This window comes from Numida meleagris, chromosome 3 (genome assembly GCF_002078875.1).
Source record: "Numida meleagris isolate 19003 breed g44 Domestic line chromosome 3, NumMel1.0, whole genome shotgun sequence".
In the NCBI taxonomy this organism is placed as follows: Eukaryota; Metazoa; Chordata; class Aves; order Galliformes; family Numididae; genus Numida; species Numida meleagris.
In genome coordinates, this window is record NC_034411.1 from 16,699,391 (window position 1) to 16,826,204 (window position 126,814).

Genomic DNA, 126,814 nt, shown 5'->3' on the forward strand with positions numbered 1-126,814 from the left:
TACCTCAACCTAAGTCAATAAAGTAGCGTTGCTTATTAAGATTTATGACACGTGCAGCAGAACAAAGAATACCATCAAACAGAGTCTTCAAAAATTTAAATGGGAGTGATAGCAAATGCTGTTTTATTTTCTGGGGTAATATGGAGAGGCCATTGAAGAGTTATTTCTCTCCCCTGTCCCTTCCCTTTATATTATTTTTGTTTGTTTTTATATACAAGCAAGTGTTAACTGTGCTCACCAGAGAAGAGTTTTGAGTCTCAGAATGGCCAGCTGTGCCTTGAAGAGTCCATCCAAACCAAGTAGGCATGGAGTTATGTTTCTCATAATGTACTGATGATTTCTAGTGGTTGAAACAAATTGCATCTCCTGCATCTCCAGTTGCTTGACTTGGGACCTTTTGACCTTTGGCACTGACCCCCATGATCATTCTTCCCTGCTATGGAAGCAGTACAAGCCAGTTAAAATGGAAGGTCACTAGAGAGTTCCAATTTTACTTCTGATCACTATTCACTTCCACTTCTGGTTACACGTACGCTTCCGTTCCTTTATTACTTCTGGTTCCACTCCCACTTTCAGTTACGCTTGCGGTTCTAGCTTCCCTTTAACTTCTGGTCACACTTCATCTATTTCTGCTTCTGCTTATGTAGCAGCCGCCTTCTTCCCACTTTTAGTGGCTTTCTGCCTGCGTAGCAGTCTTCTGCCTCGGTAGCAGCTGTCTTTGGAAGTTCCTATTTCACTTCTTATCACAATTCCATTCAGCTTCTGGTTACACTTTCATTTTGATTTCCAGATATGGTACCACCTCCCATTGCACTTTTACTTCCAGTTTCACTTTTGCTTCCGGTTACAATTACACTTCTGGTTTGACTTCTGGTTCACCTTCCTTTTCCACTTTTACTTCTGGTTGCATTTTTTCTTAGCAGTTCTCTTTTGCCTCAGAAGAAGCCCTCTTCTTTGAATGTTCCTGTTTAACTTCTGATCTCAGTTTGGTTCAACTTCTGGTTCCACGTCCGGTTACAATTTTGCTTCCAGTTCCAGTTTCCCCCCTTTTCCACTTTGACTTCTGGTTCCATTTTTACTTAGCAGTTCCCTTCTGCCTTGGTATAAGCCTTCTTCTTTGAAGTAAAAGCATGACCAAAGCCAGCAGAAGTAAACGTGAAACTGGCAATGGAAGTGGAACTAGAGTGGATGTTCAAGTGGGACCAGGAGTAAAAGTGTAACCGGACACAGAAGTGTAATCAGAAATGAAACCACAAGTGTAACCAAAAAGTGGGAGTATAACTGGGAATATAACCAGAAGTGGAAGCGGAAATGGGTGCAGAAGTGGAAGAGTTGTGATCAGAAGTGAAATATGAACTTTTGAAGAAGATCATCGTAGAATGGCCTGGGTTGAAAAGGACCTCAAAGATCATCGAGTTTCAACCCCCTGCTGAGTGCAGGGTCGCCAACCACTAGACCAGGCTGCCCAGAGCCATGTCCAGCCTGGCCCTGAACACCTCCAGGGACGGGGCATCCACAACCTCCTTGGACAACCTGTTCCAGTGCGTCACCACCCTCTGCGTGAAAAACTTCATCCTAATATCTAACCTAGACCTCCCCTCTCTTAGTTTAAAACCATTCCCCCTTGTCCTATCACTGTCAACTCGTGTAAACAGTGGCTACTACAGAGGCAGAATAATGATAGGAGGGTGAAAGACAGCTGGTAGGATCCACCTTGGCATGCCAGCCTACCCCACCCTGGCATGGCTCAGGTTGGAAATGGTTGGCCTGGGACAGATTGGGTCAGCGAAGACTGGCAGGGCTTGTATTGGGATGGGTCAGCCTGGCACCAGTCAGCATGGCATGACTTGGCTTGGCCTTGCATAGCTTGGCTCAGGTCAGGGCATGTTGGATGGGGTCAGCCTGGCATGATAGTTTGGCTCGGGTTGGCACAGCTTAGCTTGATACCATAAATCGGTTGATCATGAAACTCTCTTAAGTTGGAATGTTAGGAAGCAGGCATTCTTTATTCTCAGTGCCAGATGCACAAGGGGATCCTTCTGCCTAATCATGCATCCCTGGTACAGAAGATCTTTCTTATGCAAAGGTTTTCCCAAGTTGTACGTACATATTCAATATTTCCCCCACATCATTAACATAGGGTTCTGCTTCCTTGCACATACTCAGTCTTTTTGTAGTGGTGGTCCTGGGACCATCTGGATGAAGTCAGTGCTCTTCCTCACTGTGTTTGGTGGTTGAACTCTGTATGGGAACCAGTGATTGAGCATCTGGTGAAGAGGCGTGGCTAGCCCTGGGAGCACAGGTGCAAGCAATCCACCTGTGTGACTGTATCTACCCCCCCTCCCTAGCCTCATTTAAGGGCTAGCAGCTGAGAGGGAAACATCTCTATTTGGAGATAGTTCCCCTCTGGAAGGTTCTAGTGAGCCTTCGCCTTTGAGACAGGGTAAGCTACTCTTCCATACTACCAGCCTTGTAATTAATATCTTTCACGGGTCCTCCTAAAATTGATTAGAGGCAATGTGTTACCTCTTTGCCTGATACAAACTCTGTCTTCACACATGCTCAAGTTAGCTCCTTGTCTTGATCGCACAATACTTGCTTTCACAAAATTAGCTGATTCAAGCAGTACTTCCTTATCTGCTTGGCCCAAGGAGTACAGTATATCATCATATCTACTTGTTTCAAGGGCAGAGATTCTTTCCGTTTTCTGAACAGACAACTGGGCTATCCATCAATGAGCATTAACAAGCTTAACACTACAACTTGTATCAGGCTCAGATTGGAGGTTGGCCCAGATCGGTTTGGACTGAATCAGTTCAGCTTGGCTCAGTTCAGAACAGATGGGGTAAGGTCATCCTAGTAGTGTTCAGAATGGCTCAGCATGGCACAACTTGGGTTGGCTCATGTTGGATCAGTTCAGCCTGTTTCGGTGCAGCATGAATGAGAATGACTCAGTTCAAGATGGCATGGCTCAGCCTAGCTTGGCTGGGGTCAGTTCAGCTTGGCTTGAAATAGACCGGGTCAGGTTAGCCTAGCACAATCCAGCAGAGCTCCATCTGGCACAGTTTGGCACAACTTGGCTCAGCATAGCATGGATCAGCATGGCTCAGCAGGTCATTGCTTGGTTCAGCATGGCTTGGCACAGATTGGCCTACCTTGGAACTGGTCGGTTCAGCTCAGCTCCAAAAAGACTAGGTAGAGTTGGCACAGCTCAGCTCTACAAGACTTGGGTTGGCATGGCTTGACTCAGGTTGACCCAGATTGGGTCACCCTGAGACAGTTTGGCTCGGCTGGGCTCAGAATGGATCGGGTCGAGTTGGCCTAGCATGATTTGGCACAGCTCTGTGTGGCTTGGACTGGCGTGGCATGGCAGAATTCAAAATGACTTGGCTCAAGTTGCCAAGAGTTTGCCCAGGGTGGATTGGCCCAGGTTTGTTCAGACTGGGTTGGCTTGGAACGGATTGGATCGGTTTGACCATGCATGGCATGGCTTAGCACAGCTCCAGCTGGCCTAGCACAAGTTGGCAAAGCTTGAACTTTAGTTGGCTTGGCATGTCTTGTAATGGGTCTACATGGTATGGGTTGACCATAGTGTTGACCTCCCCTATATAACATCCCTGTGTATAGTGCTCATCCCCACACACATAAAGCCTTTCTGTACTGTGCTTTCCCACACAATTTAACCCCCCACGTATATTGGTTGCCCCTCCACATAATACTCTCCCATATAGTGCTTGCCACCCCCTTACATTGCCTCCTCCTGCATAATGCCTTCCCATACAGTACCCTACGTATCTAAAACCACCCCATATAGCACTTGCCACCCACTCCCTATGCAAAGCCCTCTGTGTAGCGTGTGCCACCCTGCCTATACAAAGCCCTACCATTTAGTGCACACCCCAGCTATATAATACCACCCGTATAATGCTCTATCCTACCTATGTAAAACCAGCTCATATAGTGCTTGCCCCTCTCCTATAACCTCGCCCTGTATAATGTTCCCCCCCCATACAACACCCTCACCATATAATGACCCCAGATAGTGCTCATCCCCCCATACAATGACCCCTGTATAGTTCTCTGCCCCAGTCCTGTAACATCCCCTTATAACTAACTAGTTAACACTGTGACCCACAACTATTAAGTTATAATAAAGCAAAACTGTTCTAAGTGCTAACATGCTCTGGTCAGAGCTGTCATTATTTCCTTTGGCCACACATTGGGGACCCAAAGGACAGTAGTGGGTTCACCCAGCTGCAGCTCCTCATGGCACAGCTCTTCACTCTCTGCCACCTCCCAGCAGGATGGGAGGGAGAATCGGGGAAGAGTGTGAAGTAGAACCCATGGCTTGATCCCCACGTTGTGGGATTTAACAAGGGAAAGGTACTGTGTCTTTGGGAATAGGAGTCCACAGGACACCATCCCAGCAGGATGTGTGGAGCACCGTCTCTGTGGAGTTCTGTTGTGGCAGTACACTTGGGTCGATCCCTGCTTCAAGTTGCTGTAACAGGAGATAACTCCTCCGTCTTCTACTCACCACTCCGTCTCCCTGACATTTGGTACACAGAGCTCCTGACCAGAATGCCGAAAACTTAGAGAAACCTTTATAAGGCAGTGTATGAAACTGAAATGGAGCTCATATTTAGTCCTCAAGAATGAGGTACAAAGTGAATTCATGACTTAAGTGCAGAAGGCAGACACAGAGTTCTTAGGAGGTCTTCCACAGAGCACACAAAGCAATGGCCACAATGCTGAAACTAGCAGGTTTGCTACTGTAAAAGACAAATACTGGAAATAATGTTTTAAGTGCCTTCCGGTGGCTCTATACATTCTTAGGCAGGGATAGGAGAAGGGCAGAGAGCCTGTGCAGAGGAAGACCGCCCAGACCTTAGAACAAATGGCCCTGTATCACTAGCTGCAGGCACCAGTTCATGCAAGGATGGGTCTCCCCCTCAAAACTCTTCAACTTTCTTCCTTGCGATTCTGTCCTAGGAAAAGGCAGCTCGCTGGGGGCGGTGATCTGGTGCAGCCTTGAACAGCACGCCGTGCACGAGCCAGAGTTACCAAACAACCGACAGCAGTAACCAGGCGAGGGACCAGCGATAGCCCAGGTTGCTACCCAGGGGCAGAGGGAAAGCACGTCAGCAGGAGCTGCTGCGGCCACGGCCACCACCTCACCCCAGGTTTGTCCCAGCCCCCCCAGCAACAACTAATGGCTATAAGGATTTGGAGAAGGAGATACATTGCCTACAGACTTCCCCAGGACAACCAGAAAATATTTTTTTTCTGAGGAAAAGGGATGTCCCTGATATTTCCTAAAATGCCAAAGCAGTTGATGTACCTCCTGCTGACTCCCATCAGAGTCATGGCAAAGCATCTCCTTTCTTCTACAAAGGACCAAGGTTACATTAACTCACTGAAGCTCCTTGCCAGCTGGCCTTAGAATATGGAAGCAGCACCACAACATCCATCTTTGCTGACCCAGCAAAGGCGGATGCGGCCCTCTTCGGTTTGGTGAGAGGGGATCTGCTGAGGAGGAAGGTGAAGGCACAGGAGCACCACAGGCTCCTGGTGCAAGCAGCCTCTTCCCACATTTGGATTAGGGCGGTCCCTGCTGCCGCTATTGCAGCCGTTCTCCTGCCGCGTGGTGGCCGTGGTTCCGGCACGGCGCGGCCGTAGCCCGGCAGGTGGCAGCGCGGCACCGCCGCTGCTCCCCGCTGCTCCCCGCTGCGCGCTGTGCTTTTCCGCGCGAGTCCTTTTCTTTCACACGGAGTTTTTCACGCGCTCCCCACTTTGTTCCCGCGCTCCCCCGTTTCTATGCCTTGCGTCACGTTTCACTCTCGCTGGGCTTGAAGCCTCCATCCTCCTCCACGCCGCGATGATTCTCTGTTGCAAACGCTCTCCAAAGCGTACTGTAACTGCAGTATCATTGCTGGGATCGTTCGTTCTCCTCTCATGGCTTTATTAGGGTTCATACGTATATTTGAACAGCTTGTCTGTCAGGTTTCTGAGATAGTACACATACAACTTGCACTAATCCTGCTTTGCCCCTAGGTGAGCTCCAGCTGCAGAGGTCACTTCCACGTGACTGTGCAGAACTCCCACCATGAGCATGTCTGGGTTGGTGCTGGTGGGGTCCAGCTGCACGGCAAAGCGCGTGTGGCTGGGAGGGGGCTGGTTTCTGTGTCCTTACCTGTGTGTGCAGCATGCCTGGCGTGGAGCCGCTGTGGAGTACTCTTGGATAGTAGTAGCCAGAAAGGGACTTTTCCTCAGTCAGAATACCCTGTTGTATTTTGGAGGGCTGTCAGCCCTTTGAGACCTCAAAGCAGAGCAGCATTTTGTAGAACTCCCCCGCTGAGCCTGCAGGTAGCTGCTGCTCCCAGCAGGGACCCCATCACAACCCCACCACGATAACTTCATACCCTTTTCAGGACGCACCTGCCCAGTGGCACCAGCTCACGTATGGGAATGTGACCAGGGTCGTTTCAAAGTGCAAGGGTTGAAGAGAAAACCGAGGTGAGAAAGCACCCACCAGCTCCAGGGGTGGCTTTGCTCCCACTGTCTCAGCAGTGCCGAGATGGCCACACTGAAGTGAGGACCCCAGCCAGGCCTCTGCTGCCCCGTGGGAAGAAACCCCATCTAAATGCAGGCCTGGTGGATTTTGTCTGGGCTACATAAAGAGAATGTGTTTCATTCCATTTGTACAGCAATAGAATATATTTAACTTAAAAAAAAAAAAAAAAGAGAGAGAGAGAGAAAATCCACAGTATCAAAACACAGCACATCACAACCAAACAGTCGGCAACATCAGTGGGCACAGAAGCCCTCCTCCCTGACCGCAGGGGTCAGGTCGGGCACCAGCACAGAAACAGAATGCAGGCTGAATGTCAGGGCACCAGCACCAACTCCATATAGGGAGCAGATGATGCACGCAGGCATCAGTTCCCTCGTCACTCGGGCGGAAGCATACCAAGGGAGTGCTGCTGCCCTCTGGGTGAGCGCAGGGAGAGGTCACAATTACAGATGGTGGGGAGGAAGGATAGCTGGCAGGTGGTGCGGGCTCCTGCCGGGCTCGTTGCAGTTATCCCAGCTCATCTGGTGCCGTGGTCACTGGGGGTGGTATGCAGGTGGACTGGAAATGCCGAGTTCCAGGTAGGATAACCAATTCCAAAACTGCCTGAAAGTGAGTAGTGTGCACGAACGCAGAGAAACGTCAGCTGGGAACCACGGGGATGCATCGCCACTGAGTGCTTGGGAGAAGCCTCCACTTTAGGCTGGAAGGAACATTAGGTCTGTCTGCGTTTATGGCTCTTCTCAGGCCATTCTAAGTGCCAATGAAGTGTTGGTGTTGACATGTAGAACGTTTTGTTCGGGCTGAGCACTTCAAAAAAGAAGTGTACTCATGGGACAAAGCCCTGTGCAGTGCCCCGTGGTGCTGTGCAGTGGTAGGGTGAGAGGAGGCTCTGCTGGCTGAGCATGTGCATGGGTCATTCCAAAAAGATGAGAATGCATCACCAGGATGGAACAAAGCTGCCCCTGGAGAGTGTGGGCACTGTGAGACTTCATGTGTGGGCTTCCCTGAGGTGGAGCCCTGTGTAACAGCTCCCGCAGCACAGAGGCTGTGCCAGGGAGCAGTGTCCAGCAGATGCAAAAGGTCTGTAGTGAAATGTGTGGCAGCTGATGCACATGGACAGGAACATGTGATTTCTTGGGATTTGGGCAGGACAGCGAGCATTTTCCATGGCTCTTTTTCTGTGATAAATACAAACCGGCAACACCAACAAATTCATCAACATTTCTGTGCTCCCCCCATTGCAGTGGTTCAGCTGATCCAGAGAGAAGCTACATGATAACTCATCGCAAATTCAGAAAAGTGTTTGTTTGGTCTCTACCTGACAGTGCTTCCCGACAAGCAGTAAAGCAGCGTTTCAGCCTGGTTGAAACTGTTTCATTACAGCCCTTTTTGAAAAACATGGTTTTCACAATCAGAAAAGAGCAGCAGAAAATAGTTTGTTGCTGGCTGATGGTGGCAAAGCAGTTGCAGTCTTCACAACTTACTATTGCTCTTTAGCTGTAACACTTGCACCTAAAACATTTATACTCACAAAGCAAAGGATGATATCGAGCCAGCTCAGTGCCACATGTCTTAGTCCTGGTCGGCAGCTGGATCGTGTGCAGAGATCAGCAAGAAGCACGGTCACAGCCTTCTGGTGTTTGCTGCACCAAAACCATGAAGGGAGGCAGAGAGGAATATTCTGGTGGAAGCATCAGCTGATGTGTGCGGAGAGGAGGGGGCCGGGGCCCTACTCCCGCAGGCACAAATGAGGCCTCCAGCACGCAACGTGCACCTGTGTCAGGGGAGGCATGAAGGTGCCAGGTGATTCTTCTGGCCCTAAAAAATAATGAAAAGCACTGCTTAGGAGAGAGAGCTTCAGAGCAGCACTTTCACCTGTGCTTCCATTGCATTGCTTTGCTCACCAGCATGTGAGCTGTGGTTCCTATCCCTGTGCGGGAGGAGATTTTACAGCTCTACCCTATAAATGCCTTCTCTCCTTTGGTCAGATCTGCCTGTCCCTGTGCTGAAGGGAACTGTGGGCCAGGGGCCATGCTCTGGGGAAATGTGAACTCAGGCTTCAGCATCGCCTGAGCCCTGCTGCTGTTCCAACTGGGCTGCAGTGTGCGGGGTGAAGGAAGGACAGGAGCCTCAGGACACACAGGAGCTTAGGCTATCCTAACTGCAGCCCTCAGCTTGTTCCTTGAGGACCACACAACTGCTCCTGGCTCCTGCAGGGCCTCTGAAAGGAGCAGTTTTTACTGCAGCAGTGGAATGGCCACTGAATATTCATATCCTTCTGCAAATGAATTCATCCTTGTGGGCACCGAAACACGTTGTTCCTGGGTGATACTTGGCTGCTTTCTTGCTGCCCAAGTTTCAACCTCGGGAAGGGCTTCTGTACCTTAAGGTTTTATCTGGCTGCTTTATAACACCAGGGTGATCCTGAGGACCTCATCTCTTGGCTTTAGAGCAGGCTGCTCCCAGATCGCTTCTTTCCTAGTGCAACCTGCAGCTCATTCATTTGGCATGGATTTCGCAAGCACTGCTGCTGTGCACAGTGTGGAGGTGGGACAGCTGTGCTGCCTTTCCTCCTAAGCACACTCCAGCCCAGATTAACGAGAAGCAGCAGTTGGCAGCTGTCTTCCCAAGAGCCCACTTCACTGCTGCCTGCAGGTGGAGAGGCTTACTGTAAATAGCTGGACCTGTGGAATATCAGTTTACATATAACCTGAAGGCTCTTTCATAGATCCATTTTCTTCTTGTTTGTATCTTATCCTCTTGCTAATCATGTGCCCCAAGAGCCATAGGCCACAGACCACAGGCACCCCCAGACGCGCAACCCCCAGGCCCCAGGCACTTACCGCAGGTAGCAGAGCAGAGCTGCCATGTCAGCCGGTACCGTGGGTCGCACTGCAGGGATCCATTTCCAGAGCAAGGAGACACTGCCAGCACGTCCCTTCCAGGGGAAGGGGAAGAAAAGAAGCCTTTACAGCAGGAGCTTTTGGCAGCATGGAGTGCTCTGCTTGCTGCCAGCGGGAGCCTCCTGAGGCCAGTGGGAGCAGGTGCTTGCATGGTGCCAGTGGATTGAAGGAGGGCATGGCCCAGCTCAGTTCAGCAGTACAACGCGATTTACAGGGAGCACATTTCTCAAGACATTCGCAGTGATATAGCTTCGCCGAGCATCATAAATACACAGCAGAGGAGGCTGGGCTGAGCCCTCTGTTGCCACAAAGCAGTCAAGAATGGCTTCTTGGAGGGGAAAAATTGTACAACTTGTTTGCTTTTACAGACTGTACACGTATCTATTAATAGCTCCTTGGCATTTGATGTTTACAGCTGGTTTTCTTTAACAGCGAGCAAAACAGGAGGCAAAATAGCTCTGGCCATTTCCTGCTGGGAGGGCAGACAGCACAGCATCTCCCACCCCCTCAGTGCCACTGCCTGCCCAGGTGCCACCATTCCCAGAGGCCTCCCTCCTCTCGGCACCCTCCTCTTCCTCCTCCTCATCCGCCCACCGTGGGCTCGCTGGGGCCAGTCCCAAGGCGCGGTGCGCTCGCCCCATCTCTGCTGCTCAGTCAGTGCAAGTCTCCCTCGGGTGCTCGGTACCGCCGCTCCGCTGGACAGGCAGGTGGACCGGGGGCAGGCACAAAACAAAAGGAAGAAGAGAGATAAAGGGTAATGAGAAGGTCCGTGGCCCACAGCCGCCCAAGGAAATCGCTCGCCGTGTTTCTCTGAACATACTTGTCCCAGCCACTACAGCTGCTGTGGGATTCCCTGCTCCTTGGAGCCTGTGAGGAGGGGGGGAAGGGAACATGATTAGTGCCAGTCCCTAAGGAAGACCCTCGGTGTGGCCTGCAGCCGGCTGCACCAGGAGCCTGGGGTACCCCTGTGAGGAGACCGGGGGCTGCCGCCTCCCTGCTGCTGGGCGCTGGGACGGCGTGCTGCCCCTTGCTGCCATGGGCACAGCGACCTGAGCACGCAGCCCTGCAGATGCTGGTGGCAGGCACGGTGCCTGGCTTTGCTGCTGTGAGAGGTTCCAGAGTGCTGTGGGTACCTGTGGCTGCAGGGTAAGTAACCTCAGTCCTTCACAGGCTCTCACTGCCTCATTACCCATTTGCTTTGCTTCAGGCCAGCAGAATGAGGTGCTCATGTCAAGGCACAGCAGCAGTGGGGAAAATGGAGCTTTTCAGTAGCAAATCCAGTGCACATCACCACCAAGGTGTGTACAAGCCACTCCTGCAAGGGCTCAAGTATCCTGTCCTACTCACCATGGCTCCTTGGGGCCGGGACCCCGCTGCTTGCTGTCTGGCTGTAGGGACGAAGGGGAGCTGCTGGGGCCAGGAGATAGGAGAGAGAGTAACTACAGCTCTTGTGTGACACTGGGTTTGAGAAAAGAATGGCTTTTTGACACTTTCCCAGCTGGCTGCAATGACCTCACCAGAAGATTTACCTGATTCCTTTATGAGAGAAGCTGGGATTGTAGCAGGACAGGTCTCCTTTTAAAAAGAAAAGAAATACAAAGAACAAACTGTCCTTACTTGCACTGCCTGCAATAGCGAAGCTCTTCCAACCAGCAGTCTTCTAAAAATCTGATGTTTTTTCTTGAATCAAGTAATTAGACTGTAATTTTTGAATTTTGAATTTCAAATAAACCTGAAATTCTGCATCTTAGAAGAATACTTAACTCATTGAGCACTGATGTTTTTAAAGTTTCTTTCCAACCCCCGTGTAAGGCTTCTGTCAGTCCGTTAAAACAGCTGAGCACAAAACACCCACAGGCACCACAACCATTAGCTCGAAGGGACTTGTTGGTGCACTAAGAAGTGGCCTGGCAAATGAGCTTTGCTGCACTCTGGAACACTCCCTGCATACATCCAGCCTTGGCAGCCTAGATCTCCTGCTTGCAATTACTTGTTTGTGCAGCCTTGCCTTTAATAAGATACAATAGAAATCCCTTCAGACTTGCCTCTTGGTTTGCAACTGGCTGGAAGCCAACTGCAATGGCAGAGCTTGTGTCTCTCTTTACATGACCAGAGCAAGCCAAATGAGCTCTCCTTTGCTAAATTTTGTCATTAAAATACTTATCTGTCTTATGAAATAGTTTATATGGGGAAACAGCTACTGCGCTTCTGATGTAGCAATAGGTATTCTGTGCAAAGTAGTGCTCTGTTAGTGTGCCTTTGCAGCAATGCAGTTGAAGTGCAGTTTGGTAAAGCAGTCAGCTCCAGGATCAACGTCTGGCCCTGAATCAAGAACTTAACCATGTTTACTTGAAATTGCACTTCTGTAAATCATTACAAACTTGTGTTTAGAGGCAAAAGGCAACCAACCTGCATGCAGACTGTCTTACCAACGACCTCCCTGGGATTGTGTCCCTGTGCAGGGCTCTCTGAGACCAGAGCAAGGTGCTCCAGAGGAGTCCTCAGGGCACCTGTGCACAGCCCAGGAGACATTTTGACCTGGGTTTGTCTTTCAGCCATAGCAATACACTGAGACCTTCCACCCAGTACCTTGGTGGGCTGGTGCTGGTGCCTCAGGTTTCTCCAATAAGAGCTTAGGCATCCTCTGCTATGGGAGCACTGGAATTTGTGGGCACCCTGCTCTCAGGCTGGGGGTGCTGACTGCAAGCTAGAGGCAATGTCCTTCCTGTGCCCCACAGCCACAGGACAGACGGAGACAGGCAGACAGACACACAGACACCACGGACACGGCTGGATGTCAGCTGGGAGCGGGCAGCACCTGCCCCAGCCAGGCCTGAACTCCTCGCCCCAGCCAGGTGCCCGCTGCTTGCTGGGATCTGCCCTGGGGTGCAAGGCTGAGGAGGAGGAACAGAAAGAAACTTACCTTGTGAAACTTTGATGGTGAACAAAAGGAGGCAAAGGAACATGAAAGAAAGAGAGAGGGAGAAATGTAACTGTAGACAATATATCCAAAACACATGAAGAACCAGAAAAGAATGGATAAATCAGGGCTGTGGAGTAAACAGAGAACATCTTTTCTACAACCGAACATTCACACCGGGGCTAAACCTTGTCAAGGCTCTATTTATCTAAGATCTTCGTGTTTGAATTGGATCATTTTTGTTTGGGGGTTCTTGTATAGAGAGCACAGGGGAATCCTCGTCTGTCTTTGAGGTTCCCGTCCCTAAGCTGAATGCCTCCAAGGCCAAGAGGTTACATTGCTTCTCCTCAGTGGCATTGCCATTGCATGGGCTGGACAGAAAAGGAATGGCCTAAGAGATGGTGTATGCTGTGCACTGTTCATAGTCCTACAGCCAGGAAAACTACACCTGATGGATTCTCTCCAGACTGGCTGCTAAGTTTGCTCGTACCCACAGGCAACTCATGACTGCTGTGTATCTTGGCCTGGCTGGGTACTGCTGTCTAGGCCTGGACCTAATATTCATCAACTATGGCGAGAACGTACCCTACCACAGCAGCATCTGGTAGAAGACCACAACAAATGTTATTTCACCTACCTACCTTGGGCACAGTCTGGGGTACAGCTCTATTTAGATTTATAAAAGTAATAATGGTTCTAAGTAAGCAATTTGCCCTCAGAATTTGCTTCGTCTCATGGAGGGTCACCAGTCCTTGGGGGAATACTCTTCTCTTCTGAGTCTCTCAAACACTTTCCCTTCTCTTTTCTTAGCAGAGGAACTGCAGAACCTACCCTAGCATGGGCCTTGTACAGAGAAGATGAGCCTTGGTGACACATCCCAAAGTCTCTGGGAGCCAAACCGACAATGCAGTAACCATGCAATCATCTGCTGCTTATGGCAAGGTCTAAGCAACACAATTAGCAAAGGAGTGACAAGTGGGCGGTACTAGCACAGGTAATTTCTTACTACTGGTTGTCAGTGAATCTTGGAGAGGCCAAGGGTTGCTGCAGCAGGAGTCCCCATCCTCTGAAGCCGCAGGTGACAGTGCCTTCTCTCAGCCATGGGCACAGCCACACGCACCTAACTGAGAGGGCGGAAGGTGAGCAAGGGCTTCCTTCAAAGGCCACACTTGACTTCTGCATTGTGTTCATCAGAGGTGCAACAATGCCTGGACAAATACTCCCTGACTTCTGTCCCCTGAGCCAGACAGGACTCAGGGAGGGCACAGTGCTGTAGCTGCTCACAGGATATCTGTGGCTTACTGCAGGGAGGTGAGTCCAGCTTATTTTTTTCCAAAAGAATAAGGGGCTGCTTTTCCATCTACCTTTACTTTCAGATAGCAGGTAAAACGAAGAGCTGTTCCCAAAGCCATATGCTTGGTAACATTTTTCAGACCGTTTCTTCAATTAGTCAGGATCCCACCTGAACCCTGACCCTGTTCTTGATGGGCCTGCTGCTTGCCCACACCATCATCCAGTCCTGAATGAAAAGACTGAACAAAACTAGTTTCAGGAGGGGCCTTACAAAATATCTGTCTTTGTAGCTTCTGTTTCAGAGTGAATTAAAGAAAAATGTATTCAGAGAACTGCTCTCAACTCTTTCACACAGACCATGTCTCCTGGCCTGCTTGGAAGAGTGCTGTGTGACAGAATATCTATGTCTGAAAGTCAAGATGCATGTCTGATTGTCTTCTCAGTTCACATCATGAATTCCGCTGCCACAGAATGGAATGAGGCCAGTTTGACACAGCTTGTTCTTGACAAACCCAGGCTGACTCTCGCTTTATTTCTTTTTATTTCCTAAATGCATGCAAGTCATCCATTTGATTACTTGTTCCAGGAACTGAAGTGCACCTGATTGACTTATAATTCCTCTCATTTTCCCCCTCATTAAAGCCAGACAGCATGACTTTATCCTCAAGGCTCCCCTCTTGGACCGGGCTCTGGCAGGGTTCCTCTCTCAGTGGTGAGAACTAGGGAGCCCTAGGAAGGGGAGAACTGCAACCAGCCTCCCTAGCTGCGCCCAGCACTCTGTCAACCAACAACACAAGCATGCTTTGCAGCACGGGCTCTGCCTGGAACTGATCCCTCACAGCATGGAAATCCAGAGCAAAGGCCCTCCAGCCAGTTTGTCTGTGATACCACATGCGTTGCCTGCCCTTTAGCCCACCAAAATCATGCTACCTGAACGTATGGCGCTGTCATGGGGATGCACAGACTCAGCCATTTAATGGTGAGGAAGTCTAGAGGTAGGCATTGCTTCAGTGTCTTTTAACTCCTCTGCAGCCAAATGCAGACTCAAGTTTCAACAGTTTATGGGTTTAGCCCAACAAATCACAAACAACTTGTTTCTACTCTTAAGCAAACCAAACCCAACCACGGCAAAATATTTTGCGCGGCAGTGTTTTTACATGGAATGTCTTATTTCTTGCACTCAAAACCTTATTTCATTTTTTAATGACTCTGTTTTGGTGGGGTTTGGTTTTGCTTTGTTTTGTTTCAACATGAAAACAAACACAAAAGAAACCCAAACCATTTCACTTCATCCCTGGCACACTGTTTGATTCAAGTGAGAACAATTGATCACTTCTGTTTTCTGCTTTGATGGAAAAACTACGTTTTCTTTTTTCCTCCATTAACCAAGAGCTGCTTTACTTATCCATGATTTCCTCTGTATTGCAAAGAACTGTACTGTATTGTAAAGAACCTAACTATTTAATGAGGCAGCAAGAAACTGCTGAAGGCTGCAACTTGTCCGGTTATATACAGCTGGTTATCATGAAGCACGTAGGTTCCACTTGCCCTTCTCTTCTAGCAGAGGAAGCTGGATAAAGCTGTAAATTTTTCCCCAGCAATCATCCTGGAAAATCAGGTGGAGCCTCCTTAAAGCCAGCCGCCTGCTCAGCTTATGTGTGTCTGTGTCATACACAAGCAAGACTATGGAGAAAGGAAAGTCACAGTTTCAGCTGCAGCTCTTCATGTGAACAGGTGCTTGCCACTGCAAAACTGGCTTTGCCACCAGTGCCCCACATGCTAAGGATATCCAGCAGAGCAATAGCACTGGTGTGTGTTGGTACGAATACTTAATGACCCAATTACACACAGATTGGGTGGGTTCTTAGAGTCATTCCATAGATAAGGACTCATTCACGTTTTATCCTAAGAAATAGCTCAGACTGCCCCTGACACACAGGGGCATCTGAGATGAAACCTGGCAGCTGGTTTGTGGGGGAAAGCAAAGTGTAGTGCTGCCTGTGTCCTGAGGAAAGCCTTTTGTCTCAATGGCATTCAAGTTTTTAACAACCAACTTTTGCTCTGTGTGAGAATCACCCTGAACTCAGCCTGCAAATTGAGGCTGGCTTAGAAAGCAGCAGATGCTTTGGCAAGTGAGTTTAACCCATGGGTTTGGCAGCTGAAGATGTGCCTGGTCTCCTGCTGTCCTTTCAGTTTCACTCATTTCATTGTTTTGCAGATGCAGGGAGTTTCCTGAGACCCCCCTTCCTCCTCCAGCAGATGTCATCAGCAGAGATGACTATGTGGAGCCCTTTCAAACTAAACAGCAAAACCTCCTTATAAGATGTTCTCCAGGAGCAGCCCTCACTCTGGGAGCTGCTGGTCCCCTTGGGCTGGAAGATCCTAGACCCATTCTGTTGGGGCCGTGCCCACCTGCCTCTGCCAGCTTCTGGAATGGGAGCAGTTCTGAAATGGGATGCAACCAGCACTATGAGTTACCAGCAGCCTCACCTCCAAAATCAGAAGCAGCCACCTTTATTCTCTGCTGTGTGATAGAAAATGATCCTCCATTTCACACCAGTGAAAGTCTTTAGCAGGTAAAGTGACAGAGTTTGGGTTCTAGACTGGCAATATGTGGTTAACAAACTGGGTGACCTAACTTATGTATGCTCTATGAAAGATTCTTCTCTTCTTCCCCCAGACTAATGTTTCAGATCCTTAAAGGGTGTAGGAGAGTTCCTTCCAGGAATAGCTCAACAGTCCTGTTCAGCCTAAGAACGTGATGGAACACTGAAAAAAAGCCTTTGGATAAATAGATTTGGGGAAGGATGGAAGGTCCTACAGTATCCAAAGGGCTTTTCTACATCGTGGGAGAGGTGGGGGTTGGGCCATGAGGGAAAAAGGGCTTTCCTGTTCAAAGCCACACATCAGTGCAACCAGGGAGGAAGGGCTCCAGGCAACAGAGCTTGCAGTGCTGAGGTCCTCACCCCTTCCTGCACTTTTAATGTTTTAGAAAGGAACAGAAGATTCTAAACTGCATGGTGGCTTGGGAGGCTTCCAGATGGTGCAACAGGGCAGCCTGAGTATGAGTGTCCCTAACCACTCCCACAGCTCTTCTGCCTGCCGTTTCTCATGAGCTTGCAGAGCACATCCTGTGGCTCTTGCACCCTACAGAGCTGTGTGGGGGCTGCAGGGGCATTAGTGGTGTCTCAGCAATGTAAGGCATATGGAGTGGGAATTGCACTGTACTTACTTGCAAGAATGACCATGTCCATCCCCCAAAATATACTCATAATCCAGCCGACCATCACAATTGCTGTCAGGATCTGGATCAGCGCAGCAGCAATGTTCAGCCAGAAGACACAGCATATGTGCCTGTCAGGGAGGTCAGTCCGGGCTCCACACAGCACAGTGAAAGCTGATACAAACGTTCCTATGAAGAAAGCAGCCAGAAAACATAGTGAAGCCACAGATTGATGCCAGCTTTCTTCCTCTAAACCTGCTTTCCAGAGCATCTTGCTCCAATTGCTGTGCTGGAAATTAGCAAACACTCTACAAGAGGATAAATGGAAGCACATATTTTCTCCACAGAAGCTCTAAAAGGGAAATTTCTACCCAGACTTACATCTCTACTGGCTGTACAAAGCAGTACATCTCATTTCATGGACATACGTCTTTGAAAACTGTCAGTCTGATACTGCTCCTGAATACCGCTCCAGAAGGAGCATACTTAAAAAAGTGGTGCTGCTGAGGCATTGCAGCCAGGCTCACCTGGTGCTGCAGACCCTGCCTCCACCAGAGCCAAACTTCCAAAACTTTCACACACCCCCAAGATTTCCTAAAACAATTCAAATGAATAAACTCATCCATGTGTGAAAGTAAAAGTTTGGGAGAAGGAGAACACAGCAGAAATTACAAAGATTTTTCCTGAATTTAGCACATTGGTTGAGCCTGAGCATTTATTTGCAGCTGACGTTCTGTTTCCATGGATAGCTGAGAGCACAGTTTGGGGAAGCCTCATAGTACCCACAGCCAACCTGCAGCAACACACAGCATCTGCAAAGAACAGAAGAAAATGCTACTGACACCCATAGTATATGAGCTGTTGGTCAGGAGATTGCATTACCTGATCTAAGTACGCATTTCAACACTTCTTATCATTATACTTTGTCTTTCTATTTTTTTAAGTCTAAATACAGCGTTGCCAAGGTAGGTGCAAAGGTGTGGTGTGGTTTGTGCTGGATAACCCAATTCTGTGAAAGTTTCTTTGGTGAATGTTTGGAATTGCAAACCCTGCAGAACAGTGTCCAGTGGTTTCTATGAACTTGCCCTTTTCTCTTTGCAAGAGCAGGAACACGTGAACAACCTCTGAGATGTGAATGAGTGAGCTCATCTTTGATGTACACCAGTGCCTTACTGAACTCTGGGGAAGAAGGGAGTCACTTGGCTTGACTGCAGGTGGCAGGAAACGCTCAGCCTGCATCCGTCCTGCAGACTGCAGCAGCCAGACAGAGCGGAAGGCTCTGCCGAGGAGCAAAACGACATTGTCCTGCCCTGCCAGGATGGTGGGACACACGCACTCTGCTGCTGCTATCATTTCTTACTCAGCGGGTCACAAGGAGAACAGGCAGTTAACATGCTAGGAAGGCTGCCTACAGCCTATTTTTAATATCACCATCTTCTGCAGCCTTCCGCTCCAGCATACTCCTAACACCCCACCAGCTCCCCAAACCCGCATGCCTTCTTGCTACCGGCCTCTCATCCTCCCACCCACCCGCTCTGTGCTGCAGCCAGCACGCAGCAGCCGTGCCGCAGCATTGCAGCGGGGCACAGTGGGAGGCAGCCCTATGGCCCGGCACTGCTGGCAGGCTGCCCGATGGGGTGGGGAGAAGAAAAGGGGGAATGGCTTTAATCCCAAAGGGTGTTGCATCAGCCATCCCGCTACTCGCTGAGTGAGAGGTTTGTTGTTTGCTCGCTGGCTTTCGCACCTTCTATGTGGGATCTGAGTGACATGGCTTAGTGGACATGGTGGACTAAGTTAACTTAGTGGTCTTTCCAACCTTAATGATTCTATGACGATGATTATCCCAGATCTCTGCCCTGCTTTACCCACCTTATTTTCTTTCATGGTTTCTTCAAACTAGAAGGAAGACTGGAATATTCCCCAGTGCATCTGAAACAGTTCTCTGCAAAGTTACACTGTACCACAGCCTGGGATTAAATACGGACTGAGGCAGAGTCAGAAACTGGGTGTTCGTGTTTTCCCATCAGGACTCTAAATCTTGCCAAATGGCAATGCATTGCTGTTTTTAAAATGGAAATGAAAATCTTTCCTTCTCACCTTTCCTTTGCTCTTCCAAGATGTGTTACAAAAAAGGTTGTAAAGGAGCAATAACTCTTAAGAAACAGCCTCAATTCCTTCCAGTGAAGCTTTTAATATTTTTACATCATTAGAGTGAGGTGCTGAATTAGCTGATGAGTCCCTTACATACAGCAGTGACTAAGCTAATAATGTCTTATCCCATTCCAAAGGGAACAAAGCAAACAAGGCAGCTAAGTGTCCCTGTCTGGAGGGAGAACTGATACAGAAACTGGGGTTTTCTCAGGAACCTTGGCCTCTGGGTTCCCATTCAGACCACTTTCCTGCTCATGGGAGTCAATGCATTTTCTGTAGTAGTTATGATTAGTTAATATTTGGGAGGTGGTTGGCATTTTTGAATCAACCAGCAGATATAAGAAGGAAGCAGTCTTCTTCTAGTCAACGTAGTTTCTTTCTGAGGAAAACATTTTATGTATGTTGCACCAAATCTGGAGAAAATGCACTTCTCTATCCTCAGCTTCACTTCAAAATGTGAGGCAGAAGGAAGTTTTAAACATATTTCCCCTCAAGAAACTCTCTTGGCTCCACATTTCCAAATATGGAAGAGTTTGCAACTGGAAGCACATTCTTGAAGAGGAGGAAGGGAAGCTGCATCTGCTGGTACTGTGTAACCGCGCCAGTTAGGGCCCCCTATCCCAGCTGGGGAGCACCCCTAGCCTGTAGCTTAAAAACTTAGTAAGAAAATTGCAACTGGGATTATGTTGGCCAATTAAACAAGCTATCCAAAAAGATCTCAGGCTGTGAATGTAATAAGTGAACACAAACCGCTAATGCTGCAAGCAAATGAAAGCTAAAAGTCTCTATAGCTGAAATAAGTAAGTTATATGAAGCATTTCTCGTATCTACCCAACAGAAAACAGAAAATAGCCCAAAGCCGGTGCAATCTGGCATTACCCTAAACCATGTGCTTTCTCTATTTAGCTCTGAGTAGGAGCTGACTGCACTAGCAGACATGGTTTGCTTTGTTCCATGGGTGGGAAACAACAGGATAACTCAGAAACTGAGGTTGTGGGTAGGCTGAAGAGTTAGGGCCAGGGCTGAACAGACACCTAGCATGTTAAGAGCTTTTTTTAATTTTTTTCTCTACTAGGAGAAAATTCACAATGAAGGCAAGACACCCTGTAAATATCTGCACCGGCAGGAGAAGACAAAAGACCCGTGAACTGCTGGTTTTCTGGGTCTTATGCTGAGTAGTAAGTGAATCATCCATTAATACAACCTCTCTGGGGACAGAGGGGGAGGTGGTGGAGAAAGGACATCATGTGCCACATAACGAGTCCATTAACTCAGCCAAAGGGCATCAAAGCCTATTGCAAGCACTTGGATGAACCAAACAGCTTGCCTGGCACCAGCAGTCTGCAAGTACGGCTGGCTGGGCTACTGCACAGAGATCAGAGGGAGGTGGGCTTTGCCATTCTGAAGCAGCTCTAGACACCACCACAAAGGGAAAGACAAATGAGGGCAGCACACGCAGCTGCTGGTGGTCATGCTCCCTACCCCACAAGAGTACAAAGGTTGGAGCTAGGGAGGGGCTGAGGAAACACGTTTTCCTTTCCCCTGAAGCCTGGGAGCTATTTAAGACCATCTCCTGTATTACTGTGAGGAAATATGGTGGTAAACAGTTTTTTTTTTTTTTCTCCCTTCTGGAAGCGAACAAACAACCTACGTTTTGACTCAGGAGCAATGTTCTAGGATGCATGCAGCTGCTAGTAAGTGCAAGCAAAAGGAGGGAGAACAGGGAGAGGAATGGCACCTGATGTATCTGTGGGAACAAGGAAGGCTGCAGGATTGATGGTGGGAGATGTAATTAATGAGTGTGTCTTCTGTGGGGGAGGAGAGAGATCTGTGTTGTGCCAGGGGATGCTCTGTGTGGGGACATGTCTAATGTGCCTTTGAATTTTTAAAGTAAAATGATGATTAGCTGTCATTAAACAGTGTTGGAAGCTGTATGAGGCAGATGTTGTGGATCTGCTGAAAAAGAGAGATGCTGGTTCTTGCTTGGGTTAGCCAGAGAATTAGCACAAAATGGGTAATAAGCTTTCAGTTTTCTTGGTGTATTATCTACTGTTTGAGACATCTGGGGGTCCTGAGTGTCCTGAACCCATTTTATACTCCAGTTTGTAAGGCATCATTTCAGCTGGGGAGGCCTCTCATCATTGGTGGCACCAATTAAAATTCTCATCTGTAACCCTCTGGATTATGACAAGAGAAAGAGAGCTACTAAAACTCACAGCTGTCTCTGCAGAAAAGACCGCTCAAACCAGTGTGCCCGTGGCCTTCTCAGCACTACGTGACCTGGGAGCACTGATGCATTTCCGTTGCCTCTAAGGTCTGGGGTTAGTGCTCAGCCCAGGGCGTAGAGATCATCAGGTACACAGCAATTCTTCCCCCATTAGTGGGTATTGGATGGGCTTCTTTTGAAGTCTAAAGAAAGTAGAGGTGGCAAGACAACATGAGGCTGCAGCATCAACAAAAGGTAGGTGTTGCCTGCAGAGGACATGTGAACTGAGTGTCTGTGGTATTCAATAAATTCTTCACCTTGCAATTCACTTCAGTCCAGGAATTAATCTAGAGGTCAATGCAATTATCCTGTTTTCCTCTAGAATTAAAGGTGTTTGAGCTCAGTACTTTAAAAGCAAGCTTGCATGCAGTGAAAAGGGGCTAGGACAGATGAGTGGCTTTCCCAGTTTGAGAGAGAAGAATAGTGGAAACCCTGGACTGCTTAAAATAATGGCAGGTTTGCTTGGTCTCCGTCATCACCTTTTAGAACTGAAAATCCAAATCCCCAAATTCACAAGCTAAGCATAATGAACTACGAGCAAGTAATGCTGTGGCCATGAGCTGTCATGAGGGAAATCAATGGCCTGCAGACACCTGGTGGCAAAGTGGCCCATTGCAAATGCCAGCTGTCACGGACTGCACTGCATGCAGAGCCCAGGCAAGGAAACCGGGAGCGGTGGAGTAGGAGAGGGAGAAGAGGAAAGAGTGGAGGCAGGCAAACGTGACAGAGCCTAGGTGTTGCCATGGAGAGCAGCTCGTGAATTTTCCTCTGTGGCCTGCTATTAAAAATGTATTGCTGAGCTCCTGTCAGCATTTTTTCATCCTTCCGTATAGGAAGGACAGTTGAAGTGAATTCTGACTCTGTACGGTCCTTCTGGACCCACTGCGGACAGAAGTATACGGTAACTTGACAAGTGAAAGCTGTTGTTTGTAGTTCTTGTCTCCACAGGGTTTGTTGTGGCTCTGTCTGCGTAAGGTGAGCGTGATGAAGGATTTGCTTTCTGTTATCCCTAACTATATGAAAAATGCCCAGCACACCCCAAAAAGTTGTACGTTCATGACTGATTTCGACTGCTTCACACTGCCAGCTAGTGCTCTGCATCTGTTTATTAGGTTTGTGTCATGTGGTCTGAACAGACTTGACAGTATTTACGTAGCATCTACAGAAAACAGCTCACATGCATGTAAGAGAGCTCTGCTTTTGTATCAAAAAAGTTTTTTTTCTCATTTTTAGTATTTTGCAAAAAAAAAAAACTCTACCTTTTAGTAGAGCTAACAGAAACTTTCAAAAACAGGCTGCAACCAACTTTCATTGGTGGCTTTCTTGTTTGTTTTCTTTAATTCTGCAGCTCTGCTACATTCTCGACACTTAAAAACACTGTCTTAAGCTGTGAGATATTTTTGAGCTCCTGTATTATCATATTGTTCAATTCTGTTGACTTAATGCTTTAAATTAAACCTGTGCTTGGAGTACTTGAAACTGGAGCATTTCTACTGGGCTGCGCAGCTGGGCCCTGCTGCGTAACCCTCAGCAGCAGAGCACACTTCAGGCTCCTGCCAGAGCTCTGCTGCTGCTGAGCTGCGTGTGCAAGTTGGACCAGCCCAGCTCTCAAACTAAGTTCTTCACTTTGATACAATAAAGTGGTCTCGGAACTGCCACTTCTATTTTGAATACTGCATTATAATGATTTCAACCACTGGAGAGAATTTGACTCCCAAAAGGAAAGGGGAGGTGAGGAATTATAATCACAGACTTATAGGGGTTGGAAGGGACTTCTGGAGATCATCTAGTCTACCTCCCTGCTACAGCAGGTTCCCTGGAGTAGGCTGAACAGGAAAGTGTTGAGGTGGGTATTGAATGTCTCCAAAGGACCTCCTCCTTTGGAGTCTCCACCGCCTCTCTGGGCAGCCTGTTCCAGTGCTCTGTCACTCTCACAGTAGTGTTCAGATGGAACCTCCGATGTTGCGGTTTGTGCCCATTGCCTCTTGTTCTATTGCTGCACACCACTGAAAAGAGCCTGGCCCCAGTCACTTGTCTCCTACACGTAACAAGCAATACTACCAGTCACGTTCCCAAAAAAAAGTAATTGCTTAAGATAAGCTCTTTCTCCCACACTCTCTCCCCACTAGAAGTATAATCCTTTGCCGTACTTCTAAGATAACGTGCTGCAAGGAGAAATTCTTTGCCACTCTTAACTGATGCTCAGATAAATTCCAGAAACATAAATCTGTCATTCATTCCCATTTTCTTCCTGATGCAATGCTAGCACCTTGCTACCTGTTGTCTTCATTTCCTACCATGTTCTGGCTCCTGTATGGGACACTTGAGAACCCCTGGCTGCCCAAGTAGCACCACAGCTGTTGGGTACACCTGTGCTGCTGGTTGTGGTGATGCAAAGAGATGCTCTGCTGCATATAAGTAAGTTGTAACACAGGTACAGCCAGTAATTTAGCAACACCAGGTTGAGCCCCATATATATAAGACCTTGGCTTATTCCTTGTTCACCGCTAGACAGGCTTGGTGAAAGCTAGTGCAGGTCTCCTGTAGTGGCCTGCATTTTGAGGCATGCATTTGCGGGCAACAGGCTGCCTGAACATTACAGACAGGGAGGTCGTATCAGTTATTCCCCTGCCAGGGAAGGGAACTGATACGAAAAGGACTGAGACAGCGCAGCCTTGCTTCTGCGTGATGCTTGCTTTTTTTTTTTTATTTTGCTAATGGAATTAGGAGAGAATTTTCTCCAATTTGCATCCTAATGAAGTATACCAGTATTGAGATGAATAACGCAGTTGGCTTCCAATTGTAATAAACATACAGGAGAACAAAAGGCATGACCAACTTTTATGGCACATGGCTCTTCACTATGAGCTCTTCTTGGATGCGGTCATGCTGTTCTGTAACTTCAGTGAGCAGCTCTATTCTGTGGAAACAACTATTCTCAGTTTTCTCCCTGCTGCCATGCAGGATTTCTTGTATTCATGCCATTCACTGTTAAGCTGGTTGGTTATTCCACTTTGCACTCTCTTCTCTCCCCCCAGCCATGCAGGAACATCAGCTTGTGCTTGGCCATGTCTCCCCTGTCTCAGGGTACTCTGCACCCACTCACTGCATGAGCTCAGGATCCAAGTGCCGGAAGAACCAAGGAGATGGAAACAACCTTTCACTAAAATCTCTAATTTTAAAGATTAGGATCTTAATTCACAATTCTCAAGCACCTCCAGAAATCAGTTTTTAGTTTTCTTGATGTACAGCCAAAAACCAAACAAACCATGAGCCATTCAGTTTATTGCTATCGATATCAAAATAACTTGGATTTGTCTTTTCATCCAAATTTTACCAGCCTGGAACCTTCAAAATCAGACTCTCTGGAGAGAGCCCCTGCTCATTTCAGAGTGTCCCTGAAATCTGCAAGGACAGCTTTTTGGTTTTCTGATACCTCCACTTCCCAAAGAGCCCTGAAAATAAAAGCTAACAGTGGAAAAATAACAGGGAAAATGCAATGACTTCACTAGAACTTTGAGAAAGGCTCTCACCCATGAGTTGAAGTTCATTTTTAATTGTCTATGCCAGGGAAAGCTCTGTCTTGTCAAGTGCAGAGCACAAGTCAGGCATTTGTGACACTCAAGTCTCAACTTCTGGCATAAGGGTTCAAAGTGGTACTCTTGTACTGAATGAAGACAGATCAGACACTCACTTGTTTTCCTGCCTCTACCTTCACACAGTTTAAATAAGTGCCAGTAATGCCCATCTCAGGGTGCTCTATTTTAGCAGGAGAAGAGCAACAATCTAAGAGCAATGTAAAGGTCCATCTGTCCTGTCTGTCTGCACTGAATCAAGCAGCTGCACTTCAAGGCTAGTCTGTACTCATGTTGCCTCCTCCTCTGCTTTTCTGATAACTCTCTTGCAGCTATTTGAGCCCTTTGAAGCTACCTAACAGCAATTGCTCTGCTTGTGGAAGAGCAGATTAACTACTGCCAGGATGTACTTAGCAGTGAGTCTCATCTTGCTGCAATACCCTGGAGTCCTTAACTGTGAAGACAAATCATGTTAATTAGGGACTACTAAGACATAAGACAGAATTAATCTTATGAGAAAGTTAGATGGGGAAGTAGAGCAATTAGAGGTTTTGCTACAGAACTGAAATGGAGGTGTAATAAACTGCACCAGCCTCCAAAATCATGGCAAAGTACAAGCTATCTTTTAAGCAGCAGAAGAATGTAAAACACAAACATGACACAGGTGCTTGGATGCCTGCAGCGATGACAGAAGACAGACACTTTTATCCAGGAAACTCAGTGCATGCATTTTGTGAGCTGAAGTGTCTCAAGTGGGGACTTAAAGATGATATGGTGGAGTTGCACTCTGTGGCCTGGAGTTGTGGTCTTGCTCCCAGGAGTCTGAGAAATGATTTGGGAGACCAGAATTCAGTCCTACTCAGATTTACTACTGCTTGCTAACCAATTCTGAACCTGTAGTTTTATTCTTGTAGTAACATAATTAGGATGTTAATTTTACCACTTTCAACTGTTTCTTAAGTAACATATTACAAAAGAGAAAGTCCCAAACTTTTTGAGGCTTCTTTTCTTTAAATAAATAAGATGATATGCAATAAGGAAGCACCAGTTTAATTTCTGTTTTCTCTATCCTCCTCATTTCAGTTCTGGTACTTAGGAATCAAAATAAGACTCTATTTTCCTAGGAGCCATCTCAAACTACCTTGGTTTCTGTAGGGGAACTGTTAGGTCACGGCTTGAACTGGTGATTGAGCACCTGGGGAAGGGGTGTGGCTGGCCTGGGAAGCACAGGCAAGTATATAAACACAGTGTTTGCGCCTGTGCTCCCCATATAGCCGGAAGGGGGTGGACCTACGGTGGAGTGACTCTGGGCTCTATATATGGGCCAGCTGCTGAAGGGAGAGCATCTCTTGGACCTGGGCTGTTTCCTGAGGAGGAGTGCTGGGTGGAACTCACAGCTGGGTGAGTTCAGCTCTTCTTTCTGTATTTGACTGTTGGTCTACCTGCAAGTACTTGGCCTGGTATTGCCAAGAACCTGTCAGGAGCAATTTTGTTTCTTTGTGAGCAGAACAGTTTCTTTCTCCAGAGTCATGTCCTCTTGTCAGCACAAAACTAACTGCTCGTGAACGTAAGACACTTAATGACTTTCAATTTATTCTTGAGGTGCTATTCTCGTTCTTAAACATCAGATGCAATTATTCCCTTAGCAATTGGTACTCCCGAGGAGGAAGCATGCTTATAAGTTGCTAATTATGCCAAAACAGGTGGGCATCAAGTATACAACTCCAGCCCTTCGATGTTGCCCCCTGGGTGCATGTGTGCTCATATCAAACAGCTTCTGAGAGGGGCTTTCTTTGTTCTAAGTTGAATAGCACTTTATATCAAAGACTGTCATTGCTTTAATAGAAATATTTAAAAGAAGTATTGATTTGGATAAAATCATCATTTCTGCAGTATCTAGCTACTCTTGTCTGAAAGCAAAGCTAATGGGAAGAACATTGCTTAGCTGAGCAGGCCAGAAAAGCAGATGAGCATCAGGTCCTGTTCATGAGCTGAATTTTCCACAAACAGCCCATGTCTCTCTGCCAGCCAAGATGCCTTCAGCAAGGCATGGGTATGCAACTTGGTGCATTTTGCATGTGGACTTCTCTAAGGATGTCCCTCAAACAAAACAATTCACTTGAATATGGCCCCTGGGTAACATCATCTCTAGGAATTCTTATACTCCCAACTTGAGGAATTGGCAACTGATTTACTCTGATTTCAGTTATAGGACAGACTTATTTTCCCCTTACTAAGCAACTTCCAGTATTAACCATCTAGCTACAGATAGCTGTTATATAAAAATGCATACACTTTTTCAAGATATAGCAAAGATCTGACTTTCAAGCATCTCAATGTAGCAAGTAATTAGCTTGAGTGAAATAGGAATAGTACTGCCTTTTATAAAATAAATCAAGGATATCATTGTTCAGAGGTTAGAGAAGACTTGCGTGGAGTGAGATATACTGAAGTAAGTGTTATATGAAGAGAAAGTGGAAATTGTCATAGCTTTATCCTCTTTTATTCTCTTTTCTAATTCTCATGTTGAATAGCTTACAATAAGGTTGGACTGAACAGTAAAATGGTTCAACTCTCCTATGTAAGACTGTTAGAAGCACTTAAGTAAAATCTAAAGGATGCAGGTGAGATGAGATTCAGACTTTGAAATGTCCTTTCTTATCTTATTGAGAAACCATCAGACTGGGGCCAGGGGACCAATCTTGAAAACCAGGACTGATGTTGCAGCATCAGACTTCACAACCTGAACAAAGATGATGCTTTTCTGCTCTTATGTCCTCCAGTTTGACAAATTGTAAATAGCTACAGTTCTTATCCATTTTTCCATAGTGGATTCTAAAACAGAGGCTGCTTTCTCAAGAATTGTGGAATCATAGAATATCCTGGGTTAGAAGGGACCCACAAGGGTCATCAAGTCCAACTCATGTCTCCATGCAGCACCACACCTGAAATCCAAACCCTGTGTCTGAGTGCATTGTCCAGATGCACCTTGAACTCTGGCACTGGGGTGATGGCCACTGCTCTCTGGTGAAGAACCTTTTCCTAACCCCCCACCTGAGCCTCCCCGACACAGCTCTATGCCATTCCATTGGGTCACTTTAAGGCCTGTGGAGGAAAGGGAATTCCTATTTGCTACTTCTGTGTTAGCCAGGGCCAGTACCTCATTGTAGTAGGCAATGTATTAAGCTCAAAATATTCTCCTTGTTCTAAAGAAAAGAATCTCTGAGTATACAGGGAAAAATTCTTGATAGGGCAGGTTCAGCTGAGGGCCCATGCATCTAGCCTTCATTCATTCCCCTGCTGCTGTGCTCCTACCGCAAAAAAAAAAAAAAAAAAAATCTACTTTGGGCCCAGTCTAATTTCTGACCTAAACCCATTGTCACAGTTACACTGGGGATTAATTTGGCTCATGGGGTCTAACCTGATCTTGGCAGCAATTCAAAAGTGCAAACACCAGAAATGTTCCTTTAGTTAACAGTAACAGGCCATGGAAACCATTGTCTGCTGCTCTATGTGAAGCTGATGAATCAAATCCATATGTGGACCTGAAAAAGGCTACCGCAAACATGAATCCATGCAATTCAAGCAAAATTAGAAACTTGGTCACATATGTACGCAACACCATACAAGTCCAAATGTCAAATCCACTCCCCTTTTCAAACTTTTTAACTTTGTGATGCACCAGAACAGCTCTACTCTGCAGGGTGGCCCTGAGGTTGTACAGCAGTGAGAGCAGTTTTCCAGCTCCAGTAACCCTGCAGCTTCTAGGAGCTGATTGTGATTGGAGGCTTCTGCCCCTTCTGCTGAAGCCCTGGCCATTAAGGTTTGCAGTGAGTCTCGATGATTGTCAGGACCTCAGTTCCACCTGCAGAGTTGCTGGCTCTTGGCTGCTCTGGAGTCCATTAAGGGCTCTTTGCTCTTCAACATCTTGACACCTGTCTGTTCTTTCTCCTACCAAGTCATTATCTTTCTTTTCCTGTGTCGTCGAGACACAGAATGGGCCTCTGTCATTCTTTTCCCTTTATTTTCTGCTCCCTCCAAATGAAGCGGTCTTTAAACTTCATCCAGGTGCAAGCCTTTAAGTACTATCTCTGTCTCTATGCCAGTGACTCAAACTTCTACACCTCTGTAGGATACTTTCTTTCCTTTCTTTCTGCTATCTCTACTTCTGCGTTCTCTTGTCAGAGCTGAAAGATGACAAAGTCCAACTCCATTTCACTGCATGGCAAATACATCTCACCGGTGACACCACCAACAAACTTTCCATCGATCAGGCTTGCAAGTGAAGAGGAAAGGAGGAAAATTATGTACTTAACTCCTCCGTCTCCTTTTCCTCTGCATTTAGGCCACCCCAAATACTATTCCTTTTTCTCACACATCAAGTTCAATCTTTTTCTTTCCTTATGTTTGCTTCAGTCACTATGGCCTACTCTCCAGTTGCAGTTCTTTCACATACCATATCAAATGCATTCCATTTCAGCACTTAATTTCAAAGCTGATGAACAAGTGTTGCTATTATCATCATGTATATATCTTGCAACATAGAACCCCTACCCCTCAACCAGGGATCTGTTTCAGTTTCTGTTTGACATGAGGTAATTTTTTTGTTTAAAAAAAAAAAAATTCTGCAGTTAATACGTCTCCATCTGTCTTAAGAATCTACAAAGGCTAAATCCATTCATTGTTGTGTGATTTTTTTTTTATTCAAGACCAACAGGTAGGTCAGATTTTTTTTTCTGCATTTCTAACCACCAAAACCACAGAAGGATGTATATTCTCCTACCCAGAGTCAATGAGTAGTAGCTGAAAGACCACTGTTAATGAACACAGCAGGGAGACCATGCTTCTCCCTTTTCCCCTCAAACCCTTCCTCCACTTTAAAGCATGGGGTACTGTGTGCTTTTTGAAAGAGTGAACCACTGATATACTATTATATCTCACTATTCTCTTCCTACCTACAATTCTTTACTCTTTTATGCTAATCCTCTTGGGTTCCTTGAGTGTATTTCTACTCTCATTATAGCTTCCTGCACTTAAGCATTAAATAACTCCACATTTCTAGCTAAAGTAAATCACTTCAGTTTTGAGATAAAAACATAGCATTTAATTTTGTTTTTTACAAAAATGACTTCCAGTACAGTATTGTACAAAATCAACAATCTGACATTAGAGCTATTCTGCCATTTTCTATTGTACCTGCAATGGAAAATAAGCAAGTATTTTTAGCTAACTATGCTACACAGAACAACTTGATAGCAGAAGCCTGTTATTGTCATTCAAAGGAACATTAATTTGACCAGATGCAGTCGTGAACAATCACCTCAAATTTTACAATGAGTATTTTCTAGACAAAAATCTCTGGATTTCATGTGAAACAGACATTTCAATGTGTTGGGGCCACATCACAAAGCAACAGCATCTTACTAAACTTTCCTTGGAGAGAGATTGGAATGAGGTCTTCAGTGCTTGAGGCTGTCAGAGCTACCTGCAGTGAACAGCCTGACTCATTCAAACACTGGGGTGATTAGGACAGTGTGATAATCTAAGCAGAAGTTTCTAGTATGGGATCTCAAGTCTGTAGTTATTACCCTGTGCTCTACAAAAGGAACGCTATCCTATGGCAGCTCCTTACAGGGGAAGGCAGCAGCAAACTGGTACAAAGGAGAGTGGAGGAGAAAGAAAGCTTAGGGATAGGAATTGTGAATCAAACTTCTTACATTAATAAGAGGTTCCTAAGGTCATGCAGATCACCTGAGTTCTCACCCAAAATCCACTTGTCATATTGAAAATGAATTTCTGCAGACAGTAAAAGCATTGTGTGCTTGAGACTGGGCACCAAGCAAAATAAGAACCATGGGTGGGTCTGGGATGTAGTTAGAGCACACTAGCTGGTATGTATGATTTGTGAAGGATCACTAAGTGCTCCATGAGCTCCTGTGGCTGTTCCTACTGTGTTTCTCTACAAGAAACTGGAGGTCCAGGACTCGTCAGAGATCTTTGTATTCACATTTGCATCTTGCTGTGTCAGCTACTGCACAAGATGCTCGCATCTGTCTGCCCTTTCCAGGAAGAGCACCAAAACCTGTCTGTTTCTGCAGAAGTACAAGTACCATTGCTTGAGCTCCCCAGTAACTATAGTAGCAATAGGTTATGTGGAACTAGCTCTTTTTACCCATCTGACAGAAAGTGAGATTAGATTTGGGGAGAGTTGAAAATGGAAAGAGGATCGAGCAGTTAGACAATGTGATCAACTCCCATCACTACTAATTAAATTAATACTGATCAAAATACACATGGAAGAAAGGTCAACTAAGGCTGCTACAATACAGGGATATAATTCTAACTTGTGGGTTAGAAAGTCAGAGTGTCATAAGGAAGAATGGTCTATCAGAAGAACATGTGCTGAAACATTGTCTATCCGTACAAAGCAGAATCTGCCTAGTGCTGCAGGGAAGTTCAGTCTCCTCATTGCAAGCTGAATGACAAATGATACAAGATCAGCAGAGCTGGTACCGTGCACATGAACCGTATGTTTCCAGATCTAGGATTAAGGCAATACGAGTCTACTAGAAAAGTGCTTTTTATTTTTCAGTTAGTGAAGATTAGCAGCGTATCCAAACTGCTCAGCAAGAAGAGAACATGAACATCGTTCTTATCCTTCTCAGATTTCAAATTCCAAAAAACTTATCCTTCAATATTTTTTAGCATATGCAAAGAACCGCATGTATTTTTCTACTTATTCTGTTTTGAGCATACTGTCGCTTCTCTCCTAAGATACAGACTGAGCAACAGCAGCACTTCATCTAAATCTTTTTTATCATAGCATTTTGTCACTATTAATGATAACCTGGCATGAGGCAATGTAATTATGTATGTTATTATTTTCTTCCTCCTGAAGAATGAAAGAAAGGAGGTAGAGAAGCTAGAGCATGGACTTCTAAAGAATTTTAGGCACCTAATTCCCATTGAATTGAAATAATTCCACCTGAAATCATGCCTGATGTCATGTCTAAAGCCACAGTGAAAGGGTTATCAAGTACTTGACCAAATTCTGACTCTTTTAGTTCAGTCTCACTGCCCTCCAAGGCTTTTTGCTACAATGAAAGTAAAACACAGACTAGGATTAGGAATCTGTTCATTTCTGAAAACAAGGTTGTACCAGAAAGCAAGGGTACTGCAGAGTGTTTAAGGTAGTCATGTTTGTCTGGAAAGTGTCTTTCCTGTGTTGTCATAATTAGTGTTTCTGTTTAAACAGCACTGGTTTGTTTTGTTGGGTGGTTAGTTTTGTTTGTTTTACTGAGGAAAACAGAACTGATCCAATGGTGTATTATCGAATGCTTATACAGTACAGCTACACAAGAAAGAGAAAATGGGCTGAAGAAAACCAGCTGCCAGGCAATTACTTTCTTTTTAGTAGAGGTTGTAAGCCCGTATCAGAGTCAACAGAAGGGAATATGCATCTGTGCCACAGCAAATCAAGTGCAAAGTCTTACCAAAGCTTACGTAAGCTTAAATTTAGCTTAGTTTAACCATAGTTTTGCACTAAGATTCTAGTAGAGACAGCAGAAGAAAACATCTGTTGTGAGGTAGTGTAATCTCACTGCCTCAATCAAGTTTCTGATGGAGTGGGTCAGTGCTCCAGAAGTCAGAAGAAGGGTGAGATGGGAAACCTCCATCAGCCGTTGTAGTCAGAGATCGCTGCCAGGTGTTGTTTTGGTTGGCTGGGGTGAAGAGAGCTGAGGCGAGAGGAGGAGAGGCAGTTGGCAGTTACAGATACTCATTTGCCAGCCCTATTAGTAAATACAGTAGCTCTCAATGCTATGCATAAAGAACATGCAAACATCTCTCTCCTACTTTCTGTACCATGAACAGTGCATGAAGGAAAGAACACTGAACATTCAGCACATGATTCAAGGAAAGGATGTAAATATCACCATGAGCAGCGAGTGCATTGAGAACACTTGCTCACGGTGTTCTATAGTAAGACTGTAGGCTGTACTAAAGAAAGGAATGCTATGGAAGAGGTTATAATAGCATTACGGAAATCAGGGACATGCTGAAGTTCATTGGCTTTCATTCATCCTCCTCCACAGGACAGCAGGAGAAAATAAGATGAAAAAGCTTGTGGGTCAAGATAAGGACAGGGAGATCACTTACCAATTACTGTCAGGGGCAAAACAGACTTGACTCCAGGAAAATTAATTTATTGCCAATTAAAGAAGGTCTGGATAGAGAGAAGCAAAGGCATTAAAACGTCCTTCCCCCCTTTTTCTCCCCAGGTACAATTTCACTTCTCCATCCCTGATCCTTCTACTTCCTGACTGCAGTGAGCAGTTTGGAGAAGAGGCTGAATGAGGAATGGAAGGAGAGTGTAGTTAGTTCATAGCAGTTTTGCTGTCACTTTTTCCTCCTCACACTCTTCCCCTGGTAGATGCTGATCTTTCCGTGGGGCTTCAGTCCCTGGCAGGATTAGCTGCTCCAGCATAGGCTCTTCATGCTGGTCTCTCTGACCTCTCACAGAGGCTCCTCACTACTGAAACCTTGCCACCAATAAGCATATTCAGAAAGAGCTAGCAGAGTCACAGGGAGGGGCAATAATAGGAATAAGAGGACTCGAGAAAAATAGGAGGTCTAAGTTTCAGAAACGTACAAATGTCATGAGACATGATAGATGTTCGTGCATTAAGAAACAGCCCAGAGATCAGAATGATTTGAGCTCTTTAATGACAAGAGGAGATCTAGGAAGATATGTGGGGAATGTATGATGTGTTTTGAAATCATTAAAGCAAATGTCTTGCTTTTCAAACCACCTAATGGGTAGCTTTCATTTAACTTCAGGTATCTGCAAAGGATGTGTCTCTCTCAGCTAGTTATTTTTAGCTCCCTTTTAGTCAAAAATAAAAAATAAAAAAATGACAGAGGACCCCAGAAAGTATGATTCACTTAACCTGCTTTAGAAAAGGAATGAATCACATGCTGATAGTGCCTAATTCCTTCTCACAGATTGTAGCAGCAAACAACTTGGAAGCACAGGTAGATGAATCCCATCTAATATGTCCAATAAAAAGAACATTTGCCAGTAAGTTATTTTGAATAAATAATACTAATAAACGTTATCTCTTGATTTGGTGTATTAGCTAGCTAATCAGCTCCCTTAGGAAGTCTTTCTGCTACAGGCGGGCTATTGCATTCAGTTTTGTCCGTTAGAACTCTTCCTCTGAAAATCTAGCACTGGACAGAGCAGAGAAAGGAGCGAGTTTGGCAGGACGCCTGCATTCAGTGTAGAGTACAACCATGCTGTTATGGACACAGAAAGAAGGAAAGAAGTGAAGACCTAAACTTTAATTTTATGGCACTCTACCATTTTATATAACACTAACGAAAATAACAAAAATAACATTTAAATTTATTTTTTCAGTTCTTCCATGTGGAGAAAGAAAAGGCAAGTTCTTTGTTCTGGCCATTACGGTTTGTCAAAATGATCTTGATCATTGGCTGAAGGCTTTGCAATGCTGATAAAATGTTTTTGTTTGTTTTTTTTTTTGCAACGACAGGAAGGCATCCCTTAAATTTGATGTTAGCTCCTTTCATATTACTTTTCTCCTTGAGGGTATCTTTTTACAACGTGACAATGCGTGCATGGCTCAGATGAGCACTGTTGCTAAGAAACAAGTGCCAACTGTGTATTTAAGACTTTGCTTTTAAACATACACCTCAAGGAAGTATTTTTCTTTTCATTACATTATATTGTATGTTCAAGACTGCATTTAACTGTGATCTGACTCTTGGGGTTACGTCTCTGTAACAATCTACTGGGATAAGACCTGTTCTTTTCCCACTGGCTGTGCAGTGCCACAGTGACCTACACAACTGTATAGGTAACAAATCTGTTTTACAGTTGTACGTTTTAAGGCCACAGTAAGAGCTCATTCTGCACCGATGTAAATGAGAAGAGATACAAGGGGGCCTAGCTACTGCAAATGTCTGTTAGCACTATACTACAATGCACAGTACAAATTAGCATGCTTTGAAATGGCAACTCTAGAGCACATCAGTGCTACAAAGTGAACTAACTTATTTGAGCTGTTGGTTTTTGTGGTTTTTTTTTTTTTTTTGTCATGTAATAACTAAAACATGCTGAAGTTCTTAGGTGCAAGATGTGTATTTCACAAGCATAGAACAGATCACAGGAACACATGAGGGAGTGACCAGCATCTGAAGGCTACAAACTGCCTCGTCCATCCTTCTTATTGATTGTATCTTCACTAATGCACAGCACAAACATCTTGCTTCTTGAGAAAGTCCAAGAGTGATCAGAGGTCGCTTACTAAAAACAGTTTCCTGGGAAGAGATTAAAGGAAATAAAGTATGGCTGTGTCATCTGAGGCACAGAAATGCAAGAACTCATGTAGATTCTCTTGCCAGTCCTACCATCGTCTTCATTCAGGAAGTTATTCTCCCTGACCTCTCCCTTCAGACCACAAACAGTCTAAGTGTGACTTGTCTTCCTTCATACTTCTGTGACATAAAAGGCCTTGAGTGTAGTCTGCACTTCACAGCATTGCTGAAATAATAATTCCCTGAAAGCTTGCTCAGCTGCTGGCTTGGTACTTCTTCATCCTATTCATAGTGGCCTTCCCAAAAAAAGATTTAATCACACTGATGAAGGTCTCATGTCAGGCATTATTCCTTTACAAAAGATACTAAAGAACATTTACTAGCTTATCTTGAAGTGTCACAAATATTTAAAACTACACTTGTGAGGGAGAAACCAGAATATGTCTCGTGATGCAACAGCCTCAGATCTTTGTTTACTGGCTATTTTGGGAAATACTGTTTTCAATGGTTTTCCCACTTACTACTGCAAACTAGGAAGAATCTTGTCTGTTTTTAAAACGTGAGGGCTCAGTCCCACAAATTCTCTTCAAAATAATATTTATTCACAGTAGCAACCTCAACAGGTGAACTCGTGTTAGTGTTTACCTTTGAGGCCAGTTCTCTTGGTACTTTTAAGGTACAGTGGAACCATGGACTTGTCTCATAAATGTTACAGAAAAGCAGAAATGGTGAACAGATGTGAGGCAAAATGTTTCTAGAGGCTCAACTCCACATTGCTCTGCACATTGTGGAATCAGGGTTTTGCCAAGTGAATTTATCTTGAAACAGGAACACTTTGTACCTGTTTTGCACTGGCTCAGGTGATTGTTGTACTGAACAACGTGACCTGGAGCCCTCAGAGAAATTATAAAGAGGACATGTCTGCTGAGCTCTGTCTTGGCACACACTGTGTATATGCTCTTTCACTACTCATTTAGTGAATTGAAGGCGCTGATATGAGAGTGGAACATACATGCACACAGGCCAAATTTTCAGTCAAGCCAAGGCTACTAGAATTTACCTACCACAGATAAGAAAAATCTTCCTTGTGTCAATAATACTAGTACATTTGTTCATTGTGGCCTCAGTAGGATTCACTGTGTAGCTGCCAAGCAACAGTGGTTCCTGGGAACTAATACTTGGTCTAAATTCCATTCCCGGCTCCACTGCAGATTTCTTCTATCAGCTGTATACACCATGAGGAGATATGTCCTATTTCTAACTATGTTGCCTTGAATCTACCATTCAAATTGGCTCCGTTTGATCTTCCATTTTGGTGGAAATGTGCATTTGCCTCCTGGCACAATTTTGTTTAAGGAGTTATTTGTATTCAGATGTCTTGGTGACACAGAATGGTTGATGTCTACACGCAGAGTTCCCCCCTTTCTTCTACCCATGCTCATGGCTTGACTGAAGCTCTGCTTTACACTTGAGCAGCTTTCTATGTCTTTGCAAAGGGGATGTAAAATAACACTAGCCTTCTACCACAAATATAAGGGGGATAGCACTCGAGGCACAAAGAGCAGGTTAATGTGTACAGCTGAACTATGTAAATAAGATGAAAGTTTGGTCACCTTATGGAGTCATGTGCAAAGGATGGATATAACTTAACAGTCCAGTTCAGAAACTCTGCAAGAAATAAATTGTCTAATTGTATCAAAACCAACCTGCCTACTATTTCAAGGGATTACTTGCTAACCAAACTGGTGTAACTGGGTTTAGAAACAGCAACCTGATCTGCTGGGAGGTGTCCCTGTCCACAGCAGTTGGGTGATGATCTTTAAGGCATCTTCCAATCCAAACCATTCTATGTTTCTATGACTTTATGGGCCATTTAGCACAGTAATTTCTGTGGTACCAAGTTGTCATCTCCTTTCCCCAGTGCAGCATATCACATACAATGCTGAATATTCACACATACAAAAATCATGTTTATGGAAATTAAATTGTCATGGCAACAGAAGAGGTCTCGCAAGTATTTTAAAAACAGAGAATTAACAAAACACATTTATGAAATCTAAGATCCATTATTTTATGAATGCACTTAAAAAACATGCAATAAATGGTTTTCTACCTATGTAAGGAGAAAATCATTTAAAACAAAGATTTCACTTCATAATGCTGGTATACGTAATAGATATATGCGTATCTACAGATACATATTCTAAACTAAAAAGTGCAATTGTCAGTTTCAGTTGGACAGTGTTATACTAATGTGATCATCAGGCTTATTATATCTCAAGTACATTATTTTCATATTTTGTGATTCATACTTTGTAAAATGAGTCAATTTTTTAACATAGTAAGCTTGTAACCATGGCACATCATAGTATTGTTTATTAATTTCCATTAAAAAACTCAGTTCTTCAGTGGCTTATAACGTTTACCTACATACTTTTTAAAATCACATACTCATTTGACTGATTTTTTTTTTCCAACTTTCAAGATGAATTTCACCATTTAGGTTTTTCATTCTTTAGAAACTAGCCCATTATAACTTTTACAAAGCAATTATCCATAGACTCAAGCTGACAGAATTTGTAAGTTTTGTGTGGATATTCTTCAATGCTTGTGTCGTGCTGAGAGATCAGCCTAGATAAATGACAAGCTGCTGAGATGCTGGATAGTTATCTGCAGTATGTTCAAATTCATGTTCCCAAAGCTGGCAGACTTGGTCCCCTACACAATGCCGTGTATAAACATTACTGAAGTTAGAAATGCAGTACAGGTTACATCTCTGCAGTGAACATAACCTTGTTCACTAATTATGTTCCCAGGGTCCTTCTACTGATCTCTAGCAAGATTTGACCATTTTCCATTCTGGGCATATTCTTTAGGCATGCTTATAACAGGAATTTATAATTTAACTTAGCGTACTACCAATTAGCTTTCATCAAATATCTCATATTGACTACTTTGGATGTTTTTCTGATCACAGGCTTGAATGCATAAGCGTCTGTGGTTTTGTCTAGTCTAATTGAGTCATGAATTAGTTGGCAATATATAGACTTCTTTAATTTAAAAGCTGAGTATAATATTGCCATCTTCCAGTGTTTAAAAATCGTGAATCAGATTCTTCAATACTGAGATTGAAAAACACATAACTTGTTCTTTCTTCTTCCCTCTCTCCCTCTTTTTCCTTGAGAAAGTGTCATGTCCTTGAATCCTGCTCCAAAGCCATGACAGTTACATTTTTTCTTTTCTTTAAAGAATAGTTTCTCATCTAATCAAGAGCCCTAGGGGACAGGGTTCCAAGGAAACACCAAATATTGTGACAGTCAGGATTGCATTGTTAGGCTTTCTGAGGGACTGTCAAGTAGTTAGAGAGAAACTAAGTGTTTGGTCTCTAACTCTCTTGGAATGGGAAAACCAAGCTTTGCACTTCCTATGTAATGAAGATGATTATGTTGCTGGAGGAAGTACAGCAAAAGCCACTAAGCAAATAGGTGGAGAAAAAAATCTGTGAAAATTAGTACTTCAAGTCAAAATTTCAAGTTCTACCTACTTAATATTTCCCTGATTCTATACACTATGAAACCTAGGAAGCTTATAAATTTATAACAAGAAATCAGCAGTGAGGTCAAATTTTCTCAAGGGCTTTTCTTCAAGTTCTTACAATTTTGTGGTTCCTTGTTAACATAAATACTCAAAAACCCTGGAAACAGCTGGTGGGAGGCGGGGGGGAGAGGGGAGAAGGAAGAGGGATCAAATCCTTCACTTAATGAAAAAGTTCCCAAACTTCAGCAAAACCAGGGAAATGTGGGTTTGACATAGCTGGAGTCTCCAGAGAAGCTTGGTAAACACAGATTGTTCATTGTCCTGGGAGTCTGAGTCCATACAATGTCCTGGGTCTGGCATTTGTTCGGTGTTGTCTAAGATTGCTGTGTGATGCTGGGTCCTGCTATCTGCTGAGAAATAGCACTGCCACACCAGCTTTGCTATATGTGCATCACTACGTAACTGCTCCAATTCACAGACCAACATTTGAAAGGCAAGTGGGCTCTAACTGGAGTTTCAAATAAGACACTGCATTGTGAACTGGAGTGGCTGCAATGGAGGCTGGGTTTTCCTTCTGCTTCCCTTGCTGTCCGAGCAGCAACTTCTAGCAGAAGTTGCTAAATGAAGACAAGTCTAAAGACAAAAGAATCATAGAATTTCCCAACTTGGCAGGGACCCACAAGGGTCGCTGAGTCCAGTTCCTGGCTCCACACAGCACGACACTGGTGAAAATCCTTTCCCCAGTGCCCAGTCTAACCGTTTTCCAACAGCTCCATGCCATTCCCTTGGGTTCTGTCACTGGCACCAGAGAGATCAGCGCTGGTGCCTCCACTCCCCTTGTGAGGAAGATGTAGAAAGATTGTTATAGGTCAGACTGATTTTATATCTTGTAGAAAATAAGAAATTTCATTTACATTTCTCCTTTCCAGGTTATCTCTGAAAGCTTTCATAAACCCACTGCAAACTCCAATCTCTTTTACAAATTTAGGGACTATTTTAGAATCCCTTTACCATCCAATCTCATATCTCTACAAAATGTAAAATTGTATATGGATTCTAAAATTCATTTTTCTGCTTTATGCCAGCTGCTGCCACCTATTGGAGTTTTTGTTTAAGATGCTGTGTGTTGTTTATGGGTAAGAAAGGGACTGAGAAACCTGGGTTCTGCTTTCCTTTTCTCCCTTGGCTACCCTACATGCAACCTCTCAGTGGTCTTCTCATGGTGGAAAAAAGGAAAGGGAAATAGTTCTCTACCAAAGTCTGCAAACCTCTCTGGTGCTTACTGATTCACAGCACTGGAACAATTTATCCTGTAATCCAGACTAGCCAAAATTCACCTGTTAAAGAACTCTCCTCATCCAACTTGCATCTTCAATGAGATCATGAGATCTTCAGTTCTGTGACTTGCATCGGAGCCCTACCTTTGTGATCCTGGCTGGAGAATTTGAGGTTTTGTTGCCCCGTATTCTGGTGGGTATGGAGCTCTTTGAAGAAGAGACCTCCATAGAGGAGGAGAAGTTGGACTCTGATCCTTATGGGTCCCTTCCAACTTGAGATATTCTATGATTCTATTCAAATTCTTTCATTCCTTTTCTCTCTTGCTGCAGGAAGTTCCAGTTCCTTCCCACCAAATCTCGGCTAATGCACTCTCCCAGGCTGTCCTTTTCTCCTTCTGGGCTTGATTCTTTATTTTTCTCCATGTCACACCCTTTGTCTGGAACAGCTTTCCAGAGTCCTTAAAATTCAGTTGGTTCACTTGGCCATTTAATATTTCTTCTCTGCTGTCTGCCCCCACCTTCACTCTTAATCTTCAAGTACATCTGTCCAAATTGCATTAAATTATAAACTAGGCTGCAAGATGCTGAGCAAACCCTATATCTTCTTGTATTCATTAAGTAATTAATATATCCACAGAACAAAAATGTCACTGGCCACTTCTTTTGTCTTCTGTTTTGATGAAAGCAAAATGTGGGGGGAGTGGGGGCTGGGAATTCATTTGCATATATGTTGGTCTGGAAGTGACCGTGATTCAGAAAGCAGCAGCACTGGGTAAGTACGCAGCTTGACAGTGAAATGAACCAAAAGGTCCCTATAAGCACAAGTAGAGCTCAACACCAGACTTTTACCAGCTGCAATGAATGAAGAGTAAAAACTGACCAAACAACAAAAACAATACTAAATATTTGGACTGTGACAGAGCCAGTAGTCAAGAACAAGGTGTTGCTGTGCTTGTGCTGTGTATGTTCATAGCTGCATTTGTAAAGCAAGGGCATGGGAGGATGAAGAGAAGATGTACAAGTGATCATGTAGGCTCAGCAGATTAACACAAGGAAGGGATCCAGTCTAAAACAATAGAAAGGGAGGAAGAAAAGGGTATGAAGTATTCAAGTAAGTATGGGCTAATAAAATACAACTGCAGAGCAGAAAGCAACTTTGTTCATAAAATACAGCAGGGTATGTCACTGGACAGTGATTAAAACTGAGAGGCCATGCCAGAGGCCTTAGAGATACATCCCTATTGGTTTTTGGTTGATCAACCCTATTGGTTTTTGGTTGATCTAACACATAGGTTGGAGTTGTCTCAAATGAGGAGCTACAAACTTGAAGTAATTTGTAATTTGATCACAAATTATCTGTGAACTAGTTTTGAGTTTTAAAAAGTTGTTTGTCATTCTCGATGGTCCAGACTCTTCATGGAACAAAAATATTCCAGACTACTGAGTGCTGGCAAGATCTTTGAGTGGCTGTTCGCTATAATCAGCCAAGTAAGTTATATAACACACTTCTAATTCTGACTTATATCTCTGTTAAAAAGAAAAGGAGGAAATCAATAGCCTTCTCCATGCTGGCCAGAACAGAACCTGCAGCAGTAGAAATCTGTAGATTCAGTTGTCCTTATGCCCAATTTTACATCTCCATGAAGAATACCTAGAGTACAGTTGGTACCACTGCTGCTTGCCATGGAACAGCAGCTTGTGAAAGCACATGTTTTACCACAGGTTTCCTCTCCCACCTTGCACGGACAGGTGAAGAAACTACCACAAAGAACTTCTTGATCTTTTCAGTGTACGGACCACTTTCAGTGGACGTACAAACGTGACAAGTGAAGTCTACTGACAAAAGGTTTGCTTTGTTTAATTACACTGTCATGAAAATATAGCTTCTTTCTGCAGACTACCACTGGTCTATGCAACAAAGGCTGAAAGACGATGCTAGCTATAGAATCCCAGAAGTAAAGCTCATAAACACTAAGTCATAAAAACACCTGAAAAAATCTTTCTTTCCCACATAGGATCTTGTCAATTAATCACATTCATTCATTTGCATATCAACAGAAAAAAAGAATAAATAGGATCACAAATGCCATAGCAAGCTTGAGGTTTTAATACACAGATGATTGAAAGTCTCAATTTCTTTTTGGCAATGTTTACCTTTGATAAGAAAATGTGTTCAACAATGAAGACAATGGGTATTTGCTTGAAGTATCTAGTTACAATCCCAACAACAGAAATAAAATGGGTATTGGTAATTTTAAGCAGATCTCATTCTTGCAGCTTTCCTGAGTAGTGCTTCCTGTACTTCCCTTCAACTCTTCAGAGAGCTTATTCTGCTGAAGAGAACACTAGCTTCCAATGAGAACCTTCTACTTGGCTTGTGTAAATCAAGACTTAAAGCCAGCGATGCCACTTCAGTTACACAGCTGAAGGTCTAGCCCTTGAATTCTATCATGACTGAAGCAGGATGAACAGATAGCACACGGCTTGCTATGTGGAGCTGATACACCCAGAAGCAGGAGAGCTGTACACCACTGAAGAAAAAGGCTGTGCAGGCTGGGAATCATCCCTTCTTTCTCTGGCTGCCTGTGAGAGGCTGTCACACATGATCTCAACCACAGGCTATTTCATGCCTCACAGGTGGCTGCTCTTCTAGCTTGTGCTAACATAATCTCATGCTATGTATTTCAGTTACTCTCTGCATAAAAATAGTATACATGTGTAATTCAGGCTGTGATCCAAAAGTCCACCCCCTCCTGACACGAGGGATTCATCTTGGAGAATACCTCATACTTAATTTCACTCGTTTCTCACATTCCCCTCAAGTTCCCCCCTTCGCATCCCCCCCTCCCACACACGTGATGTCGAGAGAAGGAAAAGCGGGTAGGAAGGAGGGCAAGATTCCTGTGTATCAGCTCAGGGAATGACAGAGCCAGATCTTCTCCCACACTGACTGGCACGCGGCAGCTCCAAGAGAACACAGTCTGCCAGCTATAGGGCACGGCCAGCCCCTTCGTTCATCTGCCATCTGCAGCACGTACTGGCTGGAGGTGCACACTGCTCAGTCCTGCAGGAACTGAAAAACAGACCATACCCTCCCATTTACTTCTGCCAGCGTCTTTGTCTGACTTCCTCCAGAGCTTGTTGGAGCATGACTTAGCCTCAAGGCCTCAGAGACATCCCCAGGATCCCTGAGCCACTCTGTCGTGTGTGATGCAGTGCCTGTGGCATGGCTAGAACACTGGCAGTTGCTGGCACCAGAGCCTTTGCTACGGCACTTACTGCAGACACCAGCTCCTTCTTCTCCGTTTCAATACCAACTGCTCCTTTTATGAACCTGAACTAGGGACATGCCTTCCCAGACTCATGTGAGGAAGACTACACTAGACTATAGAAAATTCTGATCCAGGACATAGCCAAGTGGTTGTGGCTATCGTAGTGTGTTGAAGCAGCAATTGATAGTCGTGAAGTGCAATTGATAGGTCGTTCCACAAAACAGACCACAAGCAAGTGGGCTAATCAGGCTTCCCTAGATTGTATTTGGTCTGAAATTTAATTTTTGGCAGGACAAATTTCATGTATTCCCTGGGTATGAAAAATTTCACTTGAGTCTTTTGTAACACTTACACAAAGAGTAATGAAAACTCAGTTTACAATGCAGAACTTGCAGTTCTGGGTTACTACATAAAACCCTGAAAATTACCCAAGATTTTTGTTGAGAAAAAAAAAGTGGAAAAAAAAAAAAAAGGAAAGGAAAGGGAAAAAAAAGACTGACTATAAACAAAGAGAAAGTGTTACTTCTCCTGTCCAAACAGTACTACAGCAAAACATAAACAGCATAAGATCTTTCAGACCACCTGTGTATTTGGTAGCTTGCATCAGCACACAAGTTCTATTGGGGTATTACTGACTTAAGGTACTGGGCACTGGTGAACATACACTGGTCTCCAAGCAGTGAACACTTGGTTTATCCAGTATTGCCCATTTTCTTGCCTATTCCAGTGGCTTCTGACCCTTTATTGCAATTGTGTTGCAGAGACTGCAGATCAGTGACAACTACATGCAAAACAGAGGAGGAATTGAATTAATGGGTTGGAAAACCGAGAACTTCCATTATCACATATACACAGGCACACTGTCTAAGCAGGAAAAATATACAACAAGCCTGCAAAGCATTATTTTAATGAGTTAAGTCTCTGTACTGCAGGAATCGTTGGGAATTCTGCCATTGACTTCACTGGGAACAAGCTCAGATGCTAGATGTGAATACTTCACATCACCACAAATATTATTTGTTTTATAAGTGTTGCTCAGTTCACACAGAAGGCTGAAGAGATCACGAGATCTCTTTTCCTCTTGTTCCTACAAGCAGATTTGTGTTCCTCCTGTTTCCCCTCGTGTGTGGGCTGTGTGATACATGACAGGTTTTGGTCAGACAGTAAATAGCTATTCTACTTGGGTGTATTATTGCTGAGTAAAATTTCTATGAGAATGCACAGGACGTGAGCAGCTTCATTAAGAGAAGAGTTCATTTATATCAGATTATGTGCCATGCTTTGCAATGCAGAGTACAGGATGTGTCTCCAAAGCAAGGTTCTTGGTCGGTCAGGGAGAACAGAACATGAAAGGATTTATTTTGTAGTTTGTTCATTTTGCTACTTTCACAATGATGATTGGAATGAGTGGTGGTATGGACAGTCAAAAAGTACTGCTGAAATCAGCATACTGATTATACATATATATATGTATGTATGTATGTATATACATATATTTGATACTGCCATCCTTTACTGACCCTTTCCATGGGAGAGAAGCACAGCACCTGCTACCTCCAGCAGTCCTGCAGCAGCAAGGGAAGGGCTGGGGCAGATGTCTACACCTCAAGGTAATCCTGGTGTGAGGACAACTTGTAGGGTTTGCCCTCCTAGGATGAGGGAAGAACAGTGGGGATTTTCTAAGGTGCAGTCAAAAGCAGCACTGTGAATTGTAGAATTAGTCAGATGTGGTAGAAAAAGTGTACAAGAAGTCTTCTCTACAGTTTTTTTCCTTCCATGCATACAGTGGGGACATAGCACCTTCCATGCAGTGGGAAGCTGCATTCACTTAGCTCCAATTTTGAAAACTTCCCTCTGAAGACGGTGGGAAATTAAGTGCTAACTAACAATAGCGCAAAAAATCATGAAAGTACTAAGCTGGGGAGTTTGATTCATCACTCTAGGTTCTTCTGGTGCCCACACGAAGGGCTGTGACAACAACACACCTTAGAGTGCAGCACTACAGCTTTGATACCATTGCAGCTTATATCCCAGCGCAGTTCTTTCCACGAGAAAATTTGGAAGGACTTAAAATAACAAACGTTTTCCTCTGGAACACACCTGTAGGCTAACAGCATACACACAGGAGTAACAGCAGCTTGTACATGCTGCATGCAGCACACTAGGCTAGGGTCACACTTTAATCAGAAGGACGTTCAGATTCATTAAGGAATGAACCCACCTGGAACGAACAAAGCAGGTGCGGGTGGGGCGGGAGCTTTTGTTACTGCAGAGTGAGCTTCACTATCAGCCCCAGCAGCAGTGTATGGGAGCTACAGGAGGTTCAAGGTAGGATGTGGTCTTTTATTTTCCCGAAGGGGAGCACTTTGCTCACTGCCAGATGGCTCACACCCTGCCTGCTGTTCCAGGTGCGTTTATAAGGCTCACTCCCCTGGTTCCAACTGGCCCCAAACTGAGCTAAAAGCAAGGATTTCTTAAATAGAAGGGCCAAACAGAAGTATAAGAGGAATTACAGCCGCAACTTAAGGATGCGTTATCTGCATCTCTCACCCGGGACTTCACAGCAAGAAAAAGAGAATCCCCACGGTTCCTCAGCACCCGTCCTTCAGGACCTCGGGACACCAGCTCCGAGCTCCTGCCTTCGTGGCCCTCAGAGCCGCACCACGGTCTGCGGGACCCCACCTCCCCCCTCCTCAGCCCCGGGGCACGGCCATCGGGCGGTGCGCGAGGCGCCGCTCCCGTCACGAAACTTTCCGCAGGGGCTCGCTCCCTCCCTCGGCGGCGGCGGCGGAGCTCCTTACCCAGCCCTGGCACGAAGGTGTTGAGGAAGAGGCAGATGACAGCCACGGGGAACGGCATGTAGGGGATGGCTGCTCGCAGGGGGCCCTTCTTCTCCCGGACCTGCACAACCACCCCGCTGGAGGGGGCTGCGCCCCGGCTGGGCTCCCCGCCCGCCGCGCTCTCGCCGTCTTTGGGCAGGGGATCCATGGCCGGAGCAGTGCTGGAGGTGCCCTGGCGGGCTCCCGGCTACCGCCGAGCGCGCTCCCGCTGCCGCCTGGCCCCGCCCGGGGGCTGGAGCGCCCGCCCCTCGTGCGCGCTCCCGCCGCCGCGGGCTCAAACCCCCTCAAGGGTTCGCGCCACCCGGCCGGAGCGCGGCGCTGCCCTCGGGAACGGGGGGGGGGGCAGCGCCGGGGCTTGGGAGCGTTGGAGCGGTAGGAAACAACGCCCCTCGCGTTCTTACGATGGCAGCTTTCGGGTGTGGAGAAAGGCGTGAGTTAAACCCTGCTCGTTCACTTTTGGGAAAGTGCAATAATTAGAAAAGAAAATGCACCCTGAGGAGTCACTTGTGACTTGGGACGATGCGGAAATGGATCTTAGTTCACGTCGGTACCACAAAGTGAAGTGTCCTTCTGTAGGGCTGGTGGTCATCAGCCTGTGAGCTGCTGAGTGGATGAACTTGCCCAGAGAGGGGTTGGGTGCTCGTCCTGGGAGACATCCAAAATCAGGCTGGATGGGCTCTGAGCAGCCTGATCAAAATGTAGGTGTCTCTGTTCAGTACAGGAGGGTTGGCTCTGGTGGCCTCTAAGGGTCCCTTCTAGCTCAAACAATCCTGAGGTTCTATGAACAGTTTGATCAACTTCAGTGAAATTAGGACACTGAACAAGTTAAGTGAACTAGTTGGCACTGGTGCAGAATGCAGTTCCTGGGTTATGGATGTTAGTTTTCTGATAGCTGGATTCTGAACCATAAAAACACAGACATCTCATCTAAAATGTGTCCCTCGCTCAGAAAGTAATGCCTCCTACTCATTTCCATGGCAACTACAACAGCTACAAGGATCACAATAACACTATTACGATAGAGCACGTTCTCAGCTACAAAGCACTATTTTTTAACGTAATCACCATCATTAGCTGATTTGTGTGGATGAGATGATTGAGCTGCTTTTCATTTTGTGGTGTCACAGCTGTGCATGGCTGTCCAGAACATGGCTTGTCTTTCATGTTGCTGCTGCTGAAACACACCACCCACTGCCTCACTGTTCTCACATCCAGTGTTTGGTGTCCATAAATGTTCTGCAAGTGTAAATGAATGTCAGTGGGGGCCTTTTTTCATTCATGGAGGAATTCAGTGATGCCCTTTTGTTCTATATGCACTTCCATGTCAGACACCATTGTGTCAGACTGCCCCTCTGCTGCCATCTGTCCCACAGCAACAGAATGTAATGGGATACTACTGAGAAGCTTCAACTTGTACTGCCATACCACCAACATCTGCCTCTGATGTTGTGGGCCAACACCATAAAACAGGAGGCATTACTTTTAGAGCAGTCCTTGTATTTCAGTGGTGGAATTTGTTTGCTTGTTTGCCACATGCCTTTCATCCAAATATTCTTCTGACTTCTTTTTGGTTAAACACACATCTTAGACATGTTTCTGGAGCATGCTGACAACCTGGCTTGGCTAGAGGTTATTTAGTTTTTTATAGTGACATGATTTATTAATGTATAGATAGTTCTTGGCATTCTATTATATCCCCTATGCACAAAGTCACTGGAGGGCCACATCCTTCCCAGAGAAGGATTTGATGGAAGTGACATGATCTCTGTCTTTCTCTTCCAGTTGGTCAAGCCACAGTCAGATGACAAATCCTCATGGTGTGACTATTGGCTATCTAGAGCCTGTGCAAAGCAAAATTCCATAGCTGGAACATAATAATTTACAATGATATAATTCACTATAGACTCAAGCAGATGATGAGCTACTATCGGTTCTAGAAACTGTGGGTGATCCCTCATTACTTACGCTAAAAGTAGGCAAAAGGCCATTGTGAAAATCTCCTGTATAGAGAGGAGAAGTCAAAGATAAACTGAAACAATATTTTGTCTGAAATACTTAAGTAGAAGTTGTGCTTTTATGGGGTATTTCCTTGGAATATCTGGAAGCATTCAACAAAAATAATTTATTTCCTGTAAGGTAAGTAAGTCAACAGTATGCGAGGCTTACTGTACCTGCTGTTAGAATGCGCCCACTTCTAGGCTGAGCTGCATCTTTAACTCTGTGCTGCTGGTGCTCTCGAAACTCTCAGGTGCCTGAGGCAAAAAGTTATAACTAACCTGGAGTATCAGGACACCACCATGTAACAAGCTGAGACTCTTCCAAGTATCTCTCAGCAGGTTAATTGGTGGCAATGTTACTCCACTGCAACTGCTACAAGCTCCTCAAGTGGTGCAAGGTAGCCATCCAAATCATCTCATGCTGAGCATCTGCATGCTGGCCACTACTTAGGAGATAACATCCTGTAGCTGGGGAGATTAAGTGAAGAAAGACAGTTATTAACATAAAATAATAATAATAAGGTAATATTAAGTGCTAAGAATACTAAGATTTCTTCAGATTTGGCTCTTGAAGTATTCATTTTGCTTCTCAGCGTGAAAACAGCATGCAGAACTGTTACAAGTAACATTGTCAGTCTGCAGCCGAAACAAAGCAGGGTTAAGAAATACTGCATTCAAAGAGTTATTTCAGACCACAGAGCTCCCTGGCACACTGCTGCAGCATATTGGTGCACAGGGCTGAGACCACATCCTCCTCAGGCCCTCTCCAGACTTTCCTCCACAATAGAATACAAATACTGTGAAAACAAAGACAAGAAGCGTAGCCTTGCCTGAAAGACATGTACTCAGTAGTCTGAGAAGCTGAGATGCCTTACTCTGCTGTCTGTCTGGTGAAAGAGTGGGTGTTGCTGTTGGCCCAGAAGGGTGGGCCTTCCCCACTCTTAGTTCTTAAGCTGGCCTTAACCGTTTGTATATAGCCTTGTCTTGGTTCTATCAAGACTTAAGCTGGGCTTTATGATTGACAGATGCTGGTGGTCTCAGTAGGAAAGCGTTGTGGTTAGTTACACTGCAGGAAGTTCCTGTGGGAAGCATGTGCTGGAGCTTCTGTCAGCATCCCCAGGGTACTGTGTGCCTCAGGCTTGGAAGAATCCAACACATGGCTCATGGGCACCAAATTCCCAGTTGGATGGGATAGTCTCCTGGCTGAGTTCAGGAGTTACAGTCGTTCATGTTAGTCATTAGCTGACTTTTGAGGAGCTATGTTGTGAGATTCTTATAGTGGAAGGCTTTCCTTCTACTGTATTTCAGTGGTGGATAACCAGGCTGTATTTCAAAGAATATTTTTTTTCTTCTTTCTCTGCTTTGAGAAAGGTGGAAACCTGCAAACTGAATAACATCGGCATACCTACAGTAAGCATGGGTCTGTCTCCAAAATAGGCCCCACTGCTGAGCTTGGATCCTTCCCAAAGCTGTTGTTTTAAGTGTCACACAAGCATGTTGAGAGGTACAGTAACACAAATCAATTGAGAAATGTTATTAACAAAGACAAGAAGCTAAGCAGCACTATTGCTCACTAACAGTTCCCTGGGGGCAGGAGGAGATCTGTGCTCCAATTACACCAAGATAACTCCACTGCTGCGTTGCATGTTGTGATTGGTGAGTTTAGTCCAAGGAGCCTGGTTTTCTCCGGACATGAGAGATCAGCTAAGTCTATTCATCTGCAGGAGAACAGAGTTCTTAGGTCTCAGATATAATGGTGTAATTAACAAATCCATTCTATCAGATGAGATTGGGGGTGGAGAGCTACAGAGAGAAACATACCTCTGTGCAGAGGAGTGGCTTGTCCATCTGGTACCATTTGTGGCCCATGTAGACTCTGTTATGACTGGACTGCAAAGGCACTGAGACCTACACTTATTGCTTGCACAGTACATATGTACATTCTGCACACGCAAGGCTACTGGCGAGGTCACTAAGAGGCACCCTGGGCTCCAGGAAAGGCTGTTCCCCTGGCTCCTGCCTTCCTTTCCAGGCTACAGTTTGGATCACAGAATATCCTGAGTTGGAAGGGGGTCCCACAGGGATTGAGTCTCACTCCTGTCTTCACACAGGGCTGTCCAAAATTCAAACCCTTTGTCTGAGAGCTCAAACAAAACTGAATCTGATAAATATCCAACAATACTAGAGGTTACATGTTTGTTCGCTGCTGTGTTTTACTTTCTCAAGTCCAGTGTGAGACATGAGGTCTTCTCCCACATACGCATATCAGACTTGTCCAGTGCTCTGTTTCAGAAATTGCCTTCCAGCAGTGAGTTAAATGCCAGCTGTCGTGGAGTTTAAGAAAACACATGACCTTAGAGCAGCTGGCTCAGAGCTTACACTCTAAAATCTCTAGTCTGTCTCTCCACGTTCCGGGTTTTCCAAAAAAAGTGCTTAAGTGAGATATGGATGGAAATCTGGAGTTCATTCCCTCAGTAGTTGCATCTCAGCCTTAAGTTCAAGTCTGCTGCCAGTTCAGTTGCTTGTTGCTGCCTCAGACTAGTATGTCTCGTCAGTCTGCACCTGTCTGAAGGACTGATTTGGCAGCACCTTTAGCACAACATCCAAAGATTCACAGATTCACTCTGCAATTTACCTGTTACTGTTCCAGGTTAAGGAAGACATTAGTCCACAGTGGAACCAGCAGCAGCGTCACACAGCTGCATCCAGTGAGACAGAGCAACCCGCCTAGAATCCCCTTTTACCTTACTTGTCCATGAACACCAGCTGCTTGTTAAATAGGAGTCCTTCACTCTGAACTGTATCCTATCGGTATTTCTCTGCTGCAGAAGTAATGTTCTTTTTCTTATTCTTCTATTCTTTTCTGTCAAAAATCTGTTGCTAGAAATGTACTTGAGTGATGAAATTTAGAAGCAGATCATAATTCACTTCCAAACATCTCCCAAGATCTTTAGGGAAGAAAGGGAGTGAATTGCATATCATGCAAAATGAATAGGGCAAGGACCAACACATTTTTTTCTTATTTCTGCCATTGAAACCAGCACTTCTGGAAAATGTCAGGAAGGCTATAGATTTATCCTACTGTACCAGCAGCTACCAGTGCCATGAGCAATGGTCTTGTGGTGCTGGCCACTTACATTCTGGCAATAACAACTATAAATGTATCTATCCCCATTTTTGCTTATGGAGAGTCTCCTTAACTGCTGAAAGAAATTCATTTTTCTCCCTCACGTAACCTCATTTCCACCTTCTTATGGCCCCATTCTTCTGTGAAACACTTTACCTTATAATATAGCACAGTCTGCTTTGTTATTCTTCTAGCATTCCTGTGCACTTCCATCGTGTTCTTCGATTTAGTCAGTCGTCTCCACTCCAGCATGAACTATTTAGAACAGGCATTGTATGACGCTCCTGGGCATTCAGATTTTGTAAGGACAGGGGGCATGATGAAGCTTCTATGAATTAACTGTTGTGATGTTTTAGTATTCTGTAATGCTTAGTCCTCATCCCACAGCTCAGTAGATAGGTTACTGCGCTTGGAAATGGTTGTGGCTTGCTGTTCTGGTTGTGTAGTGTTGTTTTTTGTTGTTTGCTTGTTTTTCCAGACCCATTCCTACTCCTCATAAGTCACCTTTTTCCTCATTCCTGCTGGTCAAAGTCTCTTTGCCCAATCAGTCCCAATGTCTCCACTTCCATTTTTTCTTCTACCTTGCCTTAGAGCTTCCAGTCCTAGCATCATCTGAACACTAGAAGTTCTTGCCGTCCACCAAGACCAATGCTTCTTCCCTCTCCATTTGTCTTTAGGACTTTTACTCCCCTTGCAGTGTGATTGTTTGCAGAAGAATGACACAGAACAGACAGGCCTATATTTTTTTCCTCTTGTGCCATGTTCTGGTCAGTCTTTAGCAGTTCAGAACTGCCCCAAGTCTGGTGTTATGGACCAGACACTTAATGTGCTACCTTGACAAACTGTACAACACTTCACCCAAAACAATCCACTTAATCTAACTTCGCTGTCTAACATCTCTACTTATACTCAGAAGCCTAAAATAAACCACAGCGGAACTGCAGGTAGGAGAGAGATACCAGTCTCCATAGTGGAGCACTAGTAAGCGGCAACAGATGTCTAAAATTACATAAGAAGGAAATATCCTGTCTGTTTAATCAAGCATCCCTCAGTTTGGGTGCTAAATTACTAAATAGTCCTGAAAGGTAAGCAGGTCTGGATTACTGTGAGGATCTTAGTGAGTTCAGGTTATCTGAATTACAGCTTGAGCAGTGCTTGGGTTGAACAGATTCTCTTCTTTGTAGGATTGAGTTGACCTCTTCAAGGTTGTTATTCTTGGATGTTTTCTAATATGAGCATGAGATGAGGTGGGAGCTTTAATGTACAGACTGTTTCTCTCAAACTATTTCTGAAGGAATAAAATTGCAATCTGCAACTTGAGAGCAACATCGGAGTCTATCAAGTAAACTAATGCAAAGCTGTTGTGCTCTGTCTTAAATGAAATTATTCCTCAGATCAAATTTCTTGCCACTTATGACACTTTCTATTTCTCAATTAAAAACTGGTTCAGACAGGATTAAATGTTACATTTTGTAAGAGAAAGCTGTGAAATAGAAAAACATACGCTGCTTCCCTTTCTTGAGATTCACTTGAACCGTGATGCTGATCTTGCTGGCATATGTAAATTTTGATCTTAGAGAAAAGCACCCATCTATTTAACAGCTGTGAGAAATGAAATCTTTTGTTTACCAACACAAGAACAGTGGAAATGCATGCTTTTCTTATACTGTTCTATACATTATCCAGAGGGACCAATTTTAAAAATGAGTTAAGGTTCAGTAAGTGTGAGCTGTTCAGTCTTTGTCTCTCTGCTACAGTTTTCCATAGTTTTGTATCATCAGTTGAACTGAAATCAGTGGCAACTGTGATACTGATCACATCTGAACAGACAGAAGCAGTAAGGAACTGCTGGTCAGCTCAGGGAGTTCCAGCTGGATGGAGAGTTTTGTGTGTGGAGCGTGAGGAGCTTTGTATTCTCTCACACGTGGCTGCCTGGTCTCTGGTCTGTGGTGGAAGCTTTTGTCCGGCTCTTTGTGGAGTAGCATGGTATGGATATTCTCACTGTGAGATTAACAGTTTGAACCAGATGCGCTGAGAACAGATGAAGGCTTTTGCTTGAGGTTGCTTTCTTGAGCTTCCTGGTGAGCTGTGAAATGTAATCATAATAAGGGGTGTTGGGTTTTTTTTCTGTGATATATCCCAGCGGACTTCAAGCTTTCCAGTAGAGATAAGACTCAATAAGCTGTCATCCTGCAAGCCACAGAGCTTCTCTGATGTGTGAAAAAACTATATAAAATGTATGTCTTCTTGTGCCTCTCAGTAGAAACTGACTTGATATTTACATATGCATCAGTAGGTCTTTTGTTATGCTCTGAAGTTTTATCTATGTGCAGTCAAGTAGTTACTGCAATATTAACTTTCTTGGATGCTGCCAAGTCGATGTCTCTTGTGAGCAAGTAAAGACTTAATTTTCTGGGACTGTACTTGCCCCTTTTGTAAATACCACACTGATGTGTATCAGAGAGCTACAAATCATAGCGAAGTTGCATGGCTATTAGGAATTAAAATAGGAGAAAAATGGTATTTTTAAGCTTGCTCAGCAAAAGAGGTAATTGCAAAGCTTCACTTGAAGTATGGTGCACCCAACTAATGCTGGCACAAATTGAGAATGTAAAAGTGAAGATTAGCATAACCAAGAAAGCAGTAATGACAGAAGCTGTTTCTCAGGCAATGAGAGCTTATATTGGTAGCATGCAAAAGGAGTGAATGCTGTGTTCTAAAAGGTCTCGGGGAAGGATGTGGGGCGGGATGCCAGTGACTGTAAAGGAGTTTTTGTACTATCAGGCTGAGCCACAGCTCCCTAAGATATATTTTAATTCCTGAGATCTATCCACTTCTTTCTTATCCTTCCTGCTGGAGTTGAAAGAGTATTTTAAATTATTTCTTGGAATAGAAAAACGCCTACTTAAGTTCCTTTTAATCTGGAATGTGATCAGTGTTGCATTTGCTGATCTCCATTGAGTCAAGTGCAAAGTCGAGTAGACAGGAAACATTTTCTAAGCCCCGAAAGGGTGTTCGTACTGGAGGTTATTACATTTCTGAACTTCCCAGGCTACATAGATTCTAGATAGACAGCTCTGTTGAGCTCAGGGAAAGAAAAAAGCATAGTTACTTTCAGTTTTCAAGGGCTCGAGGAGGAAGAGCAGCTCAGTTTCTCACTCTTGAATAAACGTGCCTGATTTCTTCCGAACTAACTTCTTACAGATTGCAGTTGTTTGTGTCTCTCTCCATCCCAAAATGGTTTTCTGCAGTAAAGGAAACATGCACTGGGATATGTGTCACAAAGACCTGGCAAGAATTTCACTCCAGCATACAGTTCTCCAGGGCTCTATAGGAATGTTGGCTGGGCCAGCCAGCATGTTTATTAATGGTGCAACTGTAGAGAACTGCCCCAGATGTATGTTCAGTCTCATGATCTCACCCTAAGCATCCTAGTACATTACCTGTAAGACCTATACGGATCCCAAGCTCTTCTTCTCTTACATGAAACCCTTATTCTTGTTACTTGAGAACCTTTGCCCCTGTGTGCTTACTTGTTGATCAGACTTCCACATCAGATTTTACTGCTTTTAAAAGAGCATTTCTAACATCCAATTAAGCTGGGAAATCCATGCTCAACAGATTTGTTAAGTATGATTCTCTATCTAGTCATTATCATCGGTGAAGTCATAACTTCCTGAGTGGTTCCTGTGTGTCCTTAATTAGTGCCTCCGTTCCTCATCCTCCCCCTCACTGTGGAAGTCAAGCTGCGGGTCTCTTCCTGGCTCCTGGATCTTTCACAAACCTCCGTATGTACTAACACCTCTCCAGCTCACCAGAGCCTCTTCTCCTGTGGTATCTCTGTCTGTCTTTTAACACTCTTGTCCCAGAGGTAGTGTCAGCATCCCTCATACTCAGCTACCAATAGAAGGTGAACTATGGTGTTCCCAAAAAGAATGTGCTGCCTCACATACGCAGCATTAAAATGGCTGCAGCAGTGTGAACCTTTTCCCACGAGAATCGAGATCTTCCTGAGTTTTACCGCATTCTGCATGGCCTTTTCCTGAGGCCAGGCAGGGCTTATGTCACTCTATTGCCCATGTGAAACTGGCAGGGTGAAGCACGATGGACCCGGCTCCTTCGATTCACGTACTGCTGTATTTTTGTAGTTAATTGCTTGATTTTTCTGAGACAGATCCCATCTGGTCCTGATGTTTTGTCAGCCTTGTGACATTCTAAATAACTTTATAACTATTTTTGGTGTGATCTTAACTTCTGACAGTATTTCTGCTTTCTTCCCTAGAAAATGTATGGCTGTCCTTGGCATCTTCTCCACATTCCCCATTTCTTATAAACATTGTGCAGAAAACTTCTTTTTTTTTTATCAGCGTCTGCTTCTTCTCTATATGATTTACCCCTCTGAGGAGCTGTCTCCTCAAACCTGTCAAGTTCTCCAGCTACCTCTAATTCTTCATCAGAGGAAACATTTGTGCAATAGTTCTGTCAGCCTCCACTTGCTGTTTTGCTTGCCAACTTCCCATGTGTCTCTGATTTCTTTGTATCGTGTTACAGATGTTTTCTGACCTCAGGTAGCCTGCTCAGAACTTTAATCCTGAATTGTATTCTATCACATGCAAGGGGAATACTCGTGTGGTGACAGTCTTTGTAATAGCTACAGATTAAAGATGCTATGTAATATTGCCATGGGTTTAGTCCTTAATCCTCCCAAGACAGATGGATCTAATCCTAAAAATCCCTGAAATTGCTTTCAAATGATTTGAGAGTAGAAAACAGGCCTTCATTTATCCAGTTAATCAAAGAGAAGGTCAACAGAAGGTTTGATCTCTTTATGTGCTTATTTATGCAAAGAGATGTGATCTGACTACATGGAAGACTTTTAGGTCTTGTTCACCAAGGCATAACTAGATGGCTCATGAAGCTAGCAGGAAAGCTTTCCAACTGAGATATTTCTGGCCATATACAAAGGTATCGTGACATTACCCACTCACATACTGAATGCTTCTGGTGTGGTGGCTGAACTCTGTTTGCACATATTCAGCACTGACCACATATTAATGGAGAACAAGATACCTAGCAAGTTGTAGGCTGTGTGCCTGAAAGAGGGAGGCAGCAAACATGCTTCACAGTCCCAACTAATTTTGACTCTACAGAAGTCTGTCAAGCAACATGATGATATTTCTAAAATCTCCCCAAAACTTTCATATGTCAGTAGAATTGTTATCATTTGGAGCTTGCTATCATTTCTGTAGTCATGAGCAAATATATCTGCCAGAGTACTGTCAGAGTGAACTCCCCTGCTTTCTGAAAAAGAATATGTGATCTAAATGGTGAAATGAAGTCGTAATTGGTCAGGTTTTGAGGGACTTTCTGCAGTAGAGCAGAAATGTACCAAACCCAGCACTTTTCCAGTTGCTGGGACCTCTAATGGCACCTCTTGTTGGTTTGGTTTTCCAAGGATGTTATGAATCTCAGTCTTGGTCAGCATAATCTGTGCCAAGATACTACCTGTTCTGGCACTAGTGGTTGCTCAAAAAAGAGTAGTTTGTGGCTGTTAGCAATGGTAATTCATTAACGACATGCCATTTTGGTAGGACTTTTGCATTTCAGAGCTTTCTCATTAGTGCTGGTCAGTGGGAAGAAATATCCCCTAAAAACCATATGGATCTGATGATACCAAGGTTGCACCAACTGTAAGAACTGACAGCAACAATGGGAGGAATGCTGGGAGCAGGAGGGGAAATTGTGTGGGCAGGGTCTCTCCCTCTTTTCGTTTAGTCTCTTAGCAACAGCAGACCCAACTGCTTGCTGGGTGTGTGCAGTCCCCTTTGTCAGGCAAAGAAGAGCAGAAAAGATCTAGCACAGAAAAGATGGGGAAATGTGAGGAGGAAGAGTTGGTAAGAGCACAAACCATATCACACCGAGATGAAAGACCGTGTATCAAGAAAACCATCATTAACGAATAGGCTATTCTTCTGGTGGTAATGTAGTGCCAGTGAGGATAAAAAGCAGTGCAGGCTTTCAGACAAAAATAAGCATGTGCAGCCTTGGGAATCATTTGCATCCTGTTCATTTTCAACACAGGTAGATGTTTTTCACTATTATCAGAGCCAGGCAGCTCACCTGCTCTCTTTACGTGATCCCCAAAATATTGCGTGACTCACTTGTGCTTTGCAGGACAGTAGTGTAAGGCCCGAGACTTCCCCTTTGCACTATCCTGTTGCTATATTGCAGTGCAATGGAAGACCATTCCTGCAAAAACAGAGGCAGATACTGAGCCTTAGGTGTGTCAGCCACACAGATGCCTGAGTCTCAAGTCTTTCTTTTGCATTTCAACCTCTTGCTCATTTGGTTTCTGAGGGTCTCTCACAATGTATTTTTGGGTCAAATGAGTTTAGTAGTCAGCAGGGTACCTACCTATGAGCTATGTTTTGCACCCAAGTACGTGTTCCTGTGTGCTATCTACATGTGGTGTAGCAGTGACCTTGGTGGTGCCAAAATGGGTGAACACGGACTGAATCACACTTTAATTTTCCATATTGTTGCTCTCCTTGCAGACTGAAATATAGCTTAAGTTTGTTGTCTAGCAGGGGCTGTGCTTTTCCTTCATGTAAAATAGCCTCTTTGTATATAAAATACATAGATCTCAATTGTAGTAGGAAAGGAGAGAAGAAAGAATAGGGGAGGAAAGGAAGAATATGAGTTAAAAATGTTCTGCTTATACTCTTTCCTCCTACTAGAAAAATATCAGTGTGCTCTTTTCCCTGGAACTCTGCCATTAGCTTCTTTATACCTTGAGAGGCATTGTGCTAAAGCCATTACGAAGCATTAGAGGTGATGGTGTGAAAGCAGTGTAACTGTAGCTTTTGAAGAGCCTCTTTTTCATAGCTGCCAGGTCAATACTGAATTAAAGTAAATTCAGAACTGAAGTATTGTTTCTTCCTTACTTGCACAAGTTTCCTTTTCTTCTAATGCCACACTAGCACATAAAACAGAAGAGAAAGAAAGGTTCTAATTTTTATATAAAACCTTGTCTTGGCAGCCGGTAATCCCATTGGGAGTAATGATGTGCAAAGTATTTTGTAAATCAAAGCTAGATCTTGAATTCAGAGCTGTAGCTTTAGACCAGCTGGTATGATTGGGCCTCAGCTTCTCTGCAAACACAGACTCTGAATTCTCTTCCAGATTTAAACCAGATCTAGTTCTGATCACTTTGACATACCTCATGCTACAGGTTTCCTATTCAATATGTTGACATTTACTTAGAACTGCAGGTTTATCAGCCCTCCTCTCTCATTCAAAAATATACCTGAAAGAAACACATTTCAGATGTTTGAAATTATAAGAGAAAATTCTTCTCTACTTGCAGCAAAGGTGACAGGAGCTGATCAGACCGACTGTCTCCCATCTCTGATTTATCTCAGGGAGAGTGCCCCATAGGCACTGCATGTCTTCACCTGCCATTTGCTCTAGGTATAGCTGAGGATAAGCTGAAATGGGAAGAGAACTGGTTATTAGCTCCTCTTAGTTAGGCTGTTCCTCGCAAATGAACCATTGACTGCGATGTTTTCCTACACTACTATGGTCTGCACAATAGCTAAAGGTAATGGCTCCCATAATTTTCCTTACGGTGTAAAGCACTGCAAGATTTGCTCCAATACTAGTTTTAAATTGTCCTGTGCTCAGTCATTCACATGTCTTGCTGTGTTGTAAATCAGAAAGAGCCAGAAAGCACAGAGCTGAAGTGACTGGCCCATCAAGTAGTAAAAGGAGAAATTAAGAAAAATGAATGTACTGAAAAGGAGAGAAAGGATATATATACGTGAACCACTCTCCGAGACAGCGGTCAGACGCTGGCACAGCCTTCTCAGGGAGGTGGTGGAGTCACCAACACTAGAGGTGTTCAAGAAACGTTTAGATGTCGTACTGAGGGATGTGGGTTAGTGGGAAATATTGGTGGTAGGTGGGTGGTTGGACTGGATGATCTTAGAGGTCTTTTCCAACCCTGGTGATTCTATGATTCTATGAACCTTCAGAAGAAAAGCTTTAAGGCTATCTTGCAACCTGTTAGTAGTGATGGTCTGTAGTAAGAAGCTGAGGTGTCAAAGGAGCTATTGGAACAAAGCTGGCATCTGGGAAGGCAGTAAAATCCAACTCTATTTGTCAAAAAAATCTGAAGGCATGTAGGCAGACTTAGTAGGAATATATGGGGTCACTTACTGAAACTGGAAACTACTTTCAAAAAGCAGCCAGTTTGATCCCCCAGCTGAAAGCTGCTAGGTGTGGTACTGAGAGCCCTACAGCAGGTAGCCTTCCTCCAGAAAGCAGGACAATTGCTTCAAATGCTAACTAAAAATTACTCTGCAATAAGCCCAAGAGGAAGAGAAAAGATAGAAAAAAATCAGCAAGTCCCTTAAGATGAGATTCATGTCCTGTAATTTTATATAGATTTGATGCCACTTCTAACTACGTTAGCAAAGCATTTGGCGTCACAGTCCCGACGTTTGTCTTTTAAGGCTGAAAAACATTGAGTGGAAGGATTATGGCAGCTCGTGATGACTTTTGGAGCGTGACTGTCCCATAATGCTCACTTTGAAATCACTGAGTCTGTATCACAGCAGAGAATCTGACCCGCAGACTCATCCCTTTCCTGAGCAACATGTTCTGTCTCTCACATCACCCAGGCAAGAGAAAATCTACAAATAGCGCTGAGCTGACAGTTCTGCTGGTGGTGCCAGAGACAGGACAGAATCCAGCTCATTCCTTCCTGCTCGCTGTTTCATTAGTAGAGATAAGATTTACAAAACACATAGAACAGATAAACTGAGAAAGAATCCCTTTTATAAACTCAGATTTCTGATTTGCTATTTAAGGTATTCCCAGCAAACTCTGTTTCCAAAGACTGCAAAGGAGATGCTGTCAAAACATCCCATGGTTATTGTACTGCTCAGGCAGCACTGGGAAGGTAAGGACAGTGTTTTCTACAGCACTGTCATAAGTAAAGAGGAATTACAGCAACGTAAATGAATTGTACAGCAGGGTTGTTTTAAGAGAGTATGGAAACTGACTTGCAGCTGATAATAGTATCACGATGGAAAATAACCTTTTATTCATATTCAGCTTGTATAATGTCCAGTCCTGGAATCCATGCTTGGCCAGAAATACCTAGGCAGTTAGAAGGAGGTTCACTGTCAGGAACACAAAGATCTCCTTACTGCAGACTTCCATATATTGACCCACTTCAGACTCTCAGCAGAGCTGCATCATTGCCAGAGTTTTGGTTTTCACATTTGAATGCTCCCAAACAATTCAAGGCTTCTGCCCAGTGTCATGATAAATTAGGTCTGAGATCGAGGCAGAGCTCAGGATCATGACTGTGTGTGCCTAGAAGATGAATCTAAATATGAACTTTCTATCTAGGGACCGTCTCTAGTTTGATCTAGTGTCACAATGTCAACTTCACTGTGTAACAGTTCAAGGGTACAGATGTTTGGTTTTGTTTTGTTTTATTCAACAGCAGAGCAAACGCTCCTTACCTTGATGGTACATCCAGCCTGGAAATGTCTCAGGAGCTAACAGATGTCGTGTTACATGGGTTAGGAGTGTGATCAGCCCTGTGCACATCAGGTGTTGTCTCCTTGGGCACATCAGTGCACAAGATATACTGTTGTTGCCACGCTCCTGAGTTTTATTTGCTGCTGTAGATTTCTGTTCTCTCAAAGGAGACTTTTAAAAGTTTTGCCTGTTCTAAATGGCCAACGCAAGCATTTACGTTTCATTCTCTTTCGAATCCAGTAACAACACTGGACCCTTTAAAGTACAGATACTGCAGTGGTGTTTAATCTAAATGCCATTTCTAAGCAAACACCCACAGAGTTATTAGGCATTTGCTCAACATAGTACATCCAACTTGCATTAGATGGACCAAGCTGAGGCCCATCTGCTTTTTAAACGTTATTTGGCTCAGTCCCCAAAACCAAGAGTAATAATGATAATAAATGTAGTGGCTTGTGATTCTCTAAGAGATTTGTACAAGGTAAAATTATTTTCCCTTCATCACTCTAGCAGTACTTGGAATGAATCAAAACTGCTCCTATTGTGACTGCCTCACTAGGACAAGGTGTTTTCAGAACTGCTTTGGGTTAGTTAGTAGCAATGTGGAAAAGATTATGTTGGTTTCTATAGAACGAATGTACCTTCGTAACAGCAGGGAAGCTCTGGTCAAAACCAGGTAGATCTGGGAACTGATATAGGTTTGTGTGGGGGAACCTTACATACATGGCAAATTTAAAAGATGGTCAGGTTTTAAAGCAAAGAACATCTTCAAGATTTTAACAGTTTTGTGACGTTTTCATATTACCTAAAATTACCTTGAATGTATTTGTGAAAAATACAATTTTTAGCATGATTAACTGGATTTTCATTTTTTAATGGTCATTGTTTTCTTGGATTTTGGAGCAGAAAACAAGTTTTTATCAAGTGTCTTTACAAAAGCAACAACGACAAAAAAACAACAAAAGCACTGAAGTTTTAGGTTTTGTTTTTTACTTAAAAAGCAATGAACTCTGCTGAGTAGTACTGAGGCTAGAAGAGTGTCTGTGTTCAGGTGAAAATAGCAGAGCTGAATTTAAGTAATTTAGTGTCCACCTATTTGTTAATGAAAGCTGAACTTCAGTACCGCAAGACAGTACATTCTTCTTGTAGAATGACATGCTGTTACCTTTGAAGCTAATGATGATTTTGCTTTGACTGTAGTGAATCGAGTATTTCAGCTACGTTCTTTATATGAAATGAGAGCAGTGTGACAGGGATGTGCAACTGCTTTTCAGAAGCAAAAGAAAAGCCTGTTAATTCGGATAAAATACAGTCCTTTTTCTCTATTCTCTTTCCAGTTTGGGGGAATGTCCAACGCTAATTCAAACTCAGCCAACATAAGAATCAGTCCATGACAATGAAGCATGTCAAAGCTATAAGATGTCAAAAATAAGGAGACACCTTAATTACAACCAATCCTGCCTAAAGCATCCGTAACCACAAGCAGCTACAAATTGGCATTTATTCCGCAACGCAGGTATTCTCTGAGCAATCCCAGCACACAGCTGCAACAGTTTATTCACTGTGCTCACGTGTGGATTTCTCTGCCAGTTGATCTCAGGCCAAGGCAGCTATAGAATCATTTACTGCAAGAACTGTGGTTCAGAGTGAACTTCTGGCTAAAAGGACAGAAATATTGTTACTTTAAACAGAGCTAAGCTCCAGCTCCACGATTTTGACCTTCAGTCACTGCTGTAACTTCCAAACCCAACTCTTCCTCCGCCTCTTCACAGTAAGCCCATTACAGCCCATTTGTTCTTGCTAACACACAGACATCAGTTTGGGTTTGGTGATTCACTCTTTAGCAGCCTTTATGTTCACATATGTGCATTTGTACGTAATTCTTAGTCCTTAGTTTATAATAATGTTGTCTGACCTGCATATTAAATATATGCAGTCCAAGATGGGAGGGGGCGCAAAACTTAACTATCCCTTAGTGTGGGCAGCCTGCTGCTTATCTTTCATTGCTGTGTGTTGTGAAACATCACTCTTCCAAATAGGTTATTCTTTCTGGACTTGAGTAGTTGTCCTCATCAGGTGCTTGCAAGTAGTGATTTTCTTTCAAATGAATAGTGAGGATACAATTTTTGACTCCGCTCAAAAAAAAAAAAAAAAAAAAAAAAAAAAAGCTTAAAAATCTATAACTGGAACTAGCAATCTGCAGCTGGCAGCTTTTGATGATACAGGCCTGTTCTAGAAAAATAAGGTTGTACTGTTAACATTCAACAGATTGCAGCCTCTGCTGAAACCGTTAGCATACAAAAATCGGCCTTTATTTCCTAGTTAATGACAGCAGAATCCTGTTGGCCTGCATACACACTAATGTCAAGGTCATCATTCATAAGCCACACTATGGGCTTTTTATGCTTCATTATATCATTTCCCTGCTTGGCCTGCTCCTTGAGGTAATTTACTTTTTATTATTCTTTCAAATCAGTATTCCCATATCACGCCGCTGTCAGGTTAACACAGCAAATGCTTCCATTTGGGCGCTATAAGGCTTCTCACTCAACAACGAAAATTCACTCTAGGAATATTCATTAAATCCAAAAGCTCCCAGATGACGTCAGTAAGTAGCACATGAAGATCAATCTCACCCTGGACATCTTTTTAACTGAGCTTAGCAATACTACATAATGACTTAAGATAGAAAGTAAAGAAATTGTAAGCTTGCTTGAAGCCACAGGAGATTTATCTGCAAACCTTCTATTTATTGAAGGAACACCAGTTTTGACAGTTTAGAAGGCATCCAATGAGTCTATTTCCCTATCTGGTAGTGTGGTAGTGTGTCTAACTGCAATGGTAAAGGTCGTATCTGTGGTTTGACACCCACAGAGCACTCAGAGGAAGACAAGCTGTGTTCCTGGCCAGGCTGTACAGTCCAAGGAGAGCAGTGGTTCCAGGCTGCTCTCCAACTTGTTCACAGAGAGGTTGGTAGAGATTGTTTGGGGTTTTTGCAGTGAGAAGTAGAAGAAAACTACAAAAATTACAAGCAACTAGCTAATCAAGGAGCTAGTAAATAGGCATGCTGCTGAGTATGTTTGCATTTAACTAGCGTTGCTGTTTTCATTAGAAAACGAATGTGTTTATCACACAGGTCAAGGACTGGTACAATGGAGATTGGACTGACATTTTTGTCAGCAATGAATTAAAAGATTCTGCTCTTTGCAGCTGCCAGTTTGTCATATTTTACAGAGGAAAATCACAAAAGCCATACTTGCTCACAGTAACTGTCCATCTGGCTCAGCATCCTGTCTCTGGGCAGTGGCCAAGACAGGATGCCCAGGGGTGAGGGTAAGAACAAGGAAGCTCAACAGTGATTCTTCCTCAGAAGACAACTCCAGCCTTGGTTGCCAGTGACTGGATAACTTCCAGGCTTACTGTCTTAGTGCATTTTCAAAGACTGAGTCCTATTTGATATTCTAGGGGAAGAAAAGGGTATTTGGCTTTGTAGATGCTGATGAGTGTCTGTTAGTGATGTTTTGGTACCTCACCGAGCATGTTTAACTCAAGGACAGCAGCAGTTCTCGGCTGTTCTCCACCTTGTCACTTCCCACATGTGACGAGCATCTTCCTGTTCAAATACTGGCTTCACTGGCAATCTTCTCTATGTCTTCTCTTGCCACCTTTGGCTCTCCCCTTTCTTATCCTCTCCTCAGGCACAGTTGGATCAGTTCTTTGCTGCACGTGCTCCAGGCTGGCTGTAGCAAGTTAGGAGGGAGCACAAGGCCTGCTGGCCTCATGGTATCTCTAGCAAGAACAGGAGCAGGTCTCACAGGAGCCTCTGCCAGGCCTGCTGATCTCCCTAGGGCTGGAGAACTAGGGCTACCTGTGCAAATTATCTGGGGAATTGTCCCTGAGTTTATGGGTAGACCTCACAGCACAGCTTTCCTGGAAAGCTCTTGACTACACCAGGTCTGTGTAGGAGGCTTGAGGCAGCTTGATCCAGTTCATTATAGTAATGATCCCCCAAGATTAGAGGCAATCGAAACCTGTAGTGCAGGTGAAAAAATATGAAGTAACCCATCTGGAAGGCATATCCTTTTGTGTGTTTTAAAATTAACACCATGTTACTGTTTCCATAGAAACACGAAGGCAGCATCACAACAGGTAGCTGTACTGCTGGCTGACTGGTGACGCTCTGAATGCAGGCCGCTCAACTACCCAAAACTTGCAGGTGCAATATTGTGTGACTGATGAAAAGTGAAATTGAATAGTTGGTGTAGCTTGCAGTTGGAGTGGAAGAGCACGTACCTGCAGTGAGAGAATGCAGTAAGCAGAAAAATTCTCAGCTGTGGTGTTAATAGATGGTTAGTATGGGCATAATTTATTATCGTGCTTTCCCTATTATTGCCTTGCCATGGGCATAATTAAAGGGGTGTAATACATCAGTGGGGACCCTAGAACAATCTGAAACATGTCTCATGTTTCATCCAATTCGCTGTCATGTTCTTCATCATTTCAGCAGAATATGGGCTTATAGGGGGTTGAAAATAGGGCTGCTGCTGTAAAGAGAAGCTTACAGATAAACGCATGTGTAAGCAGCGCGTGGTCATTCCACAAGCTTTGTGGAAGCTTGTCTTTTCCACACAGATGATTGTACACACAAGTGAGTACATCCATAATGGATATGGGTGCTATGGGTAGACTAAGAACTAAGCTAAGAACTGGACCGAGATCTTCCGTATGAAGAACTTCCAGATCTTCATATCAGTTGCTGAGCAGATGGCAGGCCATTATTGTCATTTCATATTCCAGCCTCATGGAGAGGGGCTGTGAGCTGGCGATCTCTCTTTCTCAGCTTGGGACTAACAGTTCTTGAGAAGTTACAACATTGTTATTATTCTGTTAAACCCTAGAGATCCTCTAAGGTTTGAGTTCCTTGAACCTAGTTCCCTGTACCTTACTATTCCTAGTAAGAATCCCTTGTCCCAAACAGTTGAAGTAAATATTAAGCCTGTGAGTTGCATATAAAAGAGGCTGAACTGCTTTGTGCTGGCCCCTTTTTGCTGAAAGAGGCATCATTGGCATGCAAGCAGGTGGGTGGAAAGTAATGATCCTTGATCCCAGTTTATTCTAGCAGTAACTGTTCATCACACACTCCTAATTCCTGCCATGACCTGCTGAAAGCAATTAATCCATATACATCTTACGTCGTGCTGGAACAGTGTGAGTCCATACAGTTGATTATTGTGTTTGTTGTGGGGCCGTTGGTACATCTGGTTCAGGCACGATAACATTTTAAGCTGTTTTAGTGTAATATCAAGCATTCATCTGATGATAACACTCACATCAGATGAGTATAAAGGCCGTAAAAAATCTTGGTGAACAGTTTACAGTGTCAAATCTGAGCCAAAAAATCTAAAACCACAAGCACTGTCTCTGCTAGACAGCAGGATAACAGAAGCTGCAACAAACCATTCTTATATAATGAAGCAATTATGATTTCCCAGTCTCACAAGTTTTTGAAAACAGCTTTCTCAGGCTTTCTGCTGGTAATACTATGAGGCTTTTTCAGGGAAAGAGTGATAAATAAGCAGTCACTCTTGCAAGCATGTACTTTATCACATTAAATTTTATAACTGTGCTGATAAATTGTCACACCTGAAATAGGTCTAGTTGCTGTATAAATACAAGTCACTGAGAAAAGACCCCTGATAGAGTCCAAACAAAGGGAAGGAAAAGTCATCTTATCTGCATGAGAAGCAAGAAGCCTGGGCAGGCTTTCATGGTTAAAAGGAGAACTAAGTAACGAAGATGTCATAGAGTTTTTCCAAACCATTTTTTATCCTAATCTTCCTGAAATACTAAATTACAAGAACTCAAGTAGCAGGCTCCCCGGACAAAACTGTGGCATACATACAAATTAAAAATAAATTATAAATGGTTCTGTACAGGAAAAACGTAATTCTTCCTACCAAAGCATTGAATGAACTGAGGAGAGCAAGTCTCCTTTGGTTTGTAGAGATGCTTAGGAAGAGAAGGCTGCCATTTGTCTTGCTAAAGCAATAGCAAAATATTTGCGGCCAAATTATGCTTTACTCTTTGCAAAGCAAGAAAGCCAACAAAGGCTCTTTATACAAATAACAAGGAAAAACGAGAATGATCCCTCAACCTGTGTTCCAGGTACGAATGGTTTTTGCATTGGGATTCCTTTGGGATCCAGAGGTGAAACTGTGCACTGAAATTTGGTGGCTCAATTCTACCGCAGTGATAACAACAGAGGACCCAAGAACCCTGAATATTTGCCATTACACTGGAGCTTCAATCCCAGCAAAAGCCAGGAGCACACACGGGTTGCCCGAACACTGCCTGCATAGCAGCCATCTGGGTGTGCAAAGGAGTATCTCTGAAATCCCCAATCTTAATGCAGTCATGGGGAGGAGAGAGTGCTCCTCTAGAGCACTGTGGCAGCAGTGCTCAGCTGTGACCAAAATTCAAAGACCTTTGGGCCCAGATTCAGACGTATATTGAGCACCTGTAGCTCCCCTCCGTGTCCTCTCTCCTAAGAGCAATTATTCACAAGTGTCCAGGAGAAATAAAACCTGTAGCAGTCTGTTATTGTTCCAGGCCAGCGAAAAACCCAAAAGGCTGGATCCAAATGTAATTGCTGGCAGGATTTCCTAAGATGAAGTACAGCCTGCAAAATACCTGTATACATAGTTCTGGTCTTTTGGGAGAATAATTTTGTGCTCTTTGTTGGCCACAGATGGTAAGAGCCCCCTCTGCATGTATTTTGGATTGCTGAAAACTGTAGTAACCTTAATAACTATCAGCAAAGCACCCGGCAGATCTCCTGCTATAGAGATGACTCAGGAGAACAGGGATGACTCAGAAGGTGAAATATTTCACAAAGCACATGGCTGTTCTTCTGAGGTTTCCATCTAAGGAAACCTAAGGTTTACTTCTTCAGGTTATGAGATCTGACAAGATCACAGTCCTCACCAGCAGACTGTAGTACAAAGCACTGCTCTAATTCACGGATGTTAAGTCTGATGCCTCAGCTATAAATATACTAGCAATATTGACATGTCTTATATGCACCTCAACTTCCTCAGCAAGTACACTTTAAATATGAAAATGGAGAATAAATCCAGGGTATATCTTGAAAATGTGACTGAAAGCATTTATGTTAGTAAATCACTGCTAGTACTATGCGAAAGTCTATTAAAACAACCAGGCTTACACATACAAATATCTAGTCTCAAATGCTCTCATAAAAGGTCTTTAACATTCAAGAACAATGACTCCTCTGATAAAGAAGTGTAGTCTATTTCTCTGTTTTACAGAGCTGCATCAGACATCCAAGAAAGAGATCACGCTTTTAGAAAGCAAGAGAGGAAAGGCTGAGCCTGGAGTCTTGGCGACTTCAGGCATCTGGAAAAGGCCAGGCCTGTATTGTTACTCCTAGCCCACAAGGGAGGAAAATAGAGAAGTCCCTGGTAGAGTAGTTTTGCAGCACACATTTGAGGTGTGGCTCTTACACATCCCATCACCACCACAGTGATGGTAGCATAGACATTGCTGGGAAATATCCCTTCCCAGGAGGGAGGGAGCCATGCACTTCCGGGCTGCTATTTCCAAATTGGTGCGGACTCCAGCTATGTACTTATCCCAGTGTCACATTGCGGTGTAACTCCCTGGTGGAGTGCAGTTCTTCCCTACCTGCAAACTCATCCCTAAAGTGACATATCTCTGGTTTCTCTTAGCTGGGCAGAGCCTGGCAGGTAGCTGGGCTAGGTTGGCTGCTCCAGCCAAAGAGCTAGCTGTGGAGGCACTGCATTCTTTCTTTCAGGCACTAGAATCTGGCTATCACCTTATTAGTGAATGTCCATGAACACGTAGCCTCACAATCTTATAAAAATTAAAACAACGAAAGTTGCCATTGGGTACAGGGGAATAATTTTGTGATTAGGGCTGCGCAAACATGAAAAATGTCCTTAAAGACTTGTGCAAGCAATTGTCTTTTCCAGCCAGGAAGCTGCTTAGAGGCAGCCGAACCTAATTCCTGGCTGAAGTATTTGAGCAGTGCCCTGGCTGAGAGGTGCCTGCTGTGTAGCTTCTCATCAGATATTGATTCAACAGCTGCTGGCTAGGGAAGGGGATGTCATTCCTTCCTCCAACCCATCTAGAATCATAGAATCATTAAGGCTGGAAAAGAGCTCTAAGATCATCTAGTCCAACCACCAGCCTATCCCCAGCATGCTCACTGACCATGTCCCCCGATGTGACATCCACACGGCTCTTGAACCCCCCCAGGGACAGTGACTCCACCACCTCCCTAGGCAGCCTGTGCCAGTGCTTCACTGCTCTTTCTGAGAAGAGTTTTTTCCTAACATGTGGTCCCGTGGCTTCCCTAAGGCTAGCTTTGGTAAATATCTGTCCCAGAGAAATGAAGTGCAGGGTAACAAGCTGGCAGAGAACCCCAACTTCACAGAAAAGGAGGAACAGGATTTGACTAGCTCAGCTTTGGGATCTGGCTCACAGTGGCAAGAGGCAAATGGTGAAGCAGGGCTGGGAAGAGATGGAGCGGGTACAGCTATGAGCAGCAGGCAGCACTGAAATAACACAGCTGTGTCCTGAAAGCATAATACAAGCCTCTTTGGACTTCTTTTTGAATTTATTCTGCATTTAAGTTTTTTCTTAATTTCTTTCTCCAATCAAAAATGTTTTATGATTTCAATTTCCAATTGTTTTCCTATAACAGAAGCAGATATCCAGTCCTGTGAATAACTACTGCTTTACCTGCAAAGGTCCTTTACTTGCCCTACCAACTCTCTGGTTAGAGAGAATGATGTGGAAATCCATTTTCAGTAGATGAAATTCTGATGGAAGCCTATGGCTCTTAACGAAACATACTTTTGTTATGCTGTGATTGCCTGTGGAAATGTTAGCAGAAAGTCTTCAACTGCCATTGTGTCAGTAGGGTAGGAACAACTTAATTGCACTAATAACAAGGTGGTTCTCAAAGAATAAATCAACTCTGCAGCAAGCTCTGCCTTAAGTGTAGATCACTGTTGCAGTGACATCTCCAAACAATTATTTATAACGCAAATAGTCAGTTAGCATGGGCTATGGAGCAAAGTGACCCAGCAGCTGGAACAATTTCTTGCTTTATTTCCTACAATTTTTCTTTTTTTTCTTCCTCTCTTTTTTTTTTTTTTTTTGTTAGTGTGTGTGGAGAAGAGAGGAACAGTGTGGGGAAACCAAGATTATTTGTGTGTGTGATTACTATAAGCAAAAAGGCCTTTTCTGAACTAGTCTAATTCTCAGGAAAGTGGAGGAAGCTTAATTAACTATCTTGTGAGACTTGGAATGAGAATAGAGTATCTTGCTTATAGATTGCCAGCCGGGGTTGCTGCAGCCCTTTATCTTCTGAGATCTACGGGGGAGGCTTTAGCCAAGTGATTCTGAGCCCCTTGGATCAGCCTACAAATAAGCTGGGGAAAGGAAAACGAGACCTTGCAGTAAGGAATCGTTCACTTCAACTCATAGGTGCCCTTTGGGTGGAAATATTCATCCATCTCATAGGTGTTCCATGGGCTAGTGAAATGGGGCATTCACTTACTTTTTTATTCTAATTGGATATGTCATTAAAATAAATGCAAAATGTACTTGAAAATAATTGTAACGTTTTCTGGAAAGTATATGTGAAATCTGTACAAGTCAGCAAAGATTTCAGTATCTAGTTCAGTGTAGTTATGCAGCTGGTCTCTTATTTAGGCAACACTTGCCCTCTACGTAAGCCTACACATTTCTTTATGAATACTATGGAAATACATAGTCATTAGGGTTGGAAAGGCCACTAAGATCCTCTAGTCCAACCCTCAACCCATCACCACCATACCACTAAACCATGTCACTCAATGCAACGTCCTACCCTCTTCTTGAGCACCTCCAGGGACGATGACTGAATGCTGGTAATTCACACCATGACTACGTCTTTTATGCTGAGTGCTCATTTTAAAAGGACTAGTTTATCTGGCAAATCTTCCTCTATTTTTTGCACAGTGAACAAGTAGTCCTCTTGAGGAAAATCTCAGAGGGGTTAATATTTTTTATGACTATGCCTCTAGTGTGATTCTTTGTCTCTAGGTGTTTTGTTAGCTTTCTGCTTGAACTTTGTGGGGGAGCTGATGGGACATGATGATCCGAGGGGAATTCTGATCTGTTTGGGTTGATCACTGAATGTAGGTGTTTATTCCAGGGATGTATTTTTTTGGATGAATTAATTTAAAAGTTGTGCCAATGCAAACATATATCAGGAATTTCATTTTCTAGAACATTAATAAGAGAAAAGAAAATGTATGAAGCCAAACTAATTCATATCTTCATTGGAGCAATTACTCAGGTAATATATCTGAGCAAATGCCTCAACACTGAATTTGTCATATACCAAGGGACTGATATTCATAGATTCTCCTCACAGTCTGCATAGCTCCCATAGCACTATATGTACTCTGAATAACCAACAACGACATGTATTAAGCATACTGAAATAAAATAGAGTTGAAGTTGTGCTGCTTCCAACAGCTGCTGAGGCAACAACTTATTTACAGAACAGGAGGAAATGTTTCTAAGCTATCTCCTTTCCTACCGGCACCAAGAGGTCTGAACTTGCTCTGAAGCACTGAAATAGGTCACCCGGTTCAATAGACTGAAGGGGGCCTGAAATTCTCTGACCCTGGGTCTAGCCTGGTTAAGCAAGCCAGTAGGAATTCATTGACTTCAACTGGCTTGAAGAAGTACAGAACTGAGCGCTGAGCTATGACAAAATGCAGAATAGCAGAATGGATCTTGATGTTTCCTTTATCACTGAGCAGTGTGTTTTTGTTTCTATATTTTCCTGTATTATTTTGACATGACTTCAACCTGATATGGGGATCAGATAGCAAAACGCAAAGAGAGGGCTTACCAGCACCTCTCTCACCAGCTGCTGGTCTTGTCCTGCAGGCCACTGCTGCCAAAGGGGCAGGAGCTCCTTGCAAAGGAATGGAGCACACTGCTCAGGTGCTGCACGGCAGAGCTCCCTGTCTCCCTGCTGTGCTTCTCTCCCATGGAATGAAGACTGCAGCACTGCCTGTCCTTGCAGCTAAGGTGTAAGGGTCAGGGAATTCAAGGCCGTAAGAGCACAGAGATTAAGGTAGCTGGTGACAAACAGCATGGCTTCCCATTCTCTCATGTCCCTTATTAACACAAAGCATTCAAAAGACCTTTATTTTTCTCTGCATTACACTGGAATGTAGTCTGTAGTGCTTATTGGCAGAAAAGCAATCATAGCAACAGACTGCTGGAGGAAAATTTGATTATACTTATTTATTGTACCGGGATTTTCATTATTTTGCAAAAAATACAAAAGCTTTTTCACACTTACTCATACTCATTTCCTTCTGTATTGAATCCAGTGCCTCTCCACTCTGGTGCCAGTTTACTGAACATACTTTGGCTAAACAGAAAGCCAGAGAGTATCTTGGGTTAATTTACTGCCCTGAAGATACTCATCCTCATGAGCCAGAATGCTGACAGAACCCCAAAGCAAAGACGAGTTTGCCACTTCTGCCTCCCCAGCATTCTGGATGATGAGGCACCTAAACCTCCAACGGGGATGTTAGGAAAATCAGAGAGTGAACAATTACCTCCTTAGAAGCAGGCAAACAACAGACCCCTGCAAATGAAGATGTGTCAGTTGTTTTCTGTGCATCTCAGGGGAATTTATACTTGCAGCACAATCAGATACCTTCCTACTTCATTTTCTGAACTGTAAGTTGACCCAGAGGTTTGGATTTGCCTTAGAAATATTCAAGCTGCTTTGTGGAAGTTTTTTTCAAGTTGGAGATTTCATCTTCACTCTTCCTTCATTTTGTGATATTTCTTCTTGCTCTTGCTTTGTGATAATTCAAAAGGAAATATTTCCATTGAGTGTTCAAATGCTGTTTTAGCATTTCTTTTTTTTGCAGTCCGAACTTCATGCCCTTTTGCAAAATCATTGGCTGAGAAATGCAATGGCCCGGATCCATTCCCATTGAATTCATTGGGAGTGTGCCTGCTAAATTTCACCTGACACAGCTGTATTCCTCCACATCTGCATGGCAGTGTGTGAGGGCACTCAAAGCACTGAATCGGATCCAAAGAGAAGGGCCTGGCAGCTCTGTGATACTCTAAGCCCAGCAGCCTGGGAAGGTTTTAGTGGGTGCTGCCAAGTTGTCAGAAAGACTTGGAACAGCTGGGCACCTAAAGTTCAGTGCAGAAACAATTGGTGCAGCCCTTAGCCCCTGTGCCAGCCTCCTCGAGGAGGGGTGCATCAGCCCTTTGCAAAGCGCAAGCCCTCCTCAGTCCCACAGAACAGCAGAAATGTGATGCCTGGTCCCCTCCACAGAGACAAGGGATCTGGAATGAGCTCTCTGTGGTGGCATCCTAATGGAAATTAATGTTAATTAAAGAAAACTTGTTCCCATTTAGTATGAAGCAATTGCTAGTTAGGTTGCAGAATTAATCACGCGGGGCAGACTGGCGTTTTCCATTCTCTCGTGCTCAAGAGTAGAAACCAGTTAGAAGTTGGTGATTTCCACTCCCTCCTGCTGTGTTGTCCGTCCTTAGGGACCCACCACACAAAACTGATCTCTGTGCTCACTTTTTTGCAGAGGGTACAGGGAGCAGAGCTCCGTGGCTGCCTTCTGCCTGGGAAAGCCAGGTGGTGCTGACATGGCAGGTTTAACAATTAGCAGAATGCTGTTACTGCTGTCTCCAGGTGATCCATCAGATGCAGGAGGTATCTTTTTGCTCTGTGCAGAGGCCATCTCCGCATGAGCAGAGCCAGGAACTCTTTCCAAGCTCGCTGCCAAGGAAGCTGTCATGAGAAGCCGTGACAAACCACAAACACTGATTCTCCCAGTGATCACAAGGATAGAGGGCAGAGAAACCAAACCCTTGGAAAGGCCTTTTCTTTTCCCTTGTTGTAGATTCAAGTGTGCCAACCTTGATTACGACGTTATTAAAATGACATATAAAATCCTTATTTCCAGAAACCCTTAAAGGAACAGTTGTCAGTCTCTTCTAGTCACGTCACTCATCAGCCTCAGACTCTATGAAAGTTGGTTCTGGCCCTGTGTTTTCTCTCTTGTTCACCCCATCCCCTGGGGCTCAGATTGAACACAACGTCACTGCCCAGGAGAGCATTTGTGTCTCCTCCGTTCTTCAGTTCATCAAGCTAAATAAGTCAGTTTCTTTCAGTCTCCTCTTTTAACATCAGCTTGGGCATCTTTACCATTTTGTATCTATTCCAATTTGGGTTTGTCCTCTGTGAATTTAAAGAACCAGAATTTTACATATGCTTGTAAAGAGGTGTTCCTGTTCAATGTGATATGTTCCCTTCTCACCTGGGAAACATTTCCAGGCTGTGTTTTCACAGATGGGATGAGCCTGCCTAGTAGCTCTTGGCTGCTGAAAAAGAGAAGGTTTGAGTTGGAAGGGACCTTTAAAGGTCACTTAGTCCAACCCCCCCACAACAAACAGGGACACCTACAGCTCGACCAGGGTGCTCAGAGCCCCGTCCAGCCTGACCTTGGGTGTCTCCAGGGAAGGGGGTTCCATTGGTCCTGTTTGCGTGAGACCCTTTCACACTAACCCAGGGCAGTGAAGCACTTCAGCAGCAGCAGCGCTCCTCCCAGGAAAAAAGGGTGGCCAGGCAGGGTGCAGAGGCACACTGTGAGGAAGGAAGTTTTGTCACTGTCTGCTGATCTGCTATATAGAAACTGTTAGGTCACAGCCTGAACCAGTGATTGAGCTCCTGGTGAAGGGGCGTAGCCTGCCCTGGGAGCACAGCTGTGAGCAATTTACCTGTGCAACCAGAACCTCACCTCATGTAAGGGCTGGCAGCCGTGAGGGAAGGATCTTTACTTGGAGATTATCTTCTTTGGAATGTTCAGCTAGCCTTGGTCCTCAGAAAGGGGTAGGTGATTCCTTTTCTATATCAGATTTTGATTGCTACCTTTCTTGGATTTAAAGCAACTATCTCTGCTACTACTTATCCTTATGCCTGCTGACTAGGGGGAGTTAAAGGACTTACTAGTCCAGGTCTTTCCATTCTAGCTGGTGAAGTTTGGAGCTCTTGTATGCTTCTACTATCCTTATTAGCTAATGAAGGGAAACCTTGGCAAAGCTTCTGAGAGGCTGCCCTATCGGAGCAGACAGTCTCCTGCTGTGTTGTCTCCTTCTTTCTTACTGCCTACCCCAGAACAGTTGCTTATTTTAGGAATACTTGCCATTAGAACAGTGAGCTGGAGGGATGCTGTTTTCCTGTTGCCTTCCCCTAGGTACCTGAACTTTATCCCTATTGGAGCCTGCCAGGAGGGCTTCAGGTACAAATTCGGGGTATTCACAGAAGAGATCTTTCCTCCTCCTGTGGAGAGCGTAGCTTGGCAGAAAAAGGAATGTTAATTGTACACTGATGGTTTGATTGCTGCTGAGTGATGGGAGCACACTAGGACTGGGTGATTTGGTGAGGAAGAGCTATTTATTGCCTTTCTGGTGAAAGATCAGGAAACTGTGGGGAGTTGGCTGGGGCCAGCCAGTGCTCAGGGGCTGGCTGTGTGTTGGTGGGTGGGTGGTGAGCCATTGTGTTGGGAGCAGGGCACCACTCAGATGACAGGTGGTGAGAAAGTACATTGTGAAAGTGTGTGTGAATATATATATATATATAGCTATTATTGTTATTATTTTTCATTCTTTTCCCTCTTCTTTTTCTGTCTTAGAAAATAGCTTTTTCCTCAACCCACAAATTCTGTTTTACTTCCCCTCTCCCCCCCTCCACCCCAATTCTCACTCTCATCCCAAGTGGGAATTGGGAGAGGGGGGATATGTGGTGCTGAGCTGCTGTTGGGTTGAACCAGAACTATCCTACTAGCAGAGCATCCAGCAGCTGCTTTCCGGGGTGATGGTTTTTGCAAGGAGCAAAACAGCTTCGTATTAACAACTCCATAGCCCTGTAGGCTTGTTTGTGCCTAGGCTCCCAATAGCCTGGGAGGGCAAAGAGAAAAGCCAAGTGCAGACAAGGTAGGTAAGACAGGCCTTCTGCTGGAAATAAGCACAGATGGCAGCAATGCAATTGAAAGTACTCCAGGGCTTGCTACCCATCCAGTGGGTTGTTTGGAACAGAAGAGGTAGCAACTCATGGCGTATCCTTGGCCTCCTATCGAGAAATGATTGATTATTAGAGGAGTGGTGGTGAGCCATGGCCACTTGAGAGCCCCCACACATTAGGCTTCATGTCAACTTGCAGCCACTTCTAATCAGAATTTCATTTAAGGCTCATTATTATTATTTAGACTGTTCCTGGTCACCCTGGTTTTGTTTGACCCTTAAGAATCCTTTTCCAAATTACTTATTTCTCTGGTCATTTTTCCACCAGCCCAAACACAAAAGGGCTTGCAACATGGAACAAAGCATGTCAGGTTATTTCTTCAGATGTCTTGCTTGCAACATGCTCTGTCTTTACCCATTTGTTGGCATCTGTACGGAGGCTGCAAGATCTTGCAGACTTGATATTGGCTACATTATCAAACTGCCTTTCTGTGCAGGTTTCTCTGGAGGCTTTCTGGAGTTACTCAATAGTAGGGCAGGCAACATTTGGGCCAGGGGATTTTCTCGGCAGATTCTCAACACCCACTAATAACAGCTTAGTTCCTTGCAGGGTGGAGGAGCAGATGAGGTTTTGGGGGAGGTGAACACGGAAGCACTGTGCTGCTGAAAGGTATGCTGAACTTTCCTGTACTGCGGTGGCTGGAAAAGGGGAGAGGAACAGGCAGGAGTGGGTTAGTGCTTGCTGTGGTTCTGCAGGAAGAGCAGCTATATCAGGAGATACTAGGGTGACCCAGTCAGCATCACTGGGTGAATTATACTAAATTCACCTTCATCCCATGCCTTCAATCCTTACAGCTGCAGATGCTATCACTGCACAGAATAGGTATGACAATGATTTTCACAGGAACAAGCACTTCCTTTGTGGGGGAGAAAAAATACAATTCATAAAGTAACAAACTTTTTTATGAGTACTTTTGTATAGTTAGATGGTACCCAAGATTGGTTCATGTGAGTGAAACTTTCTGCCTTGCTTGACTCCCAGTAACAACGAGGCAGGAGTAAATCGATGGGATTCATCAGTGTAGCAGAGATCTGAGCCCTCCATGGCTTCTTTCTTAGCCGTGCTGGAGGAAAGACTAGCAGAAAAATCAATAGTTCATGAGAGGTCTCTCCTTTCTCGCCCACCCCACTGCGCACAGAGGGTGGTCATGAACCAAGCACATCATGACAGCTCAGAGGAGAGAGCAGTGTTATGAGGTGTGCTCATGGGACTCAAACTGCTCTCAAGGGTAGGCTGAGCCTCTCCACTGACAAGACAAGGAGCCTAGGGATATTAGTCTTCGCTGTAAATACCTCAGTTGAATGTCTAAGTTATATGGGAGGAATTTTCATGGAGAACCTTCCCTTAAGCATATGCTCTCCAAAACAACTTTCCCCAGTGGTCCTTGCCACAGTGCATCCCTGTGAACACAGAGCTGTTACTCCCCAAATCCCTCTGAGGTAGAGCTAAGGGATGCTGAACGAAGCTTGTAGGGAATGGATTTCTTAGAGATGCAAGGTGTATCTCTCTATGTGGCATGAGTGAGCTTCTGCAGGTTTATTACCTGACCCAACAATTGTGTATTCTGAGGGACTAAGCAGGGAATGGGCTGCAGAAATTGATTGAGCACAGGTGTGCTGAGATAGGTGGAGGGTCTGGATGCCCAGCAGGATATTTCTTGTGTTCCTATGGTTATCTGGTGGCCAAGACAAATAAAAGACATTTTTGTGGATAAATAGCTAAAGTAGATGATGTGTTTTATGACTGTCAGATTCAGATGGTTTGTTAAAATTGGAGATGATAGATTTATAGCCCAGAAGGGATTATTACAACATAAGCACAGACCACAGACTTCCCTCTCTCATTTCTGTGTTTGTTTGCCGCCTTTAGTGTTATCAATGCTGTCCCCCCCAGGGATGAGGCTTTCATGCACAGCCCCAACATAAGCAGAGATGTGCCTGCCTTGGCCATGGCCAGCATGATGTCAGCAGTCCCAAGGTCCCCACTCAAGCCCACTTCTAATGAACTTTCTTCCTTCTTAAGTATGATCTAGTTTTCCTCACATCTGTCAGTAAGATGTGCATCTCCCATTGCCACAGGCCTTTCCTGGGCTCCTCTGCTCTCTTAGCATTCAGATTTCTGCCACTTTTTAATTGCAGCTCTAGTACTTGATGCAGTGCTTGTCCAGTGGGGTGAAACAAGGCATGAGGTGGCAGCTGCAACCTCTCTCATGGTGTCTGTGGTGCATATCGCTGTTGCTCTGTTACACAGCCCCTACTTGCTGTGTATCTGCTTTTCCTTTAGCACTGTTTCCACCCATAATTCGATGGGGTAAGACACTGATTAAAATGTACCAAACTGTATCATCTTGAGTGCTCAGAAAAATCCCCGCAGTTGGTGGGTGGCTCTGGGGGAGGGAGTGATTGATGCAAAATGTCCCCTCTCCCCAGGAGATCTTTCTCCCCCACACCCATAATCCTACCACTTCATGGTTATATAATATTATCATCTTATGTGGCACACATGCCACTGATCTGTCACCAGCAGGAAACTCCATCAGAACCTGGAGCAGGAGGCTGAGCTGGGTTGTCCTGACCCCTGCTGCTGCTGCACAGTGGGCTCATGGCCTCTTTGCACTAAGAGATCCTCCTGATTTTTGCTTTGCCTACCGAGATGAAGTTTGTGTTCAAGATTCCTTGACAGAGTATATTAATTTACTAATGGAATCTTATCTAATGATCAAATTCCTTTCAGCTAACGAATGAAAATCCTGTGCAAGGGCGTAATGTGCTGTTCAGCAAGCAAAATAAAAGCCCTGACCCCCAGGCAGCATTTCTAGGAGCACAGTGAGAGGCAGCCTCCAAACACTGTAGATGTTCCTCTAATCTTGCCTCAAGGCAGCTGAGGGGCAGATCAGCTCAAACACATACAGCAAAAGCCTTGTATTTATGTAGCAGCAGTGGGAGCATTAAATCACAGCCCCAGGGCTGGGACCTGACAGGGTAAGGAGAGACTATATTGAACTGGAGCACGCAAAGTGTGGTGGGGATGGAGAAAGGGAGTGTGCAGTAACTGTGCAACAAGTCAGGGCTGGGAAGGGAGAATTAATTCTTGCTTGTTGTTCAGCTTAGTGTAGCACCACTGAATTTCAAATAACTTGAGAGACTTTATTGGCTAAGAGTACATTGGACTACCAGGAATTGAAACATTTCATTTTTAAATGATTAGATGCTGCTGCTAGGCCAGGCTTACCTTGATCATGAGAAAGGAGATGTGGCTGGGACACACTTGAGTCCTCTGTGCCACTGCGCCAAGGCCTCATAGAACCACGAAGGCTGGAAAGACCAAAAAGATCACCTAGTCTGACCATCGGTCCACACCTGTGACTGCTTTATACCACGTCCCTCAGTGCTGTATCTATCCTTTCCTTGAACCCCTCCAGGGACAGTGCCTCCACCACCTCCCTGGGCAGCCTGTGCCAATGTACAACCACTCTTTCTGAGAAGAAATTTTTCCCAGTATCCATCCAACCAGTCATTACTCTCTTTGGCTGCTGCTCAACAAGCTCACCTCTTAGTTTTCTAACTCCCTTCTTGAATCGTTAGGGTTTCTTACTCTGACATATATGTTATTCATCTACTTTATTGAGGTTAGCTGTCAGAAACACTAAGACTCTACGAATTCAGCCTGCTTTTAAGCAGAAATTCCTCTCTTCTCCAGCACCGCTCCCTGCTGTGTTGGAGCTATTCTTACTCCCATTTGTACTTGCAACGCACGCACTGCTCGTGTTCCTTCCAGAGGGCAGCAGGAACAGCTGTGTGCCAACTGCCCACAGCCACAGCATCCTGAGTGCATCCTTTCCTCCAAACCTCTGGCACACAATTTCAGCAAATGTCACATCATCACATCCAGCATGTGCTTTAGTGAGTCTGGTTTATTTCTTGTGTTAGGTTCATAGACGGAAGCCTTTCTCCTTCCCTCCCTCCTTTACAGAACTTTGGATCTGATCTTTACCTATGAGGCAGCGTCTCTTCAGATTTATTTTTCATCCCACAATACAACAGAGTGCTCAGCACTTGCACTGGATGGTAAATGAGGAATTTCTTTCTTGGTTGATGTAAGTTTGTTCTTTCTTTCCCCTTAAGCTTTGCTCTCTAGTTAGATGTGTTGAATGGCAATGGTATCCAATTTTCAGATGCACGGTGTTTGATATGGAGAGGAATCAAAACGTTGAGATGTAGCAGTAGGTTAGCAAAAGGCTATTCAGCCATCACACAGTGACTGTAGTGTTGCTCCTTTAGGGCTATCAATGTGTCAGCACTCTTGTGCAGTGGATATTTTGTGTGGGCACATCCCTTCCACCTTCGGTCCTATTCAAGTTGCACTGTCCTTAATAATCTGTGAGCTAGGCATACTTTCCAGATTCAAAGTACATCTGAGCTAACATAGAATGTTTGATTTAAGAGTAACTTCAGGAGCAAGATTCAACACTGAAGCACAGTCACATCGTGGGTTTGGATTTTAAGGCACAGCACTCACGCTTTTTGCATGAGTTCCTCTATCCAGAGTAGCAGACCCCAGCTGTTCTCAGAAGCTTCCTCCTAACATTAGGTGATAATCACATCCTCCTGACATTTCAAATGCTTATACCCAAAAATGTAGTCATCTTTTGACTTCTAGATCAGGAATAGAGGAAAAAAATCTGAAAATCTGTTTAAAACTTACTGTAGAATCATAGAATGGCTGGGGTTGGAAGGAGCCTCAAATATCATCCAGTTCCAGTGCCCTGCTGTGGACAGGGTTTCCAACCACTAAACCAGGCACTAGATCAGACTGCTCAGCGCCTCATCCAGCCTGGTCTTGAACACCTCCAGGGATGACTTCTAGCAGTCTAGCCTCTAATGTACAAAGACATTCACAGCTGCCTTTCCCGTTGTAACCAAATTCTGGTGGTATAACAAAAATTCACCAAGCTCACATGCTGAAATGGGTGATGTCAGTACGTTGCTTTCATTTTTCATCATCGCTGAAGTCCCCAGCCCAGAGGGATTGCTAGCTGGAATTCACCACTTGTGACTTGTTCTTCATCAGCCGATGCCAACAGCCATCAGCATGTCATTCCCATGACTTCAGATATCCAGGCTTGCACTCCAAAGAAACCAGAAGGTTTGACCTAATAATCAGAGATATATCCATGAACTAGGCTTGGAAAAAAAAAATGCAAAGCTGTGAAGAGACTTAAAAACGCAGGCACAAAGTACTCGATTGTTGTTGCAGGCATATTTTCAGAGCTCAAATCTTCCCTCCTGCTGAGCCGTGGGACCAACAAGTCATACCAGATGTTAGAGGAATCCCACCCAGGGATGACGCAGTCCCACTCTGCTCTCAGGGCTCACAGGATGCAGCTCCCACTGAAGCCATGCTAAAGCAGTATTTTTAACGTGACTTGGAAGAACTGTCAGCTCTTCTACTGCTGAAAGTTGGGCTATTTTTAGCAATTAGCTGTATTCAAATGTTCCTTGTATGATTTGCACAGACAGCTAATTGTTTAGTTGGTTACCAGGAAGGGTAAGCTATTCCTCTGGACAAAAGCAGTGTTCACCGTATTCAAGATAGATGGAAATCTCCACACTTTGCAGTACAGACTGACTCATTGGTTTCAGGAAGGGCCGTGTTATCCATGGCACTTCACGAAATTAATGCTTCTCTCTTGAGGAAGTCTGACATCAGCTCTCAGGCTGCCATGGAATGGCAGGAACCTCTGATATAGATGGCAATGTAATATGATCAGTGCCTCAAAATGGCCCTGATTCTGCACATATTTGAGTTGCTACTGCACAAGGCATATGCTTTCACTTTAAGCCTGCAGTCGAGGGGTTTGTGCAGACACTCAAAATTAAACAAGTTGTTCGACAGATTTGTTATAAGTCCTCCACTTGCTTCCAGGCATTTAGTACTGCAAAGCAATTTTAGTATTTCTCTTGCTTGATCTACAAAGCTGGGGAATTATTCAGCTGGGAAAAATGCAAAATATTAATTGCTGGCAACTGGCACGTCTCCTTGACTTCTGGACGGGAGTGAGCCCCAGGCCTGCCAGCTTCAGCACTTCTCCAAATGAAGTGTGTGGCTGCTGGCGGCAACGGCTGCTGGATGGAGCTGCCCCATAGCTCAGAGCCTTGCAGGAGTGGCTGGAAGGGTAAATCTCTTTTCAGATATGAAATCACCTGTATTGCAGAGCTGCACCAAGACAAATCCTTTTCTGTGTCTTGGAGGGGAGGGAAGCACGGTCTGCCTTTTCTTTCTCTTGACAAGCATCTGTGTGAGTCAAGATTTCATTGCAAGCCATGTTGGAACTTTAATGCCTGACATTAAATATTCATTTTTAAAGCTGTATTCAACTGGAAAAAAGTCAATTAGAGTCTCTTGCAAGGGAAAGGGAAAAAAAAAAAGTCTATTAGCTAAAGTGGTGACATTTCCTTTTGATAGAAAGCTGGTGTTTCCAAGAGTCTGAGATAAAGGCTAACAGGCAGTAATCAACGAACACAAGAACTGGGCCTTATGCAATATCTCTTCCATCTGTTCAGCACAGATCCATGTGATCCTCACCATTAAGCACTGAGAACTTCATCCCACAAAAGAAATCTCTTGCAATATGTGAGGAGTATTGTGTCTAGGCCACAATCTTTCTGCCTGGACTTGTGGGCACGTTTCCCTACAGATAAGCTAAACTGGAATGTGAAGCTTGTCTTGGCCAAGTGTAAAACTAGTTACCAGCCATAAATGTAGCTCTCAGAGTGTTCTGGCTTGAACTGGGATAGTTAATTTTCATCAGTGTAGCTGGTGTAGTGCTGAGTATTGGACTTACAATGAGAAAAATGGAGATAGCACAGGGATGTTTAGTTGTTGTTGGGTATGCCTGCACAGAGCCAAGGACTTGGGCAAGGACTTGCCCAGCTAGTGAGGAGGTGGGAGAGGACAGCACCAGGACAGCTGACCCAGAATGTCCAAAGGGATGTCCTGTACCATATGGTACCATGCTCAGCAATGACGCTGGGGGAGTTGGCTGTTTGGGGGTGGCTAGCATTGCTCAGGGACTGGCTGGGCATCGGTTGGCCGGTGGTGGGCAATTGCACTGTGCATCACTTGTTTTTGTATTTTTTTTCTTTCCTTTTCTTTCTTATTAAACCATCTTTATCTCAACACCCGAGTTTCACTTTTCTTTCCTTTTTTTTTTTTTTTTTCTTTTCTGATTCTTTCCCCCATCCCTCTGCCCAGAGAGGGAGTGAACTGGTGTGTGCTGCTGAGCTGCCTGCCAGGTTAAAGCACAACATAGAGCTTGAGAAGGCACTGGACCCAGAGCCCTGGACTCAAATTTGTCTATAAGATGTTTAGAAAGTGCTACTTTGCATCTCAGATGATGACCTAGTACTGAGTTTTTCTGGAGAAGCCTGACAGCTGGAGAAGTAGAACCTCTCGTCTTAGTGCCAGCAGTGATGCTTTGATTATGCTTATTACGAGCAGATAGATAAAGCACAGAACACAGCATCCATTCATTATGACTTTTTATTTTTCTGTAGATTCCTAGAAGCAGAGCTGCTTGTAAAAACAAGTAGAAGAAACTGCCTTCATTAAGCTTCCCTCCTCACCCCTCAGTGAGAACCTTTGGAGTTGTACCAGGCAGCCCCATTGCTTCAGGCAGCAGTGCTCTGGCTGTGAGTTCCAGCAATCTGAATACCCGGTGTGTATTTTTTTTCTAATGTTCTTTAGAGCTAACACTAATTAGTCTCAATCAAAAGTAAAGAATCTGATACTCCATCCTCTGGCACTGCACGTTCCTCAATTGAAAAGAGACAATCTGGTATTTGTGTCCTTCCTCTGTAAAGAAGACAACTCAGTGAGAAAACAGGTTTTGCTGGGAGTCAGAAAGCCATACAGAACTGCTGAGGCCAGGGGGAAGAGGAAGTGAAGGGAAATGGTTGCAGTGTTGGCATCCCTTCAGAGAGCAGCCACCACATCACCTTTCTGGGTATGCCTTCTTTTTTTAGCTTGAAATAAAGGATGGGGTGAAGAACCTTTCATAGATCTTTATTAGCCTCCACCACGCTATATTCTGAGCTTGGAAACAGAGGCATCCATGCTTGCATTCACTCAGCTTGAAAGGGATTTTTCTATGTACTTCAGCATAGAAAGGATCTCACACCAGTTCCCTTTCTTATAATGTGAACTAGCAAATTGATGAACAGGCTCAATTCCTGTGAAGGTCAATGCATGTGCTCAGCTACCAGCAGAATTTGTCTCCTTAGCTTTATGCCCATGTACGTAGTTTATGATTCTTTCTCCTCAGCTAACATGTTAAAATGCCATATTGCTCCATTGGTTCTTCACTAGGAACATGAAAATTACTGCTCCTTCAAGAAAGCATGGAAATGATTCCTTTTTTTCCTGCTAATTGCTTATGAAGCTAATGGGCTTTATAAAAGGGTCACAGATTGGGGCAGATGGAAAGGGACCACTGCAGACCTCTGCTCAAATTCAGTCCAGGAACACCAGGTTTCTCAGGGCCTTGTACAGCTAGTTTTGAATATCTCCACGGATATAGATCCCACAGCCTCCCTGGGCACCTGTTTCAGTTCTTTATCATACTCACTATGACCTTTTCTTCTTGGTATCAAAGTCAAATTTTCCTGTTCCAAATTGTGTCCGTTGCCTTTCATCCTTCTAGTGTAGACCTCTCCAGAGGGTCTGATTCTGTCTTCATAGAATCATAGAATGGCCTGGGTTGAAAAGGACCTCAAAGATCATCTAGTCTCAATCCCCCTGCTGAGTGCAGGGTTGCCAACCACTAGACCAGGCTAGTAGTCTTCTCTAAATTCCTAGAATTTGGAAGGGAAAAAAAATGGGTAGAGTGGCAGAATGTATCTCAAGACTGAGACTTCAGACATTACAGAGCTCTAGGTAGATTAATCAGAGCTACTTGTTCAGATGCCATTTAACTGAGGAACCAAAATGTACAAAAATCATATTTGATCTGAGAATTGCTCAGAGCCTTGCAAGCATCAAGGAACTTGAGTATATTTGTCACTAAGAAGAGCCAAAGGGGAACTCTTCTCCAAGAAAGTTTCCAACTAAATTGTCCAGTTTTCTTTTTAAAATACTCTTCTCTGAGCACCCTCCAACATTTTGTGGTAGTCACATCTGAGATGGTCATTTGTTTTTCTGGTTGGATTTTATATGTGCTATTAAGCGCAGATTCCATTAGAAATGCAGATTCCCCTAAAACTGGTTGGTATCGTGTGTGAAAACCAAAGATAGAGTAATAGGCTGCAATTCTGTCAGTGTTTAGGGCTTCAAGGTCAGCTCTGAATTCGGCTCATTATGTTGGTCACCTGATGGCACTGACAGCAATGCGGAGTCATAAAAGTGACATCTGTGAAACAGGAAACCTTAAAGAACTGAAAGTAAGATGTCTCTTGGGAGCTGTAAGTTTCTTCTCTTGTTGAAGCTCACTGCTGGGGCTGCTTTGCACCAAGGTCCTCCTGGCCAGGAGGCTGTGAGCTCCAAGGTGTCAAGTAGCCAAAATGGAGATGCAGTGTGAAAGATGCGCTGTATGAGAGCTGTTATAAACCAAAGTACTGCTATATGTATTTCTTACTTCGTCCCAAGAAGCATGCACTGTCATCTTCTGGTCTATTTTGGTTCCTGAGAACGTGAATAGAAATATGACGCAGGGTAACTAATTAAGACTAGCTGCAGAATGATTAAACTAAGCCGTATTTTTCTTTGGAAGAACCATGAGCATTTCATGCCTTATCTAAGTGATTTCCATATGCTTTCCCTTGGCCAGGAAATGCAAGTTGCTTGCTTACATCCCTGCTGGCTTTGGTTGCTGAATTCTTGATGTTAGAGGAAGAGATAATGCAAGTTATCATATCCCATTCACTCCTACGGACTTTCTGTTCAGTGGGGAGTCTGAGTGTTTCCTTCCATCAGCAGTAATGATAACGGGTCTCACTTAATGAGCAGCCACTGAGATAAGCATGCACATGACAACAAATTAGCAGCTACGGATGCAACCCTGGAAAGAAAATGACCATAGGACCGCAGAATCTTTCTTGGAGGTCATTGATTTCTTGGTCCCTTAATGAAAATGGAGGATTATCAGCTCAGTCGGGAGTGGTCCCTGCAACTGGCTCATTCTTTTAAGAGATGCTGTAAGGAAGGGTCATGCTTTCCGAAAGCAGTTTCTGAAATGTAACTGCAGAGCACAGGATCAGACTGAAGCAGCAGCTTGGCTATGACCCGAGGAGGCTGAGAATAGCACTGGGGCCTCTGCCAAAGCTCAGGCCTCATCTCATCTCTGGGGCATGCAGGGATAACTCTCTTATTCAGACAGAGCAAAAGCAGGACAAGGCAAACTACCTGTAAACAAGCACCAGTGTGCAAATGTGGAGCCATCCACTTCGATAAATGCTGAAATGGTATTCCTGCAGCAACAGCTGCTGCCAGGGCGTCTGGGCAGGCGAGAGCTGCTTGTCCCCTGCATCACCCCTACAGTGCCGAACCACGGTCGGCAGTGTTGTGGGAAGTCAGGGCAGCACAATCTCCCCACAAATTCTCCCCTGAAATTTGGTTTTATCCAAAAGTAGCTGCTAGCAACCTAACGTGTGCAGAGCCTCATGAAAGAGGTGCCTGGTCTCAGCCCGTTTGCAGAAGGGACGTGTTCCCTTTGCAGCACTAACTGGAATGGCTGCAGCCCCAGCACAGGGATGATATCCTCCCCTCCCACCCTACCAGGAGATCGGCATGCCCTGGAATAAGACACGTGGCTGGCCTTTGACTGCCCTCATGCCATTTTTCTTGGCATAAGGGGACTTCAGTTTCCAGGGCTGCTAATCCACTGTAAAGTTCACCTCGTAGCTGGAGGGAGAGCTGCAGCTTTACTTAGAATCGACATATTGCTCTGAAATGTGTTGGTTTTGGCTGATGTATTTATCAAGCAGTTGTTTCCATTGCTGCTTTCTCTAATTTATGTCATCACTGCACGGCATGCTTTAACTCTCTGGTGTGCTTTGTGCAGTTTGTCTACAAGCACAGAGCAGATGAAGGCAATCTGACAGTAGCTGGTTTGCACTCATTAGAGCAACACTGGAGGGTTTGCACTTGGTGCTGATAGTGTTCTCTGAGATGAGGAAAGCAGAGATCAGGACTCTTGGGGTCTGCTTCCAGCCCTCCCTCTTTGTCTGATTGTTACCAGTCATGAACTGTGTAAATGGGATCTTAATCAGAACCCTGACAAAATGCAAGGCATCTGAATTAGGTGGCTTAATTTGTTTTGGTAGATTGGTGAATACATCAGATGCCCAGACAGGTTTGTGTCTGAAGGCAACTGGGAATGAGACAGAGCCTGTAAGGAAGGTGGTGAGGATGTGGCTGCCAGCACAACAGGAATCATCCTCATCAAGGGCTAAGTGCGGTGAATTATGGGGTAGTGTATCCTCCACTACCTCTGCTCATTAGTTGCATTTAATGAATTAGTGGAATTTGCCACGTAGTGGGTGCTCAGAGGCCAGAAAGCAGATCCTGCTGCTCACCTGGGCAGAGTTGCCGAGCATCTGAACAAATGCATGTCCAGCCTTTGCCTGACAAAAAGAGATGGTGGAATAAAATCACAGAATCGTTAAGGTTGGAAAAGACCGCTAGGATCAACACGTGCAACCATCACCACCTGGTGAAAGAAGGTGTTTGGGAACTCAAGTGGGGACACAAGCTTCTGGACAGCATCCATGTAAAAAAAAAAAAAAAAAAAACAAAGGCAGGTGGCCCAGGAAGGACTTTGCCATGGTTTTGCCCAGGGCTGACCAAATGCATACAGGATTTAGAGACCTCCATTCTGCTTTCTGCCCGGAGGTGGCTTTCCTGCTCATGACAGCAGGGAGCAGAAATCAAGGCAGGACCACAGCTGCCTGTTTGGTGAGTGCTCGTCCATCTCCAGCTCACTGTGCTGAGTGTCTCAAAGGAAGGCCCTGCAGTAAGACTTAAAATCATCTCTTCCCTCTATGTCTCCTCATGATCATCACTAATTAGGTACAAGTTTAACCTTCAAAGTCCGATGTGTTATGTCCCTTTTAATGTTTGCAATTAGGAGAACTCTAAATAATTTTTCAGCATTACTTTGCCACAACACCTGCCTCTGGCTGTAGGCTCCGTGGTTTAATTAACACGCCATAAGAACAAATTTTCTTTTACCCTTTTTTAATTTCCCACTCTCTAATTTCATCAAATAGTCATTTGTGTCTCAGTTGCCACACGGGGACTGTAAAACAAGGATGATAGCACAGTATTTCCACCGGGGGTAATGTCAGAGCAAATAACCTCAGTGCCTGGCAAGCACTCTGATGCTAACTACAGCAAGTACTGTGGCTGTGCTGGGCTCTCTGATATCAATTTTAGACTGTGATCTTCCCCAGAGGTGCAAGTCACACACCTCATATGTTGCCACTGAATTACTGAGACGAGGCTGCTCAGTTAAGTTCTCAGTTGGTTTGAAATACTGCTTCTCTTCCACCAACCGCTCCTTCTTTGCCTCTTCCCACACTCATTTTCCTATGCATCTGGAAAGCTAAAAATCCAGAAGCTTATTTAAAGAAGCTTTCTAAAAAAGGGGGAAACCGTCAGAGCTGTTTCCCAGAGAGTTCTGTGCTGGGTTGTAATGCAAAATTGCTCAGGACAGCTGAGGATGAATCATAGAGTCATTAAGGTTGGAAAAGACCACTAGGAACATCCTGTCCAACCATCAGTGTGTCACCACCATGCCCACTAACCATTGTCTCTCAGTGCCAGTCAGCTCTAGCACCAAAACCTCACCCTTGCCCAGGAGCCATGATAGGAGATACATTCTCTCCCAGAGAGCAGGATAACTCCTTTCATTTATTCTGTGGCAAGGATATGACACTTGGTTAGATGTGGGGCGCGTGGTTTTGCATCCCATTGGAGTGGTCTGGCTGATGTCAGGGGGTTGATCACTTGCACAAAGAGGGAAGGCAGAACTGAGCCATAGCCACTTGTTGCACGTAGTCAGCTGCCTAAATGCAAACAAGGTCATCAGCCATACTGGTTGGGTGCAGCACAATGGAAGAAACAAATCACACATGGACAGGATAACATAGCACCGAAAGGGTTTTTTGTACAAATTTCTCAATTAGTACAAAATTGAGCAACAAATCCAGACCTGAGTAAAGACAGTTCTGCGCCTCCCCTACAGGCTATAATACTGTAGTGTTCCAACATTTTCTCACCCATTACGAGATGCTCCGCAGGGTGCAAAACTTGTTGGAAAGCATCTTTGCACGTATCGGAAATGGAGATCGGAGCGACACAGTATGGAGGATTTTGTGCTCGAGGCACTGTCAGCGCAATGTGAGGGGAAGCACTTGGTCCTGTTTCAACAGGGAGGTATGTTATGGCTTCCTGGGATCTGCGCTTGTGAATGCGAGTACAGAGTTTGTCTTGGTTCTGCTCTGGCTTTCAGAAGAGCCTACTGCAAAATGGCCCTGAAGTCAAAATATAATTCTGCTGGGGGTGTCATAAGGTGTAGGTGGGATTCCTATATAATTCATGACTCCAGATAGGGAGGTTTTAAGGGAAATACCAAGTATCCTGATATTTATGATGAAGCCTGCAGATGAGCCCTAATAACTGGATGCCTTTCCTCACCTACGCTGCTGTGCACGATGCAAGGAGCCCACATGTGAAATGTGGCTTTTCCTCGCAAGCACGGCACTGGATGCACCAGCAGTCAGTCTGGCACCTCAGCATCAGTACTGGACATAAACAAAACTTAGATCTGAGGACCCGGGGGCTCTAGCCCACAATTCCTGCTCTGGTTACAGACAGAGAAAACAAACCATAGGTCTCACATGTCCTTGTGGCACTTGTCATCCAGCAGGATTCCAAGAGTCAGCAGTCCACTGGCACTGGCACGTTGCTAGAAAGAGATGTGGACAGCCCGTGTGGGACCATGAAAATCTTACCCTCTCTAACTGCTGCTGCTGCAGCTCACTGTAAAACCCAGCAGCCAAACACTGGGGCTTCTGAAATATCAAATTTACTTAAATGTATGATTCCCTAGGAAAATGGCCCTTCAGGCACCGCTTCTCAATGCCACCGGAGCATCCACCAGTTTGTAACAAACCGTAGCATCCGCAGTGCTGTCTGTGTTACTGAGGGCCTCGCGTGAGTCCTCACTCACCGGTCCCTCGCTGCCTTGTGAGAGCGAAACGCATGTGTTATGATCCACGTCAGGCTTCAGACATGGAGATGCAGAGCAAAGTGAGTCTTTAGAAATCAACAGATTTATGATGGGGACTAACATGACGTGGGCACCGTAACACCACAAATCAAGGCGACAGTTTGTGTAGGAAATTATATTGCAGTACAGTTAGAATCACAGCAGTGTGATGCTTTGTGTAGACAGCCTTACTTCCAGCCTGATACATTCAAGCACTGGGTTTGACCTTTTTCCTGCAGAACCTCCTACCCTCTTTTAAAAAGAAAATCCACTAAAACCTGTCTGTATAGTGTTAATTTAGTGGCTTGCCTTCATAACAAGAAGAAAAAAACAACGGGGTATACTTCGAACAGCTATTTGTCACCGTCACTTTCTTCGCCGGTTTTCACACGTCCGTGTCCGGCTCCGTAGCCCTTGGTGACAGCACACAGATCCCCTGCCGGTCTCGGCTGCAGAACAGAGCTTCGGTGTTTAGGCAGCGCTGCCTCTTCTTCGAAGGGAAAAGTGGCCCCAGCGGGAGGAAGCGCTAACACGGAGCCGTTTCTCCTTTGCAGGAACCCTATGAATAAATACTGTAAAAACAACAACAACAAAAAAGTATTTTCGGAGGAGCTGGACGAATTCGTGAAAGGAAAATTCCCCCGAGGGTAACGGTACGCAGGAAGTCCCCGAGCCACAACTCTCGGGGGGCCGGGAAATATTTGGGAGAGCGAGCACGACGTGCTCAGAGAGCCGGGACCTGCCGAGGTGCCCGCGCGCGGCTCTGGCTGCTCCCGTGAGGCGCCCACGGCGGCACGCGCCTTCGCCGAGTCCTCGTTCCGGACTCACAGTCGAAGGAACGGGAAACTCCTCGCGACGGGTTGCAGCAACTCCAGCGCTTTCCCCGACCCTTCCCCGGCGAGGCTGTAGAACCGGCGCCCTCTGCTGCTGCTAGAGGGCATCACCTCCCTGGCGAGCGGAAAAGAGAAGGCCCGGCCTCCGCCACGTGACCGCTGCATCCCGCCCCCCCATTGATAGCCCGCTCCGCACCGGAAGGTTCGAGGCGCCGCCAGACGTACCGAGTCGATGCCCGAGCGGCGGATGGCGGCCGGGCGCTGGGGCGGGTGGGGCGCTCGGCGTTCGGCTAGCGCTGCCTGCGGTGGGCGCGCGGCGCGGCTCGGCGTGGCCGTGCTCGGGGAGCGGGGCTCGGCGCTCGGGCTTCGGCGGCGATGGCGGAGACGGGGGACAAGCCGTTCCGCGCGGAGTACGCCAAGAGCGGGCGGGCGTCCTGCAAGAAGTGCGGCGAGAGCATCGCCAAGGACTCGCTGCGCCTGGCCCTCATGGTGCAGGTACGGCGCGGCCGCGGCCGCGGGGCTCGGCCGCGCCGCCGGGGGCTCCGCCGTCGTCGTCCTCCGGGCGGGGAGCGCAGCGCCCGGGGCTCGGCCTTACGGCGCCGCGGGGCGCCCGCATCCGGCCCGGGGGGCGGCTGGGAGCGCAGCGCCGTCCCCGCGCGGGGCGCCCGACGGAGCGGAGCGGCGCCGCACGTGGCCCTGCTTCCTCCGCCTTTTGTCTGCGGGATGAGAAGCCGCGCTCCCCCGCCGCGCTGCCGCTCGTGCCGGTGGCGTTGCGTACGCGCGGAATCACGGAGCGCTTTGGGTTGGAAGGGACGCTAGCAGGGCCGCCCCCCGCCGGCTCAGGCTGCCCAGGGCCCCGTCCGACCCGGCCGCGAGCTCCTCCGGGGATGGGCCGCCCGCAAGCGCTCCGTATGGCCTCGGGCGCACGGAGCAGCTCCCCGCGGTGCCGCGGGGTGGGCGTGTGCTCGCAGCCTGCGGGGAGAGCCGGGCTGAAAGCGCCAGTGGCCGAGCGCCGGGTGTTATTAGCGCCGCGGTTGTGTGCGGTGCTCGGTGCCAAACCGCCGTACCGTTCCCTTTGCTGGGTGCCGGAGCGGTGCCAGGCTGCGACCCAGCGGCTCCGAGTCAGCCCAGCAGAGCTCCCTCAGCGGGCCCAGCGCGGGGCGGGGTGCTGCGGAGCTGCAGGATTTGGGCTGTGGTGCTGTCCTGCTGGAAGCCGGGGTGTCGCTTTGGCATCGTGGGGGTGCCGTGTCGTGTTTGTGGTCCTTGAGGGGGTGAGGTCAATGGCCAACGTTTACCCAAATACTCTTCATCTCCCCCCCCACCCTGCTCACTTGGATTTCTGCTGCTTCACCTCAGCCTCGTGTGCTTTTCCTAGTCGCCCATGTTTGATGGCAAAGTCCCTCACTGGCACCACTACAGCTGCTTCTGGAAGCGAGCACGGATCGTGTCTCACGCAGATATTGATGGCTTCCCTGAGCTCCGCTGGGAGGACCAGGAGAAAATCAAGAAGGCCATCGAAACTGGGGGCCCTGGAGGAGGTAAGCAGAGCTCTCCTGCTGTCCGGAGCTGGAGCTGTGCTCTCTCTTCTCAAGGTGTTGCTAGTTACTTGATGGCCGTGTCCCTGTGCCAAATGGTGTTAGAAGAATTGCTGTGGTGTCACCACTCTAGGACCAGGGCACTAGCAGTGTGATCCAGGCTGGTTTAAAGCAGGGCAGGGGAGGAGGAAGATAGGGGGAAAAAATGGCTAAGGCAGTTGGCAGACATATTGCTAAGTATTCCTTGTTATCAAGACTATATTTTGTTTTCAGTTCTTCGGTTAATAAATGCTTTTTTGGCACGCAGCACTTACGGTGTCGCTGCTGCAGCACGTGCTTATGGTCGCTCTGTAGAGCTGTTAGGTGATGAACTGAGCCGGAGAGAAACGGGGCGGTTTAAGTACAGAGCAGACCAAGCCACTGAGTGACTGTGTAAGCCGGGGTTTCCGTGCAGTTTCAGGTTGATGTCTGCCCGATGAAATGTATTTTAATAATTTAAAAAAAAAAAAAAGGAAGCTGTCACCTTGAAAGAGGACTTTCATTTTGAGAGGGGTTCTGTTCTGAAGCAGAGCACAGAGGTTTATTAATCCAGACTGCTAACAATCTGGAACCGATGGGAAGAAACAAAAAAGGAGGGAGGGTGCCTTTTAAAGCTCTATATTTACCTTCGCTCTCCAGGAAAAGGAGGGGAGCAGGAAGGAGGTGGCAAGGCTGAGAAGAGCCTAACTGACTTTGCTGCAGAGTATGCCAAGTCTAACAGGAGTACTTGCAAAGGCTGTGAGCAGAAAATAGAAAAGGTAAAAAGCTTTTCTGTAGTTCTCCATCTTGCCTGTTCTCCCACTGTTCCCAGCTCAAACAGTAGCTTCTGTAACTGCGTCCTATATGTCTTGCACTTGGAAGGCAGTTGCAGAGCTGCTTTTCTGTGTCTGAGGAGCAGCTGTGTCCTGGAAGACTGACATAAAAGCATCCCTCAGGCACTGGACTGTGGACTTCGGATCTGCTGATGCTTCCTTTTGCTTGGATGCTACAGCAGGCTGAAATGCTGCTTGCCAGCATATTTGGTTAGAATAAAAGAGTGAGAGAGCCACCGCTGTGTCTTCCTCTTGTTCAAGCACTGCAGAGATGTCAGCCTCTTCCTCCTCCTTTATTTCTGTGCAGTGTGTGAATCAGGCAAAAACAGCGATACACCTAATTAATGATGCTGCCCTGTATTTCAGCTTGTCATGTTGCTCCACTTTTAAAGACAAACGGCAGAATGAAGTCGTGAGCCTCTGATAGGTGAGAATAGAGCTGCCAGTTAGTTCTGTAGAGTTGTTGAGGACCACATGACAGTGCTGGTGTACGTGTGTCTGCAGAAACATTGGTGGCTGGGGTATAGGCAATCCCTTCTTGGAGCATGAAGTACTGCAGTCTAAAAGCTCCTAAACCAAGTACTTCTTTGGGCATCTGAAAAGTAATTTGTAGAGGATGTGGTCGTACTAATGCTTGACTGATAAGGACATAAAGTCAGCTTTCAGAGTCCCCTGCGTGAGGCTTGGTGATGTGATGTTTGCTTATTCCAGTTAACTGGCAGTCAGGGTGTTGAAGGAGTAAAGACTACAGAATTATTGTTTTCGGAGTGTTCTTTTTTCAACAGAAAGCTACTTAATAGGCTGTTTTTCCAACCTAGGACGAGGTGTTTGTGAAAGCAGTGGAACTGTAAGGAAAGGGTTTGGACAATAGTTGCAGGCTTTGTTGGAGGAACCATTGGTGTTTTTCAGGTGTGCAGGAAGCATCGTGTTGGTAATGAGCTTACTAACATCCTGCTCCTCCCAGAACAGCCTAACAATTGCTGTTGTGTCTTTTTAACCTGCCCTAGGGCCAGATCCGGATTTCCAAGAAGATGGTGCATCCTGAAAAACCCCAGCTGGGGATGATCGATAACTGGTACCACCCGGACTGCTTCGTGAGCCGCCGGGCAGAGCTGGGCTTCCTCCCGGCGTACGGGGCCACCCAGCTCCTGGGCTTCAGCATCCTGAAAGCTGAAGATAAAGAAACTCTGAAGAAGCAGCTACCGGCTACCAAGACTGAAGGGTATGTGGGGAATGCAATAGATTGTGTGATTACAAGGAGCGTTTACTTGCATTCATATATGTTTGTGATGAATGCATTGTGGCATTGTTATCTCGGTCTTAAAAGAATAGTGCTTGTAGGAGGATGTGGTCCTCCTGTGGCATTAGGGCAGGTGGCAGTGGGCTGATTTCTTGGCCCCGGGAGGCTGCAGTTTGCTTATCCATGTGACTGTGGTGAAAAATGGCTGAGTCTGGCAGCTGTGACTGAAGAGGACTGATGTAGGGTTTTCAGCCGTAAGTGTTGTGTATGTGATACAAACAGCTGTGGGCTCTGCGCTCCTTGTGTGATGCTGTTATCAGCCTTGCTTTCTCTGATCTAACCACTTGTTACAGAGTTGATCTGACATCTTATCTACGAGCTGCTGATCTGTGACATGCGGAGTCTGGTACCAGTGCTTATTGCCTGCATGGTGGATAGGATGCTTTTGTTTGCTAAACCTTTTATGATATGACTGAAATTTTATTGCTTTGCATTGGAAGTTTGAATGGAGGCTCTTAACAGAAGTTGAACTGATAGAGAAGCCCTTCCAGGTGGCTTGCTAGTTTTGGTTGATCTTTCTCAGTTAATGAAGGCTTTTGTGTTTGAAGTGACTTTGCCTAGCATCACACTTGATAACACAAGCCAGCATTGCATTTTTCACATGAAGGAGGGAGCATAAAGTATCGCTGGGTTCTACAAGCAGGAATCATGGTGTCTTGTAAGGTGTTGGGCTTCTCCGTGTACTTCCTAGACTGAATTCAGCAATACTTCTGCAAGGAGTCACTGTGAAACTGCCCAGTGAGATTGAGATTGGGTTCTGAAAAGATATAGTTGTGTCAAATCTGTGCAGTCTTTGTCAGTTTTGGTCCTGTGTAAGTGTGTGGCTGATGGGCATGGTTCAGAGCTTCTGAGTATCAGTGTCATTTTTGGTTATAGATGACGGAGTGGAGCTTGCATAAATTGATCTGCATGTTAAGCGGCTGCCATTCAACTTGTGCGCTTGATTCTTGGATGGCAAGCAGTTGTTCTAGAAGTGTTTGGCAGTGGTGCAGGTGCTGTGGGTTGAGTTCTGCAGTGTCATGCAGATGTTCCTCCATGGGCCCATATGCTGATGTTCAGCCCTGTCCCCTGATCTGCTGGAAGCTGGGACCCTTTAAACTGTGCTGAGCATCTGGGACTGCTTTCTTTTCTTGTAGTAGGCACCTTCCTTCTGTGTTCATTGCAGGATAGAGGTAGGAGTACCAAGTTTTTACATATTTGCAGTTTTTTGTGTTCCAGTTCATCCTGGAGCATTGAGTGAGTTTAATAAGGTTATCAGGAACTTTCTCCCATGTCTTCAGCAAAACACTAGAGATTTGACTGTTTTTTGTCTGCCCTGACTCTGCTTTTCTGGGCCACTCTCTGGGATGATATTCAAAATATAAAGGCTTTGCAAAGATAGGCCACAGGACAGTTTGCCAAGTCACTGTGCAAATAAAAGTCTAGAATTGCAGTGGAAAAAAGCTTAGTGTGGTGATGTAGGGTAATATGAACCAGGACCTTATTCCAGAAAAGCAGTAGGAAATGCCATCTTTCCTGCTTCCAAAGCACTGCATGAACAAGCCCCTTGCCTGTGAGGCATCACCTTTCTTCTGCCATTTGGGCTGTGTGCTTGACCTGAGGGTATTAAGGATGAATTGGCAAAGAGGCCATCTGTCTCAGAGCTAACTGAGTGAGTGGGAGTGTAAATAAATGGAATGAGGGGAGTGGAGTGGATGTGCTTCCTACCTGGGGATTGTCTGCCAAGAAAGTGCAGAGTTCTGAAGAAGCCAAGAAAAAGGCGGAGGGGAAAGAGCCCAGAAGCTTGAATGAGGTGCACCTACCTCCCATTGTTTAGCTTGTGTATTCAATCAGATAACAAGCATTAATGACAGAAATTGCAGCTTCTTGCAGAAACAGTATTGGAGCATCTGCTGTAGGTGAGATTCTGAAAGTGATCTTTAGTTATCTCTACTTGTGCTGCATCCAAACTACATCTTGAGTCAGCCGTTTGCAGTTTGGGTATGATATACCCAAATTCATTTGCTGCTTCTGCATGTCTGGCCCGTGTTCTGCAGAGACGTTCCAATGGGCTGCTCTGTCAGCCCTTTGCATGAGAGTGGTGATGTCGCATACGTTTTGCGGGTGAGTGAAACTGAAGGCTACCAAGAATAGGATGGAAATCTCTCTTCCCTCTGAAGGACAAAAATGGGAAGGTTTCCTGCAAGGATCCTAGCTTCTTTCATTGGACATTGCTGGATGAGACTTACAGACCCTCCCCTGGGTGGAACTGCTGCTCAGTACAGTAACGAAGCCTCTTTCTGGAGGTGTTGTCAGGCAGCACCGGATTAGCTACAGATTATCTGAAACAGAGGGTAAGTACTTGCCAGCAACAATCTTGCAAGTGCTTTACAGAGAGAGGAAGGGGATTCCAGTTCTTCCCTGTATCAGGTGCTTGCTTTGTCCAGGGTTACTGTGACTGTCCTTACGTCTTTGTTTTCATTCCTATGAGAACATGAAAAATGGAGTAGATAGTAAAGAAGGACCAATTGAGAGTGGGCCGGTTCCCCATCCTCATCTTCCTCTTTAAAGCTGGTGCAAATCTTGTAGTTCTGTATCTGCCAGGGAGGTGCGAGGTGTTTCATGTTGTCTGGCGAGTGCCAGTCTTCTAAGCAAGCTGTTAGACTGTAGCTGCTGAGCACGTGGGCTTTCCCTTCCCCAGCAGGAGAAAGGCTGTGCACAGCAGCGCCCGGCCGCTGTTAGCAGCGCAGTGTATGGTCCCAGGGATGGCAGGTAAAAGGAGTGTGCGTCAACGAGTGTCTGTTTTGTCAGTTCTAAAATTTGTGATTTTGGACAGATAGGAGATGAATTTGCTTGAAACTTACAGGTACATACCTCTCTGCAATCTGTATGATCCCTCTTGCTCTGCAGTTTGGCTGTAGCAAGTATGGCAGCTGCTCTGTACAGGGAAAGCAACCTGCTGTCCCCTTGACTCCGAGAAACTGCCAGAAGTACAAATCCCTGCTGGGACCTGGATGCTTTCCCTTGGTCCAGGGGCCTCTCAGCAGGGTGATTGCCTTCCAGTGGTTTGGCTTTCCTCTTGGAGGCAAGTCGCTGCACAGCCATCAGCCTTGGCTTGCTGGAGGCAGCCTGGCTCACAGCCTGCTGAGGAGAGACACCGCAGATGCACAGTGTTTGGGCATCCATCCTAAATACTTGCATGATGAAGCCCTCTGGCTTGGGAAGGTGCAACAGTGTGTGCATTGCACTCACACTGGTGTGTTTTTTCCTGATTATTTTATGTGCCTGTGACTTGTTTAAACTTCCAGGAGCGTTTGCGTGGTGAGCACTTTGTGTTTGTGCTGCAGCAATCAGTGGATGCTCTGGGCTTGTTCCTTGTGGGGCCTGCAGCCAAAGGAAGAAGAGGGCTCTTGTGTGGCTTGGGAACCTTTGATAGCATGGCTGTGCTTGTACTGCATCCAGTCTTGCCTTGCTGTTTCTTGTTTATGCTATTTAGGAAAGAGTATTGTGGATAGGAGGGCAATTGAGAATGTTAACGTTGACTTTCCCATCAGCCACAGCCTATACGTTTGAAACAAACGCATGCTTAAAAGGAAGCCTATCTGATGTTTCTAAATGATAGTCACTCTGTCAAAATGTAGTGTAACATCCAAGCTGTGCTCATGCTCTGCTTCAAGTTTCAGGCCCATCCTGCCTGAAATTTCACTTTATTTCCTTGTGATGAGAACATGTGCCGAGGGTGATTTATTGATACTGATATAGGCAGACCAAGGGGGTGACATGACTCTGGAAACCTCTTCTGTCCAGTATTTCCTGAGCCAAGTTTCCTGTACATTCTCTCTGCACAGCTGTAGTGGTCCAGCTAATAACAGTAAATTTCCTCACACAAAGCAGCACAGTAGTACATCATGAAATCATTGTTGGCCTGGGAGTACTTTGCAAGCAGAAACTTCTTCCCATATGGTTTCAGAGATCTGACTCAATTCCAATCTAAAGAGGAACTGGCTGGGAACTATCTGTTTTCCCTGTGTTAGCAAATGTAATTGTTTTAATAAGCTGTCATAAAATCTTAGAACTGGTTGGAAGGAACCCTTAAAGGCCATTTGATCCAACCCCCCTGCACTGAACAGAAATACCTACAGCTCGATCAGGTTGCTCAGAGCCCCATCCAGCCTGATCTTACACGTTTCCAAGGATGGGGCATCCACCACCGCTCTGGGCAACCTGTTCCAGTGCCTCACCACCCTCACTGGAAAAACTTTCTATCTTATATCCAATCTAAATGTCCTCTCTTCTAGTTTGAAACCATTTCCCCTCATCTTATCACAACAGACCCTGCTGAAGTTTCTGTCCCCTTCTTTCTTACAGTTCCCCTGTAGATACTGAAAGGTCACTATCAGATCTCCCTGGAGCCTTCTCTTCTCCAGGCTGAACAGCCCCAGCTCTCTCAGCCTGTCCTGGTAAGAGAGGTGTTCCACCCTTTCGATCATTTTTGTGGCCCTCCTCTGGACGCACTCCAGCAGGGTCTATGTCTCTCCTGTACTGAGGACTCCACATCTGGACACAGTTCTGCAGGTGAGGTCTCACCAGCACAGAGCAGAGGGGCAGGATCATGTTCCTCTCCCTGCTGGCCACGTTTCTTTTGATGCAGCCCAGGATATGGTTGGCTTCCTAGGCTGCAAGGGCACGTGACTGGCTCGTGTCCAGCTGCCATCCACCTGTACCCTCAGGTCTTTTTCTGCCAAGCTGTGCTCCATCCTTACATCCCCCATCTTGTACTGATTGTGGAGATTGCCACAACCCAGATGCAAGACCTGGCACAGGGCTTTGTTGAACCTCACAAGGTTCTTCAGGGCACACTGCTGGAGCCTGTCTAGGTCTGTCAGGATGGCATTGTGTCCCTTGGGCATGTTGACCGCATCACACAGCTTGGTGTCATCCACAAACTTGCTGAGAGTGCACTCGATCCCACTGTCAATGTCACTGATGAAGATGTTATAGAGCACTGGTCCCAGTACTGACCCCCCGAGGGAAGGCACTCATTGCTGATTTCCATTTGGACATTGAGCCAATGACCACCACTCTCTGGGTGCGATCTCACAACCAGTTCCTCATCCACCAGCCAGTGTGCCCATCAAATCCATATCTTACCAGTCTGGGGAGAATGATGTTATGGGGGACCACATCAAAGGCCTTACTGGAGTCCAGATAGATGACATCAGTGGCTCTTCCCTTTTCACTGATGCAGTTACACTGTCATAAAAAGCAACAGGGTTGGTCAGACAGGACCTGCCTTGGTGAAGCCATGCTGGTTATCCCGTATCACCTCCCTCTCTTCCATGTGCCTTAGCGTAGCTTCCAGGAAGACCTGCTCCATGGTCTTCCCCAGCACTGAGGTAAGGCTGACAGGTCAGTAGTTCACTGCGTCGTCCTTTCTATCCTTCTTAAACACAGATGTGAGTTTGCGTATTTTCCAGTCACCAGGGACTTCACCTGACTGCAGTGACTTTTCATATATCACTGAGAACAGCCTGGCAACTATGTCTGCCAGTTCCCTCAGGACTCTGGGATGGATCTCATCATGACTGATGAGCTTTTATTTCAATATCCACCATTTTAACTGAAAAATCAAGCTGCTGATTCAGCTGAAAGACTGCATAAAGTCTCTAAATTAGAGAGAGATGGATTTAAAGGCTGGACTGTTTGGTGGCTAAGGAATTGGTTGGATTGCTGCAGCCAGAGGGTTGTTGTGAACAGCTCCATGGCCAGGTGGAGGCTGGTCATGAGTAATGCCCTTTAGAGATCTACTTTGGGACCGGTGCTCTTCAACTTCTTTACCAATGTCATAGATAGATGGTAGGATCAAGTGCACCCTCAGCGAGTTTGCTGATGACGCCAAGTTGAGTTGTGCAGTTGACACAACAGGAGGAAGGGATGACATCCAGAGGGACCTGGACATGCTGAAAAAGTGGGCACATGAGAATCTGATGAGATTCAACTAGGTCAAGTGCAGGGTATTGCACTTGGGTCGAAGCAGTCCCAGGTATGAGTACAGACTGGGAGAAGAACTCACTGAGAACAGCCCTGCAGAGAAGGGCTTGGGGGTCCTGATGGATGAGAAGTTGGACACGAGACAGCAGTGCGCGCTTGAAGCCCACAAGGCCGGCAGTATCCTGGGCTGCATCAACAGAGAGGGATCGACAGCAGGGAGAGGGAAGGGGATTGTTCCTGTGTGAAGTACTGTGTCCAGGCCTGGGGCCTCCAGTACAGGAAGAATGCAGTGGGTCCAGAGGAGGGTCACAAAGGTGTTCAGAGGGCTGGAGCATCTCTCCTGTGAATAAAGGCTGAGGGAGCTGGGCTTGTTCAGCCTGGAGAAGAGAAGGCTCTGGGGAGACCTCACTACGGCTTTTCCAGTACCTCAGGGGAGCTTATAAGCAGGAGAGAGACCAACTTTTTTCACAACCTGATAGTGATAGAGCAAGGGGGGGGTGCCTTTAAACTAAAAGAGAGGAGATTTAGGTTGGATATTAGTGGGGAATTCTTTACTTAAAGGGTGGTGAGGCACTGAAAACAGGTTGACCAGAGAAGCTGTGCCTCCCTGGAGGTGCTCAAGGCCAGGCTGGATGGGGCCCTGGGCAGCCTGAGCTGGTGGCAGCCCTGCCGATGGCGGAGGGCTGGAACTGGATTACTTTTAAGGTCCCTTCCAGCCCAAGGCATTCTATGATGATTCTGATGGTCATAACCTTCATTGCTACCCCTCTTCAGATGTGGAGAGGTGTATACTCATGGGTCTTGAGTATGCCTTTGAAGTAACTAATGCAGATGCGGCTGAATACGCCTGCAGTTCTCAATGTTATAGCATTTTATGTGCTGTTCTGCCAGATCATAATTATCCTGTGGAAAACCTCTAAGTGTGCCTGATCTAGTTGAGATCATTGCAGAGCCAAGTACATGTCTGTGATATAGCACTGAGGAATTTTGAAAAGTGGTCTTGCCACTTATTCAAGTCTCTGCAGATATCAGCAGTCAGCAATCTGAGCTGTTTTAACGGCTGGACAGGCATTTAAATAACTTATTTTCGTGTGTGTGCTCTTTATTTTTTCTCTATTAGAAAGAGAAAAGGAGAAGAGGTAGATGGAAATGTGATTGTGAAAAAGAAATCGAGAAAAGAAAAAGAAAAAGAATCAAAGCAGGAAAAACAGCTGAAGGTGAGTTTTAGCTGATTAGATCCTAAAAACTGCCTTGTTAGAAGGGTGCAGTGTCAGACACTAACTGCAGAGCTGTGGTACCTGGAGATGAGCTGTATTTGGTGCCTAGACAAAGCAGTACAGCTGGTCCTCATGTCTTAGCACAGGAGGTGGCCTGATGCAAAGCCACTGCTGAAGGCGATTCTCCCTGCTGTTGTCTCCTGAAATACAGGAAGGAACTTCTCTAGGACTTAGGCTTACTGGATTTAAATAGATTAGGCTAAATGCCTTCTCTCTCAGAGAAGCTGGTTTCATGATCCTTCCTGTTTCATCTGACTGTGGTGGCTGAAGCTCTGATACCAAGCACTGTTTCAGAAGAGCTTGGCAACCAATAAATAGCTCACTGTAAAAATTAAGCAATGGTAAAGTGTGGAATTAGCTTACTGAGAAGTTATACCTCTTTCACCCCGTGAGAAGCCACGTTCAGTTGCTGAGTACGAAGTGTGATAGATCGCAGCTTTCTACCTTTTAATTTTGGAATATCGTGGGAAGAATTTGTAATGGAGCAGTAAGAATTTTATATTCATTAAAAGTTTGGCATAGGTATTTTCCAAGAAAAAAAATAGCAAGCAGCTTTGCTAAAGCTAACACTTAATGGAGCTGTAAAGAAAATGACATGATCTGATTTTTTTAGGATTTTTCCTTTCTGTCTAACCCTCTCACCTTTTGTAGAAAGGCCTAAAAGAATGCTCAGGCTTCTCTGTACCATTTCAGGTTTCTGATCTAGTCGAAGTACTTCTTACACTTTAGTGCCTTAAAATAAGGACAGTGTGTACCAGCATTTGTGATTTTTATTTTAATATAAGGCTCTAATGCAGTGACATCCCCGCTGCTGGCAGTGTGAACTGGGTAGGTGATGTTTGCAGAGGCTGCTGAGAACTCACTGTGAGTAGAAGTGTGGTAGAAACACAGGTTCCATTCCACCTAAAAGCTAACTGTCTTATTATAAAAACTAGCATCTTTTTGTATGGGATAGTGCTGTAAAAGTTAGTCCTGCATTATTTATGTGTTCAGAAAGGCTGTGAAGTGTTGGTTTACACAGAATTCTATAGAGCCAACCTTTCACCTCTGATTTTCTTGTGAGAGTATTTTTTTAAAGCTATCGTGTGCTTATGTATTCATATTGAAATCTGAAGCACGTGGCTTTAAAGACCTGATCTAGTTGTTTGGGTAAAATATCTGGTTCTCCCTTTGATGAAGCTGCTGGGTCTTGGTTCTCTTCATCATGCTGCAGTTCCAGAGGCATTCACAGTGACTGTCTGCGAGTAGCTAAGCTGACAGGTTTTGTCCACAGGAGCAGACAGAGCTGATCTGGGGCATCAAGGATGAGCTGAGGAAGGTCTGTTCCACGAATGACCTGAAAGAGCTGCTGATCGCCAACAAGCAGGAGGTGCCTTCAGGGGAGAATGCCGTAAGTTGGTCTGTAGTCACTTTGCATGTATGCTGGGTCTTCAGTGCCCCAGCTGATCCATATTTTTGTCACTGGCTCTGCAAAAGCAGGGTGGCTGTGGCACTTCACATTGCCTCCTTCTAACTGTTACATTATGTTAAAAGGAGCATAAACTGCATTATTTTCTGGTTATTTTCTGGCGTGCTTTCTAAAAAAGTCACATTTCAGACTGTGTAACTTGCAAAAGGTTTCTCTCTTTCAGAGCCACATGTCACATGAAGTATTTGTATTTATTAAGGCTGTAGGGAGCGTGGGATGAGATGTGGGAAGTGTCTAGACTCAAAACGGCCAAGAAAATCTCTAGGCAGGAAAACTGGGGCTTGTCTGAGCCTACGTTCCCACCTACATACTCGTGCTGAGATGCAGTAGCTCATCTCCTTCTTTCCCTCTCTGGCACTGCTGTCTGTTCAGGCTCTGTGCAGGGCGTATGCTCTCCTGAATGCCCAGTTTTCTATTCTTTGTTGTTTTAGATTTTGGACCGAGTGGCAGACGGGATGGCGTTTGGAGCTCTGCTTCCCTGCGAGGAGTGTAAGGGGCAGTTTGTGTTCAAGAGCGATGCGTACTACTGTTCAGGGGACATTACTGCCTGGACTAAGTGTGTGGCTAAAACACAGACTCCCAACAGGAAGGACTGGGTAATCCCGAAGGTGGGTGTTAACTGTAAATGGTGATGATCTGAAGTATGCTTCATTGATGCTTCCTCTTGTAAGGAGTCTGGATAAGCAGCAGTCAGTGTTCGATGCTGTAGAGCAAAGTGTGCCACAGTGCTCAGCAGCTGTGACAGTGGGAAATCCTGTCACAGCTGCATCCCTCTGGGGGCAGTTAATGTAGAACGAAGTCGTCATTTTTCCCAGTAACACTAAATTAAAAGAGATATTGCTGATTTGGTTTGAAACCAGTCATTTACTCTGCTCTAGCTTTGATTTCTGAGTCAATGAGGTGGATGTTTGCCTATCTTGATATGAGTATCTCAGAAATCCTTTGAGACCTGCGGTAAGTGACACAATCTGGCCAGTGCTTAACTTGGCCTTTACATTTTATAATAGTATTTGTTGTTTTTAAACTCTGTATGCTTCTGTCCCACAGGAGTTTCGTGAAATTCCTTATCTCAAAAAATTTAAGTGTAAGAAGCAGGACAGGATTTTCCCTCCCGAGGCTGCAACTGTGAACTCTGCGCCTCCTCCGTCTGCATCCGCTCCTTTGACAGAGACTGTTTCTGCTCCCCAAGGTCAGTGGAGTTCAGGGTGGTGTGTGATGCCATTCCCATCCAAATGGGCCCCTTGAACAGGCCTGCTGTTTGATGTTCTCTTACCCCTGAGCAGTCTGAGCTCTCCTGGTAAGAAACAGAATTGCAGATTGTCATGTGCTACATCTTCCTAGCAAAGGAGGACCCTTTTCTAGCTCACTGGGGACACGTGCTTGGGATCTTGTGGTTTTTTGTGTGTGTGGTTGTTGCTTTTTTTTCTGACAAATAATTCTGGGTATTTGTTGATGGTATGTCTGCAGTGAATCAGAAACTTAAAGGCCCATGTCCCTAGTGAGTGCTGTGAAATACTTTGACTTGGTTTCTTGAGGAGCATCCAGGAATCTCAGTAGTGCCAGCTTCCATATTCTACATCCAGTGTTAAGTTTTAAGGTCAAGAAGTTGTTTGAAACCCTCTGTATGTACTTAGTCTCAACAACTGCTGACTAGCATTGTGCAAAAAGAGATGTGCCGTATCCAACCTGCAAATTGGCAGATGGTTCAACTCTTGTAATTCTACATAGGCCACGGGAACAAGTTGCATCCTTTAGTAATGTGGCTTGTCCACTAAGAACTGTGACTTCTCATTTAGTTTATTTAGCCCTGCCTGTAGTTTGGGGGAGCAAGGGAACGTTGTTACTTAGTGAGAAGGGTGCAAGTAATTCTGCCTAGCTAATGTTAGGCTGATCATGTTATTTTAACAATGAAGAGAAAGTTACCTGAGCCTCTTTTCAGATTGGCAACTTGATTCCCATTCCTAGTGTGCCCTGAAAGTAAATACAAACTACTGACTAGAATTAAGCACAGGTTACTTTGTGGCTAGCAGCCTAACACACTTGTGTCTGGGATGGTGGATGGGGAGAACAAACTCTTCAGCTGGTGAAGCAGAATTAATAGCATTCATCTTTAGAAGTGCAGATAAGCTTTCAGACACTTGCTGTGTCCCGAATCCACCTGCATTGCAGGGCTCATTGCATCAGTGCTGACGCGATGGTGTAATAGAGCCTCAACTAGTTACTGGTTTGCTTGTTACAGGGTTTGCATGATTCAGCCAGCTTCCAACTTTGAACTATCTGTAAAATCAAGACCCAAACGTACTGTAACATGTGAAGATTCTGTTGTTTGAGAGGCAAACTTTCTCCAGCTCCTCAGAAACAGATTTCCTTTTGAAGAGGCAGGACCTTTCATGCTGTCCAGTTATCAGATGAAGAGTGAAGCTGAGCAGAGTCCCTAGTAGGCAGTTCTGAAGCAGACTTTTTTTAAAACAAACAAAAAAAAAACCCTAAATGCAGGCAAATAATGTGCCCGCGTATGCATCTTTTCCTCCCTTCCATTCATTCTGTTTGTTGTTTGTGCTGGGCTTTGTCATCTCCCTTAGAAGAGAATGGAGCTTTCTCCCACTCATTAGTCAGACCTGCTTGGACTCATCTCCCTGCGGGCTGGGCTGATGATTCTGAGTGTGTGGGATGCTGTCTCTGTGCATGTTATTTGTGTGGGGGACTGTGCTTGTCACTAACGTGCCATCTTGTTTCTGAACCCCCAGACAAACCACTGACCAACATGAAGATCCTGACTCTCGGAAAGCTGTCCAAGAACAAGGAGGAGGTGAAGAATATTGTGGAGGAGTTGGGAGGAAAGATGACAACAACAGCTAACAAGGCCACCCTGTGCATCAGCACACAGAGTGAGCAGCCATGGGGTGGTCGCTGATAGCACTGGATGCGTGTACTTACTTGGTCAGAACTCTGTGGGTTGGTGTTTGGATTAGGGAGAGCATTTGCACGTGCATGTGGTCTTGGAAAAGTAAAAACAAACATGGATTGGTTGAATTTTACTCACCTAGCATAGTAGTCATGTGGGTTGTGCCACAAAGACTGGACCAATCAGGTAAAATATAAGTGTTCCTGCTCTAGTCCAATCTTCAGCTTTGTACGTGACGGAAATGCAGCTCCTCAAAGCTTTACAGAGTCCTTAATTGTTGTCAGAAGTGGAGGCTAAAGTCTTGAAACCTCTCAGTTGTTTTTTATCATTTGTTTGTTTTCTTCCCTTTCTGCCTCTGCAGAGGAGGTGGAGAAAATGAGCAAGAAGATGGAAGAAGTGAAGGATGCCAAAGTTCGTGTGGTCTCAGAGGAGTTTCTTAAGGATGTGAAATCTTCCAGCAAGAGCTTTCAGGAGCTTCTCTCTCTCCATGCAATTTCACCTTGGGGTGCAGAGGTGAAAATGGAGCACCAGGAGGTGGCGGTGGATGGGAAGTGCAGCAAGCCCCCTAGTATGAAGAGTGCTGGGAAGGTCAAAGAAGAACAAGGTGAAGAATTAAGTGGTTGTTTCTCCAGGGGCCCATTTAATGCTCTGTGTGCACAAAGAAAATCTGAGTCTAGTCTAGCCTCGTCCTTTCCTAGAGTTCTGACTTTTTTTTTCTTCATAGTAAATTTTAAATAATCAAGCTTTAGGTAAGACCAGGTTTAAGTGAGTATGAAGCTGTCTCCTGACAGCTTTTGTCTCAGTGGCGCTCTTAGAATCATAGTATCACGAAATCACTAAAATCATGTAGTTCAGCTGTCAACCCATCACCACCATGTAGTAGTCTTTACAACTGCCATAGCAAGCTTGCATTGTTCATGCTGGAAAGTGAATAAAGCCATTAGATATGCTCCCTTCTTTTCCATATCCCCCAGGATTTTAGCTTCTGTCATTCAGTTTTGTGTTTTTGCTAAACTAACTCATAGCAGCAGGGTCTTCAAGGGTACTGAGTGTCCCACATGCCCTGTGAAGTTTTAAAATCCCACTTAAATACAACCATAAATGTGACTTCTATTTGTTGTGTAGTTGGGAAAATGATACTGGGTCAGGAGGAAGGAAGATAGATGTTATCTGGGGAGATCTTGGTTCTCATTTCCTTGTGGGGGATGACAGCTGTGAATTAGCTGCTAAAGGCAGGTAAAAAGCCATTGAAGTGTTGGTGGTGTTATACTGGGAATCCGATTTGAAGCCTCGTTAAGGTAATAATTATGCAAATTGAGAATTTATATCTTGATTCAAGTCAAACTGTATTGCCTGCGTAGGAAAAAATTAACTTCTTATCCCTGCAGGACCTAGCAAGTCTGAAAAGAAAATGAAGCTAACAGTTAAAGGTGGAGCAGCAGTAGATCCTGATTCTGGTGAGTGAGAGCAATAGCTGAGCCTGCACCAGAGTCTTCAGGGTGCATGATTGTTTCCAGCATTCTTACTTCTATTTTTTCTGTGGAAAGAGAAGAGTTTGCAGTTGCTAATGTAAAAGTTAAGGGCTCTGTAAAAGGAAGTGAAATTCTTAAGATAGCCTTCCTTTGATAGCAAGAAAAGCTGTAGATTGACACTTAAAGCTTGGATGTTCTAGGATATTCTAGTGCACCTTTCAGGAGGACTATTTAAACTAAGGTGTACATGTTTCTGAAGCTGAACAACATGTTAGAGGAGTGGATAAAGGCTCAGGCAGCAGAGGCCATGTAGGCTGGTATAAGCATCTGCCTCAAGACTCTTTGAGCAGGGGTGACTGATGCTACTCTCCAGATTGATAGCGTAAAGATGTCATCCTTAGAATTCATACTGCAACCAAGGCCAGCCTTCATTTTTTCAGGCCATTTTTTAATGTGACACCTGCAAAGTTATATTTCTCTTAAGAATTCTTCTAGCCAGTCATGCAGTGTTCAATGCTAGACGCTAGGTTGTCCTTTCTCAAATGTACAGTTTTTCTCAAGTTAGGGTTGAGGTTCATTCCAGTGTATCTAAAAGCACGTACCTGTGATGTGTTGAAAAATAAGCTTCAAATAGTTTTTAATGAGCACGTTACCACTGTTCTTTCTGATACTTTGTTAATTTTCACACAATTTTAAAACACGTGGGTGAATGTGAATGCAGGAAAGAAACCTAAAATAGTAACCTCTGTGTTCTAATTCTGTTCCTTCTCTGTAGGTTTGGAGGATTCTGCTCATGTTTTTGAAAAAGGTGGAAAGATTTTCAGTGCAACTCTTGGCCTAGTAGATATTGTGAAAGGAACAAATTCCTATTACAAACTGCAGCTGTTAGAGGATGACAGAGAGAGCAGGTGAGTTCAGTTTTCCCCAGAAATGTCTTTGTTTGCTTTTTTCTAGTAAGTACTGGATTTTTTGGCTTCTACAAAAGCAAGAAATAGGTAAAATGTCATTGTAAGAAGTTACGGATAGATAAGTTGGTTTAAAAAAAAATTTTAAAGTTGGGGGGGCTGAGGGGAAGTTGTTGAATTGTATCTGGTAGCATTCATTTGTGCATCCTGGGGTAAGTGAGGCACATACAATAGGTATCTTCTTAGGACTGGATTAACTGGATAGCAGGAGGGACCGTAGTGCTCTGTTACTGACAGCAGCCCATGAAAATACAGAAGGTGAAGGTTTCTCTGTTTTAACATCCAAGACCCCATTCATGAAGTCTGTGATGTTGGGAGTCTTCCCCATATTCTCCAACTTACTTTTGTCTTCTAATTGCAGAGCTGTGACCTTGGGAAACAAAACGCGATTCTGTCTCTTAGCACCACAATGTAGTTCTGACTTGGAGGGGTAGTGAGGCCTAGCAAAACGCAGTGAAATGGTCAGGAGGTGATTGTGTATTTAGCTTTTCAGTGTCATCAAGTGTGGTAGATCTGTCCAGTGTTTACAATTCTGAGAACAGATACAGAAATTGAGGGGGATGTTGCTGGCTCCTGTATTTGGAGTTTGTATGTGGATCCAGTGCATGGAGGGATCTCAGCACCTGTGCTTTCTGCCTGACAAATTGGAAAAATGGACTGAATTGATCGCCGAAGCTTACCCAAGTTAGCGTTAGTAAAACAAAAATATACTTCACTTATTTCTGTTGTCCCTAAGAATCTGAACTCTATGACTTTGAATCACAGGCTTAAGTATGCATGATGTTTTGTTATTTTTTTCCCCAAATACACAAACCCAAAAGTCTGAACATGTGTATTTGTTAAATATTGACTCAAGTGGTAATAGCCTCTTTTTTTCTTTACTCTTCTCTCTCTCTTGCTGTGCATGCATTTATCTTCAGAGCTGTACATCTGGTGTGTTTACAGCAAGTGTTCTTTACACCTGTTGTTGGACATAGGCACTGTGGTGGCTCTTCTGTTGCTCTCTTGCTGAACATCTCTCCTTAAATTAACGACATGCAAGTGGCTGATTCACAGTTGCAGAATCAGTTTCATTTGGACTGAGATCTAGAGCCAAAGCCTTTACATCTGCTCTTTTCTCGCGTTTCACTTCTCTAGGTACTGGGTGTTCAGGTCCTGGGGTCGCGTGGGCACTGTCATTGGGAGTAACAAGCTGGAGCAGATGCCCTCAAAAGAAGATGCGGTTGAACACTTCCTAAATTTGTATGAAGAGAAAACTGGCAATTCTTGGCATTCAAAGAACTTCACTAAATATCCCAAAAAATTCTACCCACTGGAAATAGATTATGGACAGGTAACTGTAAAATGTCTCTGCGCCAGGTGGAGCATGTCTCAGCTCCTTTTCTGTAACTCTTTTCTTCTGTGCTCGTTGACACTTCAGCAAACTTGAGGGATGAAGTGCAGAGGGGTTTTGCTGCACGAGTTATTAATGTGAACATAGCAGGGAGACCGCTGGGAGGACAATTATTCTTGTTTACTCTGTGTAATCTACTAGAAATTAATTCAAGATGAAGTAAGCAGTCATTTCACAAACTCCCTGATTTATTTTGTTCAAAATAGACACATCTGTCTTCTGCATCCAAAATCCTCCCAAATGGTGAAACAGATCTTAAGCAGCACTCTGCTTAGTGCACATGTTGAGCAGGCTGAGAAGGGGAAAATATTCATTGCCAGTAGGATTTGGCTATTTAGACAGCTGTACTAAATAGGAATTCTATTCCTTCTGCCTGGTGGGAGTTTATGTATTTGTATAAAGACATACCCATAACTTTACCTATTTTCTGATGACATAGCTGAGTGCTGTTAATAGCTATAAAGGCATCAGAGAAGATGTTTTCAAGCCATTGTATTTTTTTGTCTAGCCATGTTACTGGATGTCATCTTTCAATGTGAAGCAGTCAGTGCTTACCTTTCTTTTTGGAAATTTGAATATTGCAGCAGGAAACTGTCTGTTATACTGCAATGTGCAGTGACGCTGAAGTGTCTGGCAGATGCTTTATGGATGGAACACTCCACCCAGGAAAATACCTAGGAGGTATTGCTTCCAACTGATGATGCCTGTACTTATGGATGGTCATTTTTATTATAAAAACATACTGAAGTGATTATTGTATCTCTACTTTGTTATAAAACAATGAAATAAGCAGTCCTTTTTTTTGTAACATGGTCTCTGAGGCAGAGGGCTTGCAGAACAAGTTAATACTGCTGCTTGAGGTAAAGCAGAGATGCACACAGTTCAAGTCTCTCAATTCTACCTTTATTTTACAATGCCACCTCTTGGAACACATCTGCCCAATTACTGAATAGGTGGATTTTTGAAGCCATTTTGCTCCAAAAAAGTCAGACCAACATCCAACGCTCCCTATGAAATTCAGGCTATTAATATTATACGTATATTCAATTGGTTTTGATTTGTTACCATGGCAGCCAGTCTGTCACCTTATCCTTTGTGATTTTACTAATTCTGGTACTACGTTTTCTTCCCAGGATGAAGAAGCTGTCAGGAAATTGACAGTGGGTGCCGGGACTAAATCAAAGCTTGCTAAGCCAATCCAAGACCTTATTAAGATGATCTTTGACGTGGAGAGCATGAAGAAAGCTATGGTGGAATTTGAGGTGACTGCACGCATTCATGTGTCTCAGTTGTAACCTCCTTTCTCTCTATATCATACTTATGCAGCCTGAAGTAACTTCTTTGCAATCCAGGGTGTATCATACTTTGCAGAAGTTGCTGCTAGTTTTAGATCAGCCTTAAATAAGGGCAAGAGTCTGACCAAGGTTTGACAAGCAGTGGAAGTAGTAACTTAGTTAAGATGCACACGAGTGTGTTCTTTGTTCTACAGTAGGGAATGCCTGTATCAGATCTTCTGAATTAGGCTAAACTCTAGATTTTTGTTATTGTTTTATTTCTCATTTGTTCTAATGATACCCTCTTTTCATCCATTCTTCTTTCCTCCATACTTTCAGAGAGTGGTCTGGTAGCATCTCTCCTTGTGTAGAAAGAGTTGTTCAGAGATCCTGCAGGTTGGTTGTTTTAATACAAGTCAGACTGCTTTGATTCTAAATAACAGGTGTAGGTTTTCTTCAGACAGCTTAGTTACCCCGTTCTAAGACTTCATATTTAAGCAGCTTATCTGAACGTTTTCAGATGTATTGCCCAACATTTTGTAGTGCTGTAGGTTAGTTATGTTCTTGTGTATATTCAGTGGTTCTTTTGGTTGGTTTTCTAAAACAATAATAATAGTTTGTAATGGGAACTGGCAAAAGGCTCTAGATTGTCTATCAGTGGATTTCATCTGGCTTTGTAGAGCTCTGAAACTCTGTTAATTCATACAGCTGCACATCTGTAGGAGACATGAGAATCATGGGACTCAGTTCCTACTAGATTTATCTCATGCTGCTGCTGAAACAGCAGTTTTTCTTTAGAGGAGTTATTTTTTTTCTCCTAGTCTCATGTTTCTCTGCATCCTCCCAAAAAGGCTGTGTGATGCCTTTAACAAGCCTGGTGTTGAGCTTTTCATTCTATCCAGGATTCTCACTGTGCCCAAACTGTGAGTTCTAATGCATTTTAATTCCTGCTTCTAATTTAGATTTCAAGAGTTTCCCCTCACCAAGCATTCAAAGTGTTATTACAGTTATCCATGGCATTGCCTTGCATGAGGCTGATGGTTACAGAGCAGTCTGTTCCAGTGTTGTGCCCTCTCTTGCGTGGGTAAATATCTCCATCACTCCTCATGACAATCTTGGCACATGCAGCTCTGACACAGAGCTAATTCTTCATGTTGCCTTCAGGGTTCCTCGCAGTGTTAATCTTCAAATTTATCCCCAACACATAATCAGTTTTGAAGTCTATCTTCTCTTTTGCATCCATCGTGGCTTTTTTTTTTTTTTTTAGTAAATGACTGTATGTATACATAACTGCAGCAAAAGGTAAGAGCTCTCCTTAGCCCAGTACAAGGTGGAAATCTCCATTAAAAAATCACTTCAGGGCTTTTGAACCAGTCTCTGTAGCTCAGAACAACCTTCTGTGTTCAGCTTGCAGAGAAGACTTGCACACAGCCAGTGTTCCTTGCTCTATAGTGAATGAATAATGTAGAGCTTATCCAGATAGTGTATCATGTACATGGTTTCATAGAGTCTTTTGTCCTTGAGCTGAATCATAAACCCACCGAGTAAAGTGAATGCTAGTTTCACCTGCAGGGTGTATGATGACTACTGTAAAGAGTCCAGAGGGTACATGTGTGATCTTGGTAAATGACTCCATTGGTGTTTACTTTTGCTATGTGCTTTTGTATTCAGGCAGCCCATAACTGTGCAAAGATTTAATGCACATCTGAAACTCACTCAAGATCCATCAATACGAAAGGAAAAACAACAAATGAAATAAAATAATGGATCAATGCAGGCAGCCAAGACATCAATTCTGACTTAGTTGCTTTTCAGTTTTTTTCAGGCATAGATGTGAAGTATCTGAAGTATCTTGGAACCTTTTTACATTTGACCATTGATTATCGTAGCATAAAGCTGAGGGCTGGAAGAGGGTGTCTAGGTTGTACCTAGGGGTACAGAAGATCTTATGAGCAAGAATTCTTTCTTTCATATTGCTTCTTTGTTAGCCTGAAATGTATGCTTACCAAAGTGATTCAGGAATACCTTTGGCGCTAGGTTAATCCTAAAATCCCAGTCAGACACTTAGGATGCTATTTTGTGTTACTCTGCCATCCATGCCTAGTCTCCTATTGCTGTGTTGCTTTGTTTGTAGGACTTATTTTCAGTAGCAAACACTGTCTTTCTGATACCACTCCTTGATCCACAGAGATTAATAGCAAGTCTGAAATATTTCTGTTCTTTGTGTAAACCAATATGGAGAGATTTGTTCCCTGGAAACCAGAGAGACAATGCTGCATCAGTTTCAGTGCAGTGAAATCCTGTTTTAATTGTTTTAAACTTTATCAGATTGACCTGCAGAAGATGCCACTGGGGAAACTCAGCAAGCGACAGATCCAGAGTGCATATTCCATCCTTAATGAGGTTCAGCAGGTGAGTGTGACAGAGATGCTGGAGCAAGTGGGGAATTTGGTTGTTGTGGGCTTGGAGTGGGCTGAACGGTGAGCTGTGTGTTTGCTCGAGGTGTGTTTTTTTGTTTTTTGGTTTTTTTTTTTTTTTTGCATAATTCAAGAGACAATGGGAAGAGGGTGCATACTTCTGTCTTAAAATAAAAGTGAGTGGAGGAAGCCTTTTTGTTGAAATGTAAATGATTACTGATTTGTGTGAAGATCTGAGCTTGCTTTTAGGTATAGAAGAGGATGTGGTTTCCATGACAAACTAGTTAGTTCTCTTTATCACTGTAAAAGTTTAAGCAGTATTTGTATCTTTCAAAGTTTAGGTAGTGCTTGTATGTACTTCAAGCTTTTGTATCACAAACTCCAGGCTGAGGCAGACTTGCTACTGACAGAAATGGCAGTTGAGCAAATGAAGCTGGTGTTGCCACCCCAGATAATCTGTTTAAGCATGAGAATAGGAGTAGTTGACTCAGGAAAGAATCTGGCTTGATGACTACTGTGTATTTACACATCCTGACATGGACCGTTCCAAGAATCACTGTGTAGTACTGCCTGAAAGAGTTTGCAAAAGTACATCATCATATGCTGTTGTTTTGTTTGGCCTTTGTGCGTTTTTTGTTTTTTTTTTTGTCATGGGTACCCTGGGTAAGCATTGACTAAAGGAAGTTTCGATTTCGATTGTTAGAGTACCTCGCTGAGAGCACACATATACATGCACACACCCTTTTATTTTGCCTTCTGGAAAGCATAATTCCCATTAGATTTTTCTGGGCAAGCCCTGTGACTTACTACATGCAAAAGAATTGCATAAAGCTGCCCCTTTTACTCCTTTTGGACTTTCAGGATTAAAACAACTTCTATTGCTGCTTCTGTTTATTTGTTCTCAAGTATCCTGTGTGCTTCTCATGTGCATGTATTGCTACGGAGCTGTATTCTGGCATACTCAGTAATTTCTTTTGCTGCTTGTTTTCTTGTCTAGGCAGTTTCTGACGGTGGTTCTGAATCCCAGATCTTGGACCTGTCAAACCGCTTCTATACTCTGATCCCTCATGACTTTGGGATGAAGAAACCACCTCTTCTCAGTAACTTAGAATACATTCAGGTAATTACTGGAAACAGTTTGATGTTTTCAGGCAACAGGCCTGATACCAGACACCTAACACACTGAATATATGAAGTGTGAAGAATTATTTCAACCTCCTACTTTTATGAGGTTAAGCTTGTGGGTTTTTTCAGAATATCTTATTTTTTTGTTCATATATGTATGTTTACATATGAAGATTATATATAAGATTTTAGAAGATAAGTAAAAATAGATACAACATGTGTATATATATATGTTAATACATGTATGTTATACATAAATATATATTTAAAAGGCAGTCTTCTTAAATGCTGATGCCTGTACTTCACATACATTTTTATAATTCAGAAGTATTCTAGAGTTATTCTGAACATCAAAGACGCAAGTAAAATAACCTCTTTAAATTATTCAGGCTAAAGTGCAGATGTTGGACAACTTGCTTGATATTGAGGTTGCTTACAGCCTTCTTAGAGGTGGAAATGAAGATGGAGATAAAGACCCAATTGATATCAATTATGAAAAGCTCCGAACTGATATTAAGGTAAAAGAAATGACTGACCAGGAATGTGTGCTGATGTATTGTTGGAGTGTTAACAGATCAGCTAAGCTCGAAGTGGACAGATGTATTGGCAAAGAAGGGCTGCCAAGATGGCTATGGTACTGGAGCACATGTTGCACAAGGTGATACTAAGAGAAACTGGGCTTTTTAACATGGAGGAAAGAAGGGTTTGGGGGTATCTTACCAATGTATATAAATACCAGGTGGGGTAAAGGAATAGAGAACATCATGGCAGGCTTGTTTTTTTGGTGGTTTTTTTTTTTTTTTTTCAGGGGTATCCACTGACAAAATGAAAGGCAATGGGAGCAAATTGAAATGATGGGAAAAAATTTCTTTTTTTTTTTTTTTTTAACTGTGCAAGTTGCCCAGAGAGGCTCTGATGGTTCTATCTTTGCAAAGTGTGACTGGACTCAGCTCACAGCAATCTGCTACAGCTAACCCTGCTTTGAACAGAGCGACTGAAAGTCATGTAGATTTCCTGAGGTGCCTTCCCATCTCCACCATCAGTAGTTCTCTGGTTGAGTGCTTTCTGTAGACTTTTACAAATTCTCTAGTTGGGAATAAATTTCCACCTAAATGATCAAATAGAGAGGCAGCTTAAACTGAGGAGCATAGAGTGAATGTCTTCACTTTATAACAAGTTTTCTAATTTATATTATAAAGAAACTTCTTATTTGCTTCTTCGCAGGTGGTTGACAAAGATTCAGAAGAAGCCAAGATTATTAAACAATATGTGAAAAATACTCATGCTGCTACTCACAATGCATATGACCTCAAAGTTGTGGAAGTAAGTATGGGAATACTGGGATTTAAGTTAGTGCAGATTAGCTTATATCAGTCTATTTACTTGCTTATGGCTTCACTTTATTTTCAAGTACCTTATCTCGTTTCCCTTGTTGAAGGCATATTTTGATAGACCATTTAGTATTTTATTAAATAGAAAAGTCTAGGCAGAGATGAGCCTAAGCTTTTTTTTATTTCATCTTAATTTGCCACATAAAAGAGTAGTCGTCTGAAATTAAGTTTTAGTTCCCTAAATGATTTTTTCAGGAAGTGATGGTCTCATGAAAATGCAGAAGAGACGATAAAGGATTAATAATGGTACTGTGTGATCAAAGCTCCTCTTTTGCGAGCGTGACATAGCAAGCTGCGAGCACTGATAAACGTTTAGATCAATTTTCATAGCAGATGGACCTATTTGCCAGATTGGTTACATGAAGGTAATGGCTTATTTACTTGATTGTTCTTTTTCTCCTATCCCATTTTGAATTGAAGATCTTCAGGATCGAACGTGAAGGAGAGAGTCAGCGTTACAAGCCATTTAAGCAGCTTCATAATCGCCAGCTGCTGTGGCACGGTTCCCGCACCACCAACTTCGCTGGTATCCTCTCGCAGGGTCTCCGGATAGCTCCCCCTGAAGCTCCTGTGGTATGTTCAACAGACAGATTCTTTGGCTGCCTCCATTCAAGTGTCCAGAGGTGGTCACGGTCAGAGAGAATATAAATAGTAGGATTTCTGTTTGGGGAGGACCCAGTATTATCTCTGAGCACGAGAACATCATTCAGTGTCCAGAGTGGGTTGCTGTATGGTGTCTACAAGAGTGTGAGTTGCAGCTTTGCTCTCCTGAGAGCTCAGCCAGGTGGATTCAGTACTGCGTTTATATTACTGATATTATTCTACGAATTTGTCAATCTCGTTTCCCACTCCACTCCCCCCACCTTGCTGCAGACTGGCTACATGTTTGGGAAGGGCATCTACTTTGCAGACATGGTGTCGAAGAGTGCCAACTACTGTCACACATCTCAAGCTGATCCAATTGGGTTAATACTACTGGGAGAAGTTGCCCTTGGAAATATGTAAGTAACTCATTAGGAGCATTTTCTAAACGTGCTTAAGGGTGTTATAACAGAATCTTATGTTAAAATAGCAAGCCTCTTACTCAGTGTGAAAAAAGAACGCATTATATTTCTTTAAAAACAATGTTGGCCTTTTTTGTCAAATGAGAACTGTTGGGTGGTGTAAAAACATGCTACAAGTGTAGAATCTTGTTGTAAATGCCAGTATCAATAAAATTAGTCACTGAGATGAAGAAGAAAGGCAGGTGAGTTTCAGAAAAATAGAATTTAAATTAACTCACCATACACTGAAGCCTGAAAAAAATGTAATTTTTCCTCAAGATTTTAAGACAAATGTCAAATGCTGTTGTGTGTTCTTTGTGTTATCCAGGTATGAGCTAAAGAACGCTTCTCACATAACAAAATTGCCCAAGGGAAAACATAGCGTGAAAGGTAACTTTTCTCTGGTAATGTGTTTTTGGTGGTGAACTCGCTTTATGTCTGTCTCTCTTCTTAGTGAAGAGACCTACAGTCTTTTCATAACTGTGTTTCCTTATAAGAGTTTGCACAGTGTAGCATTATGATTGTGTCTGAATACATCTATAGAGTGTTATGAGATGTGAGTTAGTACACTTGAAAACTTAAATCTGAAGTTAATGGGCTGCCTGAAGTTCAGGAGGAGACTTTCATTTCACAGTACATGAAGAACAAAGTAAGGCGTATTCTCCACCTTCTTACTCACTTTCATCATAACAATGTAATATGTTTTAGAAGAAAGATGAGAGGCTTGATAGATCAGAGGAATAATTGTTCAGCCTTCAGAGTGCTTTGGAAGCTTGTAGCAAAGGGAAAGGGTAAAGATAGAATTTTGGACAGAACAGCTGTTCTCATTAAATTTTATCAGCAAAAAGTAGCGTTATTGTAATGAAAGGAAAAATGAAAAGAGACTTTTCTAATTCAAGCATGAGAAATAGTAATCATGACTGTCTTTACAGAGATAGGAGGGATTGATAGCGTTCAGTAATGAACTGCTTTTCTTAAATGCTCAATTTTGAGAGGCTTAATAAATGAGTTTTCTGAAATTTATTAAAACATGATGTAGCATTTTTTTCAGTGCATTTCAACTATTACAAATGTCAAATTCAATTTGTATTGAAGAGTTTAAAGAATAAGAATTGATTTATTAAAACTTCCTGAAAATGTTACAATTTACACATACATGTGCTAGGATATGAGAGCAATAAGGATAGTCTGGTCTGTCCGTTTAATGGTCTAATCTGTATGATCAAAGCTAACAGCAAAAAGTGAAACTTTCCCTTTTAATATAGCAGAGTACAACTGCTATAAATACAGTGGTGCTGAGTTGAATAAACTGACAACATCCTGTATGTTCTCCTTAAGACATTTTTCCTCCCACTCAGCATATGACAATATATGGGATGTAATACATGACTGCCCGAGTCATTTTCTTTATGTGCAAAGTCTGATGTCTGCCTTCAAGATTTGTTAACTAATGTTTTTTCCTTTTCTAGGCTTGGGCAAAACTGCACCTGATCCCACAGCCACTACAACCCTTGATGGTGTAGAGGTTCCCTTAGGGAATGGGATCTCAACGGGAATTAATGATACCTGTCTTCTGTACAATGAGTATCCTTTGCTATGGCATGGGTTGTACACTGTGAGTGTTGTTTAGCAGGCTCTTGCTAATGTTGGTCAGGAGTTTTGCCACAATGTCTTGGTTTTTAGATCTGTTTTTGAGCACTATTAGACTGTTTTCAAAGGGAGACAATTTTACGGGTGTAAAATGCTTAAACTGTCATCTTGTTAAAAAGGAAACAGTATACATACCAAACAGCTGTTGCTCCAGCAGGACTCAGTAGCTGAAGGTATTGAAGTGGCCTATGGATCAGCATCCAAGTACTACTTTGCCCGGATATGTGCCAGGACAAGGGAAGGGGAATGCAGCCTGTGGTTTCTGCATCATTCCAACATGGTTTCTTCCTCGGAATGCCGTGGCTGGTCAGCTTGACTGGGAGGAGGTGTGGGAGCAGACTACTTGGAGTCTCATCACACAACTTCTCTCAGGTCCCCCAAATCCTTTGCTAATATGAAGGTAAACATCAGAATGCCTCTCAAAGATGTAGCCTTTGAGCCTCTTTCCAGGCAGAAGTGCCCCCAGATCAGAGTTGCTCTACGTTTACAAGACATCATGAGAATATTATGTCTATAGTATCACTGTAGAGATTGTCGACTACTTGCTCCCTATCAGTGAAACAAATAGCTCATTAATACAGACTCTGGGCTATGTAGAAACTGACTTCTCCCTTAGTAGGTTGTTTTCCTCTTAGAAGCAGACTTAAATTGGGACTTGAGTTAAGTTTGTGGCTGAAAGTATTAAGAAAAATTGACAAGAACTGTATTCTGACAACACTGTATTCTGAAAAAATACAGTGCAGCCACAGAATATTCCAGTGCTACCAATAACTGTAGAACTCTTCCAGACTTGTTGTTTTTGTTTTGTTTTGTTGTGTGTTTTTTTTTTTCTGTGGGAAGTAAAGATTAGTGACTTTTTGTTGGGAGGTAGCAGTAGAGCTTACACATAGCTTGTGGCCAAGAAGGCCAATGGAATCCTGAGGTGCATTAAAAAGAATGTGGCCAGCAGGTCAAGGGAGATGATCCTTCCCTTCTGCTGTGCCCTGGTGAGGCCACATCTGTGGCCTTGGGGTACTGTGTCCAGTTCTGGGCTCATCAGGTCAAAAAAGACAGGGATCTCCTAGAGAGCATCCAGCAGAGGGCCACAAAGATGATGAAGGGCCTGGAGCATCTCCTTTATAAGGAAAGGCTGAGTAACCTGGGTCTGTTCAGCCTGGGGAAAAGAAGACTGAGAGGTGATCTGATTAATGTTTACAAATATCTAAAGGGAGGTGAGAGGCAAATGGTTGAGGCCAGGCTCTTCTCGGTGGTGTGTAGTGATAGAACAAGGAGCGGTGGCGTAGAACTTGATTATAGGAAGTTCCATATGAACATACGGAAGGACTTCTTTACACTATGGGTGACGGAGCACTGGAACAGGCTGCCCAGAGAGGTTGTGAAGTCATCTTCTATGGAGATATTCAAGATATTCAGGGCCCATCTGGACACCTGCCTGTACAACCTGTTGTAGGGAACCTGCTTTAGCAAGGACGTTACACTCGATGGTCTCTTGAGGTCCCTTCCAGTCTCTGCAATTCTGTCACACCAGGTCTGTAATTGCAGATCTCATCTAAGCTGTGTAATTCTGCTGTTTAAGTAGCAGGAAAGACATTGTGCATTGTCTGCCTGACAAAAGTAATGTTCAAGAGCTACAGCGCTGTATATAAATCAGTTCGCTTGCCTGCCACTCTGGGTTCCTGCTGTGCCATCATTGATTCTCCATGTGTCTTTTAGTTGACAGTTTCTAAATCCTATAGAATATTTTCAGACTTGAAGAAGAATTGAATTTAAAGATTCCCAGTTTGAGCTATTAGACCTGCGTAATCACACAAGTATCTGTATGATAACTTAGTTCAAAGGTGAAATTTGACTATTTTTTGAGGTTTTTTTGTGTTTTTAATATCAACAGCTATAATTTTCCTTAACATTCTTCATAGATATATTGTGTATGACGTTGCTCAGGTAAATCTGAAGTACCTACTGAAACTGAAATTCAACTATAAGACATCACTCTGGTGAACAGTATTTAGGAGTCCTGTTAGTTATACTGTAGTTACACTATAGCGTTGACTTCTGACATGCTTAAGTATTGACTTCACTTATCAAGATACCGAGAGCTAAACTGCAAGAGCGGTTACTAAATCCTATTTAGTACAACAGTTAGTGAAAGTTTTTATATAAATGTGGCAACACAAGGACCTGAACTCTGTTGAGAATGCTTAGTTGGTTTTGTTTTATACCACTTCTATTTGTGGGGGCTGTCAAGTGCTTGTTTCTTTTAATTGGCCAAACAAATGGATGACAACAACAGCAACAAAACTGTTTTTTAGCCAGAGGTGGGCAATAGCAGAGAAGGAACTCGAGGATGTTTGTGATGTTTGCTCTGTTAGGGCTCCTACTTGTTTAAGATACCCTTTTTTCAGTTTCCATTTTGAATAAATAATAAATGTGCATTTATTTTGAGGTTAAAAAAAATAAAAGATAATTTCATACTAACAGCTTTATGTTTCAAAATTTCCAAATTGTTCTGCTTTGAGTAATCATTTATAAATATCTGCTGACGTTTTCTTGAAGATATCTCTCTCTGAAGGTCAAATGCCAAACATTAAAATCTGCAGCATTCTTATCTCAGGAAGTCATGGTGAAATCAAAAATTTGGACTTTCCACTGAGACTTCATCTGTCAACAGCTGGTGTGGTAAACATGAAAAATGAACTTGTAGCTGTTTGAATTTAGTGTTGGCCCCAATAAACCTCCTTTAAACATATGCTTTCAACATGATGTAAGTTGGTTGTTGTAGACTCAAGCCTTATGAACTCCAAGTTGAGTTTGGGTGTAACAGGATAAGCTTCACTTGTCACAACCTGGAGTGAGGTATATTGGCACTCTGTGAGTACACTCGAATTTCATCTCTTGAACTGTCAATAGAAACTAGTACTTTCAGTGTTTAGTGATGGTTATTACTGAAACCAACTCACTTCCAGTAAGTCATTGAGCAATACAGAAATAACTTTACTACAGAGCATCATCAACATAATTTCTGTTCTAAACGTACTAATTTCCCTGAGCCATACATCCATGTTTTCCTCTAGTTGTGAAGGGCAAATTGCCTAATCTCCTGGTACAGCTTTGCACGGGCAGTACAGTTGGTATCCTCTGCAATCAAAGTTCGCTTCCCAAGAAAAGACCATTCAAGCTTATGCTGACTATTAGTGCGGAAACATCAGATCTGTTTCCTAAAATGCTGTGATGTCTTAGTGCCTTTTGAAAGGCAAGCTCCAAGCCTGAGTGGTTTGTTACGGTGCAGCTGTTTCCAGGATTCTTGAAGGAGAGGAAGATGAAAACCACTAGGTGGAAAACCAAGGAGAGAAAAACATGGGGAATGAGCAGGTAAGCTGTGTGACTGGAGTACAGCTGAACATGAGATAAACAAATGAGGGTGCTGCTCATGGATTTTATAAGTGGTAAGAGTGGCCTTTTTTCTTACGATTCTTCAGTAGCTTCATTAATGACTAATTGTTTTGCTTACAAAAGAATTTTTTGGTCTGTGACTTAAATACAATCTTGTCACTCTCTGCAAGAAAATATGAGAACTCATTCTGTTTAGTTAAGGTAGAATATTTTCCCCAGAACACCAGCTTGCAGTTCAGTTTTGGACCAGGAAGTAAAGGTAGATGCTTTTGATGTATCCTCTACCACCCATACCAGAGGTAGCTCAAAGTCCCTTCCTGCTCTGAGAATGTCTGGCCCTGAGATGGCTATAAACATTAGGCTGTGGTAACAGTGCAAAGGAGCACTTTACGATGTGCATGTAGTGCTCAGTTTTAATTGCAGCACGAGCGAGTATATATCTCACTGTCTCTAACCTTCCAATTACAGCAATAAAAGGGTGACTTTACAAAGAGGTGCCCTTTGGGAGACTGTGGGAAAACCCTAGCATGACTGGCCCACAGTGGCATCTAATGTGAGGCTGGGGTGCAGGTGCTGTGACCCAGCAAAGGCAGCTTCCCCTAGGGCCTGGCTGAGAGGAGCTGCACAGTGACAGCAGACGAAGGCGTCTGGAGGATGTGCACAGAGCAGAGCTAGGCGAGTGGGTAGGCCCACTCCTGTCAGAACTGCTTGACAGCAGTGAGCGTTTGAGACATTGGGTCCGTGACTTTCTCTGTCCGTGACTTTCTCTGCTTTTCTAGAGATGTGTTGAGGAATGACTTCTGATCTAAATGTTCAACTATAGGCAGCAATGTATAAATACTTAATCGTTTATCTTTACTTAGCATGTCTGGAAGCTGTTGTCTAATGGCTTGCAAAGGTTTAAGGTAGTCTGTATATTTGTATCAGGTGGGTAAACTGAAGGAACCCAGCCTAGGTTTACTGATTGCTAGCTTGTAAATAGTGATTTATCCAATTTGATGAAAGAAAGAAGTGGCTGAGAAATAAAGCACGAGTTACCCAGCTTTGTATTATTATTCATTTGTTCCAGTGCAGAGGTAGCATGCAAGTCAATGAGCAATTATAGGCTGCTTTCACAGAAAGTGAGACGCAAGTACAGCCTGAAGGCAAGCAGAAGATAGGGTTTTACAACTACTGAGAGGAGAAAGCATTGCTTCCCCCTTTGTTGCAAAGTCTCGTTGCATAAGGTGGGACTGCCTTCACGAGAATGTCCTTCAGTGAGTGAAGAGCATGTCTGTGCCTTCTGCCAGTTGTCTCTGCCTTTCTTCCTGCTACCTGGGCCTGCCTAGAGTCTGTGCTGCAACAGCACCTTGCTGCTTCCTATCCCTGGGATGTAGTGTGCCTGCACTGTGCTAACAAGTCCACGGACTCACTGATTAGGTGGTGGTGTAACCTGTGTTTCAATGTCATCTGCAGTAATTGAGGAAAAATGGAAGTGGTTTTTGCAGCATTTCAGCACACACCATTAAGAGTAGTTGCTTAACATGACCCTCTGGGAAAGCTAATAGCATAATAGCATGAGTGAAGCCAATTTAAGGATCTTCCTCCACCTGTGCAAGGCAAGTGAGTCAGCAATACCTAATTACAGGTTGTTAGCAGTGTGCACAGATGTTCTCGGTCATGGTGTGTCTATCAGTATAATTGTGTCATTTCCACATTGCCCAAGCATGAACTGCGAATTTGCCCAGATTATATGAAGATGTACTGGAAGCATTGTATATTTGTCTACTGTCAGGAGGCACTGGTTACAGCTTTGTAAGAGTCATGCACATGTGGCTTGGAAACCGCATGCACAATTGTAGTGATCAGAAGGACCAACACAATGGAAAAGGCGTTACAAAAGAGGTGGAAGGACCGGCACGATAGCAAGGTTCTACAAGGGAAGGAAAGTAGATCCCTCACCCGTATCAGAAGATTCTGGGTTTGCAGGGAAAGGCTTCTACCAAGGAGGGATCTCCAGAAGGAGATCCTTCCTCAGTAGCAGTCAGCCCTTCAATGAGGCCTAAGAGGGGTGGAGCCAGGCTCCTCCTGGTCACACAGTGAATTGCCTTCACCTGTGCTCCCAGGGCTGACTGGGTCTTTCCTCCAGGTGCTCAGTCAGTGGTTCAGGCTCTGACTCAGCAGTTCCCGTACAACAACAGATGTGAAAAACCCAGAATACAGACATACTGCAGCATAAAATAGTACTGCAGACAAAATAGTTTGTAAGAGGAATCCTTATTGCACAAATTGTTACCTTTTCAACACAGTGAACGGTAACAGCTCCTGCTAAATATTGTCTAAATGCAGCTGTTGGAATGAAATGCAGAAATATCAGGTGTAACACTGTTTGGAGATGTCTGGGAGATTGAAGTCTCTTGGGATTTTCATGTTTTCTAGCTTTATCACAAGGTAAAAAGAATCTGTTAAAGGTGTTTTCTAAGTTGATTTTTATCTTCCCCTCCCCCCCCCAAAGAAATTCAAGCTCTAAAGAGTGATGCAAAATGTGACTACCTCGTAGAAAACTTTCATCCCTTCACCCTCCTCTGAAACAGTCTTGCCTTGCTGAATACTGTAGCACTGAGGAGGTGCTGGGTAGCTGCCGCTTTCAGCACAGTGCAGCTCAGTGACAAGGTTTATAAGTACAGCAGTAGAAATCTCACAGTGATCAGTGCCTTTGTCAGCTGTGGAAGTCGGTGTCACCACTCCTAGCTGAGCATTAACATAAAGCTCCTAGCGGAAGCCAGCCTTAGCTGAAATACAGAAGTATTAGTGTTATCGTTATACACCCAAGCCTGTGAGATCTGGTCTGTGTCAAGCCTTCTTTTAGGTGATGGAGGTGTTCTCATTAAAACTGAAAATTGTACATGGTTTAATTGTAGGTAGTTTTTGCCTTTGAAGTAGCAAAGAATGCTATTTCTTATTACTTCTTGAAAGTAGTTTATTTGGTGTTATGCCTGTACTCTTTTGCATCTACTTGCTGTAGTTGTGCTATTTTGTGCTCTGCTGTATGGAAAGCTTTCACTGCAGTATCTTAGGTCCTTTGGGGGGGTTAAGGGACAGGCGGAGAGGGGGGTTAAGGGGGAAAAAAAGAAGGCTGTTAGAACAACCTAACCTGAAAAAGCAGTTGGAAAAGCATCCTGGTCTGCCTTTTGTGACATCATGCACAGACACACGCCCTTCCCCATCATGGACATAGGAGTTCTGGGGAATTTCTAAAGGATTGTAGTCCTCTCTTAAGTTTTTACTTAAAACCATCGATCAGTGCTGACCATGCTTATACCATCACATCTACCCTGCTCTTCTCAACCTGCTAGAATGCCTAGCTCTGAGTTCCTTCATTACCAGTTAAGAACACAAATTAAAACCTGTATGCCATTTCCCAAGATGCACATTCCTGTGTTTTGTGGGATCCCTGATCTCAGCTAGATGCTTTTAGAGATGCAAATACATGTGCCAGTCTGTTCTGCATCGCAGCACAGTGCTGTTGGCAACTTGTTTCTTTCTGAGATGTGACACTCGCTTTAGGCTTCACTAAAATGATATTATTAATTAATTTTGATCTTAAACTTGCCTTTTTTGTACAAAAAAAAAAAAAAGAAAGAAAGAAAAAGCATTCGTGATTGTGGTGAGCTGTTGTGGGTATGTTTAAGGAAAATAAGAACAGTTTACTGCCCATGCGCCTTTGGCCCAGTTCGTTTCAGGGGAGGTGCGGGGGGTTTTAGGGAAAGGCTCTGCCTCGAGGGCGGTGGGCTCTGTGCCTGAGCTCAGTGTGCGCTGGGACACCGCTCCCAGACGTATTTTTGGGTGGTGCTGCGTAGATCCAGGAATCGGACTCGGTGATCTTTATAGGGGGTCCCTTGCAGCTGGGGCTATTCAGTGGTTCTATGCCGCCCCTTGGGCTGCGGAGGGAACGCTGAGGCAGCTCACCCCGCTTAGCTTAGCCCGCGGTCAGGCGGGATGCCGTTACCACCCCGCGCACGCGCCCCGCCGCGCGCCTCGCCCGCCAGCGCCGCCTCGCGCAAGGCCCCGTCTCCTCCCCCACAATGCACCGCGCCAGGCAGCCTTTGAAAAAGCGGCGCGGCTCGTTCAAGATGGCGGAGCTCGATCAGCTGCCTGACGAGAGTGAGTAGCGACCCGTGCCGCCGCCGCCCCTTCGCCCCTCCGCCGGGCCACGCGCCCCGCAGCCGGCCCGCCTCCGTCTCGCCGTGAGGCGGCGGCCCAAGCCTCCTCTCTGGCAACCGGGCC

The 126,814-nt window shown here is 44.5% G+C and overlaps 4 protein-coding genes and 3 long non-coding RNA genes across 16 annotated transcripts in view; 4 read left to right on the top strand and 3 right to left on the bottom strand.

Moving 5' to 3' along the window:
- The window catches only part of CRLS1 (cardiolipin synthase 1), a gene marked incomplete at its 5' end in the record, with an annotated part of 4,141 nt that extends 4,096 nt beyond the window's left edge, over positions 1–45 (top strand). The window contains 1 exon segment of the mRNA XM_021389441.1: positions 1–45. This exon segment is cut by the window's left edge and continues 468 nt beyond it.
- On the bottom strand, positions 6,432–46,415 carry STUM (stum, mechanosensory transduction mediator homolog). Of its 6 annotated transcripts, none has more exons than XM_021389437.1 (5): positions 46,131–46,410; positions 16,923–17,102; positions 12,401–12,409; positions 9,418–10,172; positions 6,432–8,392 (listed from the first exon to the last, which is right to left on the bottom strand). In XM_021389437.1, exons 1-4 carry the CDS (start codon positions 46,315–46,317, stop codon positions 10,132–10,134), a joined length of 417 nt encoding a protein of 138 aa, XP_021245112.1. In that variant the 5' UTR covers positions 46,318–46,410; the 3' UTR covers positions 6,432–8,392; positions 9,418–10,131. The 6 variants fall into 6 exon arrangements, with proteins under 6 accessions (XP_021245112.1, XP_021245113.1, XP_021245111.1 ...); XM_021389438.1 differs by having other exon boundaries at positions 9,418–10,344; XM_021389436.1 differs by having other exon boundaries at positions 9,418–11,052.
- On the top strand, positions 46,487–63,022 carry LOC110395277. Its single transcript, XR_002436285.1, has 3 exons — positions 46,487–46,599; positions 60,164–60,255; positions 62,183–63,022. It is a non-coding gene; the product is annotated as an uncharacterized LOC110395277 (long non-coding RNA).
- On the bottom strand, positions 70,000–83,201 carry LOC110395276. Its single transcript, XR_002436284.1, has 3 exons — positions 74,445–83,201; positions 74,261–74,321; positions 70,000–74,181 (listed from the first exon to the last, which is right to left on the bottom strand). It is a non-coding gene; the product is annotated as an uncharacterized LOC110395276 (long non-coding RNA).
- Positions 90,411–91,340, bottom strand: LOC110395278. The gene is made up of 2 exons (XR_002436286.1): positions 91,118–91,340; positions 90,411–90,861 (listed from the first exon to the last, which is right to left on the bottom strand). It is a non-coding gene; the product is annotated as an uncharacterized LOC110395278 (long non-coding RNA).
- PARP1 (poly(ADP-ribose) polymerase 1) lies at positions 91,409–121,659 on the top strand. Of its 2 annotated transcripts, none has more exons than XM_021389433.1 (23): positions 91,409–91,617; positions 92,498–92,660; positions 93,336–93,454; positions 94,516–94,730; positions 101,899–101,995; positions 103,329–103,445; positions 103,955–104,131; positions 104,571–104,712; positions 106,271–106,411; positions 106,790–107,032; positions 107,817–107,885; positions 108,676–108,808; positions 110,003–110,198; positions 111,392–111,520; positions 113,861–113,944; positions 114,947–115,069; positions 115,464–115,592; positions 116,299–116,397; positions 116,886–117,038; positions 117,339–117,466; positions 117,837–117,898; positions 118,978–119,092; positions 121,075–121,659. In XM_021389433.1, exons 1-23 carry the CDS (start codon positions 91,498–91,500, stop codon positions 121,154–121,156), a joined length of 3,036 nt encoding a protein of 1,011 aa, XP_021245108.1. In that variant the 5' UTR covers positions 91,409–91,497; the 3' UTR covers positions 121,157–121,659. The 2 variants fall into 2 exon arrangements, with proteins under 2 accessions (XP_021245108.1, XP_021245107.1); XM_021389432.1 differs by lacking the exon at positions 91,409–91,617 and adding an exon at positions 91,770–92,393.
- Positions 126,166–126,814, top strand: part of LIN9 (lin-9 DREAM MuvB core complex component) — a 48,187-nt gene continuing 47,538 nt past the window's right edge. For 3 of the 4 annotated variants that reach the window (XM_021392586.1, XM_021392585.1, XM_021392587.1), the window contains exon 1: positions 126,169–126,691. In XM_021392586.1, the coding sequence (XP_021248261.1) occupies positions 126,613–126,691 (79 nt within the window). In that variant the 5' untranslated portion in view covers positions 126,169–126,612. Of the gene's footprint in view, positions 126,692–126,814 lie in introns of all 4 variants that reach the window. The other variant, XM_021392588.1, reaches the window with a different exon arrangement.

What these genes read in the sequence shown, in the direction of transcription:
- STUM (XM_021389435.1), bottom strand. Translation starts at nt 46,317, where the DNA reads ATGGATCCCCTGCCCAAAGACGGCGAGAGCGCGGCGGGCGGGGAGCCC. An exon ending in CACCTTCGTGCCAGGGCTGG is followed by an intron (nt 17,103 to 46,130) that starts GTAAGGAGCTCC and finishes CTTTCTTCATAG; the next exon opens with GAACGTTTGTATCAGCTTTC. An exon ending in GGACATGGTCATTCTTGCAA is followed by an intron (nt 12,410 to 16,922) that starts GTAAGTACAGTG and finishes TCACCATCAAAG; the next exon opens with TTTCACAAGGTAAGTTTCTT.
- PARP1 (XM_021389432.1), top strand. Translation starts at nt 92,010, where the DNA reads ATGGGCCGCCCGCAAGCGCTCCGTATGGCCTCGGGCGCACGGAGCAGC. An exon ending in GTGAGCAGAAAATAGAAAAG is followed by an intron (nt 93,455 to 94,515) that starts GTAAAAAGCTTT and finishes AACCTGCCCTAG; the next exon opens with GGCCAGATCCGGATTTCCAA. An exon ending in GTAACTTAGAATACATTCAG is followed by an intron (nt 115,070 to 115,463) that starts GTAATTACTGGA and finishes TAAATTATTCAG; the next exon opens with GCTAAAGTGCAGATGTTGGA.